The sequence below is a fragment of the Tyto alba genome, unplaced genomic scaffold (assembly GCF_018691265.1).
Source record: "Tyto alba isolate M040663 unplaced genomic scaffold, T.alba_DEE_v4.0 Super-Scaffold_18, whole genome shotgun sequence".
In the NCBI taxonomy this organism is placed as follows: domain Eukaryota; kingdom Metazoa; phylum Chordata; class Aves; order Strigiformes; family Tytonidae; genus Tyto; species Tyto alba.
Window position 1 is genome coordinate 11,763,655 of NW_024881280.1, and position 143,719 is coordinate 11,907,373.

The window sequence follows — 143,719 nt, forward strand, 5'->3', positions numbered from 1 at the left end:
GAAGCAGGCTGGCACGGAGATCTCTACTCAAGACAACCTGCAACATAGACATACAATGAATATTAACAGTGATGATATTTTACTGCTGATCCTTGCAAAAGCATCAGATAATCCAATAAGGGCCCTAATAAATATGATATAATAAACAAATCAAGATTATACAAACCTCACAGCAAAATTATGGGGTCTTACCACCACACCTGGTTTGTTGGTTTGTTTGTTTTGGTTTGTTTTTTTTTTTTTTTTTTTTTTTTCCAGTTTCCTCTATAGCTGTTCCCTGTTAGAGATGTTAAGTCTTTTCTTATTTTGTGACAGGCTTTGTACACTGTAATAATAAGGGGTCCCCTGACAATCTAGGTGGCTGATTCTTCAGCACAGACTAAGTATTTGGTGAGTAATCTAGATACAGAACAGGGAGGGATGGAGGAAATTTATGTAGGGTTTGAGAACCTTATTTCATTTATAATCACCAAAGCCCTAGTCAGCATTAGCTCTAATGGAAAGAGAACTCCTAGGACCATCAATACTAAAAAGTGCTCTTGAGAAGCCATTTTTGTGTCTTTGGCTGACAGCCTTGGTAACAACATCTAGGAGAAGAGATCTGGTGTCCCAGCTTGCCAAGATAAAATTGAGAAGAACTTTGTTGCAGGAGAAAATACAAGGATTGTCCAGATTCATCTTCAGGAAAAAAAAAAAAAAAAAAATTAAGTGTGGCTGCTTATAGTTATGGTGAGATACGGTGCTTATTTCTGTAGTCATCTGACACAAAATGTAGCTGAGCTTTCAACTATGAAGCAGCTGGAGAACGCAGAAAGGTTTTTTCTAGCACTACTGTGATCTGAGAAACCAGGTTTGCTGTATTTGTGGCCTCAAGGCATGGAAGTGCCATCTGAAACATGAACATAAGGTCTGTCTAGACTCTGGAAACAGTTTGAATAACGTCATCCAGAGTTTAGCTAAGAACATTTAAAGAAAAGTAGCATTAGGGCTCAGGGGCTGGAGCAGGTCATGCTCCAGAGAGAAATGTGAGTGGCATGTTATGCTGCTGGGATGAGAGGACTTGCTCAGGGAGAGGCAGCTCCAGCTGGGAGCTGAGCTCCACCTTGCATGAAAGTACTTTGCACCCAGCTGGGCTCCAGCATGCTCCCTGCAAGTGCTACGAATGGAAGATCCAGAAAGTTGTGTGTTTTGAAGCTAAAAGGGACAAGGACACAAACACAGCTTAGCTCCCTATAGCCCTCCAGCCACAGGAGTTCCTTCTTTTAATTCTCACTCCAGAGACAATCCATACACACAGCTGAGATAGCTCTGATTGATACTTTTCTTAGCTAAGCCTCTGTCATGGCTCCCAGCTAAGCTGTGCAAGGGAAGAGCAGCCTCAGTTCAGGGGGTTTTCCCATGAGACCACTCCTTGGAGAGCTCCTTCTGCACAGGCAGAGCAGGGTGCCTGGGAGAAGGTGAGACATCTCAGAAGGGTTTCATCTGAACCTGCTGCCACCAAATGGCTCCTTCCTCCTCCTCTGGCCCATCCCTGGGCTGGACACTCACCCTCCCTTGTGAAGCTTCTGGTCTCTTCCTGAGCAGGGTCAGTGGTCTGCTTCCAAGTCAGGAACAGGTGGGTAGGAGTGGGTGAATGCAATTTACCTACTGAAGGGAGAGGAATCGGAGCTGGTCCCTGATTTCAATTCAGGAAAACTCCAGGCAAAAGAGGGAGAAGAGGAAATGTTTGTTTCAGTGGGCCAAAAGAGCTGGAATCCTTTCCCCATAATGGTTGAAAGGCCCCTCTGATGGTCTGAGCATAGCATCTCACTGTGCTCTTCATCCAGATCAAAATCATAGCTCTGTAAACCTCTGAGACATGCTTACCTATACAGTAAGGCCAAAATGGCAAAGTGTGTGTGCCATCACGCTCCACCATGTGGTTGTTGAAAAGAAAAAGAAAAATGTTATCTGCATTACTCATCTATATTGGCCAAATTCCTCAACTACCTGAAATACTCTCCTTGTCTGAAGGAGCTTTCTCATGCTTGTCAGAGGGCGTGGGTATGCACGTGGGCTTCTGAAAATCCATTTTGCCGTGCTTCAGGTCATATATCACCCTCCACATCCTTGGTCTCAGTCACCACTGAGATACTACAAGGTGCACCAGAAGTCCAACAGCTTGTCTTGATCATGCCCTGCCTAGAGCTAGATACATTCATGCAGTCTCCAGCCCTTCACCACCAAGGCCACCAGGGCAGGCACCGTAAAAAGGTCAGACAGACAAATCATTCCCCTGGGAGTGGCTCCATCCTTAATTTATCCTGATGCCTGATCAGAATAGGTACAGAGGATGGTTGCGAATTAGTTCTGCATTTAACAGAAGCTAAGTGGCCTAGGGCGGCATATATGCTGACCAGGACAGAAATACCTTCTGGGTCATTGTTTTTGGCCAGCATGCAAACAGAGAGGTGGGGAGGTGAATGACTCAGGGCCAAGTTAAGGCAAATAAGCATATAATTAACTGGAAACCCGGATTTCAGTTGCTTTAAATTGTACAATTAAATGTTGTCTTAAGTGCTATTTAAGGTCACTGTAACCTTAACGTTTTTTTCATGAGCATGGTTCTTAATGAAAATGAGAGCATAGAGAAGAATTCCCACTAAGCTGTAATTAACAGTTCCACACTGCACTTGTGCTCTTCAAATATGATGAGAAAAACATCTGCTGAAAGGCCAACAGTGGCAAGATGAATCTCCTTTGACAGTGTGGAGGCACCAGGGCAATCTTCGGAGATGGTTACTTGGGATTCAAGGGACTGACCCCCCTCTCCCCCCGGGAGACAGGGCCACTAACCCTCTCTGAGCCAGGTAACCCACCTCTCTGCCACTGCAAGACTAGATGCAGCTTTAGTGAGGAGTGGAGTTATGGCAGAATCAAGCAAGAGCTGTGAACAGCACTGAAAGATGCCCTAAATTCACACACCCATCATGCAATCTTTTAAAAGTGTAGAAACAGAATAAATATTTAAGTAGTAATAATTACATCTTAATACAACTTATTAACTAGAAGATCCACTTATAATCAACCTGATTCACTTTATGAGGCTGATATAAATTTTCACTCTCCCTACTAGCACTTTTATCTCCTTTTCTCACCCCAAATCATTTGCCTCTCTTCCTTGCTGCATCTTTTCTAGGACATGGATTTATTTCCCACCTTTATGGTAAGGCACAGAGCACTTTTTCTGGTGCTTGGAATTATTTAACAATAAAATCTTTTTATTATGATCTGACGACAATTTGCTCTCCTTTATTGGCAGTCCATCACAGCGCTGACTGTGACCTGAACTGCAATTTAATCCTCATAGAAATTCAAAGCTTTTACAGCTCAGTGTAGGTACCAGGTTAGTGCTCATAACAGTCCTCTTGGCTGCAAAGCAGAAGCAGCTTGAAATGCTCATCTGGCAAAATGATTAAACTCCTGTCTTCCAATACAGAGGAATTCCATGTGAAAATACAACAATCTGGGAAATAACCTGTGAAAGATCTCCTACCCAGTTTCTCACACACCCCATAAAAGGGGCTTGCACCCCGCACAGCAGACTGCATTTGAGTCGAGTGCAATGAAAAATGCTTAACATTCCTAAAAGTCACAGCAATATATTTATTTTCGAAGCTCTATCACTCCAAATAGCCAAGACAATTAATGGAAAGCTTTCCAAAACATTTCAGCCCTGGAACTAAGCGTGAGAAAGTCCAGGCTGAGGGGAGGCCAGAAATAGGATCCATGGATCAGTCAACTCCAGAGGCACTGTAGAGCCCCCACAGCCAGCCTGATCCTGTAACCTCTGCCTGCCAGGATCAGGATCCATCTCTCAGTGGCAGCCAGAGAGTATTAAAAAAGCCAAGAAAGGGGTTGGTGTCCACAGGACATCAGGAATCCCTGTAATGTCAGGAGCAAACTCCAGACAGATCAACACGATATTAAAGATTGATCAGTTTCTACCTCTTCCATCTGTGTTATATTGGAAAATCTTTACTCCCAAGGAGGTGGACAAAGGGGACTTAAAGGATGGCAACAATATTTATTGAAATGGTAGTCCCAGTGGAACTTCAACCAATAAAAACTGCTGACCTACAACAGGCTGACAAGTGGTTAAGTCATTCTGGAAGGCACCGGGGCGCTCCATGGGACAACACACAGACAACTCCATCAATACCACACCATTTCTTATTTGAGAAGGTGGTACACAGTTTGAGCCTGGCAGCTTCCCTCTCCGTCGCGATCACTTCAAACAATGATCCAGGTATTGCTAAGCTTCCACAAATGGGCCACTAACTTATTTCAGAGCTCTTGCAGAAACAGAGCTGCTGTCCTCTCATGACTTTATAAAGTCATCCAGCATGAGAACCCCTTACACTGGGATCATGTAGGTCATTTTGGATGAGAAGCCCTCAGCAGTGACAGCTCTGAGTCATATTGCAATGCAGAATTAACGAAGCGCAAAAAGTACAATGAGGGTGGGGGTGGAACCACCTCCCCAAAGGCAGCTGGGATCTCTGCGCCTTGGCAGCAGGCCTGACGCTGCCAGGTGCTGGGAACGCGTGGCTCCGGCTGAAGGTGATGAGGGTTTGAGGGCATTTGCTTTAGGGAACGGAGTTCACATCATCCCTGTTTGGCTTCTCCAGCTTGCAGGCTCTTTCCTGCCCCAAGTCCTGTAGCAGGCACATGGGGCTCCCCAATTTGCAGATCGGGTCCCACAGAACAAAAGGAGATTTGGAGGTACAAACCTGAGGACAGAGTTTTCCTCCAGAACTCCCAAGTGCTGGTGCCTGAGCTGACAGCCTCACCATGAACACGCTTGACACCAGGAGCTATCTATTACAAAATATTCCAAAGGACTGCTAAAAAAACGTAGCATTTGGGACACAGTTAACAAGAACATAAGCTACATTTTACTGAGTGAAACCAAAGGTTCACTTTTCCCTATCAGTCTCTCTCCAGCAGTACTTGTAAGAGATGCTGTCTGGGGAGAGCTCAAACCTGGCCCCTTCTTGCAGTCCATGCCTCTCATATTCCCCTGGGATACCTGCCCCTCTTGTACAGGATGCAGTCCTGCTGTTCCCTATAGGATCTGTTTATGGCAATAGGGCCTCTATATGTATGTAATCACCTTCTTAACCTCTTGATAGCATCTGCTTCCACCACCTCATGTAACAGCAAGGTCCAACACTTCACTACATGTTGCACAACAACATTTCATCTTTTCTGCACTGTAAAAGAACCTTCTACACATGTCACCAGTGCCCTCTGGTCCCCGAGCAGTGGGATTTGGTGCATGGCACTTCTCCATCCACCACCTCCATGATTTCTGCCCTCAGTCAGGCTTCCCTTCCCCAAATGGAAGAGTCCCAGATTTTTTTGTCTCTCCTTGAAAGAGAAGGTGCTTCATCATTGGGAAGCAATTTTTATAACAAGCACTGTATAATAAAGAAATGTAATAGAGACTACAATTGTAATAGCAATAGGGAAGGTCAGACTCATATTCTTTAAATAGTCACATTTTAGGACAAATATTTCCCACCACCACCAAAAGGTGAATGCTTTAGAAGTGCTGAACAAAATTACTACCACCACATTCACTTAGGAGGGGGGATGGGAATTATTAAGAAAGAAATTCCAATGTTTAAAAAATGACCCCTCATTTTTGCTGGCAATTACCTCCAGTACCTGACTGCATGGCTTGGCAATGAAGAGCTGTCACTGTGGGAGCACAGCAGCCAGAAAAAGGAGTGAGAAATGGGAGAAACTGCTAAAACCACTGTGAGTAGAATGCTTTCATTTGAACACTTTCATGTCTGCAAAGATGCTCAACACATCACTGCAGCATTTCCAGATGCAGTGCTACATCGTTGCATCCGTGTACACGTGCACACATGTATTTCACACCCTTAGTTCAGTTTCAAGTCTAACTCAAGTTTACAGTGAACACTACGACTTTTTCTAATGCTGGTTGAAGACGAGGAAAATATCTCCCACAGGAGCAAAGAGCCATTGCAAACGTGACCATTTCTGTTTGAAGGTCACAGCAAGATCAAAGAAATGTACCATCTCCAGCAAATATATAACTACCTGAGCATGTAATTCCTCTACAAGTGTCTGCTGCAACATGCCTTTCCCCACAGAGGATGAAAAAGGCTCTCTGCAACAATTATAATCATAGTCCTTAATTGCATACTGAAGAACACTTAAAAGTTACTTTAGCACAGTAAAAATCTATATAGATAAAAAATAACCATATCAGTAAGCCCAAGTTTTAAAGCCCCCTGTACAGCTGTGTGCAATCTCAGCCTGCAGACATTTATGTTACCTTGCATCAGCAGGATACCAGCCTTTCCTGCTCCATAGACTGACTTTTTCCTGCTCCAAGCATCCAGCTCAGCCAGGCAGTCACTGTCCCAGCTCCAGCCCCACCATCACAGCGCCTCAAACACACACTGAGCTCCCCCCATGTCACATTCCTGCCCTGGCTGGGCAGGAGCAGCCCCTGTGATCTCCAGACACAGGAGGCAGCCCTTCCCCACCCAGCACCCCCCCAGCAGGCACAGAGCAAGGGAGGCACCAGGTTCCCTTTATCATCAGGTGCAGGGAGGAGCTTGATGGGAGGACAGCTGTGTCTCTTAGGGCCCTTTGGTCCCTGCCAAGCTCTGAAGGATGGGTTTGCTTTGACAGGTTTCCAGCTCTCAGGGACTTCTGCAACCTCCCCAGGATAATCCAGGATAAAATAGATTTTAAAATAGATTTTATTTCTTCTGCTCTCCAAATATCACATCCTCATTTGTCTCTGAAGGCTGTTGTAAATGCAGCCTCATTGCGCCTGGCATTTGCTCTGCCCAAAGATGGGCAGCTACTCGGACCTCAGTGGTGGTGGCTGTGCCCTCCAAGCTCTGGCCCACCCGAGGCCACTCTTGTCACCCTCATGAAAGTCAACTTTGAAGACTAACTTTAAAATTCAGTTCCCACATCCAAGCTTTAGAGCATCTCCCGGGGCATTTCTTTCTCTTTCAGTGTTTGCAGTGAGACCAAGATCCAGATTTAAGAGGGCTTGTTGTACAAGAGCAAAGATCCAATTTCATTAGACTGCTCTGAGCAAGGGTGCCAAGAAGAGCCACATTTCATACTGTTCAGCTGGGGCAGAGAATGCTGCAGCTAATTATTTTCAAGGAATGGCCTGAGATTAAGCCTCCTGGTATTTGCAAGGAAAAACCCACTTCTTATTCTTACAGCATATAAGCAGTAAATTTTGTCAAAAAGGAAAAATGGGAAGAGATGGAGCAAAAATGAAACATGGACATTTCCAGTGGATGGGAAAGGAGGCTCGTTCTGTTTCTCATAAACTACCCTTGTAAATTGTCATTTTTGAGGTGCTTTACAACAAAAGCATCTGTAAATCAGAAAACCAGCTGCTCTCCCCCTCCTTTGCCAGCTCTTCTTTTTCTTGCAGAGGAGCTAGTACACTAAAGCTGGGCCTGCCAGGTATAAACTTAATAGGGCATTGCGGGGTTTGGATTTGGGACTGAAGAGGGTATGGTTTCACTCAGAGTCAGATGTGAAGGTAGAACTGAGATTTCAAAGAGACGAAGCTTTCCTCCACCTGAGGGATGTGGAGAGATGGTCAGACCTGAGGTGTCGGCACCTGTGAGTCCCTCTGGTTTGGGACCGTACCTGCACCTTTCCCATGGACTTTAACTCTCTGGAAAGGAGAATCTCAGTCAGCTGTACCCAAATAGGGTTACACTTTTCATCCATAGGCAGACATATCCCTATATTTTAGTCCACTCATCACACCCCACACACAAGTTTATTGTGAACCCTCTCGGGCCTGGCTCTTTAAATATCCAAAGGGGTGGAAAATGCGTGCACAATGACAAATTGGAGAAGGACTGTGCATTACTGCAATACAACATGCAAGAGCCAGATTGAAAATTTGGGATTCGTCCCTGGCCAGCCTCTGTCTCCTCAGTCTCTCTTTTCACTGAGAGACATCAACCCCCAAATAGGCAAACGTTCCCTTTAATGACACATAAATAAATAAAAAGGATTTATCTGAAAGGGTGCTGCTGGCCACACACAGATGAAAGCTCCCTCATTAACACGGGCGGGCCCCTGCGAGCAGCCCCGGGGGCTCCGTCACCATCACCGGGTGCTCTCCCCTCGGGTGGGGGAAGCCCACGTCCCCAGGGTGGGGCAGGGTGAGCCCCCAGCACGGAGCAGAGCATCACTCTGAAGGACCGGGGCAGCAGCTCTCGGCCTGGCCTGCGCCAGGGTCCCTTCTCACCAGCTCCCAGCCAGATTTCTCTGCCAGGAGCATCCCCAAATGGTTTTTTGTCTGTTCCGGTGGTGCTTCAGGAGATGGACCCTGCATGGTGCACCAAGAATTGCCCTGGCTTTAGCTGCCCTGTCTCTGAGGACACATCACTGTAAACATCCCACCGAGTGGAAAACCGGAGCTGGAGGGGCAGCGCGGGCGGGCTGGTGGCAGCTCCCCGACACCCCTTACAGGCGGCCGGTGACCTGCTCCAGCACGGACATGTCAGCGTCTGTGCGACAGGCTGGGTTCCTCCAGGCCTGGCCTGAATGCCATTTGCCCCACAGCAGCTTAAGAGATAATCTCAGTGAGTTCAAGCCTCTTGCTTTGAGCTATGTCTTAAATTGATTTGAAAGCATCAGATGAAACCAGCTGAACAGCTGCGCCGTGACTGAAATGGGTACAGACTGGTGTGGCCATGATCTCACCTTTCAGCCTTAACTGAACTTGGAGGTGGCCCTCGCCGATCCACAACCAGCACACACAGTGATGAGGTGCAAAATGATATGATGGCTGGGGGACAAATCCACCTTGTGCATCCCCGCTGCAGAGCAGAGGTGAGACGCTGTCAGAAACACACGGGTTTTCTTCAGCAGGTTGTCTGTGAGCCAGAGGCAGGAGAGCTGTGAGGAGGGAATGAAACACAGCAAGGGAAGGTGGACTGAATTAAAAAGAAACAGATGGAGAAGGGTGGAGATTTGCAGAACAGGACAGAGGACAATCACCACACTCAGGAAAGAAAAAATCCCAATCTTTAATGGTCAGGAGAAGCAAATGCTCTACTTCTTTCCATCTCCCTCCTCCTGCCTTCTCCTCCTTCAGGTTCTTCATAGTGCCTGGATCAAAAAAAAAGACCTAAGAATAAGCAATGTGAGAGTGTAATCAACAGCAAAGGAAGAGAAGTGTTTTCTGCTCGCGAGCAGAAAACTATCCCTGTCATTAAATAACACAGGTTGACAGCCTCCTGTGATGTGAGGAAGTGGGAAATGAAAGGTCTGGGCCAGTAAAGCTGAGAATGACAAATGGGAATCACAATGAAATATATCCGATGGATCTGGAAATTAAAGTCCAACCTCCTGGAGTCTCAGAGGGAGCCGCAACGAGAGACTGCTCACCAGGGGAGCAATTTTGGAGAAAGCCAGAAATTCCTCGGCCAGGTGTCCCATGCATTGCAAGGAAAAGCTGGGAGGCTGTTCCTCTCAGGAGGAGCTGCTTTGGGACAAGCCTGCTGGAAAGAAGAAAGAGTTCAGTTACCAGAGTGAGTGAACATGAGGTGTGTGGTAAGGAAGAAGGGGGGGAACAGAAGGTGGATTCCTCTTACTGCAGATGAAGCAGGACAAAACTGAGGGTTGGTGAATCTGGGGTACCACAGGAGGGGAATAAGGATGACAGAAAATCTGGTTATTATTTGGGGAGCAACTAGCACCGTATCCATCTAAATCTGAAGTTGTTTTAAATCATTGGCAACAGAAATGATTTGTGATGGCATCAGACCATTAGGTCATTACCCATTCATCATGAACTGGGGCTCACCCAAACTTCCATGCATAGTTAGGCCACTGGCCACTACAATATAAATAGCAAAACTTGCAGTTCATTTTTGGCTCAGATGCATTTATTTCATTAATAAACCATTGGAACCAGCAACCTGGCACTGCCTTCCGTGGACTGAACTGAGGCAGACTGTGCACATTCATCCAGGTGCCCATTTTTTTACCCCCAGAGTGAGCAGAAGTCAATACATGAGCTACAGCCAGCACGTCAAGGTTTAGAAGGATTTGCAGATACTTCTGATTTTGTGCCTCCACTGATTTTGTCATTTCTTGGCCCCAGCCCAACGTGTCATGCTTTGCTGAGGATTTATTGAAGTCAGGAGTTCGCAGCTTTGAGCAAGATTTAGAATATAGTTTCTGGATGCCAGGGAGATCAGAAATGAAGAAGTGGGACAGACAGACACAGTTTAAGGAAAGCACTTTCCTCCCCTCCCTGAAGACTGATCAGCTGCAGCTCTGAAAACCCTGTTCAGCAGCTTGGTCTCCTTAAAATGCCCCAATCTCATTCTATTTCTGTCCCTGTGCCCCCAACTATTTTGGTACATTTGAGAACCATTTCTTTTCTAGCACTGTTACATCATTTCCACTGTGCTTGAGGTGCAATGCCTTACCACCACCCTACCTGCTGAAGCATGAGCTCAGCAACCGGGGCACCAGCAGCCCTTTCTAGGGACATGAGGTTCCAGAAATGACAAGAACAGGCTTCCCCCTGGGAGCTGTCTCAAGGAACAGTGACACATCCGTCCTGTGTGTTTTGGGTCTCCTTGATGCAAAATTAACAGGGACCAGAAGCAAAAGGTGAAACTGTGAGGTCCATACTGACTGAAGTGAGAAGAGGAGGAGCTCTGTTTCCCAGGACTGCCTCTTATTCTTTTGCTCCTGAGGCAGGCTGGCCCCGGGTGCGGTGACAACCTCCCACCTCCATGCAGTGACACTCCAGTGCCCAATTCCTCAGCAGGCTCCTTTGTACGAGTCTGCTGGGTCGCAGCAGGGCTCCAGGCTGCCAGCAGCACATAAATGCACCTAGCCAGGAGCCTGAGGTGGGGACACACAGATGTAATGCCTTTTATTCTCTGTTGTTGGAAAAAAAAATGCAATTTACTCACTACATGTTTTCACTGTTAAAAGAAAGAGGAGCTTGCTGATATACAAGAAATACTGCTTTAATATACCGACAGCGTTAAACCAGTGCAGCTCCCTCAGGGTAGAAACAGCTGCTGGATTCGAGGTGTTTATAGCACTGCATTGCCAGGGGAATGAGCTACAACCACATAACAAACCTTCGCACCCCACTTGAAAGCATCAGATCAAATTTCGCTTAGATAAACAAAAAGACCATCCAAAAATCCACACCTAATCAAAATAATAATTAACGCCATGTAAGCGAGGTTTAAATTTCTGGCTATCATAACAGAGATAGATGCATCCGGAGGATCCTCTTCAGGCAGTCTGTAGTGGCTTAGAAAATAGGTCACTTGGTGCATCTCGGTGTGCATTAATAGGCACCTCTAGTAAGGACCACTGACATTTAAGTACTTTACTGCTGAAGACACAGCCACAGTGTTCCTCAAGTCTGAACAGATGATATCTGCTCATTGGTCTCCTTGCCACTACTGTCCATCTCCCCACCTGGCTCATCATCAAGTCACCTTACAGGGGTTTTGTTTGCACAGTGCAGCTGTCGATGGGCAGGCATAGTTACAGCAGAGGCAATAAGGATCACAAAAGCAACCTGAATTTCTTCTTTGTCTCCTCCATGTCAAATTTGCAGAGCAGCAAGACTAGCACATGTGTAGAGGGAGTTTCTACTCCTCTGCCACACACTGTGATTGGGAAGTCACTTTATGTGTCTCTGACACTTTCCCACATAGTGTTATCAATTCACTGACAGATACAGGAAGGAGGGCAAAGTCCTTTTTGCCTTATCAAACCAGCACACCTAGAGTATTGAGTCTTCAGGGTTAAAACCTGCAAAATAGCTTGTGTAGCTTACCACCAAATCTGCCTGAACACCAGCACTTCATTCCACAGACACCCTTACTACGTTTACCATTACTCCCTGCATCTCCCATCCTTAAAAGAAATTAAGAGCCAGCTAGAGAATTTAGTACTTCAAAGATCTATCTGTGTGAAGACTTTGAAGTTCTTCCTTGTAAAATGCTCTGTTAACTAACCGACAGTCCCTTCGTGCAGGAGCCTTTCTGAGGCAAACCGAAGCAGTGTTGTATCAATCAGGGTCTTTCTCCTCCCTCTTTAAACCCTAAATGCAGTTTGGGAATTTGTGTTGGTAGAAACACGTGCAGCCACTTTAGCTGACATTTTTCAGACAGCTGACTCATTGAGAGTCTACTCACTGCTGGGTATTTAGAGAGCGGAAGATGAAATTAAATCCTGCTGACCATACATCCCATCCCCAGTAAGGGAGGCACTGCCACGTGTCTTGGTGATAGGAGACTTCCTAGAAAAATTCTGCCTAGCCCTTCTCAAACTACCACAAGAAATATCGATCAGTTTTCACCTTGAAAGTATGAAGTGTGAAAAACAGACTATGTAGGGAAAACCAAGCTCTCACTGTTGACCACTAAGGTCGGAGAAATTGTTTTGAACCAACTAGACTTTGGCTTCAGTCCAGCACAGCAACTCCTACATCCCCATCCTGGCCCTCATGGATCACTTGGGGTATTTTTTTGCAGTGTACCTAACACACAGCACCCCATGGCTTTTGGAATCTCATTCAAGCTGATTGTGTATTCCAGGCTTTCCCCTTCATCTTTGCTGAGGACATAAGTGTAGCCCTGTAAGGATAGAAGTGAGAAAATCATGATGGTTTTACTGGCATGTATTTCCCATCTTGATTCCAGCACAATTTGTTTCTTTGTACAGCAGTTCCGTTTAACTTCCAAGGGAAAAAAAAAATAAACAAACCAAAAACAAAATCACCAAAAAATTCCCCCAACAAACTCACATGGATTTATAGAAAAGTAAGGCTGGTGAGGTTACTGCCTCCCTTGTCTCCCCTGAGTGAAGTTCTAAGACTTTAAAAAATGAGTGTGTATTTAGCAAGAGAAAGTTTGTTTAGGTCTGGAGGTCTGCTTTTGTATTTCTTCTCAAGGGAGCCGGGATTTCTGGAAAGCTACTAAGTCGCATTTTTCAAAAAAATCCTTATCTGGCTCATGTGTCCGTTTTTGAAGCATTTGACTGGAAGAGCAAAGCATGGTGCTAACACATAGTGCAAGGAGCAAAGGGGAGGGAACACGTGCCAAGGTCACCTCCTCAGCGGCAGCAATGGCAAGCTTCACAGCAGTGATACAAAACCTCCCTCTGATACAGCTACTTTTTAAGAGCTATAAAAACCCAGAGCAGGCACACATTAATTACAGCAGTTCAGAGATAAGCACTGCGTGTCAGTCTTCACAGTGGGTGACTGAAGGGCACGTAGAACGTATGGGAGGAGAATGCTCATGGACAGAGAGTCAGCTAAAATATTTTAGTTTTTATCACCTCCAGGTTTGGCAGTGGGCAGCACAGATGGTTTGCAGCTGGAAAGCCAGTCGGTGTGCTTGTCAGGAAGCAATGTGGCCTGTGTCACGAAGCAGTGCGCACCATAAGGAAGGTTTTCTGCATGACTAGCCCAGATCTCCTTCACTGACATGTAAGTCCACAACCTCCTGTCCTAGCTAGACTAGAAGACAGACCACTAAAATCCCACTACTCTTCACCACAATATTTTTCTTATTTATCTCTTTGTCCCTCGGTTCTTTGTTTCCCCTGAGCTAGACAAACTCAGTTCTTGTAGGCTTTGGTCATACGCTACATTTCCACGCTGGTGTCCCTGGCAGAGCACAGGACTCTCCTTTCAGAGTGGCTCATCCTGAGCAAAAGAAGCAGTGAGGAAGACAAGGACCATCAGGGCTTTCTTCAGCTCCTTTCCCTCCAAGTTTAGGGCAAGGCAGGCTGAGAGATGGTTGAGGTTATTACCCAGGCACAAGCCTGCTAGCTACAGCAATTTCTCCTCCTTGTTCCATGCTGCAGCCCATCATGAGAAATAAGCTTTTGCTATGAACCCACCGACTAGCCACAACTGGCGGTGAAACACATCCAACTAAAGGATAATGGCTAGCAGGAAGTCTTTCTGGTTTTAACGGGTGACTATTTCAATTGAGAGAAATAAAGATAACCCACCTTTTTTAGCTCTTGCATCTACCTACATGTATTAACCCCACTTTGTGGCTTTGCTCAAAGTTGCAGCAGGGCTTTTACACTGCAGGTAGCAAGAGCACCCTCCAATATTCCATTGCACACTGGAAACCTTTAAAGTGGTGGAGCAGAAATAGGGGTATGGAGCTAATGGGGCCAGAGCCCAGCGGCATTAAGAGTTCTAATGCCCATTTACAAGGGAGAGGAAAAAAAAAAGATATTTGGGTATTCTCGAGGGTGTAATACTCAGAACCACCTATGGCTATTGTGCACAGAACATGTAGGCAGTTTTCCCCTCCATAACCAAGTTGTCAAGAGATGGGCAGTCTAGTCTGGTATTTTCCAAGGCTCCATAAGGATTTCTTAAGTTCCAATTTTACTGCGTGGGCCAACTCTTCTTCTAGTGTGGGGCAAATATCTGTAAAATAGAGCTGGTCTTTAAGACATCAGCACAGTGCTTTGAGAGGCGCAGCTGAACATCTAGTATCACTACCCATACATCACAGGAGAACCAGAGGGGAAAAAAAGAGGGTGTGATGCTTTTAAAACATACGGAAAACATTATCGAAATAGCAAAAATGACACAAAGCTATACACACATACTTACAGCTCAGATTTGGTTCTCCATAGCCCTTGCTAGACAAGTAGGGTTAATGATTATTTATTCACAGCGCATTGAAAGGGGGTCCCCCTCTCATTTTCACGTGACTCCAGCACTCAGTCCCTCTGCTTTTATTTATGGCTAAAAGTCCTGGACACAGTCAGGGCACAGAGGAAAAAGGGAAGAGCAAGTGGCAGATCTCAGCTGTTGTAAAGTACTGTTTGGCATTTTTCAAAGGACAATCAATTGGAAAGGACTTGCTATTAATCAATGTGAAATAGATACATGTCAGATCTCCACAGAGCACATTACAATGTGAAAGAGCTTCTTAGAGCACCAGGTGTTTGTGGAGGGAGTTTGGACAGGCAGTTTTTCTCTTAAGTCTGCATTTCTGACAGCTGCCTAGTACCTTTTTCCCAGACTTGTCACATTTGTGCTGAGATATATCAATGTCTTCTCTTTTTTGCTCCTTAGCCACTGCACAGTCTTTCCCTTTTTTAAGCAAAGATAGACAGAAGCCATATTTTATATCATCTATAGCTGGAGTTTTTCCTGTACAAGTAGATGGTTTCTTGTTATCCAAAGATGACATCTCTATTTTACAGTCAGAGCCTACATCCTCTTTTTTTCAGTTTTCACTCCCCCCATCTCAGAAACTAAACTTATCCAATAGCTTGCAAAGTAAAATAATAAAAGAAAGATGGTTTTGCTGTTTCCTGGCGACCAACACTGCTGAGACCCCAGGTAGTATCATGCTGGTTAATTCAAAACAGAAACAAGCACTGTGATAGTTAAGTGGGAATAGAGGATGCAGCACTAACCTTGGCGCAGAAAATCCTTGCCACAGCTGCCTGCTCTTCATGGTGGAATTCACAGTGACAGAGGAATCTGTTTAGAATGTGGGAAATTATGTTCCATGCATGTTTATTTGGCTTTTGGGGATTTTTCCCCTTAATAAGCTTAACTATGTTGACTCTCTTGCATTACCCTCTCTACCTGTGAAAGCATTTAACAGAACTCCCTTGATGGGGGGCTAAAACAAGAGAGCACGCTGTAGCTCCCTTAATAACTCACAGAGAAAGCTGGATATGTCTTCTTTGCACTTACCTCAAATTGCCTCTCCCTTTCTCCAGACCAATGTACCCCTGACGGTGGGGAAAGGCCCTCATGCCAATAACACTGCACTACGTAGAAATGAGAGAAAGGGCTTTAAAATGGCCCTTATTCCCAAACGACATCAAGGGGATGACAGTTTGTGTCAGACTGGGAATGAAGAAGGCAGTGTAGGTCTGGACTACTGTGGAGGCCTGAAGGAAGGAGCAACAATGAGAACTGACCTGCTGGTTCAGACTGGAGGTGCCTCTAAACAGGTAGCAAACGCGGCACACTGGTGAGAGCTCCTGGTGACTTGTTACTACAGAGGCTCCCTTTGCATGTGCCAACCCGGTTTCTCAAAGGCATTTTTAGGCACAGGGCCAGGGCAATGAGGTACTTCTCAAGGCTAACCATGTTGCCTTCACTGAAAAAAAAAAAACACCAAAACCACGTTACAGATAGTGCAGAGTTCAGATACTCCCAAGGGAGCCAGAGCAATAGAAATGCAACAGGAAGACAGCTTCTCATGCCTGCCATTAGTGAATACCAGAGAAAAATGCAAGATGCCCACAGGGATATGTTGTCTCCAGTCCTGTCAGTCATGGACGTGACAGCTGGAACCTTTAAAGGCTGTCAAAGGAGGGAAACCAAGGCACTCCAAATGCCAAGTCTGTCAGCAGCATAATTAATATGTCATGTATGGTCTGCTCAGAAATGCAGCACTTACTGCACCTTCGGCTGCCAGACTATCAAAAATGCTGCTCAGCTGTTAATTCCTGCACCTTGCAATAAAGTCTGAGTTACTGAAAAGACAAGAAAAAGGCAAACTGTAGTGTTTGGGAAGACAGAAATCAGTTTGTAGCCCATGGGGGAAGGCAAGCTAACGTACCAGAGGGGCTGTTGCTACTCCCGCTCCAGAGGAGTGTCTCTGGAAACATGTACCCAGTTGTATTCTTAGAAAAGCACATCCATTTCCCATGGGCAAAACACCTGAAACAACAAGGATGGAGGAAAGTTCTACAGGGAATTCATAAACCAAGACAGGTTTGGGGACTCAGCAGCCAGAGCATGCTCCCCACTAACCTGCAAGAACCAGCGTGAGGCAGGTGGCATCAAGCTCCAGGTAAAAGGGAAGAATTCTCTCCCCCATGTCTGGCAGCATACCTTGGGCAAACTTACAAATGTAAAATAACAAGCAATGGGAAGAAAAATCCCATGTTGCGAAAGTCAGCCCACACAGAGAGGCATGGCAATTCTCTCCCTCTGCAGACAAAATGGATGTGCATAATTTACTGCACAAGGGTCCAAGTATACATAAGATACTTGAGGCAACCTAGATGAATGCTTAGGTTGAGCAAAATCTAAGTTTTTATTTTAAAAAAGGTAGATCTGTAGCCATCACGACTGACCAATGTGACCAGGACAATGACAGCACCTGAATCCACCAGGAACCTCAGAACAATTTAAGTATACCTGAGCAAACTTGCTATCGCATTGCTTAGATGTACAACGTCGCTGCCAGCACGGGCTCTTCCATGGCTGATTTCTGACAGACAGATGAGGGAAGGCACTGGAAAGGGAAACTCAGAGGGTGAGGTCCAGGTGTTACTGTAAGGAATGATGGACTCAGAAGGACAGGGTGAGATACAGGGAAAGAAGAGAAAAAGCAGGCAGGCGAAAAAGTAAAAAAAGAGCTTCAAGTAGTGTTAAGTCTGGTAAAAGAGCAAATTTTTACTGAACGTAGCAATTAGCGGTGAAGACTTAAAAGAAAGTTTTATCTTTACACTGGCAGAAAATTTAAAATCATAATCATATAAAAATAATCTATTTCTGCACAACAAATATATCACTTCCCCTCCTCTTTCAGGTTGATTTCAAACGATGCAAATTAAGGGTATCTTACAAACAACAAAGAATATTAGTTAAGAAAATATTTATGAAGGAAATTTTCCTTGCACATTTCTATTTCTGAACAAGCAATTTGGAAAAAAAGAAAACCACAAAACTTTTCTATGATACCACTGACTCCTTAAATTTAAAGGACCTGTAGTCCAATTCTTGTCTCAACATCATTTTCTTGTCTCAAGCAACAGAAAAGACAGCAGCCCTGTAGTCAGCCCACTGGTTCCCTTAAACAAGGACAGCTTTATCAGGAGTTCCTGCATCAGAACAAAGGGAGAAAAACCAAAGCAGAATGAAGAAGTGAGATGGACACCCTGTACTCCTGATAGTTGTAAAGGAGTTTCTAAGCCATGCAAAGAGCTCTTGCCACCCTGATCAGATGGCACTAAAGACAGGAGATAGCACTGTCTGAACACACGCTCAAAATGCTTTGGAGAGAATCAGTTATACCCGAGCTGCTGCTGTAGGCAGGAGGTTCTTGCTGAGATTACAATCAGCTATGTGAATGAGCACAGAGACAGAACACATTTGGCTAGATCAGTTTTTGTTAAGACCTGCCAGTGCTACAGGAAAGGAATAAAATTGCCCTTATAATGAAAATGGTTTCATTTGCAGCCCTCTGATACTATTTATCATGAATCTTTGATTCCTTGTGCTCAGGCTGCTACTGCAGCTCCTCTGGGATGGCATTAATGTACCATTTTCCCGTGACTCCTACTTATCTCAGTCTCTGCTACAAACAGGTTTTTCACCCCTGGCCTGTGAAATTTCTTGAATTATCTGATAAGGGAGTTTCAGCCATGATCACAGCAGGTCCAGGATTCTGCCTAAATGTTGTAATAAAATATGGGTCAACTGTGCTATATGCAGTAGTGTGAAGCATGATAAGAGTTTTACTGAAACTTCTTTACACAGACCTACAAAAGTTAAGCATATCTTCATCATTCAGGAGAAGCACACTCATCTCAGGCAATCAAAATCATCAAAAGAGATTTCACAGAAAGAGGTATGTATTTTTAAAAAGTTATATTTAACTAAGGTCTAGCACCAGGCAAAAAACATTAATATTTAGGAAAGCCAGACAGCAGCACATTTTAAAAAACAACAGAAATAATTAGCACACACTATCTTGTATTTTCAAAGCATTTTACAAAAACATTAATTAATTAAGCCTCACAATGCCCTTGTGAGATAGTTGAGTATTATTAGTCCCCTTTTAGAGGCAGGGAAACAGGCATGGAGAGAGTATGACCTGCTCACCACCAAAAGCATCAAATCCAGGAACAGAACACCAGATTTTCCAGTTTTCTGCCACACATGGTCTGACCTCTTAAAAGATGCTGGTCTTGAAATGACATTTGTTTCCTCTCATCCCTTTTAAGACACCTGACCTTATTTCATTATGATATGAAAAGGTACCCACCAAGAGCTATTCATAATAAACAAGTGGAATTAGGTAAGAACCCTTTTTTATAGGCTGTATGTTGCTGAAATCTGTTTAAGAGAAGACTTAACATGGGTGCTTCCATGCTGTCGAAGTGTCAATTCTCATCAGGCACCTGCCACCAGGAAACTCACTGAGGCCTATCTGCAATGCCAATACAGGTCAGAATCTGAAAAAAAAAAAAGGTTTCTTTGCTGCTTCCAAACAACCAATCTCTCTCTGGCAGGGAGTCTTCTCTGAGAAGAAATTGTATGAGTACAAGTGCACTGAAAGCAAAGAAAGACTTCTATCAGGAGACTCTCAAGGTGCAGCCAAGGGTGCAAATATGTCTGCCAGAAAACCTGGAAACGTTCCTATATTGTGCTCTGTGTCAAGAGAAATGGTCTGGAGGCATCAGACATCCTGGGGGGCAGAAAATAATTTTCCATAGTCGCTTTAAGAAAACAAGTTCCCTTAGCGTGTCACTCTTGCACTGAACTAGTCAGTGACAGACTAGGACTAAAAATTCCAAACCACCTGAAAATCCGAGTCAACGCATTTAACTCTTTAAAATGCCAAATCTGGCTGATCCACTGCTGCCTGTTTGCAAACACAGGCCCAGACGTTAGTGGAGACATAGAAATGAAAACAGTCCTTCCACCTTCAGTTACATATGTCCATTAGACACTCTCTCGAGTCCAGGAAGTTAGTTTCATGACAGCTCGATGTGAAGATCCTCCCCATACTTTCGGATCAGCTTCATGTGGTTATGGTCCACTGACCATTGCTCTGGGAGGTGCTTGGGCTGCATGCTGTCCAAGAAATGCTGCCGCCAGCGTCTCTCCAACTGCATAAGGGATCGCAGGCCTCCTTTAGCAAAACACTGCACCACCTTCAGTCCATGTGGCATGTAGCTCTCATTGCAGATCCTGCCAGGACACAAGCAGAGTTTATTTTCACACAAGCTCACTGTCAGACTCTAGACCTGTCTCCAGTGAACAGCAAGACACTGAAGATACATTCAGCTGTGGAGTTTAATTACAGATGCATGGTAAGTTATGCAAGAGGGAGAGTTTTAAGCTTTGCTTCAATGCCAGACTGCTTTTTGGAACACTGTTACACTGGGAAGCTGGTTTCTTTGAACTGAGAATGTGTCCTTCTGCTATAACCATATTAAACACAAAGCTCTCAAGGTCCATTTCAAGCTCCTCAGGAAACAGACTGCAAATTTCTCAAGGCAAGAACTGTATGATGCTCCAGAGTCTTGATCTGGCCACTGAACTCCCTGCCTGGATAGGTTCTGAGTTATAACAGTGGCACATTACAAATAACAGTGAACATAACAAGGAGAAAATACCGACTGCATGCAGAGACCAGATACTAGTTAAGAAAAGATATTTGTGAAGGCTTTCAAGAAAGAGGAGGAGGGAGACTTCTGATATGATTGTCCTTTAGTCTCCCTCCCTGATCTGTCCTTCAAAAAAAGTACAAAATATTGGAGGGGAAGATGGAGAACAAGAACAGAAGGAGATTGCTGGGAGAGAAAGGGAAAGAGGTGAAGAAACAAGAGCTGCAGTTCACAGACCACTGCTGCTTTAAGGGGAAAGGGGAGTAAACAAAACCAAAAACACAGTAAGAAATGCAGTGTGCTTGCCTGCTTAGAGCCTTAGGCTACAGCACAAAAAATTATCTTCTTCCTATCTTTGCTTTCTAGTTAAATGTAGCAAAGTATTATAAATCCAGACTCTGCAGGCTTATACAAGTGATAAAGTTATACTCACATAATAAAATAAATGAGCCTCTAAAAGGCTCATTTTTCCTGGGCAGATCAACTCCTACTAGTCTCAAATTCAGACACTCCTTAACTTGACACCACTATTTCAGGGAAGATACATCACTACTGCAAGGAGAACAGCAATGGGTTTTGCCTTATTTTCATTAAAAAGCTTGGGGGCATGGGCAGAAGTCAGCATGTGTGATCCTCAGCTCTGCAAATCCTGCTGGATTTTCTTTTATTTTGCTGCAGCAATATTTACCCAAGGCTCTGTGTGTAGACAACTTTTTGTTAAACTTACGTGCCAACATAAATGACTAAAATGTTACATCTACTGATGGGCTTCTTATACCTGGTTTCCAGATCAGCTGCTTCCTGGAGCATCTCTGGGGTGACCGCCTCTGTGTTAAAGAAGTCCTTAATGCTTTGCAGAAGTTCTGCCCTTCGGGGGTCAGGCAGGCTGTCTGCATTCAGCAGGGCTCGGGCCCCCGAGCGCACTTGTCTGCGCAGAGGGTCCTCCAGCAGCCGCACGCCTTCCTCGGAGCCGATGGGGGCACCGAACTCCTCAGCCAGCTGCTGCTTGAGATGGTTGTCATAGTAATTGGAGACGGCATGGCAGGACGTGCAGAGTAGGAGCACATCATGGGAGTTGTGGTCCTTCATCTGGATGGGGAAGTGTCTTCGGTATTCATGAGGAACAATGTTCTTCCTAGGGAATACAAACCAGCCAGCTCATTACATTTGCCTGGAGCTGCTACTCCTCAGTTCCTCCTCTTCCTGGACCACAAATGGTCAGCTAATACTAAAAGTCCAGGAAAACAAAGATCACCAGGGTCACGACCTCCAGCACAGCAACAGGTTCTGCAGCTTCTTTTTATTTGTACTTGCCTCCATAGGTTTTCTGCATTTATTTTTTTTTCCCCTTCCAAAAAGTCATCATTTTCAATTAAAAAAGAAAAGTGATTGATACTGTGAAAAAAAAAAAAAAAAGGCACTGCACTATGCATGCATACCTGTCAGCTAAACAGTAGCAGCTGCAAAGACAAAAATCTTACCCTTTGTGACCTCACAGGCTTCAGGCTCACCTAAAGCTTTCAAAAATATATGCATTAAGTAGCAGAAGGAATAGTACAGCTATTTTCAGACAGGGATGCCATGAGAACAGTGTGCATCAGCATACTGCTGCCCCCTGCCATTCAAACTGCAGCACATACACGTTCCATATGCTTTCTCTCCAAGGACCGATACCTCCTGCCTCTGTAAGAGGAAAGGCTGGCCTGTTCATTGTCAAACTTACCCAGACATACGACTACAGAGCATTCAAATAGTGATAGCCCATCCAGGATGTGAACAAGCATGATGTTTCAGGCCACTAACCAAGCTTCTAGATGCCAAACTAGATGCAGAACTCAGTCCTGTTTTAAAAGACGCATCTTCCTTCTATCCCACTAAACAACTCACCTGATATAGGATTCTCGCTTGCCACATACAACACACAGGTTCTCTTTCACTGTCAGATAATAATCAACTTGAGACTCAGGACGTCCTGAAGGCTCAAACCGCAGCTTCACAACAAATGGGTCTGTGCTAACAAGCTCTGAGCAGGTAAAAGCAAACAGAGAATATTCAAGACAAATTTGTATTTGAAAGCTAAAATAACGATGCTAAAACATAGGAGTCTTCCAAGTGAATACACAACAGTATTTTCAGTAGGCAAGGATATATAAAAAAATCATGCCCAGTTATCTAAGAAACAAAGCAAAAAAATAGATAAACTGTATTTCAAATACCAACAGGAAAATTGGTATGCTCACCTCCAATCCCCTTGTCCAGATACCACTGAGCCTTCTTGCGATCACAAGTGCACAGGGGCTGTCCATCTGGTGCATGCAGGAAGCAGTTGTCATACAGCGGAGATTTTCTAAGAAGCAAGGGCAGCATTAGAGCAACTATAACAGCATGCCAAAAAAACAGAGCTCTCTAGCCATGTGTTCCATACTGCAAATCATGTAGCCTCCAGCAAATGACAGGAGTGCCCCTAAACACACAGTTAAGGCTGCTGAGCACTGCACAGGCCGCTGCTAAGGGAAGAAGAACATCTAAAAACTTACCTGGGGTTCACCAACTGACTCTAATGTATCTTTGTTCTCCTGCTGCTAATAGCATTGCAACTCTGAATCCCAGTTTTCAAAAGATGCCATCAATGCTGACAGCATTAAAAAAAAAAAAAAAAACAAACCAAAAAACAAAACCCAAAACCTTACATCAGAAAACAAGAGAATTGAAGTCAAGAAGGACAATAAGCTAAAAGAGAGTGTCAACTTACAGGGAAGTCAGTTTCAAGGATCAGCTGCCTAAGCCTGTATTTTAATGTCTTACTAAGATGACTTTTCTAAAACACTGTGTGAACAGAAGTTTCTTCATTCATCCAAGAGAAATGCTCCAAAAAGGCTCTTGCAGCACTGGGAACCCAAACTCCATGAAGCTGAGCTGAGGCCCTCTGAAACACAGGCACCTAACCTGGGTCTGTGGCAAAAAGTCCTGCTTGAGCAGTCTCTGGTGGTTTGTGGCTATGTGTGGAAAGGCTCTGTTTTGCAGAAAACTCTTCCTTACTCTGCCAACCTCCTTCAAACAAAACTGAAGAGTGCTCAGGGAGCACCTGGGAGGAACTGGCCAGGGATACAGACATGTCACAATTCACTGTGGAAAAATTCCCTTTCTTCTCTCCATATAAATCACATGAGATCATAAAAGTAAGTTCTCAGCAGTGCTCTACCAGCTAAAAAGGTTGATTCATAGGTTATGTAATCTGACAAAAGGATTTCTTCTGAGGTCCGTGGGGAGACAAAAACAATGAAAAATAATAATAACTGGAGGTCTCCTTCCACTGAGCATCAGCAGTTCAGCTGATTTTTTTCCAAATCTAAATGAATAAACATTAACACTAAACAGGAGTATAGAAAGGAAGAGTAGAAAAGAACTTTTGAAATCACATCTACACTTATTTTAGACCAGAGCCACACTGCTGGAGATACTGTAAAAACCAGTGGGTCTACAGATCTCTCATGAAGTCAAGCATGGTTACAAACAATAAATAAAAAAACATGGGGAGATCTCAATTTAGCTTGGAATGTAATTTTGTTTAAATTTGAATCCTCCCATGAAGTGCATTCCCTCTGTTTTGTATGACACAGGCTTCAACAAACAAAGAAATAAAAATCTGTAGGGACTTGGGGTGTACAATACAATATCGTTAATGACTGCTAATGAAATCAATATTATTGACTACATTAAAATGTCTCCATTGCCAATCCAATAAGCTTAAAAAGGAGAAAACAAATACTAAAATGACTGGTTTTCTTTCCAAATGGTAATTACAGACAATTTTAGTTCCAAATCCAGTGATAAACTTTATTAGATTAGGGATCCTGAAGCCAGCAACATCTGCCTCTGCAAGGCCGAAGTCATACCATTCCCTCCTTTCTCTCCCTGGCCAACACAGATGTGCAGTGCTTTTGATGCTGCCACAAGCTGTTCCTTCCTGTGCCCTCCGACACCTCACATAAGGTGTCTCACCCCTCCTAACCTTAGCCTTCAGCTCTGTTCAGTACCCTGACGTCTCTGTGCCTGCAGTGACCTGGGCCAGCACAGTACCAACAGCAGCCCAGGGGACAGATCCTGCTGAAAGGACAAGCTCTATGCAGTTTCCACCTTCTCCCTGGAGGAAAGACAGGGCACAGCAGTTTGGGTAGTAAATGCCACCCAGACAGCCAACAGCCTCCTGCTGTTGGGACTCTGCCCTCCAGCTAACCCCTCTACAGAAGAGCAAAAGCTCAAGACAACCCCATAACCTGCTCATGACCTAGTACAGATGCAAGTGCTGTCCCTGCTTTCAAAACCACCTAGAGGGAACTGAGGAAAAGAAAGACAGGATCTGGCTCCCATGACTGTTAGGTCCTGTGGTTCCTTCCCAGGCTCGTATTATCCACTTTGTTCAATTAATAGAGCATGTGGCATCATTCAAAGTCTTCCACCTGTGATACAAAGAGCAAAAGGTGCTCATAGGCTTACCGTGCAGAATATCCCACGCCCAGAGGCTTTCGCTTCTGCCTCCGAGGATCTCTCACTTGCTGACTGCCAGAGGGCTGGCCATTCACTGATGATTTCCGATTCTTTGTTTTCTGAGGGGAGCATCCCTCTCCACTCTTCTCCTCTCCCGTGCTTCTCCTTCTTCCCCTAAATGGGATATCCACCAAGCCCCGGCATTTACCCAGTGCTTTTTCCCAAGCAGCGACAGAGTTTTCACCTTCAGATACAGCAGGGAGACTGGCAAATCCCAGCAAATGGAGGAACAGAGCCACCGAGACCTGGGCATCCCTAGCAGCATAGAGAACCTGCAGAAAAGCACAGACATCAAGATACTGAAAAAACAGCAAACACTCCCAAATATTATCAGTCTTTAACATTTGGTACAGTAAAGCCAGAGCCGGATTTATTTCCTTTTTAAGTTTGTGCACAGTTCTGACAGTTGGGTGACACTTTCATAGTGGCACCACACCCCACATTTTTAGGGTCAGTCAGACTTGAAATACACATGGGTGCACCCAAGAACTGCAAGGGACAAGAAAATTCAGGTCAGTCAGGCTTTAAACCTCCTGCCCCACCAAGCCCTCCCTAATAAAAAGTTCCCTTTTGACATACTGTCAAGGAATACTCAGTGTGGTTACTTATCCTGTCACTCCCTCTACTGGTCACTGATTTTGTAGGCAGTTACAGCATGACTAAAGAAAGGGAGCAATCGGGGAAACCATAATGGTCTAAAGATGGTGAACAAGGTTTCCATGGCCTTTCTCTAATATTGCACTGACTGCTTGTCCTGGTTTTGGCTGGGAAAAAGTTAATTATTCTTCTTAGTAGCTAGAATAGTGCTGTGTTTTGGATTCTGTATGGGATTTGATATGATAAGAATGCTGACCATACACCTATGCTTTCAGCTGTTGCGAAGAGATCAAGGACTCTCCAACTCCCCATGTCCTGCCCTGTGCGCAAGTGCACAAGAAGCTGGGAGGGAGAACAGCCAGAGCATCGGACCCAAACTGGCCAATGAAATATTCCATATCATGGAACGTCATGCTCAGTATATAAAGGAGGGGTGGCCGGGAAGGAGGGCGTTCTCTCTTGCTTACGGGATTGCCATTGCAGGGTCTTGGTTTTTCGGGATCGCTGGCCGGGAACGGGCTGGGTATCAGTCGGTGGGTGGTGAGTAACTGCACTGTGCATTACCTGTCTGTAATTTCTATTATTATGGTTGGTTTATTCTATTTCAATTATTAAACTGTTTTTATCTCAACCTATGAGCCAAATGATGTTTGGCTGCCAGCCGGGTTTAAACCACGATGCTGCTATAGATCGGAAGAAAGAAAATAATGAAAAGGTGAGGTCTGGGTGCACAAATACTTCTTAAAGGGATCTTGCCTTATAGATCTTTCAGGACTAAAGGGAAACAAGGGTCAAGAATCCAGGGAGAACAGTATAAGATTATCTTCATGGAAAAGGAGGAAAATGCAGGCACAGAGTCTGAAATTAACTTCAGATCACTGCCACCCATAAGGTTTTGAGGCAGAACTTAAAGAAGGTTCAGACCTCCCTGTTGTAATGCCTCTTCTCTACTAAGAAGGCTGCTTTTCCTCCCAAAACACTAAGTTGAAGACACACCTGATCCTGTGTCAGTTCTTCTGCCTCCCAGTTGCTGCAACGCACATGAGGAGACTTGTCAAGCGGGCAGTTCAGGACTTTTTCAGCTAAAGACTTAAGGCTAAGGCAGTTGTGAAGTAGATCCTTCCTTCAGTTTAATAAAGAAAATGAAACAAATATATTAAAAACGAAACTATACACCCATGCAAATTCAGATGGCCTCATACACCCTCAGCCTGCCAGATCATAATGCACTTGATGCACGACTCTCACTTAAACAGCACGCAGGTGCCTGTCAGCTCTACAGGCCCTTTCCCTCCCCTCCACTAAAATGTCCTTTCTTGATTTCGTAATTATCCAGTGGTTGCGATATGTAAAACAGGTAAGGCTGGGAGTTGGTAACATTTAAGGATAAAGTGTTTGGCTCTGAACTACCCACTTCTGAACTAAAGAGGTCTACCATAGAGCGATGGACCGCCTGCTCCAGGGATTCATGAGGAGCATGAGAGCCAGGAATGACCCTGAGGAATCCTAGCCACTAGAGACGGGAAGTCCATCCTCAGTCCTGAAATGACACCATCAGGTCAGCAAACCCATGCTCCAGATCACTAACAACACACCCAGGCATATATATACTATATGTGGAGAATATTCCCAAGTAAAACATTTTATTTTAGGAAGAATGAAGGATCAAAAGATGGCATCATAATTTTAACATTTCAATTGAAGCACTGTTACTAAAAGAGAAAATTAGAGCTGGTTTATGTAGCCATTTTTCATTAAATCCTGTAATCCAACAGTTCCACTTACATGCCCCTGGTATATTTACCCCATATTTATAGGCAGTGTATTCAAACATCTATTGACTGAGTGATCACTCTCACTGCACTACATCACTGTGCCTCGACTTCTTAAAAGCTGAAGCATGATACTCAGAAAAGTCCATAAGGGTACTGCCTAAGACTAATAGACACAATTAGCCAATCTTCAGGGAGATTTCATTTCCATTAAGAGCACAGAATAGAAGCATGACACGTTCTTGGGCTGCCACTGTCAACGTCCATCCTCTAAAACCACTTGGAGAACTCCAGGCCTACCTGACTGGTATCCTTCAACATCTGCATATTACTTTAAAAATATTTCCAGCTCAAATGATGCCTCAAACAGAGCTCCCTCTGTCTCCAGACACTCACCGCTGTCTCATGGCTAAATACCGGAGATCCACACTCCCTTTGACTGGAAGACCATAATCATGAAGTAATTTGCAAGCATCTTCCCAGCATCCTACCCCAACTTTCAACACAGCACTATCTGCCATGATGTCCAACAGGGTTTGTGGAATAGTCTGTCCACTGGCAACAAGCCTGGGCAACCGAACAAGAGTGCAGAGGCCACTGGAAGAAGCCATCTGTAGGAGGGATACAGGATTTGCTTTTCCCTCTACAGATACCTAAAATAAAGACAAAAATCAGAGTCTGGGTTACACTACCATGAGCAATACAGGAGCTGGAACAAATTGCAAGAAAGGCCAGTTTATTCAGTCAAGTATTGTTACATCTCTGAAATTTTACTGCAAATTATGTGATCTGTTTCACAGTATTACTGTCCCCAAGCTACTTCTTGCCACACTCCTACAAAAGAAACTTTCCTCCTTTCACCCTTCCTCCTCATACCTGAGCTGGTGAAAGAAATCAGACACATTTCTTAATCCACAACAGCACAATGCCATAAACATTTATGTAGTGGGTTACTAACACTTTATTTAACTGTGGCTTGTACTAATGACTGTGGGGTGAATAAATTTCCAGCCAAAATAATGGCAAATACAGGCTTTATAAATGACTCAAAGCCTCTTTTGAGAGTTCACACAGGCAAATGTACAAGCCAAAGAGGAACTTTGCTTTCTGGTAGTCCAAGTGAGTTATGTCTACTTACCAGTATTATCCTCCTTTTTGGATTTATTGTTCTTAATAAATTCTTTCTTAAGTATATAGATGGATTTAAAATAGCGTAAACCTAAGCTACTTCTAATAAATCACCTTTAAAGAAATATTATACAAAACACATAATGCTATATTTAGCCATCCAATTATCCCTACCTTTAGTATAGTCGATTTATCACAGTTCAGTAAATGAGTACTAGTGAATTAAAAACTTACAGTTAGCACACTTAAACATGAGAACAATCAAAATTAGCAGCTACTTCACTGCTATTATGACAGATAATCACACAGGCAATTTTCAACAGTCCTGTTGTATCCATTTAAGCAAAGGAATTACTCCACCCTCAGTGATTTCCCATTGCTAGTTACAATCTAAAGGAGAGGCAATTCCTGATCACTCACCCACTCACAATCAATTCCAAGCACTGGCCACTTCTCCAGGTCTTTCTTCAGCAGAGGTTCAACACGATCCCACTCCTCCTGCTCTGAAACTATCACTATGTCTGCACCAGGGGTCCTCTCTACCCAGGCAAAGGTGGGAGATCTGAAGAAGGAAAGCACCTCCTTATCCTCTGCCTTAATCAGTTTCTCATCTCCTGAGTTTACAACTGCTTCCTCTCGCTGACTACTACAGCATGCTTTTCCTTTCCGACGCTGGGTTGCTTTCCACAAAACCAGGCCCCCCACTGCAACACCCAGCAGGGTCGCCAAAGTAATCGTCACTGCTGTTTGCTTGGGCATTTTTTTTTATTCCCCTTTTCCCCCCTTCACTTCACCCACTCAAAACGGCATTGTAGGATTTTATCATGGCCTGCAAAGAAAAATGAGAGAGGTGGAAATTAAAGACAACTTAATGAAATGCATTTAGAGGTATTAAATACACCCACTGGTATCATAACAAGGTATCATAGCCACAACTCGCGATCCTGACAGAAAAAGGACTGTGTCCCACTTTGACAGACTGGGGGTCAGGGGACAGACTGCTGCAGTGGTGGGTTGGGCAGTGACAGGAGACTGAATGCTGCTGTTGATGACACCACCAAAAACCTTACAGGGAATCCACTGATTTATACTGGTGCAACTGGATGCTTCCAAAAACTCTGATAGTCCAAAAATAAACCAGTCAGGGTTATTATCAACATCCTTTAGTTCAGTTTGGAACCAGATCAACCTAAACAAGGACAAGATGAAATTACTGCAGAATAAGCATGTCCATTCATGCACTAGTAAATGGAAGGCATTGTCCATTACATTTACAGTAAGGTCAAATGGCTCTTCGGGCATTGAAAAGCCCTAAAGAAGCAGCATCTATCTACAGCATAGCTTTCCCTCTATGATACAAAAGCTCAGGTCCCCCTCAGTAAACTGAAATCAATCCTGCCTCTGCATCCCCATCTCACCGCGTTATTTTTAAAGGTCTTCGACAGGTGCAGCAGCTGTGCCGTGGGTGCTGCTACAGCCCCGAGGCTCCTTGAGGTGGCCTGTCATTTACTCTCGCTTCTTAGACCGAGTGAGAAGACCGAAAGTAAGGCGGGCCACCCCCGCCGCTGGCCTCTGCCCCCGGGCCCCCTGCTGCTACCTCTCGGGGAAGCGGGGACGGCAGAGGGGCAGGTGCGGGCCGCGGCCCTGGGATCCCCCCCGCCCCGGCAGGTGAAGCCCCCACAGCCCATCCGCCCCCGCCCCGCCCCGGGAAGCGGCCCCGGGGGCAGCGCCGGGGATAGGCTGGGAATGCGGGGCCTCGGCCGCCGCAGGCCCCCCAGCCGCCCGGAGAGCGGCCACAGCTCCCCTCAGCAGCGGGGCGAAGGGGGAAAGCGCCGCTCGTCGGAGGCTCGGTCCGGGCTGTACCGGGAAGAGGCCTGGGTGTTGGCCCCGCGAGCCGGCGGGAGGCGCGGCGGGCCCGGCCGGGGAGGCCGCGGGTCCCCACCGCCCCGCGCAGCCGGGGCAGCTACCGGCGCCGCCCGCCCCCGGGTCGCGCTCAGCGGCCTCTGCCCACGGGCGGCCCGCCGGGGCGCCCACCCGCTACCTGCGTCTCCGCGGAACGGTTGTCTCCGTCAGCGGGAACCCCCCCCCCCCCGCCCCGACACGGCATGGCCGCCGCGCCCACCGAGAGGCTTAACAGCGGGGGACGCTTCCTCTTTCCCGGCGCTGCTGCGAGCGGGCCGGTGGGCGCCGCCATGTTGTACGGCAGCTGAGGCGGGGCGCCGGGCGGCCATGCCCGCCTCCGCCGCGGAAGGCGCGTCCCGCCACCTCGGTCACTCCGGTTCCCGGTCGTGTGGCTGCGTCGGCGCTCCCGGTGCGGCAGGACCCGGCCGGGAGCTCGGGCACTCTGCTGGGGGGCAGCGGGGGTTGGCGGGGTTGTGGTGGCCACGGCGGAGTCCCTAAACAGGGACTGCCTTCAGCTGGGAGATGCCACCTCAGGGACAATACTGTGGTATCACCTTGTCGTGGTTTGAGCTCGGAGGGTAATGGACCACCGTGCAGCTGCTGGCTCATCCCTCTCCCCTCCTTTCCCTCCTGGGAAGGAGAAAAAGCACAAGGCTCAGGAATCAAGATAAGGACAGGGAGGTGTGACTCACCCATCAACAGGCAAAAGGCAGACTCAGTAGAGGAAGAAAATAATTAATTCAGACACTAACAACAACACTTAACAGATAGTAGGACAGTGAGAAGCATTATCACATCTTACAAACACCTTCCCCTCCCACCCCTCCCTTCTCCCTGGGCACAGCTTTCTCTAGCTCCCCCCCAGCGGCTCAGGGGATGAGGTTTAAAGGCAATCCCTGCACTTCTTCCTCCTCAGGGGGAGGTCTCATTGTATTCTTCCCCTGCTCCAGCGTGGCATCCCTCTCCCAGGAGACAGTCCTCCACAAACTTTCTCGGGACGCGAGTCTTTCCCAGGCTGCTCCACCATGGGTCATCCCCGTGTGTCACAGTCCTCCCAGTGCTGAACGACTGCAGCGGGAGCTTCTTCCCACAGAGTCCCAGCCTTCTTTGGGTGTAATCACCTGCACCATCACGGGGTCCTCCACAGGCCACTGCTCAGCCTCTGCACCACTGTGAACCTCCGTGGGTGGCAGGGCGGGCAGCCCTGCCCTCTCACCACAGGCTGCCCCAGCACACCTCCTCTGCTTCCTCCTCCTCCTTTCTTCCACTGACCTTGGTGTTCACGTAGATTTCCCCCTTGCGATCCTTCCTCCCAGGTTCCCCATCTTAAATACGTTATCACAGAGGCGCAGCCACCATCACTAATTGGCTCAGCCCTGGCCAGAGGTGGGTCTGACTTGGAGCTGGGGGAGCTGCAAGAAGCTTCTCACAGGAGGCCATCACTGTAGCCCATTCCCCTGCTACCAAAAACCCCACCACTCATACAAACCCAGCACACAAATATTAATAAAAATACAGAAAAACGAGCTCTTTTTAGAAGATTTGTGATGTGAAAAGAGAGGCTTCTTGTTTGCAATTAGGAAGATTTGATAAGCAAGCTGTAGCTTGGGTTGTGGAAGCCACCTACACCCAGAGAACACCATGAAGTAGCTGGGCAAAACAAAGTCCCATGGTAGGGAGGTTGGAACTAGATGATCTTTAGCGTCCCTTCCAACCCAAACCAGTCTGTGATTCCATAATGAAGTCCTGTGGGGCTGGCAGCAGGGTTGCCCACCCCCTCAGACAGGAGCGGGAGCCCCACAGGGCAGTGAGAGCATCTGTGCTGGGGAAGCAAAGCAGGAGCCAGGGAACAGAGACAGCGGGGAGAACGGAAGGTAAATAACAAAGGCCAACTGGAAGATTAAGAAACAAATCATAGCCACCTCCAAAGTAACAAATTGGAATTCTCAGCTTCAAAACAAAAAGGGGAAAATCAAGTGGAAAGGATTAAGAGTTTAACAGAGGAATAATTATGGCAGAGCTCATGTGTGGGGAAAAAGTATGAACAATAGAACCGTGACACCGCAACACACAGACAACGAGTATACAGCCAGCTGCCGCATTCAGGGCATTGCCAAGCCTGAAGGCCAAGATTGTCAAAAAGCAGTTTCCAGCCCAAATTTCATTGCAACTGGAAGAGATCTGAGCACCCAATTTCTTCCAATTCCTTTGCCATTTTCCAGTATTTCCTAATTTTTGTGCTGTTAAGAGTCCCAACTATCTGCATCTGTTTGAAGAAGACACTGAAACCACTGGAAATATAGCTTTAAATTGCTTTGACAATCAGCATCAAATTTCAATTTGTTTTAACTTTGCCACTTGTAATCATCAGGGTAGGAGGATCTCCCTAGCAGAGACTTGGCATTTAGCAGATTGTCCAAGGGGTGCTATAAAGCAGCTAATGGCTGTCATCAGGGAAAATCTCTATAGAAGCAATGTTTTTCCTGTCTGTAGGTGACTGATCACTTTTTTTCCCCAACTTCTTTTTTTCAAACTCAGGAATGAGGTAGGGACAAACCAATAGCAAACCAGGAACACAGCTGGTTTCCAGAACAACACTTCTTGGAGCAAATAAGGCCCTCTCTCTATCAGAAATAAGATGACCAAGCCATTAAAGCTTAAACAGCTGCTTGTTCTACAGACCTACTCTAAGGTAAGATGGTGCAATCATGTTAGGTCTCACTGGTGGTGGGATCACATCAGTTAAGTTTGTTTTCCATTGCCTAGTGTCTGTATTTTGAACATACAAGTGCTTTATACCCATGAGTTACAGCTTCTGTATAATGAGTCTTTCTGCGAAGACCCTCAATCTTACTATACAGTGAAGAAATTGTTATCCATTTTTGTATTTATCCACTCTGGGTTAAACAGCACTGCAATCTCACACACTGCAGTAACTCACATGTCTTGTCCCTGGTTCATTCTCCTCTACAGGGAAGGTCTGCACCTCCCTTACAGTCACAGCCCAGCCACAGCTTCTCCATCCATCCCCTGTGATGCGATGCAGCATGTACAGCTGACCAGCTGAAATGAAGGTCACTGAGCAGGAGCCAGCACAACTCCAAAACTATTCACATGACTCACGCTCAGGAGAAAAGGGCATCACATGCATGCTCAGGAGAAAAAGCTGGAAGGGTTTGACTATAACAGCATTCCCACAGTCAGATGGGCACGTTCTCCCCCCTTCTCTTCCTCCCTCTTCCCTTCACACTCCCTCCCCATATAATGCTTTCTCCATGGCCATTGTAATTTAGCATAAACCTGGATGGCCACTCGGGAAAGGTAGTCCCACACTTCCTGTCCAACCAGATTGACTGCTCACTCCTTGCTCCAGCACCAGCATTTCTGTAATGACAGAGCTGGAGAATCAGGAAACCAGTCCAGCTATAAATTAGTTCAAGGAAAAAAGTTTACATCTGGGGACATGATAGACTTCTTTCAAGGCCCAAGTGACTGGAAGGAGACCCAAGAAGCAGATGTGGCTGGGTTCCAGGATCCAGCTGCCCGCTATGGGGTAGGCAAGACATTCTTAAGAGAACTCAGAATAGTGACCAAATCTGAACAAACCTGCAAAGTTTGTTCATAGATGGACCCATTTGAAATTAACCGGCATCCATCCAGAAATCTGAAATAGGCCAGGTTTTCCTTTTACAAATTGGTTTAGTTTCTAAGGTAATAGGAGCTTAAGTGTAAAGTTACAAAAGAGGAAAACCATAAAATACCCCAGCGTTTATTACACAGTGTAAGTCTCACAGAGAAGATGCTATGTAATGGTACCCCCGAGTGTAGTTTTTCTACAGTAACAGGACTGTATCCTTGGCTGCATTTAAAGCCTTTATTTTTCATGGCATCACTGACATAAACAGAGTCCTCTAAGCTACAAGTCTCTTTAACAGCTTGTCTTACCTACATAGCCATTTATTAAAGTATAAAGGTTAAATTAAAAATAATTGAAAGCAACTGATGCATGAGTGCACTCTGGCAAAAACAAAAAAACAAACAAACAACAACAAAAAAAAAAAAACACAAAAAAAAAACAACAAACCAAAACAAGTTCCCAAAGCCTAATGGGGATGTTGCTAAAGATGAGAAGGTAACCAAGGGAGTAATCACCAACTGCTGGCTTAGCCTTACTTATCAGAAATCTGTTACAGGCAGGTAACTGGAAGCCTTCACATGGTAAGCAGCAAGATTTACTTTTCTTTCAGTTTGTAGCCTGATCCCAGATCTCTGCAGAGGTCCCTGTTGAAAGAGTAGCTTTTATCCTGATTTCCTAAGGAAAGGAGGCTCATGCAATTACACTGTCTGTTGGTGTTTCTGCCTACAGGTCCCCTTTCTTCCCCACCTTTCCTTGCCAAAAATCATGTTTAAGCCATTGCCCATTCCATCTAAATTTGTACAAAGGTAACTTATGTGAAACGCAAAGCTAAACCAATGAAATAGATCCTAACAAAGCTGCTACTGCTAAAATGGCAAGCATGTGCAGGCACTGCTTAATATACATATGAGAATCCACACAGCAGTGCTACATCAGGACAAGACCATAGGAAACCAGGCTTCACTTGTTCTGCTGATCATAGAAAAAAAATTATTTTTATAATCACATTAGCTCATCCTTTAGCAGGGAGAAGACTAGGGTAAATGAGTCAGTGTTCAAAAGAAAAATCAATGATTGTGGAATACGAAAGGAAAGAGGCTCCAGTCAAGACTTAAATTGCTGTTAGCAGACAATGAGCAGAGAGCTGCATGTAGTCCCTACTAGCTCATTAATAACACTCTATTTGGGGCCCCATCCCAAGCTACAGGAGAAAGCCAAACTCACATTTCAACTCCTAATGGGATTTATCTTCCTCATGTCAATGCTAGTAATCCCATGACCACATATTGAGCAAGCCATTTTAAGCAGGGTTTGTTTTAACATGGCTGATACCAGGGAGGCAGTAGAACACCTTCTTTCATCAAACAGTCTGAGTGAGATCAGTTTCAATCAGCTGGGAAGCCACATCTTAAATGTGGATTTTCACACAGCAACCAGGTGGTTAGAAGGTTTAGCTCCTGTTAAGAGGCAATTCTGCTTTCCCCTCCATCTGTAGGCATTCTACTGCCTCACTTCTGCAAACACTGGTTCCAGTTTGATTCAAGGAATTTAGTGAGCAGAAAGCTAGCACAGAGAAAAAAAAAATACAATCTTCTTCTGGATTAACTCCTTTAACTAGCTCACCATAGAGCCAGATCTCAGTGGAAACATCCCAAGCCAAAAGATGAATCAGTGGTAAATCACTGAAGGGATCTGCCAGAGTTTGCAGATTTTACAAAGAATGTGAAAAAACTGCTCTCAGAGGTATGAGCTGCCAGACTGATCCCATGAGGATGAAGGGTATTAACACTGATCATCATCAACATATTTCTTTGTTAATTGCCAACTCTTTCATTGCTTATGTAGGAATAGAGAGGAATTTCACAATGCCATTTCTTGAAGAGCTGCCTATCTTATCCCAGTGGCCTCAGTCCCAGAAGGCACACTGAGTTGGCCTCACAGTTCATGGCTGCTAAGAAGGTGACATCCCCCATCTCACAAAACTCTGCTCCCAGCTGGGCACTCCTGACTTGTGTGCCCATTTTGCCAGTCATTGACACATTTCCATGAGACAAATGAACTCAGTAAAACAGCAAACAGGTCCAATGAGTAGCAGCATCAGCACAAAGAAAGGGACAGAACACACAGCCATGAAAAATAAAGCCACCTTTCAGGGGCCACAAGTCATTAGATTGGCTCAGCTGCATGTTAAGGCTACATCTTTAACTGAACAGCCCCAAGGGGAGACACTTGGGAGATCGATGCTTGTCCTTCCCACCTTTCTGGTCCATGCAATTAGTAAGCAAAAGGATAAAAGCCCAGAAGCCATCTAATTTCCACTAGAGGGAACAAATTCCACAAGCAAAATTATTTTTTTAAAAATGACATGGCTAAAACGTTACAGTCTTCTTGGGTTACCTTCCTTTTGCTTCCATTTACCCTCAAAAATAAAAAAATGGTATAAATAAACAATTGAACAAAAGCCTTGACTCAGCCCCACTTCCCTAATAACTGCTCTCTCTCTCTTTCACTTCTAGACTCACTCCATAGACATCTAACCATCAGTGTCCAAACTTTTCCATTTCCACTCTGGATTAACTGAAGCCATTTAAAGGTTCGACAGAGCTCAAAAAAGCGTATTTAAACCTCATCCTCTCTGACCTGACACAATCAACAATGCTTCACTCAACATCTTTTCTTTTTACATATTGAAGCCTTCCTTCCAAATGTTCTTTGACAGACTCTTGGAGCTGTATCCTTGTATTCTCCTTTTATCCTCCCACATTATCTCCAAGTTATCTCATCAGAAATACAAATACAACTAACATCTCTCTGCAGATGATTTACAGATCTACTCCTTTCCCAGAGCTACCTCCCTCTCTCTGAACTCAAATCATAGCCTCTTTCTCTCTTCTGTGCCTGACTAGCAGGAAGTTAAAGCCCAGCAGAGATAGAACATGGTTCTTTCTCCCCTCTGAAAGCCCTCTTATTATCTTTATGTGTATCTGTGGATAACATCATCCCTCTACCTGCCACTCAAGCTTGTATATCAACCTTCAGCTCTGACTGACACCTCTTTGTAGATCCTAGAACAAGGGTACACCTAAATTTTAGACTGCTTCTATAGGGCATCTCTGAGACAAAGTCCTTTGAACCATCCATGCAACTAAAACCCTTGTTTAGGTCTCTTGCTTCCATACCTAGACTGCCACAGTATCTTTCCCACCAGCATTAACCAACACAGCTCGTAGCACATCAGTCATCAACTGCCTTAAATGTCATGATCTGACAATAAAGCTGTCTGTAGGTTTCCTATTAATGATCAAATAAACCACAGCCATCAAATGGAAACCACTCATACAATTTAACTCATCCTGCCAATACAGATTTGTTCAGAAAAAAATACTGAAGGGATCATTTTGTACCAGCAGACATTAAAACCAGACCTGCTATTGTCAGTCCTTCCAGAGTCAGAACAAAAACTCTATAGCATAGGCAGGAGCTAATATGAGAGCAATGTGACACCATGGCCATACCTGATCCAGATCAATTTAATACTGCTGGGAGACTGGACTGTGCACAGCCCTGGAATTAGCAACTCGGAAACCGCAACCCAAAATTGTTTACATAGACCATTACTGTAACTGCACCACTTTTCTATTTGAAGCATTCTACTAGTTCCCTCTTCCATATTGCATCAAACATTATTTACTCATCTTCATTTCCAAGAGCATCTACAGAAAGTCACCACTCTGTTCATTATCTCCCATTTCCTTTCCAGTGGATTCTTCCCTTCTCTTGCCCACTTGAAATTCCAATCAGAACATGTTTTGTGCTTTATTTCACGATGCTTTTGAGGCACGGAGGAGACTATAAACATCTTACAGAATAAAGCTGCTCAAGCAGTATGTACAGACACTGTCTTAACTCTGCCCATTGAGTCTGGCCACGATCGATCCAGTTCGGTCTGTGACATTCAGACAGCCTCAGCAGTGTCCAACAGAATAGTAACTTGATGAAGTACAGTATGTTTGACTAAGTACTGTCCATACCTCAGTTCCACTCCAAGTTACAGAAGGTTCCTATTAAAGTAGAAAAAGGTGGTTCACTGATGCTACTTCAGCATGACTCAGGCCAACAGCGTATGTGTTTTAAAGAGGTTATAGCACTCTAGCATTATTAACACAGCAAGATGTTATTTTCAAAGGAAAATGTTACCAGTATAGGTCATGATAATTTCCTTAGGTGTTATATCCTAAATTATTTCAGAAAAAGGAATCAGAGAGTGAAAAGACTTGCTCACCAATACTTTTTTTTTTAACCTCTATGGTCACGAGAGAATATTGCATTTAGCAAAACAGATTGGCAGTCTTCTATTATTTTTCTTTCAAATTCTGACAACATGATACCTTCTGACTCCTTACAAATGTGATTAAAAAAAAACAACTCAGTTAAATCTTTCTGAAAATCCTAGCACTGGGTGTTTAGAAAATAATTTTACTTCTATTTGTCCATGTAAGCACACAGCTTTCCTAGAGACTGGATCCAGATCATGGAGAAAAAACGCCAGAGATGTTCTTGCATTGTATTTCAAATGGAAGGCTCCTACACCTACTTATTTCAATACAGAAACCAAAGATATCCAGCCCAAACAATACTTTAGGAAATAGGAAAAAATGAACCACATGTGACAAAAGTGACAGCTACAGTGTTCAAGGCCAGGTTGGATGAGGCTTTGAGCAACCTGGTCTAGTGGAAGGTGATCTTTAAGGTCCCTTCAAACCCAAACCAGTCTATGATTATGTAATTTCGTAATGTATTTCTGGAAGGCTCTCAGATCATATAGTAATGCAAGCTGTATGAAAATTATTGAGGAGAGAATGTAATACAAACTGATGGAATCAGTTTAGAGTCTATAGGTAAAAAAATGTAATGCACTTGCCTGTGTTGGGAATTCAGAAGTGAGTAACAGCTTCTGATATAATTGTAATGCTGCAGAATTTCATGGCATACAAGCAAAAGAGCTATAAAATATGATTTATACCAGTGCAATTTACCTGTGTCTGAAGCAAAGGTAATAAACACTAATCATGATGGACAGGGTCTTTGCTTCTCTATACTGAGGCTTGATAGACATGTTACATAGCAATAGTTGGCTATCAACAACAGTAACTAGAAAAAAAAATGCTTCATACAGCTGAAATGCACAGGAGGCTAACTGTTGTTTTCACTGTGATATTAACATTGTTAATTATCATTCTAACAGAAAGCAGTTAACAGGGTGTGTCTGGATATTCCTCTCAAGTTATCATTATACCCATAATTAAGTTCTGATGTTTATACTTACTGATATCTTATATAGAAAAAAAAATATAAGAAGCTGAAATGCAATAAATGTTTTATATTTTTTATGCATTTTCTTACTTTTTTTTTTCCGATCAGAAGGAAAAGTTTATTTTCTTATATGTTAAAAAGTGATTGTGTCAACTAAAAAGCACGGTTTATAGGATTTCATGTTCTTTTTATAATATTAACCAAAAAGAACCCCAAAGCACTTAACTGACTTTCTATAATGAAATAATTTCAATTTCTGCTGAAAATCTGTCAGTGGAACATGGCAGGAGTCTAACAGAATTCAGACATGCTGCCATATCACAGTTGATGTCACTAAGGGTTCTTTTGGTTTGTTTTAAAGTTTGGAGACTCCTAATTCCCAGCAGGTACAGGTCCACACAAAGAAGGCCAGGACTATCAGGCTAATTCCTCACCTTCTGAAAATCAGGCACTGGTGTCAGCTCACCTGCGCCTGTGGGGAAATACAGACCTGAAAATTTCAAGCTGCAGGTCTGGGACTACTCACCTGGTGTGCAGGGAGCATGTGGTCAGACGCTGCAGGGTGGGACTGGGGGCTCTGTGCTGTGCCTCGCAGGTGTTACTCCCCGAAAGACACTCCTGTTGAATAGCCATTACCTGCGAGGGGCAGGATCCTGTGAAAGACGAAAGGTATTTTTCCCCACAAACACAGAGGTTACGGTGTTGTAAAGCAGTGAAGGGCAACACAGAGGAGTTCCACCTGCTTAGCTGGCTGTTTTTTAGGGTTCTGATACTGAAGGTTAAAAGAAGAAGATTTGCCTGTATTTCCAACAGTCTTCTGGGGCTTCAGAGATGTCTACTTACTTGAGGAGGGACAACCCTCCTATTTTCATTGCTGCTTGGGTAGGAGCAGGAGAGAACAAGTACTAAAACCTCAGAGCGCCCTGTAAAAAACTACCTTTAAGAACAAATCAACAAAACCCTAGAGGCGTAATTTTTGGAAACCCCACAGAAATCACTCAGGATTTACAGAGGACCGACTCCACGGCAAGCCGTGCAGCGCTGGGGGTACGTTCTCCCTCATCCTCTCTCCGGCGCGTTGTCCGCGGGGCTGCCCCCCCACAGCCCAGGCCGGGCCGCCGCTCCGGAGAGGTCCCTGCCCCATCCGCCGCCACCGACCCTCGCTCGTAGCGGCCGCCCCGCCCGCCGCCACCCAGCCCCCTCAGCCGGGCAGGGCCGGGCTGCCCAGCCGGCAACCAACAACGGCGACGGGGAACGTCCTCCCGCAGGTCCTCGGAGCGGCGAATTTATCCGTGTGTCCGTCCGTCCGTCCGTCCCGTCCCCCCCCCCCCCCCGCCGCCCGGGCGCCGTTGCAGGAGCGAGTTAAAAAGCGGCGGCGCGGCGTTAAGAGCCGGGCCGGGGAGGCGCGGGCTGCAGCTGAGGATCAGCTGCTGAGGGGAGAGTGGGGAGGAGCCAGCGGGATCAGGAAGCGGCGGAGTGTCTAACACCTCTCTGCCATGGCTGGCTAAAGAAAAAAAATCATCATAACCATAACAAGGGGGGAAGCGGGGGAGGGGAGGCGGCGGCGGGGGAAGGGGCGGTGGGGGAAGGAGCGGCGGGGAGCGGCGCAGGCGGCAGCATGAAGAGGAGAGGCGGCCGGGGGGGCAGCATGCGGTCGGTGGTGGGGTTCCTGTCCCAGCGGGGCTTGGAGGGGGACCCCCTGCTCACCCAGGACTTCCAGCGGAGACGCCTGCGGGGCTGCAGGAACCTCTACAAGAAGGACCTCCTGGGCCACTTCGGCTGTGTCAATGCCATTGAATTCTCCAACAATGGAGGCCAGTGGCTGGTCTCAGGTAAAGCGAACGCTCCCCGTCCCTCGCCCCCCTCCCGCCACCCCCTCCCCAGAAAGCATCTTCCTCCTCCTCCTCCTCCTCCTCCCTCGCGGCCCGGGGGGAGGGGAGCTGCGGCGGCGCTCCGAGTCGTTCCTCAAACCCACCGGTGCCCGGGAATAATGTTTCCCAAGTAGAGATCTAAAATGGTTGACAGGTTTTAAATTCTACTATTATTGAGTGGCGGGAGGGGGGGGCGGAGGGGGGCGGGAGGAGAAGCCCTGGACAAAGTTTTTCCGCGAGTGTTTCCAGGGCGCTGGGGGTGCCTCTTTATTTGATGGCTCGCGAGTTTTGCCCCTTAATGGGGGATTTTATTATTTTTGGGGGGAGCGGACGACGGCGGAGGGGAAGCAGCCCTGCGGCGTGCATTGTGGGCGCCGGGTGACATTTGCCGGCGCCGTGCCCCGGGCCGGCTCACCGGGGGCCGGCGGCGTTTGGGGGGGGGGGGGGGGGGGGGGAGCTGCAGGTCCCGCTCGGTTTCGGGCGGGGAACCGGATCGGTTTAGTTGAGGGACTGGTCACTTTGGGAGCAGACCCCCCATCTTCTTTAGGGGGGGAGGGGAATCGTAGGGTTTTGTTTTGTTCCTCCTCCCCTCGCAGGGCGCGTTTGGCGGGGGGGTGAGATTATTTTCGTGGTGATGTTTTTTTGGGTTCAACTCCCCCCCCTGTTGCCTGCCCGCGGCTGAGGGAGCCGTTGGGGTGGGGGGATGCTGTCAGGTAGGAAGGAGGCGAGGGCTTGGCATCAGCTGCGACACCGAGGAGGGGGGGAAGGCTCTGCACCCCCTTCCCCCCCCAGCCGGGGAGGGGCTGCGGGACTCGGCGGCCGGCTGCCCGCCTCCCCCCCCACCCCGGCAGCGCTTGGCGCAGGTGCCTCTTCCTCCTTCCCCGCCTGCGGGCTCGGAGGGGCGGTGGGGGAAGGAGGCAACTTCAGGCCGGGGCCTGGCCGGGCGGTGCAGGCCGCGCTCTCCTCGGGCGGCTCGTAGCGACAGGCCGGGCAATCGAGGGCCTATCCCGCCCGCCACGGGGCACGGCGCGGCGCCCCGAGGGCTCGGGGGCACCCCTCTCCCGCCCAGCCGGGGGACCCCCGCGGGGGCAGAGCCCTGCGGGGAGGGGGGTGTTGCCCCTTGCCGCACCGCCCCGGGGACGGCCAGGCGGCTGAGCGCGGTGCCCGTGGCAGGCCGCGGGCGGGGGGGCGGTCGTGTCCCGGCCGCCCCACGCCCTCGGTGGGGAAGCGGGCCGGAGGCAGCGGCTCCCCTTCCGCCGCTCGCCTGCGGGCTGGGGGTGCGGGCAGCACCCTCCCCCGCGGCCGGGCCGCAGTGGGGCGGGGGGGGGGGGGAACCCCTTCCCTGTCGTGTGGGGGAACGGCCCTCGGGCGAACTGCAGAGCTCCTTGGCATAAGGCCGTAGCGGCTTTGTTGAGATCGGTCTCTCCGCTTATAAGAGGGTAATGGCCTGGTTACCAGCCAAGGGGAGGAGGAGGGGGGAGAGGGTCTCAGTTTTGCCAGGCCACCCCTCGGGTGGGCTGGAAATAGCGACAGGATCTACTGAGAAAGGTGGTAGGGGGCATGGCTGAGCTTATTGCCTGGCCGTGGTGTCAGGCTCTGTCACACAGGGGTATCAGTAATAACTCCAGAAATAACACGGGGATTCAATAAAAAGTTATTAGGGCTGTTCAGTTACCTTTAAGCAGGGGCAGAATAAAAACACCTTGACCTCTGTGTTTGTAGGGAAAAATATATTTTGTCTCTCACAGGACCCTGTCCCTCACATATAACATCTGATGCCATGTAAGATGTTGTAAACATAGTGGAAGCTGATACACTGAGACCTTCCTAAATTTAAATTTATTACCTGAAGAAACTCAAAAGCATAAGTCCAGTGAATTTTGGAATAAGTGTCCATAAAGGATCTTGGTGTTACTGTCAGGGATTCTTTTATCTATATGCACATGCAACTTTTGAGATACGCATCCATTTATCTTGTGAATATACATATATGTATTTATACACACAGACATATGTATATAAACGTGTGTGTGTGTGTTGGAAGGGAACTGCTGATTCATCTGTTCTAAAGTTCTCAGGTGTGCTAGAGTTGGCATGCTGATTTGTACTGGTCCTTTTCCAGTAGTAAGTAGAGCTATGCATTTCTACTTACAAAATGCTACAGAGAGCTCAAATGCCTCTGTTGTTGATTTTCTATTTTCCATAATAAGTGATGAAAACACCATCAGTATTTTCAGTTCTTGCTCAGAAAAGGCTCAGGAGACACTTCAGGTCTCATTGTATCATCAGTGCACTTACCTATGTTGACATCCATTCTTTAGATAAAAGCATTAAAAAGTTGAGGGCTGGAAGTGACTTTTAAGGATGAATTTTGTCCAAACTGCCTAAGTCAAGGTAGGTGTAGTGAGAGAATGGAGGCACATCTCCCATTAAGTAGACATCTAAAGAAGCATAGGCAAAGGGGGGAAGGCTTTCAAACTGTGTCCAGATTTCAATGTTAGGCTTCTCATAAAGCTACAGAATGTTTAAAGGGGCTAAGTTTTTCTTCTGTCTGTAGGAGATAAACAGTACTAGATTTCTAGCCTCTTAAATGTAATGAAATTAATAGGAAGCAAGTAAAAAGAAATAATGTGTGGGGGGGAAGAGGATGCTTAAGTTACATATGTGAGCAATGCACAAATTTGGGATAATTAAGAACAGACTACCTTAAATTTGACCTTGTATTGGTGCCCTGAGAAAATGAAGAGCTCTAATGATGGTAACTGTTTGTAACAAAGTTTTATGTTATCTGTGACCATAAAATCTGGAATATTTTATATGACATAGCAACGGCAGGCAGGTGTTTTGTTCTTCAGTCAAGAATAAGAAATTAAAAGGTGAAAAATTTATGGATACTCTCTTAAATTTCATGCCATCATAAGCTCAGGTTTCATTTTTTTTAAGGTCATACTTAATCTTGAAGCTCTGAGAAATAACAAAATCATGGAAAAACAGTGAGAATGAGAGCTCAGATGAAAGATACAGGAAGGGTATAAACTGCCTCTAATCTGAAGTTTTCTAGAAAGGTTGCTTCAGACGACTTCCAAATGCAGATCAAGCCTTAGAATAGATGACGTGGGTCTCTCCTCCCTCAAAATGGTCAGTGTGCTGAGGTAGGGATGAGATGTTAGATGATTCCATCTGCGCTTATAGCAGCTAAGAGAGTTAACAGGGATATTGGAGGGTGTGAAAAGGAAGAGTGCAAGCAGTCTTTTTAGTTGTTAGGTCTTAAGTAATATGTTTATTCTTAACATAGAGAAGTCTGCTTCAGCTAATTGACTTGTTAACAGCTTACACCTTGTTAGAGCTGTTTTAAGTACAGCTGATACAGTGCATTTGTAGTGGCTATACTGATGCCATTTAAATTCTAGCCTGTGTCCATATTGGTGCTATCCTCATCAGTACTGTCTGGAATGCTTTTCTTGGGGATGTGTCCCACATTTTATATTTTTGGAGGCTATATCTCCCAGTAGCAAGTCTGTAAGGCTAATGATTACTGTTTCAGTAAACATTTCAAACTGCTTGAACAGGGTTTATATTACAGGTCCAGATAGTTTTCCTGTTAGGATTTTGGAGAACTTCAGCATAGACAAGCCTCAGCAGGCCTTTTGAAAGCATGTTTGAAACCTTTTGGTATCTTCTTTGAATCTTGTACTGGAGATTACACATTTAATAGTAGTTAATTTTGTTCCTAACCATGTTTTCAAGTAAAAAAAGTTGAGGTCAGCGAGTTGGGTTGGAGACCAGTCTGTAGGCTTTTGCTGTACTTGGGGAACTCAACAATGTCGCTCTATAGAGCCAAGGAAAGAGACACACACTAATGTTTTGGGGCAGGAGTGCTAGCAGAAGGGACAGGCATAAGGACAAGAGTTAAAGAAAATGGAGAGAAATGACATCAGGTGGTAGATAATCAGGAGAAGATACAATGTACAAGTAGAAAAGACCTATCTGTAGAAAGACACAAGGGAAGAGGAAAGCTTAACATGTAAGAAATGTTTAAGTGGGCTGAAATTAGTTAAAGCCAGCTGCTGGATAGAGTAGAAAGATTTCATTGGACAAAATGTCTTTGTCACACTTTATATGCTAGGTGGTGGTATTTTTCTGTTAGGAGTTTGAGAAACACATGACTGTCCATGCATGGCAATTAAATTCACCGTGCAATAATATGCAACTGACTTCTTCCCTCAGATATGCCAAGCATCTCCTCCTGCAATTCAACTTCTTAAAAATCATCTTTACTTAGTCTGTGTAATAGGCTTTCTTTTTCCCATCCTCAAGTTTGGTGGATATGTTTTTCTGGTTTTTTTTTGTGTGTGTGTGTGGTTTTTTTTTTTTTTTTGGTCTTTTTCTGACCATCATTTTTCATGCTTGCTATCTCTCACAAACATGAGTATCTTTATCAGAACCTCCCCCTTTTTTTTCTCCCCTACTTTAAACTGGATTTTCAAGATAACTTCTGGGAGGTACTGTAATCTGAGGTTTACTTTACCCATGCATATGTTCTTTTTCTCTCAGCTTCTTTTTCCCTCACCAGATAATGCAAAAATTAATAGGTCTTCTATGATCGTAAATTTGTAGGGATGCAGGAAAAGTACTGGAAGTTCATCTGTCATTTGGTTGCCATACAAATCTGAAGGAGCATGAGGCTAGAACAGGGGAATGAGGTGACTTTAGCAAAGGTAGTGGAATATTGCTTCTGAAGTAAGGAGTTGCGTATCAAGTATGTTTTAAAGAGGGGCAGTGTTGATCTTAATCTCTTTGTATCAAGCAGAATTCTATATGAGGAAGGATCTTGGGTCCAGTTACAACGTGATGTTTCCATTAATATATGAGAAATTATAAAACTTAAAAGTGATACCAGGAAAGGCAGCAATAATTTCAGAGGATAGGATTTGAATTTAAAGTTAATTAAGATACATTACCTGGAAAAAAGTTACGTGGTTTGATGGGAACAAGTGCAGACTATAGCATGTGAATAAAAATGGTCAACTCTACAAATACACTCTAGACACTAGACTGCGGTCATGTAGAAGAGGATCCAAATGTGATAGTATATCACAACATAAATATCATCAGACATGATGAAGCATGTGAAGCAATCCTTCTTTATTTGGTGCTGTTGGGGCCTCAGATGGGGCACTGTGCTCAATTTTGGGCACTGTACTTGAGAAGGATGTGGCTGAACTAGAGAAATTTCAGAAGAGGGTATGAAGACTGATCAGAGGTCTAGAAGAAGGAAAGACTGAAAGAAATGGGTCCATGTAGTCTACAGAAATAAAAGATGAGTAGAGATGCAAGTCTTTAAGCTGCATAAAAGTGTTTATTACAAAGCGTTGTAAACTTATTTGCCCGCTGGGGATAGGACAAAGAAATGGTCTTAAACTATAGGAAGAAAGATTTTAAGATGCTGTTTGATCTTACAATTCCTCTTCATTCCGTAGTTCATTCACTTATTTCTCCTCTCCATTCTTTGTAATGTGGCACTTTTAAAGTCATGAACTGATGGAAGCATCTGAACAGGGGGAAGGAATAGGGAGGGAGAGATGGTTTGTCTGACAGTTGATTTTCTGTCGGGTCAACTTCTTTAACCTAATCACCCCCTGGCTGCATCTCCACTAAATTCAATGGGAGGAAAAATAGCAGGAGCACATGGCAAGGGGCCGTGGGATTATGTGTAACGTCAAACTGCACCCTCGGGCTAGATATTAGGATAATCTGCCTAATGGCAAGCATAATGAAGCACTCAAATAGGCTAAGGAGGGTGTGAAATCTACCTTAGTGGTGGTGTTTTAAGAACAAACTAGACACACATCTACTGGGAATAATTCTGACACAGTCTGGCCTTTTGCCCATGGCCAGGGTCAACTAAGTGATCAACTTCTTCAAATACCATCCAATCCCACTTTCTGTGATTCGTGCAACTTCTTGAGTAGATGCAAGCAGTAAGATTAATCTTGTATGTTATGATTTAGAAGTGTTGTGCACTTGCTATGTAGGTTCTTCAGTGACTAGACCTGGTATGTGGGAGACAGAGGAATAGCAGTCTTGAGCTGTGTCCACAATCAGCAAGGTTAATGCAATTTAAAACAGCAGTTTGTAATTCCTGACTGGTATGATTTTTAAGTTCTTCTGTGAGCACATAAGAGCTCAAGTATGTTTCTTAAGCTATGCAGATACTGTTTAGACTAGATTTGCTTTTGGCAACGGTATGTTCTGGCCCCCTTTGAACCATTTTAGGACTAATAAGAACAGTCCTGGACTACAGGTAGACCACTGTTACTTGAGGTAGACTCTTCTTCCGAATCTAATTATGTATAAATTTAGTGATTACCCATTTAGAAGGTAACCAGATCAGGAAAATTTTTTTGGGAAGAACTAGTCCAAAACCAGGGCAAAACTAGAAGGCTTTGGTTTAGGAACTGTGGAGGCAGTGAACTGTTTGTACTGATATAATGCCATGCTGAGTCATTTGGGACCTATTCAGCTATCTGGAATAGGCATATTCTACCTATAGTGTTTGTCTGTGCTACTTCAAAAAGAAAAAAAAAAAAAAAAAAAACCAAAACAAAAAAACCCACAAACAAATAAAAAAAACCAAACAAACAAAAACCAGCCAAAGCAAAACAAAAGAAAGAACTTCTGGGGGGAGCCCTTTCCCCCTATACCCCCAGTCGTGGGGTATGCAGCATGCATAAACCATTCTGAAATGGACAAACCATGAAGAAAAGGCCCTTTTAATTCTTCTGGGAGGTCTGCTTTGGGTCCACAGGAGCTAGAAGATTGTCAAGGGTGAACACGGTGTTTGTCTACTTAAGAATCTGTTTCAGGGTAAATATCTCAAGATTTGAAATGCAAGCTTTCTGTTTAAGCTGTGTTCTGTTATGTATCTTCTGGGTTGAATTCCTTAATCCTGCATGTGTCTCTCATCAACATTAGTCAGAAGGTCCAAAGCATTAACAAAGTATTCCAGTGACTTTGGGACAGGGAAGAAATGGGTGTTTCTTGTGTATTCTTTGCTTGTGTGTACTTTTTTTTAAAAAAAAAAAAAAAAAAAAAAAAAAAAAAAGGAATACCGCTCTTTTCTACATCAAGAGTAATATGGGAAGGTGATAAAATTTCTAGCCTCTCTGAAAACAAATACTTCTTTGGTCTGATTTCTCTTCCTGTCTCACTTTGATTTTGAATGGAGAAGCAGGTTTGACCCATAATGAACACTGAGGTACTTAACTAATTAAATCTTTTAAAATATGGTTTATTTCTGAAAAGTAACTGTATAATGGCACTGTATGATATTTAGCTGGGTCACACAAACTTTTACTTTTCACATTGTCAGTTGTGCATTTCCAAACAGAATCAGCAAACTAAGATGAAGGTTAAGCTGTTTCAACTTTGTAGATGTCAAATTTACTGACACCGTGAAAATTACAAATTCAAGACTTTATGTAGGGCTTCGATTACTAGAAAGTCTACATGTGGAGCCTTGGTGGCTAAGGTATTTTCATATGAGGCAAAGTATCCAAGTTTCCCAGATGTGTAGTAAACCTGTTGGTGTTGGTATATGCTCTGTATCATGTCAAGAACATACCCTTGCCATACACAGTTCTTCTCTTTGGGAGAGTATTGAGGAGTTACCAGAAGTTTGTGCAGTGGGTCCAGTGCTTTTTGAAAAGTGTTGAGTGGCTTCTGCTTCATATGTTGTAGAATTGGTGTATGTGCACAGTAACTCCACCATAAATTAAATGCATCTTAATTAATCTGCATTCATTGATCTGCTGTACAGAATGAATGCTGTAGGCCTGGAGTTTCCCATGGTTCTCAGACATGTAACTTATGTTGCGTAATGTGCGTGCACTTTGTGTCTGATGAATCGTGGTTCCTTTCTACAGAGCTTAAGAGGTCTACATAGTCACATTTTCTTTGCTGTCTCTGTAAACCTGTCCATACCTGTGTGCCTCCCTCCTTTCTTCCATCTTATTCTAAGAGTCAGGTTTTGGTAGTGGAGACTGCATTTGCTGGTTTCAGTCACGTAAGACTTGCCTTTTCTTGGGTATATTTGCCTGTGACTTAACATTTCTTTTGTATGAGGATGTAGGGACTGTTAAAGTACCTTTCTGCCACAAATCCTCCTCTGACCAGACACGTTGGTAAGGCTTTTTGTTTCTGTTGGAACTGGACTTGAGTCGAAAGTATTTCTGGAATAGCTGAATTGAAGTTAGAAGGGAACACGCCTCCAACCCAGTCAGCATCATTTTATTAAAATTTTGTGTCTCAGTGGGGTATAGAGGAATAAAACTGAGGCATGAAGCAGGGGTGTAGCAATTTCTGAAAGACAAGTATGTGCAAGACAGTGGAGAAGGGGGCAGAATTGCATGAGTGTGGGGAGCATTTAAAAGTTCCTAAACTGTGGAACATGTGCCACCACAAAGGCAAACATAGCCCTCAGACTGTTGTAATGTTGAATACTCAGTAGTGGAGCCCTTTGTACCAAGGTGCCATGGAGATCTAGGTGTCTGGGAAGAGAGAGACACTTGGATTCACTAGGAGGAGTTGATTCTAAGCGAGAGGCTTAAGAAACAGGCACTAAGTTATAGGAACTTATGAAAAAGAAGGTAGTGGCAACTTTGAACATTGTCAAAGACTTTTCTGCACAGGTTACAATTTATCCTGCTCCTATCATACTGTATATGTGCTGGAAACCATAGTAAAGTTCGTTGTCTTTGGATGTCTTCATTATTTTTGTTCCTATCTGGACTAGGTGGGTAGTGGAAATGAATATGAGTTTGCTGTTAAAGTGAGACACCTAGATGGCTGTGCTATCAGGTAGGAAGATGTGTAGACTTACTGCAGTGGTTTTGCAAATTGGTTTGCTATGGTAACAATTAACAACAGTGTATTATTATGTTTTGCCATGAAATATCTTCTAGAGAAATCTTGAAAGACAATGTAGACTACAAATGTAGTCTGATGGAAGCAATGTTGGTGTTCACCAGCCTTAAATGTTGCTTAAATCATTTGCCAGGTAGTGATAACGTTAAGACCTGGCTGTTGGCAGCTTTGGAAAGTGACCGCTTTAAGTGTGACAATCACTTCTTGATTTCAGCCTGACTAATGTGGTTATATGTTTCAGTAGTCGTGTATTTCTATGTCTCCTTATTACTAGCCCATCTGCAATCACTAGGGTACAAATACAACTTTCTGTCCTTTTTTTAGACAGAAAGGAATCTAAGTTCCCGTTAGTTTAGTTGACCATAAATTACTGTGAGTTTTTTCTGGACCCATCACATTTGATTCTTATTCCCTGTAGTTATCAAATGCATCACAAATGTTTTTATTATGTATTCTTGTTTGCTCTGTAAAGTACAAAATCATGGGGAGGAATACACAATTAATTTCATGGAGCATGGGTAAGCATAACATGCAGCTGTATTGTCTGTCAAAGTGATTGTCATAAAATCTGTTAGGAGCCTTAAAGACTGAGAGACTGTTAACTTAAAGGATGTTTGGCATAACTCAGTTCCATGGGAAAATGTCTTAATAGCATCATATGATGTGAAGACTTTTAAGAAATCTGATTAGCAGTAGTCATGGATTCTATTTATGCATTTACCTCATCTTGAAGTAAACTTCAGACCAACTAATTTCAGTTTCCTTTTTCCTCTCATGCCTTTTTCCTTCTCGATAGCAGCTCAGAAGGCACCGAGTTTATGCTTTTGGTCATGCAAAGAAGCAGTAAAATGTTTTAACTGAAATCAGCATGTTTCTGGTGGCACTTCTGACTTGTGATGCCATTCTTTTTCATCTGGTATTAAAGTCAGATACCAAAAATATTTTGAGTCTGACTTGAAGCTTTATTCAGATTTTTACAGGCATCCAAAATTGATGTTGAGAGTGCTGTCCAATACAATAATATCTTGATTTTTTTCTCTTCCTAATAATAGATTAATGCAATTGGAACACAAACAGAGTCTAGTACTTATTTTATATCTGACTGTTTACCAGACAAATGAGGTGGTACTTAAATACTTTATTTGTGTACAGAGCTCTGAACTGAGAACTGCACCTAGGCAAGCAATTGGAAGTAGTACAGCAAGCTGTAAAGCAAGAGAGTGTTGAACTTCTTTTCCCCAGTTATCCTTTCAGGAGTTCACCTCAGAAATGTCTGTGTTAATCTTTACAGATCTAGAAGCATGACATAACTGTGCATGCTGAAGACTTCAGAATGCTTCAGTAAAATCTTTTTATGTCCAAGTCTCAGTCCTGTATTCAACCTATGCTGTGAAGGCTTTGCAAAGACTGCTAGAGCAGATACAGTTGTTGGTGAAAGGGGAAAAAAGTTCCTGTTTTATGAATAACATAAGCGATGCTGGCAACAAGGAGTTGGTGTAGAAGCATTTTGCCAACATGCATATGTTAATTTGGCATGTAGTTCATCTACAGCTTGCCACAGAATTTTACATACCAGTAAAATTCTGAGTCTCCAGGTTGCTATAGAGTTTCACTATGTGTTGGCAGAATGGCAGCTGTTTAATCCAGACTTTTCCTGCTGATTCCTCTGTTTTGGTTAATATTAATTGAATACCTGACTGCATGGCATCTTAATGTAAATGTGTGTCTATATATCCAAACCCTTATGAGGTATAATTTCTTAAAATGCTAATTAGGGTTTCAGCAAAGCCTTTTATGAATAACTGCAGAGTTAAATAACTTGCCTGTCATCAGTTTACACATGGCTCAGGCGATAATGCACATTTCCTTTCTTTCTTCTAGGAGGGGATGACCGCCGGGTCTTACTTTGGCGTATGGAAGAAGCCATCCACTCAAGAGTCAAACCAGTTCAGCTGAAAGGGGAGCATCACTCTAATATCTTCTGCCTAGCTTTCAATAGTGGCAATACAAAAGTGTTCTCTGGAGGTAAGGAAGGAAGAGCACCTTTGTTTCACAGGACCGTGCATTGTGAATACCTTGGAGTAGAAGCCATAAGCAAGATCCTGCCCCACATGAAAGGTCTTTTCCATAGTCCCCTCAGGATCTGGAAGGTGTCCTTAATTGGCAGCTGAAGGTTCTTTAGGAACAGGGAGTACTTTAGCTAGCACAACATTTTCAGTTTTGTCATGCTTCTCCTCTTCCCAGACCCTGGTGTAAGCGTGTTGTATCTCAAGCTATTGTGAGAATTCTGGGTCCAGTCTGCTCCTACTTGTGCTACAGGCTGTGGAACATGGTATTTGTTATTCCTTCTTAGCTGTACTGGGAGCAGACCCTGCATCCTCTCTGGCACTCAAGCCTGATGCCTGAAAATCTCTGCTGCTACCAGCTGATTTTAATGCACCCTTAGATGGTTCATGGAGGGCTATTGCCATCTATTGGTGGATCACTTTTTCTCAGACCTCATTTCAGTCCTTGCTAGATAAATGTCTGCCTTTTAGAACTGTTGGCACATTGGGCTCTAATTGGCCTTGATATTCTTCATCTTTTTTTAATATAAATCCGCTTTTTAAAAGAAGGTTTAATTCAGTCTTTAATTTAAGGAAAGTGGACATGTATTTGTTCTGGGGTAATAATCCCTAGAATTTAGGTTCATTTCACCACTTGATTTTTGAAGTGTTGAGGTAGGGAGGAAAATTGAACTGAGAAGAAGAAGGCAGAAGACTATCAAAATGCAGTCAGTGTCATTTGCTGCTGTACTTCATTTCTTGTATCTGACACGATGATAGAATGGACAGGAACTTGTATCTTTCATCACTATGTCCATTAATAACAGCTAGACTCATTTTAGGATATTATGAGACTACTTGGTCAAAGCCCTTCGTTACCTTTTCGAACCATAAATTGATACTAAGCACGTGAGAATGGTGAGTTTCCCATCCTTCAATACTGTGTTAAAACTATAACATCCATTAGAAAAAAAGGCACGACAAAGCTTAAGATGGTGTCAAATTTTAAGGATTAAATGATTCAGATATACTTCTCAGGTGGAGAAAACCCCCAAAGTGTCAAATAGTGATACCTATCTTCTGATTATGGGGACTGACGTTTGTTTTATGAGAAATAGAGCAGTCCACACTGCCTTCAAATTAATGTATCTTTATGAGTGATTCCAGTGAAATTTGGGGCTGGAGTTTGTTTTAATTTAGTTTGAATTCAGACAAATGGAACCTTTTATATTCAAGGAGTGAACTGTGCCAAATCTTGCTGGACCAGCTGTAATGGTATTTTTTCTTTTCCAACTCAGTGCTCTGTCCATTGGGCCTGGCTGTCAGAGGCTACTGTTTTCCTGGGGAGAGCAGCAGAGCTCTTGACTGTACCTTGCCACTGCAGTTAACACCTGCAGTTAGAGATTGACATCATTGATGATGGTGGATTTTTGCTAAGATGCCAGGTTAGATGAGCTGTGGCAGCTGATGAACAGATAAACTGGCCGTTCTCATCTCTTTTTTCCTCCTCCAGCTTGCATAAACATACTCTGCCTTTGCCAGAAATTATTTCCATTGGAGGAGTCAGGAACTCTTTCAGCTGTTCCACCAAGATTCACAGAGCTCATCTGCAAGGGCTGTGAGTCTGACTCTTGGATCCCTTGTAAAGAATCATTTTGCTGCATGGCCTAGATGTACCATCTGTTTTATCTCTGTTGGTAAAATGGGACTAACTATATTTATTCACTCAACGATGTTCTGGGAGATTCTTAAAAGGTCTGAAAGAATAGTGGGTCCTAAGATCTATTGGTCATCATGCCCCCCAATACTGAGTTGTGCCTAAATCATGGAAGTTGGAATACTTCAAAATATCCCTGAAAATTAGAATATGGAAACTAGGAAAAGGTGCACATAACTCAATTCATTGTGTAAATAAAGCTGCCAATGACTAATGATTTAGGATCTGACGACCTTTCCCTAAAGCAGCTCTTGATAGCAGAGGAGAAAGGATTTTCCACTTCAGTATAAATTGGATTGCATCCAAAGAATTTCAAAGCTCTTTGCTTTGAAGGAGTGCCTGTGTAGCATGCACCACATGTAGCCATTACAAAAATGAAGGCAGGAACTGAGTGGACAGTGTTTTGCATGTAATCTCTGGAGAAAAAGCTGTCTCAAGATACCAAAGAAGTTCCCATCCCTGAAGAATATTGTTGCCCTTCTCTGTCCACACACACAGAGTAGAGCATCATTTGAAACGATAAGGTCCCCTCATAGTAAACTGCATGGGCTTTTTTTGTTTTTGCGTTTAATGTTAGGTATATGAAAAGCTGAAATAAGCCTACAGGGAACTGAATTTGTTTCTGTAGAGTCCTGATGTGACAGATACAGGGTTTAGGCCATCTTAAGTGTGCTCCTCTGTATGTGCTCTGCAGTATTTCATCCTCACAGGTATAATTGAAGGGAATGGCAGATCTTTCTTGTCTTTCTGGTCATCATAACTGCAGTTATCAAGAAAGATTATAAATGGGAGAGTTGCATATGCAATTACAACCTAGTTATTCTAATAAAGAATGAACTCTCCTGTGTTAAACGCTGTAAATGGGAGCCCTACTGGGCTGAACAGCAGCGATATTTTCTGCAGGGATGAATTCTTACCAGAAGCAAGCAAGCAGTCTGGTTAGATTTTTGTCACCACCTTTTGCTCCTGCATACCAAAAGGAGAGAAGCAGTGGTTATTCCACACATCCCTTCCTTCTGTTCGTTCTTTCCTATTTTGTAGCTTGTGATAGAAGGGAAGGTTGATCCCATGATGACTAGAGGCCTGAAGCCAGGCATCTAGAATGATTCTTGTGTTCATACTGTACAGAGAGTGAGGAGGAAAAGTGTTTGCTGGAGGAAATTTTGTCACTGGAGAAACTAGGCTACATTTTTCACTGGTGAAATACATAGGCACTAGAGTAGTTTTACTAGGTATAAACCTTGCCTGTAATGTATAATAGGCAGTTTCCATTGCAATTAATGATCAAAGGACACTTATGTATAAGTGACTTGTTTATTGTACCATGGAAAAGATGAGCTACTGGAGTATGAGGCTGGCATGATTTAACTAGGAGCCTGTACAAAGAGCAAGTGGATGTAGAAAAATCTCACACCTCATTAGTCAAAGAGAAACTTTCTCATATTTCTTCTGTTGGGACAGAATATAAATTGAAATATGTACGGGATAAATGAAAACTGGGTCAACTGAACACTTAAGAATCATAACATGAAATATTGTTCCTTCTGAACCCCTGGCTTTGGTGTGCACTAGGAAAGCTTCGCAACTTGGTATTGCAACTACATACTGAGCATAAAAATATGACTTTGTGGGCTGTTTTTTTTTTCTTATGAATTAAACATAAATGTGTGTTTCCTTAAATATTTCTAAAGAGGAGGTGCCAAATTAGATAAATTAATATTCATCACAGAGACTAAAAAAATAGTCTATTGCTATAGCTTGAAAACACTGAATGAACCAGTAGAATTACTTTGTAGCTGTAATCTTAGTCTGCATGCATGTGGTTAATTTCCGTTGTATTTGATGTGATCAAAAAAAAGTGACATGATCGTCTGATTACTTGGTTTGGTTTTGGTTAATACAAAAGAAATTACACTGGCTGTCATGTTTGTGCCTTCTCAATGGTTGCAAAACTCTGAATGCTGACGGTGTTAACTGGTGGCATTTGAGCTGGGAGCCCAGTGCAGTTTGCTTACGGCATCTCTTTTCACCTTCCACTAGCTTTTTACAGAGCATACTCTGGGCAGGAAGAAGGGTATATTCGCATGAGAGTTAAAGGTGTTCTGCTGCTTCATATAATACTCTCTTCTTTACTGCAAATGTCCCACAACTCAAGCCCAAACTGAACAAAGAATGATCAGTAACACAGTTAAGTGGAGTTATTTGTAGAGCAGCAGCAGATGGAATGGATTGGTGCATTTGATCATGACTGGAAATGTCACATGGATCCTTTCACATTGCTGAGCAGAGCGCTGACCACTTGGCAACTGAACTTGTCTTCTCTCTGCTTCAGTTTTGTTTTTGAAATAGAAAAATTAAAAAAAAAAATGTTTTTTTCTTCTTTCACTATAATGCTTTTTAACCACTGGAGCATGATGTTAAGTGTTTATATTTCTCTTTATAGGCAATGATGAGCAAGTTATACTCCATGATGTTCAAAGGTAAATACATAGTTTGTGTTTCCACTGCTTCAAGAGTTCCCTTAATGTCAACTCATTAGAGGCACTTTTTGTTTTAAGTTTATGGTCTGGGAGAAGAGCACAGTGTTTTAATCCCGAAACAGGCTTTTTATTTATCAAAATTCATATCTGGGATGAAATATTCCTCATCATCCCATTTTTCTATTCAGCCCTTTGGTTCTGCATCATTTTGACCTTGGGGGAGAGAATGGTTATTAAATACATATGCTCTCCTGTAGGCAGCATAGTAGGTTCTGAGTAGATTCAGAACCAGGTTATTCTGGCACAATACAAGTATTGTGGCGCACATGGGCTTTTTGGTTTGTTTTTCAAAACCCTGACTTGCATTTAAGATAGCTAGTGCTTGGCCTACATAACTATCTTTTAAAACTTCGGGTGCAGCTGCCTGATTCACCACACTAATGCGAGGTGTTACTTATTTTGATCCTTACTTTTTACCAAAACTGCAAAGCAGTTGGGAATTGTGCTTTGTTGTGATACATCAAGATTAAGCTGTTAGTCAAAATATAAATAATACAGTAGTGATAATGTATTAGTTTGGAGTTCTCAAGGTACCATGTCTTTTGAGCTTACTGCTGTTAACTTCTACAGATTTAAGCAATAACCATTTAAACAACATACTCAAGAAAGTAAAGTATAAAGAAAAAGCAGGAAGATACATATGTAAGAACAGAGAAATATAAAACCTTAAATCTTTTTGTGTTGCCTGAATCCTAGTTAACATAATTTGGACATATTCCTTGCTAGGTTTGTGCAAAGCCTTTTGCACTGAACTGATCAGTGTACATCTGCCTTCCATCATACTTTATATTTACATCGTGTATAAATCTTAAATGAGAGCTGGGCAAAAGTAACTTTCTCTTACTCTTCTAATGCTTTCTCAGGTATATTATGTTGTTTGGTATTTTTTGTTTTGATTTTTACGTTGGGATTTTTTGGGGAGTTGGTTTTTGTGTGTTTGATTTGGGGGGTGTTTGGTTTGGGGAGTGTCTTTTGTTTGGTTTTTGTTGATGTTGGGGTTTTAATTAAATGTGTAAATATCAAAATTTTAGATTCTGGTGTTTATTGTGTTCTGACTTCTAAAGCTTCTACAAAATCTTTGTCCTTGACAGTTTTCTATATAACTCATTTTTTCCTGCTATGTCTTGCTTAGATGTTTTAAGAAGTCTTTTTGATATGTCTGTATTTTTAATGTGCTTTTGTTATCAGAGGGTTTTTTAGGTATGTAAGGTCCAGTTGTAATGCATACAGAATTAATCTCCTCTAAGGCTATTTGTGTGATCTTCTGAAAGAAACCTTACTAGTCTTGACACACTGAATTCTCATTGATTTCTGTAGAAAGTTACTCTGTCTTCTTGAATGATAACACTTGATCTATCAACTGCTTTTTCATACTTCTAAATGGCTTTTTCTGTTACTGCTTTTTTGGCCTTTCTGTCACTAAGAACACTGAGATCATCAATCACCATGTGAGCAAAACACTGATTTTAGGTGGGATCTCACTGGTGGGGTTTCCATGAGGTATAGGGATTGTATACAAAGTGTATTCTCTAAAGAAATAGAGGGGTTTTGCCAAAGAAATAAAACAATCCTGGAATCTTCTGTCTTAGTGTTTTAGTTTTTGGCCTCTCCATGCTACTATTTCCTCCTTTTTAAATGATCTAACAAGTTGGGAAAAGAATGGAGAACGGGCTTTTTCTTTTTAATAATTGAAGAATGGCTGGAAATCTAGGTACTTTCAGGGGACTTACTTTTATTTTGTTCTTTTTTTCTGCTTTTTCTGCATGGAGAACCAAGAAAACTTACTAAAAAAAGGCAGCTGGGAAGTTGCTCTTTTGTGAGCTTCAGCTGAACTTTTGGTCGAAACAGAAGCCTGTATTAAAGAATGAACTTCTGTCTTGTTTTCCTTTTTATATTAAGTAGTAAAAATCTAGTTCACAGGTCCCAAGACCTCTTTCCCTTTCCCATTACCACCTCCTAAGATTAATTTAATACAACATGATTTCCATAGCATCTTGCAGTATCTGAAGTTTTGAATGTGTGGGTTTTGATCTGAGGGGTTTTTTCCTCATAGCATGATGCCTTGATCACACTACATGGGCTTTTTGTTTGTTCTTTACTCTAATTAAGCACAAGAGTCTTCTTACGATGTTACATAAACCTTGTCACTAAGTATTACTAGGTAGATAAAGTTGTAAATACTTTGCTTTTTAAAATGACAGCAAAAGAAGGAAGAATAATAATATTGTATGTCTCATTTCCAGCACCGAGACCTTGGATGTGTTTGTCCATGAAGATGCAGTGTATGGCCTTTCAGTGAGCCCAGTAAATGACAACATCTTTGCCAGTTCCTCAGATGATGGCCGGGTTCTCATTTGGGACATCCGAGACTCTTCCCATGGAGGTGAGATCTCTAGATGGAAAGGATCATTGTTTTGGGAAGAATTTGGGCAAGGCAGGGAAGGGAAAAGTTATGTATATCTGGGACAGTCACAACAGGGAGTGTTGGAGAAGGGTAAAAGTGAGACATAATTCTTAAGGCCAGTGATAGGCAAGCCTTGGTCTTTACTATTCAGTCTTACTGTCTTAACTGACTTCATAAAGTACCAGCATATACTGCAGGCTAGCATAGGACTTGGTATGAATAGGTTTTAACTTGAATACAGAAGCAGTGAAAGACATGTTTCTTCAATAAAAATGTCTTGCTAAACTTTAAATCAATTAGAAACGTGGGTTTCTTTGTTTTTTTCAGTAACCTGGGATAAAAAAGCTTTGGACTTTTAGAAAGATGTTATTTTGATTTGAATGATTTTCCAAAGCTATTTATATACTTCCCTGTGACATTGAGAATTGTTCTTATGCATAAAGTTTTCTGACTGTATAGAAACTTAGAGCCTTTATGTGATAACAGGGAAGTTGAATTATTACTCCAATCTTTATTTTCTAAAACAGGACTGAATACTGTTGGTTTATGTTACAAACCTGCAGCTTCTCAAAACACTGCACTCTGTGTTTTTACAGCTGCAGTTTTAAGGGTGAAGAATCTCACTTTAGAACTGTAGTTATATAACTTTGGAGAGGAATACTTTAGTATATGAATACTTAAGTAATACTTCAGTAAATGGAGTTGTGAATTTACCCCATCCTAAAGAGCACAAAGCTGACAATTTAAACCTGAACAGTCTGCAGGCGTACAGAATCCAGTTCCCTTACTTCATAGCCAAAATTAACTTTCATCTTTTTTTCTGTAAGCTGATTAAATGCAATTGCCTCAACTCATAGATTCTACTGGTCCTGCAGGGAAGTTGTTTATGGCACTGAAATCTATCTTAACGTGTTTTGTGGCAATTTGTACATATTTGTTATCGGGTCAAAGTTGCTGTTTAACTGAAATAGCTTTTTCCATACCTAGTGAATTTGATAACTCTTCTAGACTGTCATTCTGTCCCTTTTTGACTTGGAAATTAAAGCTGAAACAAGACATACTTTTATAGTCTCATAGGAGTCTTCTAGAGCCACTAGTATCATAAGGGCTTTATTGAACATGAGTAACTACAATTAGGTCTTTCTTGATAAGCCTCACCAGAATACTTGGAGTAGATTGCTTATTGATGCCTTCCCTACCCTAGGCATATTGCCTTTGTATAAATAAAAATTAAATATACTAGCACTGCATTCAATTTTCAGTAGTCTGATTATTTCTGTGAATTCTGATTTTTCTTGTGCAATTGTGATATTCCTTATCTCTTTCCCATCTGGTTATTTTATTCAGACATTCTGAAAAACAATGCACACACTCAGTATATGTATATCACCAACTTTAATTAAAAAAGTTTAGAATGTCTCTTCTCTGTCTCTGAGGAACTCACTAACAACCTCCCTCTTGCTCAGAAGTCCCTTACTAGCACAGTGAACTGTTGTCTTCCCTTCAGCCAGTTTCTTACCCCATGCAACTCCCTTTGCCTCTAGCTAAACTTGATACTATACCACATGTGAATTTAGTCCTTGTTAGATCTACCAGTTTTCCTCTATATGAAAGGTCAGTTACTTTAACAGAGAAAGAGTTCAAATTTAGTCTGTTGTGACTAGTTTACCTTTGGTAACTCCAAGTGTCACTTCATCCCTGTTTTTCTGTTTTCATAATATCCAAGTGATGAGACCAGACACTGAATATGGCTTCCAAATTAGAAATTGTGAAATGCTCCTTTATTGCCTTTTCCTGAACTCTACACCATAAAGATCTGTCTCTGTTAGGAGAACTGCCTGTTGTTGACAGTAAATGTCAGCAGTCAGTGGCACTGGATGCTTAAATGCATCTGTATGAATGTGCTCAGTATCATAAGCTAATGTCCAATCTGATCTGAGTTTCTGAAATTCTATGAATGAGGTTTGTCCTTCTTGTAGTTAAACCTTGCTACTGCTTTTACTGTTGCTGAGACTTTTAATGAGAAGGCTGCACTAGTGAAAATGGAGTGAAGAAGTGCTGGCTGTGGTACATTTTGGGGTTTTTAGGAGTAGTGTCTTAGGTTTTCTGAATTTTAAATAAAAGACTTTTGCATGCTTATATAGGAGTCCGGAGTCAGCATTTATATGTGAACCCTGCCAATGTTTACTACAATATAATGCTTGTCATGGGGGTAATCCCCTTTGTCTGCAGTGGTATTTTCATGGGAATAGGTACTGTGCCTGCTAGTGTGAGTATAGTTAATTACCCTGAGTGGCCAGCTCATTAAAATATTGCATATAACCTCCTAGTTTAAAATAGTGCCATAAAAGAAGCTGGAAAAGGAGTTTCATTCCCCTTCTGTTTCTCCCTGTCTTTCACTGACGAGTGATTTATGTAGTAATTTTTAGAAACCCACTTTCAATTTTTCTTAGAGGTGGTGTTGATCTTCCCCCTTGAGAAACATTTTCATGCTGCAGAGTAAAAGAGCTGCAACTGTGAATGAGCATAAAGAACAATAAAAAAGCAAACCCCCCTACTTTTCATTAAAGTGACTTAGTGCCTCATTAGTTTGGCTCCTGTAATCTCTCTGACAGGCTGAAAGACAGTTTTTGATATCTTAGAAGAAAACCGATACCAGGCCATGCTATTTATAATAAAGGTGTGAAGGAAAACACCAGTAATTAGTGACAATGATTTGACTAAACAAACGTACACAAATTAAAAGTTTATTTTAAAAACCAACTCCTTTACTTGGCCATCTGATGTCCTTTGTCTCTCCACTCAGCTAATGCAGGCCATTGCTTCTCAGTGGGGGCTGCCATTTTAATAACCCAGCCTTTTATGTCCCAGCAGGGGTCTGATTTGATGATGCAAACGTAGAGGTCAGTTTTGGTGATAAAGCTTATTTGGAGCTGCCAGCAGACCAACAGCAATCTCTAAAGCCTTTGGGCAGCCTGGCGGAACAAAAGTTTGCTCCTGTTCTTCCCTTTACCTCTACCTCCTATGACAATTAATAGCACCAGGGCACAGCCATGGTCAGAGACTTTTGTTTTGATCACTGCTATACGGCCACTACAGAGGGAAGTCCCTGTGTCAAAGCTTGTAACAGAGCATAGTAAGAGGATACAGATGGAGCAGGACAAGTGAATGTTAATTCTGTCTCGCTTGATGGGCAGTAGTTTCAGAAGGTATTGGGAATTTGGGAGGGATGGTTGTCTGTTTAACCATGTTTTATATGTCTTAATGAAAGATATGAGGAAAGAAAATGAAGTACCTGCTGGAGGTGCTTGTGGGGCTAAAGGTACCTGCACACAGTGGCTCAAATAAGGGCAGTAACAGAGTCTCCCAAGCACGTGAGCAACATGGTGGCTGCATCAAAGCAAACAGTGAATGGAAAAGTCTGGCATAATCCCTGGCTCAAAATAGGCATTGATTCTGGTTTCTTAGCTGAGTGAAAAAGTGGCAGCATGCCACAAAAGATACACACAACAAAGAGAATTAGACAGTGCCTAAAGCCATAAAGCTAGCAGAAAGATAGAGAAGAGAGTCAAGGCTTTTTCCTGCTCTTCATGGAGACAGCATTTTCATGGAATGAATAGGGCAGAGTAGCAGGCCAAACACAGTCTGGCTACACTAATCAAGATACAAGAGAGAGAGTCTGGAGGAGCATGTTTTTAACTCTGTGTGAACAGCAAAAGCCAACTGTTAACATTATTTATACAAGAGGAACACTCTTCTTGTCTACTTGTACAGCTGCTTGTACAGCTCTTAAGAGGTGGCAGGCCTCTTTTCCTCAGGGTTGGCAGCTTGCTTTGAGCTGAATTCCATACAAACTTATTTAACATTTTGTAATATTATTCTCCCATATAAGCAATTGCTGTTACGTCTACAGTTTGGGTGATCATCACTGGCTGTGGAAGCTTCCAGGCATATATTGCTAGGAAGCTGTCACAAGCCCTCCTTATTAAATGACCATTTGGTCATGCACCTTAAGAAGATTCAAATACTTGATCTTTGAGTGACTGATTTTTAACTCTGCTAACCTTCCATAAGCAAAATGGTATCTTGAAGTCCAGTATTCATCCTTTTCCATATTTAGACAAAGTTAATGTACATGTGGGTGGATTTTAAACGTCAGGTTTTATACTGCTTTGGATGTGTCAGCTTGAGAAATGGTTTGAACATGTCACCATATCTTCAGATCTTGTTATGCTGTTTCCATATGAAGCTGCCAAACCCATTGCATTGAACAGTTGTATGCACTGTTTGTTCTTATGTCTGAAATCTCAACTTTTTCAACAGAGCCCTTCTGCTTGGCACACTACCCATCAGCCTTTCACAGTGTGATGTTTAATCCAGTAGAACCCAGATTACTGGCTACTGCCAACTCTAAGGAAGGTGTGGGACTGTGGGATATTCGTAAACCTCAGAGGTATGATCTGGCTGTCCTTGTCTTATGCTGTGCTATTTCCTTCCCTTGAGAGGTGATTGCATGCCACACTTTTTTCCCCACCCCCCCCTTTTTTTTTTATTTAAGTCAGAACATACAATGGCAAGAAAAGATGCAGAACAAAGTTAACAGCCATGTTAGTAATGCTGAATTAGATTATTTTGCGTAATTAACTTTTTTCTTCATATGTACAATCTAATTTGATTTAAAATGGGGATATATCTTCAATGTTAAGGTAAGTGATTTTTTTTTTTTTTTTTTAGAAGCCTGACTGACCTCACCACTTCAGATTTAACTTTGTTGTGTCAGGTTCTCATCATTATATTTAGCACTGGTTTGCTAATACTGGAAGAAGCCGTGGTGAGCACTGCCTGGTTTTACAGTTTGTTTTTTCTACCCAGCTCAGTTTTCAGTGTCTGACTAGAGATTGTGGTCAAGGCAGCTTTTTATTCAGTGCTTAAGAGTTCTATATGACTTCCTGGATAATACAGACACCTGGATCATCAGTTTGACTGCATAGTGTACTTCCAGATTTGCATAGGATTTTAAACAAATTAAAAGAAGAGACTAAGTTTGCGGCATGAAGTGTGGTTAGACTGGGCTTTAAAGTAGACATATGCAGTGTCTGATAACAGTTTGACATGCATGAGGGATTAAGCTTCTGTTGAAGTCTTTTTCAGTCTTTCAGATTTTGAAAGTTATTTCCCTTTTTTATCATAATAATAAAAAAAAAATTTGAGCATCTCAAATAATTCCCCCACCCCCAACTTTTAAGTTTACATGTTTCAAGTTAAAAATGTAAGCATAGAAAGAATAATTTCAAAAAAGTGAAAAGAGGCGAAAACAGTAGTAGTTGTTTACAGTGCAGTAGCCTCAGCTGTTTAAAATCTGGAAGGGAGTTAGGAAGTTGCCTAAGATGTCTCCTCTTATCCGTGTCAAACTCTTTATGTCTAGGTCTTAGTAAGTGACTTTCTAACATCAAACTTCAGCATTTACTGGATAGAGGGAGAGAAATATAAGATGTTAGGGTTATTTTGCTCTTACAGACATGTTTCTTGGGTTTGTTTTTTTTTTTTTTTTCCTTTAAATTTTCTGTCATTTTAACTTCAATTCATGCCTGGTTTTTCCTTGTGAACTAATACGGACAATGTTGGCTGCTTCTTGCCAAGCCAGCTGGCCTCATTGGTTTTGAAGGATTCTTTGGTTTTCAGCTTCTACCTCAATTTTGTGATTTAAGAGCTTCTGCAAATTGAGCTGGTCTTGTTTTCAGAAGGGAGCTACACCAAAAACACGTGTCTCAGGAAATTTATTCTCAGAGTGTGAATATAGAAGGAATGATGTTGGTATAGCTTATATCAACAGGAATTCTATATGGATGCAAAATTTAGATGAAGTCTTTCACTTGAGTAGCAAAATGAAATTAGTGGTGGACTTGGCAGTGCTAGGTTAATGGTTGGACTTGATGATCTTAAAGGTCTTTTCCAACCTAAACAATTCTATGATTCTATTCTAGGTATCACTAAGGATACAAGCATTGACCCTGATGAATGCAGGAACAGATTATTTGAGTAAGGAATTCTCCTCTTACACATTTTAACAGCTGCTTTCTAATAGCAGAAATAGTGCCTTCTTATTTTTAGCTATTCTCATTATGATTTTGATTTCCAAAATTTTCTCAGCTTATATATAAAAGTGTTCATGAGCTATTGCTTGGGGTGGTAGCAGCTATCAGGTCATAGAAACTCAGAAGATCTCCAGTTTAAATAGTATCTTGCCTTCTTCCTCAGTCTTAACCACAAGGCAAAGTGCTTGCTGTGAGCTTGTTGGAGGCTACTGTGTGTATGGGCTAATAGTCTGTGCTCACACATTTAAGTACACACATCTTTAGCTGTATTGTGGCACTGTTCTTTCTAACGCCAAGTATAAAACAGCTATAACAGGATTTAACTGGTAATGCTTCTTTGCAAGTAATTTTTATTTCCCCAGGTTTAGCACCAGTATGAAAGACCTAGTCACCTTTTAATAAATCTGAATTCTACAGTCTTTTTCAATGGTGAAAAGGGAGGGGAAAGTGTTTCTTATGTTATAACCTCTGGGTCATCTTAAAGGCCTTGAATAAGCTAAATTGGTGGAAGCTTGTACACTTACACCGGATGGACAAGAGCTACCCTTTTCTGGTCCTAATCTGATCAAAGTAAATCTTTCCAATTAAAAAGCTAAATGGTGATGATTAAACATCATATCTTGCAACTACAGTGCTGAAATTCCAAGGTGGATAGCTCACTACACTTTTTTCCTGCATAGAAGAATGAGTGCAACACCCTTATTGCTACAGCTGGACTTAGGCTGTGTATACCATACAGCTGTTCTCAAGCACTGAATTGAAATGCACCTACCGGGTGTGGTGCATTGCGTCAAATAGGCACATGCTTCCTGCCTGCAGCCCACACCGCCCGGAGGACTCAAACAGGAAAGTGAAGGGTAAGAGACAGGCTGCTCCTTGCAGAGTAAATGCTGTTGGCTGATACTTAGACTCAGACTTGGGCTGAGCAAGCTGTAACTTAAACGAATGCAGGTGATAAGTCTACTTTCAGCTGCCATTTTTCTGTCACAGCCATCAGCTTTCCTCCTTTGCGTGCTCAGAGACGTGCCCAAGACACGGTGAGAAGGGTATGCTTGGCTGAGGGAAAGAAAGTGGTCTAAAGCACTCTGGTGCCACTGCATTTTGTTTGCAGGCAGCTCTCAGGAAATAGGACTCTTCAGAGTGATCTGTGTCCTTGTAGTGGGCTGCCAAAGCCAGAGTCCTTCATATTTAAATAAATTAGACTGAACTTTTTTAGTCTTTATTAAAGTAACAGAGCATTTGCCTAAAGTTCCACTGGTCTCTGCAGTTCTAGTATGGTAATCTAGAAATATGGAACTTGATTTTTAACAATTCACTTCATCTTATGAGGAAACAATTTTATTAATTTGTAGATCAGTTAAGATATAATCCTCACTCCAGTGAGGAAGTGGAAGCCAAAATTTAGATTTTGTATCTGTGGATTTTAGTTTGTTAATCACTTCTTGGGAAAATACACCATTAACTTAATTATCAGGGGAATTTTTTTTTTTTTTAAGGATGAAATAATGCACATAATGCTTTAAGTACTTGGGATAAACTTTACGTAGAACTGAAGTTGGTACATGAGGGAGTTTTTATATATTTTTCGTATTAATAATAAAGGACACAAAATGTAGAAGTGTTTTGGCTGGTGAATTTTATAGACACAATGGTTTGAACTGCCCTGAAATTCTCCATAATGTACTGATGAAGAGGAAGCTGCCTGTGTAACTTATATGGCAGAACACTAGCACAGCAAAGAAGGGCTACTGCATCAGCTGCTTTCCTCACTGTCAAAAAAAGTATGATAATGGTGGAAATCCTTGCTTCTCTACAGGTTTGTAGCTCTCTTTTATACTGTCATCCAAGAAAATGTAACACTGCCTGAGGTGTAGGAAAGATGAGGGAATAGAGGATCTGGGTGGAGGATGCAATGTGGAAGTATTAATTTGCTGGGAATGTTGAATAGCACAATATATGTAACTACAGTATAAAATAGCTAGATCTGTCTATTTCTTCCCTAGCCTACATTTTTATTTCTGTTGCAGCACATGAAGCTCAGTTGTGAGGGACTTTATTTTATGCTGTAAACTGTCAAGGGAAAATCCTTCTTTCCTTCAGTATTGATGTAATTCATAATATTATGGCCACTGTGGGAGTTTCAGTCCTGTTCCACCTGTGGTGCTAGCAGAAATGACTGGATCAGGTGAACTTTAGCTGTCTTGTCACTATGTGTGGTAGTGAGGTTTTGATGAGGGGTTGAATGGATAGAAAGAAGGGGATGAAATGTAGATGCTTTTAGATGCTTGCTGTGGATTGCTAAAATAATAACTTCCAGTGAGTTAAGAGGGCTGCAACAGTCCTCCACTATAGGCAAGGTGAAATGGTTATATGTAGTTACTAATTTGCTGCTAGCATAACACTTCATTTCTCCCAACTACTGTCCTGTTCTTTGTCAGCTCTCAGATGGAAGCAGAGTTAAGCTGATGCAACCACTACTTGGTTTGGTTTGTAACTGGAGATTGTTCTGGGGAATCCTGCTGCTGCTCCCCTGCAAAATCCAGAAAGTGAATGAAAAGCCTGGGATTCCAAAGACTTGCTGTTTGTGGCCAATAGCAGTTCTGTAGCTAGTAGTACCTTCACATAACATGTATTACAGCCAACAGCACTGGTGTGGTAGTACTCTGCAGATATAGGTGAAGTTTGATAAACCTACAGGATTCAGCTGGCCTTCACTCGTTTGAAGAGGATCTGGCTTAATGCTGAATTTCTGGTTTTAATCAGTAGAGGCTCCTCAGGTGAGATATATTTTTTTCTTTAACTTTGTTCAGCTTGATTATGCACTGTCAGAAAAGGGGTGATTTGCTGTTAACTTCTAAACTTGTATGGCAGTCAGTGGAATACGGGTAATTATGCAGTTTTAAAATAATAGCTCTGAAGTTTCAAAATCTTGAATGGTATAGTGATATCCTAGTAGGTTAGAGAATTCAAATACAGATTCCATTGCTTCTCAGAAACAAATGAACCGCATCTACTTATTTATCCAGAAAATCTGATGAGAATTTTTATGCCAGAGTATTTTCCTCCAAAATACACATCTCTTCTCCACTTGGTTTATAGGAGAATAGGAGAATTTGTCCTCTAGCTTGCTGTTACATGCCTCCAGCCAGGACACTGGTTTTATCCTCTTATTTGATGAGGCAACACTAAACACCTCTACAAATTAAAAATATTTTTAGGGTTAGAAAAAAGTCCTGATTGTGAGATTTTATTCATATACTGTGAAATTGGTTAACTTTCTGATGGGAAGCTGGGAGTGCTTTATGCTTGGCTACAACAGTGAAGATGGTAATTGAAAAGCCAGCATTTCTTGGCATGCATGGGGAAGTTTAGAGACAGTTGCACAGCTCTGAATTGTGAAAAGTTTAGCTCATTTCAAATAGTCATAATTTGATTAGTCTTGGTGACTGAGTCAGGATACAGAGGTGGATTCATTTTGCTTTTACCCCAAGTTCATTCACAGCTTGATATCAAGTCTGTCTCAGACTTAGTGCAGCAATTTGAGTTTCTCCCCTTCTCTCCCAGTATACTAATAAGATATGAATGTGGTGGGCTGGCTCCTCAAAAATAGCGTATGAAGCACGGTTAAAACAGAAGTAACGTAAATCCGGCATGATTATAAGTTGACTAGTGATTCTGGAAATCTTATTTTTCTATTTTTAGAATGTGCGAGTATTGCCATTCTTTTGGGTGGATGTTAAACTGAAACCAACTGTATTGTTTCTTTTTTAAAAACAGTGCAATCAAAAGCTCGATTGTAGTCTTGTTACTGAGGCTGTTGTAAGGCACTCATACCACTAGATGGGGTCTGGAAGTTGTGCGTTTTTAAAGAATATTTTAAAAGGCAAGTCTGTGCATCTTAAACTGTTTACAATAAAATATGTATTGCAAATATGTATTGTTACAGAATTGCTGGGGGCAACTCAGCAAGTCATTTTTCAAGCAACGACTATGTAACTCCAACTATTTTTAGGTACTTATGTTCTCCCTTCTTCCCCTTTTCCAGGCAGCCCCATGCCCATCTCCTTCATTTTACTGAAATCAAAAGGCTGCTTTTTTCCTGAAAAAAATATGATTATCCTCTTAATTCTTTCTTTTCCTATGTTCCCCATCCCCCTGTTACATCAACTAATCTGGAAGTTTTTGAGATCAAAATTATTATTGGCCCCTTCTATTAATGACCATCACATACTTTTAAACTGGTTTTCACACTAGAAAAAGACTGTTCACGGAAGTGTGTTCTGCTTATGATGGGAGTGTTGAGCCAGTGCTTTTTACACAGTGGGATCCATTTGCGTGGCCAGTTCAACCGTTAAAATGCTAAGTCTTTGGTGAGTATAAGAAATAAATATCTCAGGGCATTTTTGTCAGCCTGGGTGGGCTTATCTAAAAGCTCCCAGGCCCTCATTCCTGCTATGTCCATGGCACTATTTCTGTGCTTGACCTGGTTTTTGAGCCAACTTATCAGGCTTAGAAGTTAGAAAACTAGCATGGAAAACTTTGTAGCTTTTTGATGGGATAGCAAGTTGAACTAGGTTCAGGAAAGGCCCAGTGAACAGCATGGATGATGGAGAAGAGAGAGGGAGGCCTGTAGGTCTGAGGACAGAAGATAAGAACAAAGCGACACCTTCCTCATTTGAGGAGCAGTGAACTGTTCAATAAGTTCAGCTGTTTGTGGCATTACTATTTTACTTGCTTCAGTTGCTTTTGCTTATACTAACTTTCTCCTTTTTTGTCTCATCAGCGGGTTCATTACAAAGTAAACAGACTTTTTACAAAGTAAAAGAGGTGAAACATAACCAAAGCTGGGGGTGATTTACCTTCCAAGTCTGCCTGTTTCATGAGAATAAATAAGCAGGGAGTGTTTCTGCTCGACACTTGACGTTTTATGTTCCTGCAGTACAACCGTGTTCCAGGACACATCTTGAGTTTTGACCTCTGGGAACACTTTTGTCCCCTGTGCTCAAGTACTGGATTCAAGCTCTGTTTGAAGGAGAAATGCTTACATGTGGTAGATATTTTCAAGATGCTTTCAAAAGTTCAGGAGGCCTGTGCTGTCTGTGTAGTTAAAAGTCGATGTACCCAAAAAACCCAATCATGAGTTTAAAAAGTCCTTCCCCACCAGAGCAAACCTGGTATCCCTTGGTGACTGTAAACTTTATGGCATATTTTAAAAGCTAACTTGGCTGAGGAGTAAGAGCAGTTCAGAGCTTTTTTTTTAAGTAAACTTTTAAAATTCACATTAAATGGCTATTTGTGTCTGAAAAAACACCAATCAAGAAGGCTTTCTTAATGGACTTCAAACTTAACATCAGATTTGCCTCCTGCACTGAGAATTCGGAGGAAACACACTCCCAAGCTGTGGATGAGGAATACCTGTTTGTGTAGACATCAGTAAATCACTTAGTGATTAGCTCATAAATAGTCAGCAAAATACAGAGCTGGAAGTTTCTTCTTTGTAATAGACTGACTAGATCCAGGGGGATCTTGAGGGAGGATTCTCCGTAGCATGTTTATGGATGTCGGGGGATGTTGATCCTGCCAGTGTGTGGAGGACTTTGAAGGACATGGCTGTACTGTGCTGCTGGTCTCCAACTGGAAATTGTTCTCTAAAGTCTTTATTTTGAACAGAGCTTTTTCTGCCAAGCGCTAATTTTTAGGTAGGTGTTCAGCTTGTCCTGCAAGAAGACACAGGCCAACTCTTACAACAGTGTACTGAATGTATAACTTCTGGTCCAAATCTGTTGGAAATCTCAGGTACTCAGTACTTCTGAAAGTCTAGTTCTTGGCTCCTGTTTGCCTTATAGTTTCACTTGTTTCAATTAGTTCACAGCCTTTTAAAGACCTGATGAGTATTGCCTTCTTGTTTCTGGATCAGTGGTCTCTGTTGGCAGGAGGAAAACACTGGAGGTACTACTTCTTTGTACAGAGGGGTATGGAATAACTCTGTACTCATAGTCATCTAAGGATGTAGAAGTTTGCAGGTGGTTTATGTTAGATTGACATGCTGACATGTAGTTGGAAAAGCTGGATTTAAGGTTCACAAGTCCTTTGTCAGTTTTGAAATGAAGTGGTAGCTGCCAGAACTACAGGCCATTTGAGGACAGTTCTTCAGAATTTAGTTAGATGCATGTCAAATAGACCATCTTTGCGAGAGAGGTCTAAGTATTACCTCTGAATTAGAGGCAGGGTTTATTTTGTTGGTTGTTTTGGGTTGTTTTTTTTTTTTTTTTTCATTTTTTGATGGGTGGGAGCACAGGGGGAAGGGAGGAAGGGGAGATAAGTATTTGCAGCTCTGTACCACAGGTGTTATTTATAGCCTGTTGCATAGAGAGGACTTTAGAAAACCTGTGTGGTGATGTGGAAGGTATTCTAAGGTCATAAAACCAGCATCATAACTGAGTCCAGGTACATAAATCTGGGTCTCCAGTGGTTGCCAGTTTTAGTTTCCAGGCTCATACCTTCAAGGTATTTGATCCTTAAAGATCACACCAGAAGAACAGAGACAGCAGTTATTTTCTGAGAAGTGCTCATGCACACACTGAGTTTTATCCTTCTAGCTTACCTTCCTGAGCTCACTCTAAAAAGTAGCTGTTGCCTGGTTTTATCTGTGTGTTACAAAGTCGTCTGCTATGGTGGCTGAAATACTGAGCTTCTGGAAGTGTAAGTGTGGGATTCAGTATCGTTGACTGTGTTGCAGGGGATATTTATCCCAGGGTTAGCCACAGGGTTTGCTTCTGACAATCAGTTTAGTGAAGTTCAGGGCCCTTTGGAGGCTAGAACTGGTGGATTGGGAATTTTCTTGAAGTAGCATCTTTGGTTGTAATTGTTTTTTTCCTTGTAGGTTTTTAATAAGGTGTTACATGACGGATGGCTACAGGAGTGGGATGGCAGGAATAGTATGTGGAGATTGAAGGTTTTTCTATAGCTGTTCTGCATTTTGACCCTGCATGTACAGGAAAAAAGCTTGTGATTCTAATCACTTCTAATGTGTGTGCTTTGGGATTGCCAAAGCCCCTGCAGGTGGAGGAGTCCTCTACATCACTGAGTTGGCAACTACCTGTTTAAATTTTTTTAGTGCAATAGAAGTGTGCTGCATGTTTCTGTTTGGAGACCTTTGTCAGTCCCGCTCTGAGCAGAGCACTGTATTAATGAGTGCAGGGAAAAAATGTGTATATCTTGGCAACCACTTTTTCATTGTCAAGCTTATCAGTTAATTTCTTTCACTTCCCGGTTGAACCATTTGTTGGGAATTTTGGCTAACTTTATGCTGCTTAAAGTAATTTATCTAGGTTACAGTATAACAAATTTTAACTGCTATTTAGGCACTTACTAGTATGGGTCAACCACACCACCTCAAATAGTTCAAATAACTATTTGTCTTCTCTTGCAGCTCAGGAAATAGAACTCATCCCACACATTTACCAGCCTCATTTGGTTTGCTTCTGTGCTACTGAGGTAGCTCAGCTGATCTGTCTCAACCTAGAATTTGAGCTTCTCCTGACTAGGTCCAACTTGGCATACTTGCATAAAGTAACAGAGAACCTAAACTTAGATTTTTTTTTTTTTTTTTTTTTTTTCCCATTATATCTTAAACATTCATTTCAATGTCATAGAAAGTGAGCTGGTTGTTGCTTAAGTTCATTGGGATTGGAAATCTTTAGGATGTGTTGAAGGACCTTTTGAATACTAATGATATCTGGGGGAATGGTATTTTTGGGGCTGTTTTTTGACTTTTCCTTGTTGTAAGCATAAATAAATCTCCGAACTGTTTGCCACGGGTTGAGCCAAAATCAAATTACTGTTAGGAATACCTAAGGTAGTCTCCTCTGCCTTCCTAGGAGGGGGCCCCTGAAGAAAAAAGGGAGTACTTGCAAATAAGCCTTTTTGACTTTGGGCAAAGAGAGGTGGTGACAATCCTTAAGGCTTTAGTCATGATGATGGCTTAAGTTTTATTTCTGCTGGGAAGAGCACTTTCCTGCAAATGGACTCCTTTTTTGTGGTTGCTACTTTCAGTCAGTTGATGCTTTTTTTTCTCTCTTCCTTTTAAAGACAGAAGTGCTGCACAAAAGTTGCAAAAGATAGAAGAAATCAGTGAATTTATTGCTGAATATTTTTTACTTTAAAGGAAGCGGTGTTTTTCTGTTGCTGATGGGAGCACCAACTAATGGATAGTCTAGAAATATTTAAGTGTGCAAGTCTGCTAAATACTGCCTCTTGTTCAAGTGTGTGAAGCAGGTGCTGTAGTCTCTTTTTCTCACATTTATGTCTTATCCTTATTGCAGAAGTAACTAGGATCATACGATAGGGAGGGCCCTCTCACTTAGCTTCTGTTTTAGGTGTACACATTCCTTATCTCATGTGCAGTCCTGCTTTATGCCTGACCTTGTCAGCCCCTCTTGGGATAGAGAGTTTAGCTTAGCTTTTTCTATATTTAGGCTGGTACCCTTCCTGTAGTGGAGTGTATTCAGGTTAGTCCACTGATTTGCAGATCTTTGAAGATTTTTTTCAATGATAGAATGAAAGATTTTTGACTTTCCTCTAGCATCTCCAAATTTGGTCAGACACAACTGACTTTTGGAGTATGGACGTTCATATAATAATGTGTATTGTTAGTAGTTCAGCTTTTAATTCTTTGTTTTTCTCAGACAGGGTTATGGTGACTTCTGTTCAGCTTTTCCTGTCTTAATTTAGTAGTTTTCTCCAATTTTCATTAGGTTAGATCATGCAATCCATTGCAGATAGTTAGCATTCCATATGCATGGGGATGTTCTGATTTGAAGATTAAATTTTTTTCATACCTACCAGCATCCCCACACTAGCCCTGGTTCTGGCCAGACACTTTATGCCTGATACTGTCCCTTTGCTCTGTGGGATCCAGCTTGCTCCCAGAAGCAGTAGTAGTATTCAGGTTTATCATTTTCAAGAATGTAAGTAGCTTTATGCAATCAACAAGAAGTCAGGAAACCTGGGTTTGTTTCACAGTGTTGGGTAGGTCTGTTGATTGACCTCTGTTGCCCTCAAATTTTCCTGTATCAAGGAATGGGAATACTGCATACTTCAAAAGCCTCATGATGCTTAGTCTTTTTGTTAGCTTTGAAATTCTCTAATGCACAGGTCTTTCTAAAGCAAGAATTTAAAGTGCAAAGTATTGTCCTTGAAATGCAAATTTTAAAAGTATAAAATAGTAATCTATTGTTCAAAAGAAGCTGGGATTTAATGGGTTTTTGTAGCCTGCTTTCTTAAGGAAATAAGTCTGTGATCATCTGAGCCTTGCCCTAATCACCTTTATGCCTCATTTCAATGAGGAGGGAATTAAAATGAGGAAAGGAATTAACAAATACCATTTTATGTTTAAAAAAAAAAAAAAAAAAAAGAAAACAAAATTTAAAAAAGAATATTGGTGACAATACAAGGGAGATTCTCTTAGTGCATTTACTGGGAGAACATTTGAAATGCTAGTTCAACCCTGTTGTAAGACAAGGGAAATAATCTTTGAAACATCAGTCCCTGGGAAACTGTGCTGGAACCAACTTGCTGAGACCAAAGTTGTGTGTGCAGTTGCATTCAGTTAGCCTTACATGATAATTTCTATTCATCTTTTACCTATTAGAGGCAAAAGCTTTACTGATACAAGACTGGATTGTGCTTCTGCAGGAGCTGCTTGGATCGTGCCTCTTTTCCTGTCAAAAGAAAGGCCTACTTTCTTGTTGCTGCTCTTTTCTTTAACTTCATCTTTTATAGCTTTGGTAAATAAAAATTCATGCAGCTTTGCTAGAGAAAAGAAGCGGGGTGAGTGTATGTATATTATTGGATGAGAGAACATATCTGTGGCTGATGTTACACAGCTTTCCTAATTCAATACAAGAATCACAGCACAGAATTGTGTGTAGGAAAAAATGCTTCATTAGGACTGCACTGTTGATACCTGGCTGATTTTGTATAGACATTAAGGTGTGAAAATGAATTTAGTCTTCAGGAGGAATTACTAGCTTTTACACTCAGACTTGGGTGTGTGCTTCATTTTGGAAACAGCTCCTGTTCCTTCATTTGGCCTAAAGGTCATCTTCCCATGCCATGTCCGGCTGTATTTGCATCTTCTCTGTCTGGTTATCTGATGGAACCTACTCCTTTGTTTTTTACTGGATTCAGCTGAGCAGTGTTCTTTCTCACAGTCTGTACTTCATCCTACAAGGTACTATTTCTGAACAGGCTGAATAATGGACTTTGACTGTAGAATTTAAGGATTAGAAATGGAGGAAAATGATCAGGTGATTTAGCTAGCTTGCTTGTGGTTGTTGGACAGTTGCTCTTTACTGTAATGGCAGAGGTAAGTCTTAAGTCCTAAAAGGATAAAAGTAATACAGATGAGGGGGAGAGTTTAGTATACTTTATGCCTCTGCTCTTGTCATCTTCCCCAAAATACTGAAATTCTGTAGGTTTTTTCCTGTGAATGAAGGCAGAATAAAGGAAAACATAATGCTTTCTGGACAACTGCCTGAGATCCCTGGTGGAGCAACATTAGCTTTCAGTGGTTCAGTTAGATCATAAGAGCCAAACCACACAAGCCTTTGCTGTTACAAGGTCTGACGGCTTTGGGTACGTAAATCTGGTAATGTTTGACATTCTTAAGGCTCCAGATTTTGAAGTCAGCTATCAGATAAGAATCTCTTTTATTAAAAAAAAAATAATAATAAATTATTGCCCTCCTGGTTTGAAGAGGAAGGTGGTGCTTCTGTTCACCTTGGAGCTTGCCACACATGAAAGTTGATTAATGATGGAGCATTCCTTTTTATACTAATTTCTGACCCTAACAATAAAGAGCAGGAGGAATGACACGTTCTTGAACATGCAGAATCTTCACCCTGAGTTCTCTACTTTTCCAGCACTGGTGAATGCAGTTGATTTTACTTGTGTTCTTTTTGAAGACAAGCAAAGGTGTTTAGTTTTGCTAACAACACACAGCCTTTATTTTATTTGGTTATTCTTTGAAGTCCAAGCAAATAGTCCTTACTTCCTCTTAAGGATTCTGGGGGATGTAGTTCTTGAAGAGAGTTCTTGTAAAGGTGGTGAAATTGTCAGGAATAGTGATGGCAGAATTTAGAAAAATGAGCATGTTACTGAGAATAATAAAATCCTGAGTATGGCTTGTGTGCCTTTTTAATCTTAAGACCCTGATAGACTTCCCATTTAACACTTCTGAATACATATAGAGAAACACTATATATTTTGACACAGCTTACCCGCTTTTCAAATAAACTGTCCTGAGATTTCTCAGACTTGTAATCTAGTTTAATTAATGTGCACACTTTTTTTTTTTATCTTGTATTTAATTTTCTATTATTGGTTAATTTGGCTCTTTATGGGTGTTTGCTGCAGACTAAATAAGAATTATGTGTGTTTTTACACACACAGAATAACTTTCTTGAAAACCCAAACCTTTCTGCAGTTTTCCAGGCCAAGATTCTGTTTGCCAAGTTTCACTCCAGTTCTTTTTGCACAGTTAGAAGTTCCTCAGTTCTGTGGTTACAGAAATGCTGACACACACAGTTGTATGCCATGGTGTGTATTAGTTACGAGCATTCAATTCATTTTTTCCTTTTAAGGTCATTCTTTCATTAAGTTAGTTTCATACACTGCAGTTTATGATATCAACGCTTTCTCCCTTCCTTCCTTCCTTCTTGGGAAACGAGTGTCATTTAAGAGGGAGGACAGTGTCTGTACTGCAGTTCATTGTCAGATTTGTGGCTTATCAAGAGAAGCTATTCAATGGTTGTATTTAATGGTTCTATTTAATGCTGCCATGCATGCTGCTTTTATTTTATTTCTACCAAGACACTGATCTTCTCTCAGTTTTCATGGCCACTGTCCTGTTGCCAAGCTAACTTTTGAATAGTCTGGGTTAAGCTTATGTTACCACTCAGGCAGTCGACTTTTCAAAAAAGGATAAAACAACCCCTTTGTTTAGAAAAGGAGAGAGGGGAGGAGAGGGAAATGCTTGCTTCAGGTATAGACTTTTTCTGCAGATTCTGAGTGCAGTGAGACAACTTCTTCCCTCACCCCTCTAGCTGCCAGTAGAAATGGATTTATTTACATTAGTGGTGCTACTCTTGGATTGAAAGCCTTCCATTGTTTGGCTGAGCTGATATTTAGTTAACACTTGAGTGCTGCCTGTGTGCAGCATACCCAACTACAGAAATGACCATATTGTACATAACTGTCCATTCTCTCCCTCTTCAGGCTCCCTCCAGCTCCAGCATGTGTGTTTGGATTGTAATGTACCATCCGTGGGCTAAATATTTCTCTTAATCATACAAGATGACTTTCTAAAAACTCAGAAGTGCATGTGTCTGTCTCTGTATTGTTTCCAGAACTGGTAGGCAACATCAGCATTCTGTGGCTGGCTGGGTGAGCCAAATTTGGAAGCAGACTAAATCCCAGAGTAGTCTGGGTCTGGATTCATAAAGATAATACTTCTGGCAGAAAAGGCACTCATCTTGGTCAGAGGTGGCCTTTTAGGATTGTCTTCAGATCTCTCTCTAGCTGCCATGGTCTGTAACTTCAAGAGGAGAGCGTTGCTTTTAGTCTGGTGCATCAGTAAACTTTTTAGTAACTGTGAGAAGGTGTTGCCTCTGAAGTTCCTTTGCCGGAGCATGCAATATGGAGCAGGCAGAAATGACAGTTCTAACATGAGCAACATATCCAAGCATGTCTACATTGCCCCACATAATCCTGTGTGAAAAAATTCAGAAGTAGCACTGACTGAAGGTACAGAGCAGCACCATGATGCAACCAGGAAAGTGGAAATAGTAATTGGAACACTGAACAAGCTTAAACACAGCTCTCCCCTTCTTCCCTCCCCACCCCAAAAAAAGAAAAAGAGCAAAAGCTGTGGTACTGATTAGTTTGAAGATCTTTAGAGCTTCTTGATTCAGACATTATCTTTAGTACTGATGACTATTAGTACTGGTTTAATAATTCAAAAAACAACATAGCTTCTTTCCCCCAGCTTCTTTCTTGGACATGGCAGACTGCTTCTTTGCTGCACTTTTGATGGAGAGGGAATACTCTATAAGACATCTTGGGCAATAACTATTTTTTTTCCTAAAGCCTGCATGGTTGTTCTATAATCAGCGGAATTTTATAATGGAAGATAGTGAAGTCTTGGGGTTCCTCAGTTTTAAATACTGCTATCGTGCATTGCCTGCAGTAGGAGGCAGAAGAAGAGAGATTTCTCAAATAATTTGTCCTTTTATTTGTGATCTAGGTTCCTAGCTTTTCCACCAAGGTGGAGCCATGAGCTGCACACCCTCCATGCCACCCCCACATGTTGTATTTGGCCACATCTCTCAGATGTTCTTTCCTAGGAGTAGAGAGAGAACAAATAGTTCTCCTCTGGGTCAGCAAATGGATGTTGGGGGGGGGGGGTGGGGGGTGTGTTTGGTGTCAGTTTGTCTCTCTTCATCCCCACCTAACTACCTGCTGCCTCTTTTTAAAGCAAAACACTGTGCAGTTAATCTAACAAATCCTTTCAAAAAGGCAGAGAGGAAGCAAGAAAAAGACAGGAGGGTGGGGAAAGCAGAAAACCAGTCTTGTGATTAATGCAGCAAAATGCTTCACTGGTGGCTAGAGAGTCTGATTTTTGGGGACAGAACTGAGGCAAGTGAAGAAAGTCATTGTCATGTTGCTCTTACATATGAATAGCAAATGGCTGTTATAGCATTTCTTTCTCTATCAGCCAAACAGCCTTTTTTATTAGCGTGAGGTTTGGGTTTTGTTTAGTTTTTCTTTTTTCTTTGTGCCAAATGTTCAAGGAACTGCAGCACAAACTATTTCTATTACATGTGTGGCTGAATTGTGTGGAGTGAGAGTATGAGGATGACAAAATTGTGGGTCTTTGAGGGATCTTAAATATGCAGCTCTTTAATTCTAGATTTCTTATGTGTGTATATGATAATAATTTCTGAAGTTCTAGCCTGCCTTTCTTCATTTAATTTCTGAGGTAAAATATTCTTTTAGATCTTTGTTACACTAAAGTTACTGAAACACAATACAGAATTCAACTCCAAGAGGTGTTTTCTTGGATAGCTTTGACCACTGTAGGAGCTTAATGAAAACATCTATAAGCAGAATGGAAGATAGTTTAATATTATACTACTATTACTATGAAATATAATCTCTAAATATTTCAGATAGGGCATAATAATAGTAACCATGGAAACTGCTTGAAGATTTGAAAGGATGGGGCATCTGGTAGGCTCGTTCACTTGTAGGCAGGAGAGAATTCTGAGTTGTGGTTCAGATTGAGGAGGAGAACTGGTAGTAAGGAGAGGAGCTAATGAGAGGGGTTTAGTCATGGCGCAGCGGTGGCTGCACCTTAAGATTAAGTCTGGTTGGTACATGTACGTTATGGTGTTCTTCTCCATAGTGGAGAACTCCTATTTTTATAGAAAAACTGATCTTTCTTAGCCAAATAAATCTGGGCTTATTTCCTCTGCTTGTTTTTTGAGTTAAGGTTTTAGTTGGTTTTTGCTTTTTATTTTCTTGTTTAATTTTTGTGGTGGTGGGTGGTTGGTTGGTAGTTTTAAGGAAGTGGAAACTTCCATAAAAAAAATTTCTGGCTTACACAAACTGATCAGGAGAGGGGGAGGGGGGAAAAAGTAATGTGTGTTTTGGGGTTTAGACCTTTTTTGTTGTTTGTTTTTTTTGTAGCACCTGAGTATTTTGAGCTGGCTCAGTACCTTATTGATCTTGAACAGAAACTAGGACTGATGAGGGAGATCCTAAATCCTTGCCTCAAAGGTTACAGTTTCTAGTATTAAATTTTCTCATGCTTTTATTAAAAACGGTAAATGCTATTAAGAGAAGCTCAATGGCTTTGCCTAGGAGAACACACACACATGTGAGAGAGTGGGACTGTTCATGCTGATACAGGTGTTCAGAAGTTTTGGTGCCCAGCTTGAAGCTCTTACTAGTTGTCTTTGAAACTGTGACTGCTGGTTCCTTTGTGGCACCCTGACTTTGTTCAGTTCACAAAGTCTGTGTATGTGAGAGCAGTGTATTTCTAGTGCATTCTTTATGTGGAGTCTTCTATTTTCTTTTTCATTTTGTTTAACTCTGGCTCAGGAACAATGGTTTTTTAACTTTACAGTATCTCATGTACTGATGCATGCTTCAACCTGCATGGAATGTGGTTTACCATCCATGTGGAGTGACTCATTTTTCACGAATGTTGGGGCAGAGGGCTACCTCAGAAAGTATAATGCATTAAAATTATGAATAAACTTCCCTCTAGAATCTGGAAATTATGTGCTGGCATGCCTTTTCTGGTCCAGAAGGTGCGTAAAAGTCATAGCTTTTAATAAGATTTGCTGGGGATTGCCTAAAACCTGTTAACAAAAGATCAAGCTCTAGTATTGCTTATGGAGGTTTCAGTGATCATTGAACAAAAAAGGGATAAAATGTCTTCCTTCTTTGTCTCCCTTTCCATACACACAATCATTTCAAGTACAGGGATTGAATTAAGTCTTTGAAAAGAACAGTTGAATTTCAGGTATGCTTTGATTATCTTTAGGTTCCTGGATGGAACAAATTCTGTATTACTGTTTTAAAGAGAGAGCCTGGAAACTTGTGACCCTTTGTTTTTATCTTGTATATGCCAGTATGAACTGATACAAATACTCCAGCTCTGATCATACAGCCCTATATGGTACAAGGAAACTAGCTAATTCAACCACATGAGAGTTTTAGGTAATAGTGTCATGTGGGATTATAATTGTCTTGCCTACTTGGCAATATTTTTAGATGAAGCAGGTTTGAGATTCACTGACTTATTTTAGCATTTCTTGAAATAACTTGTTAGAAAGATGGCCTTTTATTTAAGACAGCTGGAACTGGTTGTAGAGTTCAGACATCCTCTGATGCCCCCTGTAGAAATGTAAATAGAAGCAGAAGTGAGATAATGGTCAGAGTATCTACAGTTGGAGAAAATGCCATCCGGTGCCAGAGTGGGGGGCTGGTGGGATTCAGGCACCAGCTGAGCAAAAAGAGCTGAGTGCTGATAGGGTCAGTCTCAACTGCAGACATCCCAGAAGCACAAGAACAGCCTTTTTAAGGCTAAGGCTAGTCTGTGAGACTTTGCTCCTGTGCAGGAAATGTATCTGTTGTTAACAAAACTACTCTCAGTCTTTAACTTTGCTCTTCTGAAGACTTTATAGTCTTAGTATTTTGATGGTTTGTTTTTCAGGTTTTGAATCAAGGTTGTTCAGGAATTGATGCTTTGAAGCAGAAACTGTATAAGATTATAGTTTACTGGGCTTGTTTGTTGGAAATGACTCAGTAATGTTAAAGAGAGTTTTGTCTTTAAGTAGTTCAGTTCATATGCACAGCCCATCTCATTTGTTTCCTCTGTCTTTCTGCAGTTCCCTGCTTCGCTATGGTGGAAACCTCTCACTTCAGAGTGCCATGAGTGTCCGGTTCAACAGCAACGGAACCCAGCTGCTGGCACTGCGTCGGCGCCTTCCCCCAGTCCTCTATGACATCCACTGCCGGCTGCCTGTCTTCCAGTTTGACAACCAAGGGTACTTCAACTCATGTACTATGAAGAGCTGCTGTTTTGCAGGTGATCGTGATCAGGTAATTAGCAAGCAATGCTGTCCAGAGTCTCCAGAGTTTCCATGAGTGCTTGAAAACACCTCTGTAAGGTGTTTTTTTTTTCTGATTCAGGACATAAACCAGGAGGCAGGACACCTCAGAACTGTTTTGCAATGTAGACTCTGAAGGAAGAAAAACATGTACCGAAGCATGTGATAAATTGATAAATTTTCCCTTTTGTTTGATGTGATCTAATACTTACTTGGAAGGTGATATTCACAAGAAAAATATTTGCAGAGGCTTTTTAGGTCCAGTTAATATGATTCTAGAACCATGAGTAGATAGTATTATCTACATATGATAAGGAAGCATCTTCCTTTCATTTAAATACTGCTATTGAGTGCAGTACAGGCAATTCCACACAACATGAAAATTGTGGATTTATAGAGTTGTTGATTCTTACTTCAAATTATATTGTTTCTCCTTTAATACTATACTACTGGATCAGGTTATAGGTCTTTATAGTTCAGTGCTCTGTAAGTGGTGATAGCAGGTGGTTATGAAGGAATAGTTTGTTACTTCACTGAGGCAGGACTCTGTCCCTACTACTAATCACAAAGAAATAGGTCACACACAAAGTGACTAACAGCAGTTTGTGTGATTCTAGATCTGGATATTGGTTTTGCACAGCTGTATTTAGTAACCACTAACACTGTTTAAAGACAAAAAAATGTATTTTCAAGCCATAATAGCATAGAACCAACATCTGAAAATTTCTTTGTGGTTATCAAGAAAATCCCTGCAGTCTGAATTTCATCATTAATTCTATTGCTGCTGCTGCAGGAGGCAGAGTTGAGCTTCTCTCAGACTGCAAGTAGGAAATACATTTGTCGCTAAACTTGAGCAGTGTTGCTGAGTTTACATAGCGTTTGGCAGGAGGAATGTGAAAATGCAGTAACAAAACTATCTTAGAGTAGTTTACTATATAGAATGGACAAACACATGTATTGTTTAAGAATAAAACTTCTGGTAATTTGTGGTCCATTATTTAGTCAGCCTAAAGATGACACTCCTCTCTGGAAGTCAGAGTAGACTGGTGTACACTCTGACATGTAGTTTAGCTTCTCATCTGCTACTGAAGATCTAGATAAAAGCCTTTGTGTCTTTTGTGCTTTCTAAGCCATTTTCTTATGGGTATGGTGTTATTTTAACAGGAAGAATATGGCTGCATTTTTTAAAAACTTGATATTCTTTTGGCTTGATGGACTTTCTGTTTAGATAAGTAGCAGCACATAATGCTACTAACCAGTTGGAAATCAGAGCAAAAGACATTTATATTCCTTTCTAAATGCTGTAAGAAGCTAATAGGGAAGATGAAGTTTAATATGGAATATTAGAGAGATGTGGAATTTGACATTTAGATACCTGCTCATACTCATCCTCTAACTGGAAGGAAAAAGATAATGAAGTTGCTGAAAATGCCAAGATAGATGTTCAGCTGTATATGTCTGAAACTGTCCAGTTACGCTCAAGTTCAACTGATCTAAGATTGTCAACACTGTGGATAGTCCTTAGGGACTGCATTTTACAGAGAAGCCAGTTCCAATTCTAGATGTATATAGAAAAGGTTAGAGTTGGAACATACTGTAAGATACACAAGATGAATAAAAAAAATTTACAGTACTTTTTGAGTTTTACCCTTCTGTGCAACTAGTATGTTTTTGCTTTTTGGTGAGTTTTGTGAGTATGAAATAAAGTGTACAAGACTCCTTGCAAATCAGAATTCAGCCAAAAAAAAAGTAGTAAATCTGTTTCCAATTTAATCTAGTTCCAGTCCCCTCTCCCATTCAATATTGCTGTCCTTTGCCTTAATAAAGAATGTCTTTCATTCTAGATCCATTCAAAGTGATCTTCATAGAATTCCTTGCTTGTATTTCCTTGTAAGATCAAAACTTTGTGTGGGCTAAGGCTCATTTGAAGGGATCTAAGGATAAGAAAGTTGTGTTCAAATTATGAGTGGCACTTGTGGTAGGAAGACTTCTTCAGAAATTTTCTCTCCGTGCACCTCTGATTTTCTCCATCTTCAATTTTTCTTTTGATCTTTATTAAACTGATGACTCAATCTTTTTTTCTCTTTTAAGCCGTCTTAAATTGTTAGGTTTTAATACTTCACACAGAGCCTAGTAATTTAAAAATGTGACTCTCCTGTGTTCAAAAACTATTATGTGTCGTCTGCACAGTTAAGTCATCCAGTAAAGTTGCATTTAGATTCTATATTTTAACTCTAACACGAAAGGGATATCCTTAACTCATAAGCGCTTAGAATGCGGTTGCATTGGAAAAAGTGAACTGCTGAGAGGGAGGTTTCTCTTATCCAGCAGAGGTGATGCAAGACCTCTCACTGATTCAAATTCCTAACCTGGCAGAAGCATTTACTTCTTTGTCTGGGTTAATGACTTATATTGACTCTCAGAGGGCTCTGGCAAGTGTTTGAATGCAATATAAGGAAGGGATCAGAGCGTGGGTGAGAGATGGAAAGATGGCCTTTCAGCACGGTGATATTCAGCTCCACACAGAACTACAGCCTTTCCTAATCTATGAAGTTTGTACATGGAAAGTAGTTTACTCATGGGAAATTTTCCTTTTAATCATGATCATCAGGGTTGAAAAACCTACAACTGTTAGTATCTTGCATTTGGAAGTTTGCTGTAACACAGTGGTGGAAATCTACAGAGAAGGTAAATAACACCATGTTCCTTACGGAGCTGTTGGGTTCTAGTGTGGCAGAAATTGATAGAGTCTGAGTTGCAAGCACACAATTTAGGAGTTCTCCTAGAAGTCACCCTTATTTTAAGAAATTAAATATTTAAGTTCCCATAATGATCAGACGTGTTATTCTTACTTTCACAGTGTATTGATTGGTTTGTCTGATGGCAGTTAGGCTCTGTATACTAATCTTTTCTCAGTATTGTCTTTTTAGTGCCCACAGATTGAGAGGTTCTCAATAGGACTTGAATCCAGAACTCCTTCACTTGTGACTGGAGGGGAGCCTGCTAACAGCAGGTGTGCAGTGATCTGCATGCCAGCTCCTTTTATCGAAGCATCTGTGATGCAAGTAGATTGAAACCTCTTAACAAAGAGTGAAATATCATTAATGCTTTAAGGAACAAAACTTGGAAATAATCACCTGTTAACCCCATTGATTATTTTTTCTTCAAGTTTAAAAAAACACATTTGGAAGTGCTTAGATGGTTTTGAGTTGTTGCAGGTATTTTGGATATGTGGGTTGTAGCGCAAGCTAAGTGACAGGGATCTTGGAGGATGAACAGTTTTGCTGCTTCTTTTTGTGTCCTTACAAACTGTTGTTCTCCTCCAAAAGCATTATTGCCCTAGTCCTTGTGAACCTGATTTGAAAATCAGCTAACAGTGTATGCAGTCATTTTTCCAAAAAATGCCACAGACTTTTCTTCTTTCTTACAACTACCAAAGCTTGAGAGGTAATGTTTAGCAAGTGTTTTATTTGCACCCATTTAAAACAACTTCATTTGCTCCTCTCAGAACTCTGTCTTTTTGTCCGTGTCATGAGTTATAATGACCTCAATCACGAGACCTATTTTTATTTTCTTTGTAGGAGAGCTCTGATGTTGGTGGATAAACACATTCAAAATTGTATGCTATTTATGTTATCCAGGAGCTCACTTGAGTCATACAGCTGTGGAAGGGAGGAAGGGTAAGATATAGGCTAGATGGATCAAGCATGACTCTCAGCTGCCCACTTCCTCTGGCTATAGAGATTTATGTGAGAGCGTAATTTTTCCATCCTTCTGGTATAGACATCCAGGCCCAGAATTTTAAAGGCAGTTTGTTTATGCACCTAACTCCCACTGACTTTATCCTAGTGTGCACAAGTGTTTGTTTACATACAAATCATAAAATGTGTGAGAATCTAAAGTTGTGTCAGGGTACTGGGGGAGTTTCCATTCTTCTTGTCAACATTAGAACTTGGGAAATGTTTAAATACTAAGGATTTTTACTTGATGGACTGGTGTGGAAAGTATCTTATTGAATCTGAGGATACAGGAAGTATTGAAGGGCTTCAGGTGCCCACATGCATTTTTAAGTGTAGGAGCCTCAGGCCATGTTGATGGGCAGCAGCAAAAAAGACCCACTAAAAAAAAAAAAAAGGCAAAACGCAACCCCCCCTCCAAACTAGACCAAAAGTTTTTCTTGCTCAAGACTTGTTGCCCATGTCATAATGATGAATGCTATCAGCTTACTCCATTTTTTTCACTATGCAGATAATGTGAGGCTCCATAATGCTTGTAAAATCAACTGCCTGTTGCCCGCTTTAAAAAAGGCGGGGGTGGGGAGAAATAACTTGAACCCTGTGAATCAAACAAAAAGTGTCTTGACTCTGGCATGCCCTCAGACATTACGTCAGCACTCAGCCTTTTCTGTTGACATTACGCTGGTATAGGAGAGTTTCAGGAATGCACTGCTCACCGTACTGCAGACTGCTCCAACTCCCTATAAAGTTACAGCCTTCATTATGTTGAAGTCTGTGTGCTAAATAGCCCTGGTTAGGGACAGCCCAGTTTTTAGCATTATTACATGAATGTAACCCTTCTAAGAACAGGATTAGCTGTATAGGTGTCAGGGCTCTTACGTGGTTGTGCATTGCCTTTGTAAAGAAATGGAACTTTTTTTCTGTGTTGTTCTTTGTGTCATCTAACTTAAAGGCCATTTATCTCAGGAAGTAGTACTTACCAATGTTCAGCTTTAAAACCGAAAAAGAAGAAAGGGAATTATTCTTCTAAAGAATATATTGTGAGTTTCCTGTGCACACAAGACTTCTTAATGAATAGTAGTTTATTGCAGTCAGCATTTTTTTAATATATGAAAAGCACTCAGTGTGCGAATATGTTGCTGGCTTGGATAAAAAGAAAATCAGTGTCTTACTCGGTCTTCAATTGGCTTCTTCCGAGAATTACTGATGAGGTTGTATTTTGCTTTTTAACTTCATGTAAATGGAAGTTTAAATCACAGCTATATGCATAACATTACGTACATCTAAAATAGATACATGAGTAATTAATCTGGCTATGAAATTATTTGTTTATTTCTTCCCCATTGCTTTTGGTAATTGACATGGGAGGGTCATACTGAAAATGACTCTTCAGAGTCAGGGTCTTGACAGAAGGGATTCAGAATTTTCTTTAACGCTTCATATTCTGATCACCTCTTCTTCCATTCCCCAGGGCATCCTGCCAGCCCCTTTCCCTGTCTCCCTTCTCTTCTGCATTCCTGTAAGGTCTTGGGAGAGGTTTTTAGACCTCTGGACAGTAATGCATTAGCCCAAAGGAACCTGTACTGAGGCTAAATTCTGGTGGAGTGTAACCCTGACTCAGGAGACTTTGAGGTTTGCAGGGTTCACGTTCCTTGTAGTGCTTCATAGGAGATCTACGGTTTAGTAGCATCCCTTTCAGGAGTAGGGGGAGGCAAAGGAAGGGAGAATGAGCAGGAATGCGCTGCTAAAGATGACACGATGGGTGCTGCACTGACAATGTTTCTTGTTGAGCTGTTAAAACTAGTCCTTGTCTAGATGCTGAAAAAGTGACTGAATCCTGGAGGATTTTGACTGATAGCATGTTTGATTTAATGTGTATTTGAAGAAAGTCAAGTAAAAGATGGCTGAAAAAGACAAAATAGAGCAATTGGGGTATATGCAGTTTCATCCATGTACAGAAGAGTCCCCTTCATATGCTCAGATAAACTCATCATCTTTCTTTGGAATGTAATAGGAATATTTTCCCTGCCATAGAAATCCACAATAAGGGGTTTTAAGTTGCTTTTGTTCATGAATAAAATTACTGTTACAGCCTTTCTGCATGGCAAAAAGGCAGTTGTAAAAATGTTGATGGATTGTTCCCGATGACAATTCTGTAAGCATTTAAAACTGCCCCCACAGAGCTGGCTGTTTATAAGATTAGGGATTTAGGGAGTGGGAATACAGATTTTTTGGCTTTTAATTTTATGTACTAGAAGCAATTTGTGTTTCTTCAGTCTGCTGTGTCACAGCTTTTCTTTTTTCAGTTCATGAGATAGGCATGTTTCTTACTGAGGAACAAAGTTTCTGTTGTAAAAAACCTTTGGATGTACCTTCTTGATTCACAGGCCGAGATGGGAAACTTTTAAGCTTTTTTTTTGTGCCAGTTTCAACCTTACCAAAAAAGTCTCAAACAGTACAGGTTGTAAGCTGCTGTCCTGGCTAATGTGAAAAGACGTCTGTTTTCAAAGCAGATGTGTTTCTAAATACCACAGTGCTGTGAACCCTAGTTGCAATTACTCTTTAGATTTGTTAAATATTGTACAAAAGATACTATTTGCGCCTCAGAATTTATTACAAAGCAGAAGGTAAAAGAATGTATAGGTATCCTTTGTTGTGGCTAAATGGTTTTCTTAACCATGTGTTCCAAAACACATTTCAGAAATAGCTTTCCCAGTTATGTTTCTTCTTACTTCAGGTTTTGTTGTTGAGAGACAGTCGTGGGCCTGCACGAGTGACTGCTCTTTATGTTCTCCCAACTCTACATGCTGGTTAACTGCCTTGGGGAGAGGAACTTCTTAGTTGGTAACAGTAAGAGCCTTTGAAAGAAGAGGCAGCCACTCTGGCTGGGGTTGTAGTCTGAAGGTACAAACAAGGCAGTAGACCATTGAGAGGGGAGGTCCAGTACTTTACTTGGGCTGTACCGGCACCCACCTGACCCCTATCGAAGCTGGCTGAAATACATAAATGAGAAAAAATATACTGAATTTCAATTTGCATGGGATTTTACTGTTCTAGCTACTGAAACAGACCACTGCTGTGTCACGAGCACTGATGTTGGCACAAGGGATGTAGGTGGGAACACACCTACTGAGGAGGTCAGCAGATGATCATTAGAGCAGCTTTTTAAGCTGTACTCAGTGGGAACTCTCTACTAAAAGCCTAGATTCATCAGTATAAACGTAGCAGCTCAGCAGAAGGATCAGGAATTGCAGAGATGGAAATAATTGACCAATTGACTATTATTTAATTCTTAATAGTTTAAGGAAGGGAAAGGAGTTCTCTGCTCTGTGGGAGATCTTGTGTTTTCTTTTATTCCTCTGATATTGCCTATTGCCTATCTCAGACAAGCTGTATTATCTTGCTGATTGCTTGTTTGTTTGCTTCTTGTTGCTTTTTGAGTAGGAAAACGTCTTCTCCTTCATAAATGCGTCCTTACATTGTTTCTCCTCTGGTCAGTGAGTACTCTTAACTGTAGAAAGATGATTTGAAAACAAATCTGTGGGTTTTCTACCTGCAGGAAATGCAGACTTAACACTAAGTTCTAATCAAGTGGTCTATTAAGTATCAGTCATTTCTTAAAAATGGAGAGAATAACAGGGGAAGTCTCATTTGTAAGGGAGATATGTAGGGCAGTCTTGGTATCACAAAAGGCCCAGAAACAGCCATTTAAAAAAAAAAAATCGCAGGTATTCTGTTAAACACTTTTCATGCAAAATATGTAACGTATAGCAAGACTTGTGTTCATGGTTGCAATATTTTACATACATATATACATACAAGCATACAAATATATATGTGTATATGAGGTGACATTTCTTTTTGCTTTTCTTTATTTATAGCTTGCTTTCTTACGCCTTTGAGAAGTAGATGGTGGTGATATCATTTGGACTTTGCTGGGTTCAAGGATGAGTTCCTGCTTGGGTTTCCTGATGTTTAGTACAAAAGTGTAATTATGGTACTCCTCTGCTCTCAGTGGCTACTTACAGGGTCTCTCTCTCTCTCTTGTCTGTGTGGCTGCCTGTTTGTAAAATAATATTTCTAGGCAGTCCATAATTCTGGAACCCTCAGGTGTTCTATCAAATTTGAAATTGGCCATTGGACTTAAAAGTTCTTGGAGATAGAGAGATGCCACAAACAACAAAATAGTATAAGCCCTGTTTCCTTAGGAAACCTCCTTGGTTTTATGTTCTTTATGTAAATGGATTCCTTCTCCAAAGTGCTTATTGCTGTGTATTTCAGTCTCTTTTGGACAAGTAATCAATATTTTTCAGACTTTAGTGATGCTTCATGTCAAACTGTGGTGTCTGCAGTGCAATCCCACCACAGAGATGTCCAAGGCAGCTCTTTTCATATACTCTAGAGGAGTTAAGTCTTCAGCCTATCAGACTGTCACCAATCCAGGTTCTTTATCTGTTGTCATAGGAGAGAAAGCAAAAGCCTACGCCCCACCTATGAGTTATATTATGTTACAGGTGATATATGGAGGGACTGTGTATCCTGCCTCTTAAAGGAGCTGTGCAAAACACCAGCAGAACTGTTTCAAATTTGGATGCCTCTGTGCTTCTTCCCCAGCATGTAGATTTTGCATGACTTCAAGAAGCTAAGGGACAGCTCACTAAAAGCCTGACTACTCTGATCTTTTCTGCCCCAAGGTTCATTGGCCCCTCTGAGGAAAGGACAGACATGCTCAAGTGAGTGGGAACTGAGATTTAAGATGTTTAGTCTTTTTCAGAGCTGTCTTGTTAGTAAAGCTGTAAGCAACAGCATGGAATTTGAGTCTCTCTAACACGTATTTTCCTGTTAGTGACTTAGCAGCAATCACTTCCCAAATGGTTATGATCTCTACCGTTATCCATGGTCTCATCCATTTATAATTATATGGTGTGATGGTGCTTTTTGGTTTGTGCTTTTAAGACAAGTTCTCCTACATTCTTATTGTTCTCCCTTACATTAGTAGGGCCATTCAAAAGACTTGCTGTTACTTTTGTAAAAATGATCCATGTCTCCTGGGCCCTTGTCTAGTGCCAAAAGCTTAAAAATATCTCTGATATGGGTCATAAGTAAGAGAAAGTTTTATGGAAACAGGAAATGTGGATGTTGGAAACTGTAAAATAAGGTTTGATTTAGATACAATTTAACTGAAATACTCCATACTCAGTAGCACCTGAGGAAATGTAGCTTGTGGGATTTTGAAAGCTTTCAAACTGGCAGTGTTAAGAAGAAAAATAAATTCCCCAGAGTGGTAGTACTCTGCAAAATGCAATGCTAATGCTACTGTTATGAGACTTATAGCAGCAGCAGATTAGATCTCCATTTATTTCTATCAACTGCTGTAATTTCCTTGGGGAGAGAGAAAACAAGAAGAGTTACAGTGGAATGAGTGGGGGGCGCTAGTCCAAAGTACTTCTGCCAGATTCCTGATGATAGTTAATTTTAAGGATTTTGTGCGTACTTGAAGCTCAGACTGAATTTGTGTTTTCTCCAGCAGCAGTCTAACCATGCCTGAGAGTTTCTTCCTTCTAAGGCAAACTTCTGAATCAGCAGCTTGTAGTCATCTGGAAGCTTTTTCCTGTCATTGTTGCTAACAGCTAGATGTAGAAGCTGATTCTTGCCTTCTAAAAAACCTCCAGTATTAATTATGAGCAACTGTTTTCCTGTCTAATCTAATGTTCATGTGAATATTGTGAATGTTGATTTCCGAAGTCCTGGTCAGATACAGCAGCAGAAATGCAGACAATGAAACAGGTGGTTTTGATATTGGTCTTCTCCCCCCAGACGTCTGAGCATCTGAGCTCCTCACACAGTGTCTGGTCTGATTCACAATTCAGCGCTGCACTGGTTCTTGAGGTTGTGTTCTGCCTGGAGTTTGTCTTTTGGCAGGGAGGGCCAGAGGAGAGAGTGCACACTGTCTTAGCCATTTACTTGTCTGTAAATGTGCATGATTCTGCCTCTCACTGGCTTGCCTCTGTGATTTGATTATCTGGGCTTTTGTTGTTTGAACAAATAGAAGGTGCTCTGCTAGGAATTACATTTTGCACATCCCCATAGGACTAAAAATCCTTGGCCACAATTAAAGTGGAGACTAAGCATATGCAGCATGACATTCTTTCATCTACCCCACCCCAACACCTTTTTTTTTCCTTTCCTTTCTGTTCCTTCCTTTTAAAGTCTACTCCATTCCCTCAGGATTTCAGTCTTATTAACTAGAGCTTGGTGCACTTCGTGGCAATTATTTCTTTGAAATTTCTAGTAGTCTGGACTGACTTGCGTTTTCTCAATCCTTATTCTCCAACTTTCAACTAGTGTGGAAAAATATTGACTTATTGTTATACTAATAATGAATGTATCAAAGAAATTGTCACAGATGACCATGTAAATGTCCTAGTAATGTCAGTCCAGCTGTGCTCTCCAGAGGCCTTGGCTTCCCATTGTCTTATGCAGAGAGTACTAGCTGGAATTGAGTTTGTTTCAGATGTCATGGAAGAGGCGTGTTTCTGGCTTTAGCAGCTTGGGTGTCTACTCTTGAATCTTCAGCTGGCACATCTTTCTTGCAATAGCTGCAGTCATTAAGTTGTGCTCCTGGCAGTCTTCTTGGTCTCTGAAAAGCCACGTTCTACTTCTCAGACCCATATCACCTTGTCTTACAGAAAAGAACAAAAGGAATGCATTGGAGGATTCAGTTCTATATCATAAGAACAGCAGGAAAACATGTACCCCAGAGGTATCCTAATAGGGAAAGAGAACAGAAAACAATGCTGTCTGCTACAGCAGTGGCAGTAGAATGGTAGAGACACCAAATAGTTGGATATTTTGTGGAATATGTTCTATTTCTGATAATTACTGGCAGAACTAGCTATTGAAATAAAACTTAAATTATGCAGAATTTTGCAACTCACAGCCCATTGCTTACAACGTTGACCTAGTGTAGATGACTTTATCAGTGAATGCTTTTGGCACTTCCTGATGGCTGTCTTGGTTGCAAGATTAAACCTTTAAGTACTTCTTCAGAACAGCTCAGATCCTGAGCTGAGGTTTGTTCTGTGACTGGACATAAATTGCAATGCAGATGCTTTATTCCTTTCTATTGATTTGTCTCTTTATTTGTTCCAGAATGCTTTGGCCAAGCGTGTGTGTGTGGTGCAAATATCACTAGGCTAGAAAACAGTAACAAAGCAAAGGACTTCATGATGCTTTTAAGTAGATAAGTGCTATTTCCACTGGAGATAATTGAATTGAATATCTCCAGCACTGGAGATATTCAAAAGCCATGTGGACATGGTGCTAGGTGACCCTGCTGGAGCAGAGTGGTTGGACCACGTGACCTCTGGAGGTCACTTCCAGCCTCAGACATTCTGTGATTCTGTGAACTACTTTAAGACACTTTGCCAATTTCTTTCTTTAAATTCTGCAAATTGTGATCACCTGAACTTATGCAAGTCCATGTGCTGAACTGAAGCTTATGTCTCTGTTTGTGGCCTAAGTTTGTCTTCCTGTTGGAGTTTTCATGAAGCTATGATGTGTGATGGAGTGTAAAGGTTTCAGGTGGGCACTTTCCTGACACTACCCACCTTCCCCCTTCTTGCCCCCAAACCAAAAAACCAAACCCAATCCACCAAGACAATTATTTCCCTTTTCAGTTTGATAATCTTTGAAAAAATTGAATCAGAAGAGAGCTATGGAGGTCATCTGAATTAAACTGCTTCTCAGAGCAAAGCATCTTCAAAGTCAGATCAGGTTGCTCAGGGAATTACTCAGGTTAATTTTGGATTTTCAAGGATAGATATTCCACTGCCTTTCTGGGGCCAAGTTGCAGTGTTTGTTACACTCCATCTCAACATGCTGTTCCTTTGTGCTCAGCTGGAATTTCCCTTGCTGTGACTTGTGACTGTTGCTTCCTGAGTGTCCACTGCATGCCTCTGGGAAGAGTCTGTCCCCTGCTGCTCTGTATTCCTTCAGACAGTGGGAGACTGTTGAAGTCCACTCTGTCCCTTCACTTTATCTTCTTCTGGCTAAATAAGACCAATTCCCTTAGCTTTTCCTTGCAGGTTATGTGCCTTCAGATCCAGTGGCCCTTCTGCACTCCCTGTCCAATTTACTAGTGTCACTCTTGTATCAGGGGACCCAAACTGGACACAGTACCCAGGTGTGTCCTCAAAAGTGCCAGGTAAGGGGAATAATCACTTGTCTTGACCTCCTGGTTACACTCTTGATAGGGCAGTCAAATTACCATTAGTCCACATCATTGCAGAGCCACTCTAAATTTTGCTTTCTCCAAAGCAAGACAGAGTATACTCGGATCAGTGATCTTTGCAGGTAGTACGTTCTTGTTCGGTGGGCAATGGTACGCCACATTTCCTAGACAGTTGGCTATTGAGTCTTACAGGATACACAGCGTGTTCCTCGGCAAATCAGTTTGGAAACTGATTTGAAGAGTCTCACAGACACTTCATTCCTTGCACATACATAATGTGTTTTCTCTGTGTTGTGTGCCTGGTGCAGGATATCTGAAATCTGTCACTTTGGAGACTGTCATTGTTGGTAGGTTTGTTTGATTTATGATGTAGAGAATTTCATATTGAGGAGCTGTTAGAACTTGTATAGTTTAAAAAAAAAGAAAAAAAGTGTTATGGTCATAAATTCAAGATACTGACTTTGTAGCTGTTTCAGAAGTCTCCATTTTTCCCCACATATCCTATGGAAACCAGTTGCTGCTTCAACCGCACAATCTGGTAATAAATACTAACAATTGGCAACATCTTTATAACTTTAAACAAGACTTTCTTTTCCACTTAGTATTTCCTGTGTAACAGAACATAGTAGAGGTGCTTGCTTTCTGATTGTTGGGAGGTTGCCTGTGTGAGCCCTAATCTGTGTACTTTTGGCACAGTGGCACAGCCTGCTGTGGGCTAACATTTATGAGCAGTCAAATGGACGGGAAGCACATATTCCTGGCACGGCCAGGTCAGTTTGGCAGAGGTAAGGTACCTAAGTGCTTGAACATGTTGGCCTGTAGAAATAACTTTATGGCTTGGAAAGGACGGGTCTGAGTGATGCAGAACTAGTGTGCACAAGTTTTTAAAGGAACTCTTGTTTGATCAGTGCTTCTTATCTGTCAGAAAATGAGCCGAATTGCATTCATAAGTGCTTACTCACATCCTACGTCCTTAAAAATAAGAGAAGGAATGGTTGGATTGTGATAGTAAGAAACCAGAGAAGGGATTTTAGTGGCTGGTTATTGCATTTTTGTGACTGGAAACATCCAAACACTGCACGAACATAATTAGCATTGCAAACAGAATATATGTGAATTTATAGCAGTTCTCTCCATGTTAGTGTATATTTTTTATTTGCTTCTCAGTCCTGTGTTATTCCAGGACTTGTCTCCTCGCTGCTTGATGTTAATTTGCTTGAAGAGTTTATGTATCCCTGGAGAATGGAAGATAGAAACCAGTTATGTTTGAGCCAAACAAAACAGAATTTGTCTCCTATCAAAGGTTAGAAAAGGGACAAAATTGCTCCATTTGTTTCTTTTTCACCCTTCCCTCTACCCTAAAAATAGTAATAAAATGAAAACCCCAACTTCTTGACTATACAGATTAAGCAGAAGCCTTAAGTCAGTTGAAGGCTAGAGATTTTACACTGTCTACATCGGTGTAACTGGACTCAGAATCTGCCCTCGGTTCCAGTCTGTGTCATCTCATCTCTGGTTCAGGAGAGAAATAAATGACAGGGAGTAGAGTTTATTAGAGAATAGATATTTGGAGACAAGGCACAGTTTGTGGCTTCTCGTAACTGAGAGGCACAAGCTTTTTACCACGTCAAATGTCACCTGTCATTCCAGTGCATGTTTGTAGTATATTAAGCTACTTCAAATTGCATATTGCCTGAACTTCTGGACAATTAAGAGATTGCTTATCATTCATGCACTGTTGAAAAAGGGCAGCCTTTCATCTCTTGAGAGTAACTATAAGCAGGAAGAAAAATTAACAGTATGATAAATATGAGGGTTTAAAACTGCTTGAGACTTGCTGACAGTGAATCTTTAGCTTTGGTTTTGTTCAGTGTTCAAGATTATCCTCAGTGACTGACTTTTGATGGTCTTAGACTGATGAGCCAGACATGTTGTGCTTGTGTGTAATGGACATGCTAGCTTTCTTCTTAGGTATGTGTTTGGAGTTTTCCACAGTAGTTCAGGAGATGAGGAGAAAAAGATTAAAGACTTTGACGTTAAAAAAAGACCAGAGTTGCAGGCTGCAAGATAGGAGAGTTTGATCTAGACATGCTTGTATTAAAGCCAACCAAAATCCATAGCCTTATTTAGCAAAGAAAACATACACTTTGGGCAGTAGGCATCAGATACATGAAGCTTGCTTTTGAATTTTGGCCTATTTATATGCACGCAACATTTTTGTGCTGGTACCTCACCCCCATTTAAGGGTAAGTTGATCAGCGAGGTGCAAAGAATTATACATTTTTTTTTTTCCCCCACACTTTTGATTTGGAGAAACTAGAGCAACAATAAAATAATTCAGGTGATATTTTGTGATAAACTGCTTTTATTTTTGTTTTTGACAGTACATCCTTTCGGGCTCTGATGACTTCAATTTGTATATGTGGAGGATTCCTCCAGATCCAGAAGCAGGTAAGTTTTGTTGCTTTGTAATTTGGGGAAGGTGGGGCAGGTGTCTGACAAATACTAGTTTGTTTTTTTGAAAAATTGCTCTTCTCAGACTCTGAATCTAGAGTAATTCTGGTGAAAGCTGGATGGGGGGAGGTTACAAATGCCTAATCCAGTCTCTGGATAGCAACAGCCAATGCCATTTGAATCTTCTGTTGTACTGATTTTCTTTGAATGTCTCTTCTCATATAATGATCATTTAAATCTTCTAGATGAGCTGATGAAGAGAATGAGCTGTAGCTGGAGCAGGGTGTCTTTCCTTCCTCTTATCTACCAACTTTGCTCCCTCTGAGCTGATCTGGGTTCACTGAAAAACTTAGTCTGTTACTAAGACATTCTACTTCGTAATGGTACTTGCAGCATAAAATGGTGCTGGGTTCACAGCGTGCTCCTTATAGCTCCAGTGTATTGGCCTCTCTTCCCCTCTTTCTTTCCTCTTACACCAAAATCCTCCAGCTGATTTCTAATGCAGAAGAGCAGTTATGCTCTCTTACTTTCTGGGTGAAGGAGCACCATCAGCTTGTGGAAATGACCACTTTTAACTCATTTCTCACCCTTTCCCACGTTGGGGCAGATCTGCTAAGCAAATAGCATGAGCTCAGATCTGTGTGAAAGTATAGCAGAGGAGTGTTAAAGAAAAGCATCAGTGTATGTGAGATTAACAGTAGTGTTGTAGATGCCACAGTTGGTCAGTGCCTACTTTGATGTTGTATAGGATTGTGTAGGGTTTGGCAATATGACACTCTAAGCCATACAATGTCAGCGTTCTTGTCTGTTGAAACAAATCACTGTGGTCTTTTAGAAGGGTGTTGAATCTTGATTGAAAGACTCAAGGCTTTATGAAATGTACTACTGTTTCTATTTTTAATGGCTCTGACAGTTTAAACTGTACATTTTAGTGGTATTAAATACAACTGAGCGCTATCCTGTGGTGTCAGGTGCTTTAACAATTGTGAGAGCAAATAACAAGCTGCGTTAGAGGTAACATGAAAATATTTTGTTTCATTTTCAAATGCTGTTACTCACAGCTGTGTAATCCACAGCTGAGAGGGTGACTAGCCTCTAAAAGATTTAGTTAATGGCAGGATTTTGAGATAAATGCCGTTCTTGTTTTGGATTGTTTATTTAAGCAACATTTGGTGTTGCAGTCCAGAAGTCCTGAAGATGGTCCTGCTAAATATACCAGTACCTTGGCCTTCTATCTTTGTGTAGGGTTTATAGAGACTTCTCCCTGTTTCCCTTTTAATTTGTATGATGTCCATTTACGTTTGACACTGGTTTACTACTACTAATAGAATTTCCTCTTAGTTAAAACAAAGGTTGCATACATTTAAATCAGTTATTTATCTGTAAGTTTTTGTGTGGACTGTAGAACTACATTTTATGCACGTTACTATACTTGTCGTGACTCCATTTGTAAATTCTGGATTTGAGATTTTGTGTTTATCTGGCTGTGATGTTCTCAAACTTTTTTCCCAGACAGCTGCAGGTTACAAACTTCTTATATGGCACCTTTGCACAAAGAGTGATAGCTAGAATTACCACAAAACAGTGCTGTATGTGTCTTGGTCAGTTTTCTTGTTTCTGGTTCTTGTAACTTGAGTAAGGGTGTCAGTAAACTTGCAACATTTGAGTTACAAAATTAATTACTTAATGTCAATTGCCCTCAGTGGTTGCCTAACGGCATCCAAAGATCCTGTAGAAGAAACCTGTATGTCTTAAGTCTCTTGTGACTTGAGCAGTGCCCCTATTGAAACATTGTAGCAAAACTAATTAGCTTTGTTCTGTTAGCCCTAAAGATTCGGCTTCTGTGGCAAATAAGTCACTGGCCATCCAAATTGCCCGCAATAGACTTGTGGAAGCTCTTCTTCATTCAGTTCTTCTTGAAGGGTTGTGCCTGTTTTGAATGTGATGAAACATCCTTTTTTAAATCTCATCCTGTGGTTCAGAGTAATTGTTCAGCTAGAGAGGTTGCTGTGCTTCCTTCTTGGAGAAAGAGCCTTTCTGTAGGGATATGGAGACCTTGGAAAGCTTCTGCTTCAGTGCAAAATTCCCTGTTCTCATGTTCTAGCTTAAAATAGAGTGTCTTTGGGCCTGTGATCCAAGGGGGTGGAATGTGGTCTTTCATTTAAAATATTGTGCAAACTAGACAGGATGATGTAATGTCCTGTACTGTTGGTTGGTATTTTAAATAAAAATATCTCTGATTTCTACCTTCCGGTTGAATTCAGACATTATGCTGCTATAAATATTTATGAGAAAACTCTCTTAAGTTATATCAGCTATTTGTAAATAGCAGCTTTTTTGCAAGTGTAAACATTTTTACAAAGCTGCAGCATTAACAACAACTTTGAAATAGATTATTTTGCTTAGGTACAGGTTCATCAAGTACTAGCTATCTAATGGTTAGAAACAGCACTACAAAAAAGATCAAGAAAAGTGGGAAGGACACACCAGTCCAATGACTGCAAGTGTATTTCAAGTTGGAGGAATGCAGTTACCTGTGTAGCTATTTTTCCAGGAAAATGGAGCAAATTCTTCTTCTCTTTTCCAAATAATTATAATTTAGAGGTGTGTTCCCATAGATTGCATTAAGTCATTCCCCCTCAGGTGGAAACTCTGCCAACAGTTTCGTTTGGTCCAGTTGTTAGACAGGATTTTTTCTGGAGCAGGGAGTTCTGTGAAAAAAGGTATTTCCTAATTGCTTAGGAAGCTGTTGAAGAGTTTTATTGTCTGTGTTCCTCCACAATCTTAGATTATTCTGAATAGGCCAGGATTTTCTATGCCAGAAGATTGGTTTATTTTCTACCACCTTTTGTCCTTTCTTGAAGATGGAATGGTTTGCTCATTTTTCCACTTTCTTCTACATCCAAGTACTACCCAGCTTTGTAGTGTGCTTCAGAAGTAATTGCCAATTGTTTGGTGAATTTGTTAGCCAATTTCCTCTTTAAAGTATATATCCCAGTTTTCTTCAGAGGCAGAGTTTCTAGCAAAATTAATACATTAGTCTGGCAGAAGAAAAGCAGTCCTGAGTTTCCACAGCTTTTACTTGACTCCAAGGCAAGCTAGAAGTGAGAAGAGGCATCGGCCCAGCAAGACAGTTAACATATAAACACTTCAGGCAGTATTTAAACCTAACTCCTATAAACATGGTCTCTTAGCTGGTAAAGAATCCCTGTTCAAGACAGAACCTGACCTGTCTTGTGGGGTAATAGAGGGCTTAGTAGACGAAATGTTTTGCAAAATGGAATTTACATTCCTCACCCACTACTCTGAATCATCTTTGCAACTCAGAGCTTGTCTCTTGCTTTTGAAATACTGCTCAAAGATGCTATGTGAGGGATATGATATTTGTTTGCAATTGAGAAGACAGTTGGGGATCCTTCAGTTTACGTGAGCAAGCTGTCACCAGACTTCTGAACTTCACTAAATCAGAACAGCAAACTGCATTTCAAAACATCTTTTTAATTCTTCCTTTGACTGTAACTGCTAGCAAGAAAGGGCCTGTCATTGTGGTCCAGTTGCTAAACTAATTGCACCAATTCTCAGCAGAACTGATGCAATTTTTCTTCCCTTTTTTCCTCCTCATTGGTCATTGTAAATGCAGACACCTCTAGGCTTGAAGAATTCAGCAACAGATCTTTTCACAACATTTGAACAGGGTTATCTCATTGGAGACAGCTTGTGCTTTAAGTTCTCAAAGTTACATGCTGATAAGCAAAGATGAATAATAGATGATTAAGTGTTTCTTAATGTCTTTAGATATTTTTGAGATTTTTATGTATGGGCACACATGCCTATGTACATACCAGTTGGGGGGGGGGGGGGGGAAGCCATCTGGCCCAATGGGGAGCATGCTCTGGAAGGTTTGTATTTTTAAAAAAATTGATTTTTCTGAGACGTGGTCGTAGTTTGTGTCTTCTTTCGGGACAGAGTTGACCATAGTGTGCTATGAACAGCTGGTTCATTATCACAGCAAGTAAGTGGTAGGGCAGTGTAGAAGAGATTCTTGTACTCAGTGGAATTTAGACTGCTTTCTGTGTCATGCATGTTGTCATACCAGAAACTTGCAGAAATGTTCTGTCTAGATGGCATTTATCAGAAAACAAGGCAGTGTAGGGTGCTTTGTAGTGCTCTAGCCAAGTGGAAGAAGGTTCAGCATCCATGAATGTTTCTCTCACTGGCCTTAGCATTTTTAGTGTCTAATTAAGCACTAGAAAGCTGAAGATAACACTGAGCACTGGGAGAGGCTGGAGAAGCCTTAGTCCCCAGCAATTAGCTATCTGATTGTACCAGAGCTCCTTCTTCATTCTATTGAATGTGTTTGCAGCTACCAGTACAAAATAAATGCGCAGACAAGCTGTTTTCACACCTCCATTGTCAAAAACAGCTATCAGTTCTGTGATGATTTCACGTATTTTATTCCCTTCATGTTCAGAAAGCCTAGTTGTTGGTAGTTCGTGTGGTCCCAATAACACTGTGAAAATCATTGCGACTTACGCAGTTAAACACACCAAAAGAGCAATCTCTCTCAGACCATGAGAGGGAACAGAATGGAAGGGGTGTGCCAACATTTATTTCTGTGGTAATTTTGTCTTAGCTTTCATATTGTTGTTCAGCTCTACTGCTGATAACAATGGGGAGGGGTGGGGGGGTGGGGGTTGGTATAGATAAGATGTAGATAGATATGGGAGATATTTAGCAGCAACAAAAAAAAGGAGAAAATATACTTATAAAAATAGCCACTACCACTACAGCATTCTACCTATTCTGTAGCTGTTTAAATATGAATTTTTTCTTTGGCTTTTGGAACCTCTGCAGAGGTACAAGGCCACCACGGGGCTGGTTCTAGGTGTAGGTTAAGCAAAATGGGTGTTTGCCTGGAAGAGCAGCCTGCCTGAGTCAGGTGCTGGGCCAGCCCACTGCTCCATGTGCTTAAGCTAAAGCTTTGCAAGGCCACAATGATCCTTTTATCTGGCCTGGGAGGTAGAGGGTGGGTTTGAAGGTGACAAAGGAAGCAGTCTGCAGATGGAGCTGGAGCTGCTTTCTTATGGGCAGGCACTCCCTTTTGCTTTCTCTTGTAGTGTCAGAAGTACTGAGCTGGAGTCCCCTGGTACCTCCCTCTTACGGTGCTGGGAAGAGAAAGGACCTCTGCCAGCCCTTGCTGTTCTCACCCCACATTTGATGTGACCACAGTCAGTTTTGCCTGTGCTACTGAGAAACCTTGAAGTCGCTCGGGCAGCTGCCAGAGCTGGAGTCAGACTCCAATCCCACTGGAAGGGATGCTGCAGGACCCTGTGCTCTCAGGGCAAAGAGTGCCTGCGTTTAAATCTAACTTCTCTACAGACAGGTCTCTGAGGAGCAAAGCCATCTGCTGGCATGTATTGTACGAAACAAATACAGGTGTGTGAGTGACCAGAGAAAGACTTTTTAAGGAGTCTAAGCATAATCCGTTGCACTGAAGGCAGAGGCTCTATATGCTATGCATACTTGCTTGCATTGTGCTGTGCACTTGCTTTCCAAACTATGGTATCTCTCTTCCGTTAGCGCATCGTGACTTCATACGATTCAAATTCAGGGCAGTGGTCTACAGTCTAAATGTGTCCTGGATTATTATTAATGAAAACTAAATTAATTTAAATGAGCTTTCTACTACAGTGCCAAGTACTACAGTAGAACGGTATGCTATGGCACACTGGCAGTAGCTGCAAATATCTGGTTCTTCTCAGGAGTTTTCAGCACTTTGAGTAATTCACAAGGCTTGTACGAAGTTATGCTTTAGTCTGTGGAACATCTTTCTACCTTATATGAACAACCAGTGGAAATTCTTTTTTGGTGTCCTAGATAGAAAGGACTTCTCAATTAGGTCATTTAATTCCTCTGTTACAAAGCCAGTAGAAGATTGATCCTTATCCCAGCAAGTTCTCCGATGCTTTTGACAGGTTTTTTTAAATATTCGGAACAGCATAGCTTCCATTAGTTTAGAGCCTGCTCTACATTTTTACAGGATTTCTGGGCTATGGTGCATTTCCTCATAGTCTATCATTTCCCTTTTTTCCTTATTCTTCAAATAATTATTTCTTCTGTTTTTTGGGGGGGGTTTTTAAACACTGCTACGTGTTGTGGAACTTGTATATGGGAAGTCAGATTGCTATCCAAATATCTCGCTCTCCTTCACTATGATCTACTAGTGTTTTTTAAAATGTGTTGGTATGTACCATCCAGCATGTTCTCAATATGTGAAATGTCAGCTAATTTGCATAAATATTTGCAAAACTGAATAATTAACAAGTATTTAATTAGCATAAAATTTAAAACATAATAAAGCAAACCAAGAAGTAATCACTTTGGCAATTTAGTAGACATCTACTATTAAAAGCATTGTATTATTCCTTCCTTCTGTCTGTATTGGAGCCTGCAGATAGTCATTGTGTTGCCATGGTATTCTTGTCAAATGTATGTAGGGGAAATCTGTTTTAAAAAAAATTACACTTCAGATTTAGCCTTTTATAAGTTATTTCTTCCAGCTGGTCATATATCGTAGTAGGATATTATTTAAAGAATTTTTGAGAATTTGTGTTACTTTTCTTTGGAGCACTTATTTGCAGGGTGCAGAGGAAGAGGGATTTTCTTGACATTTTGCTTTGCGTATCAAATAAATGCAGACCAAAAAAAACATCAACCAGCACAGCTAGAAAAACTAAACCACTACTCAGAACTGTCTTTAAGCATGGCAATTTTTGGAAAGTATTGCAAAGCCAGCTAGTATATCTCCATCCCTTCCCTCTAGTATTTAGAAACCTTCTAAAATTGGTATAATTCAGTCTCTGAGGACTTCCAGGGTTTTTTTTGTTTTTCTGTAAATATGATTAATAAAACATAGATGTAAGCTAATGGCTTCTGTATAAACACTGCTTACACATGTGGTAACTATCTAAGAATATAAAAGCTGTCTTGCTAAAACAGTTGCAGGACCTGTGCATGCCACTAAGTTGAAAAGCAAACAAACCACCCCTGCCCTCTACAAAAAAAAACCCAAACCTCAAAAGCAACATTTGAATGTCGTTGGGATAGCAGAGGCCAATTCTGCTGAAACAATGCAAATAAAAATACCAGTTCAAGAGAAGATGGCAAAAAGAAATAGAAATTATTACATGGAAAAAAGGAAGATGGCCTCAGGAATTTGAGCAGTTTTATGGCAAACCTGCACTTAATGTACAGATGCACTTTTTTCTTTTGTCAGCAGACATAAGCAAACTTAACTCACACTGTGAGATGGCTAGAAGCTGCATGGCTGCAGCTCAGCCTCTGCTGAGAGACCGGGGGGGGATTCCAGACAGGTCTGGACACAGGCATATGTCTGCCACGCAGATACACATGGAATACAATACCAACTTTGCTGGGATACTATAAAATGAAGAGACTGCTGTCAAGATAAGGGTGCAGAAGGCTCTGCATTAAGCACTTAGAGACATCGTTTAAGCACCTAGGAGTTGGTAGACTGAAATTACATCAGGCAAGGGATTGTCCACAAATGAGGTTCTGGGGCAGTCTATTATATTTGACACAGAGATTATCAGAGCTTTGCTGGAGTCGATGCATTTTGGTTTAAGCGATTAAAATCTCTCATACTGCTGGAAAAAGCGGACTGCTAAAACTTGTGATTGCAGCAACCTGCTCATAAGGGACTTTTCCTGTAATGGGGCAGTTGTTTTAAGGGACTTTGTAGGGAAGTTCATCTTCACTCTTAGAGGAGTAAAGTATGTTCTAGTACTATGTTTTCTCTGATTTTACTGTTAACAGCTTAAAAGGAATTTAGGGAACTTCAGTATTAAAGCAGAAAGATTTGGAGTTCATTCACAGACTCATAGACTGGTTTGGGTTGGCAGGGACCTTTAAAGATCACCTAGTTCCCACCCCCCTGCCCGGGGCAGGGCCCCCTTCCCCCAGCCCAGGGTGCTCCCAGCCCCGTCCAACCTGGCCTTGAACCCTGCCAGGGAGGGGGCAGCCACAGCTGCTCTGGGCAATCTGTGCCAGTGCCTCACCACCCGCACAGGGAAGAATGTCTTCCTTATATCCAAATATAAATTATGCTCTTTCAGCTTAAAACTGTTGTCCCTTCTCCTGTCCCTACAGGCCTCGGTAAAAAGTCTCTCTCTGTCTTTCTTATAAGTCCCCTTTATGGAAAGGCTGCAATAAGGTCTCCCCAGAGCTTTCTTTTCTCCAGGCTGAACAACCTCAACTCTCTCAGCCCGTCCTCATAGGATATGTGTTCCATCCTTCTGAGCATCTTTGTGGCCTCCTCTGGACCCACTCTAGCAGGTCCATGTCCTTCTTGCATTGGGGACCCCAGAGCTGGACACAGCACTGCAGTGGCAGCGGGGAGTCTCACTAGAGTAGAGTAGAGGAGGAGAATTGCCTCCCTTGACCTGCTGGCCATGCTGCTTTTGGTGCAGCCCAGGATACAGTTGGCTTTCTGGGCTTCAGACACCACCTGAATTTGACTACAGCCTAGGGAGAGCTGTGTTCTAGACATGGCATGCTGTTCACTTTTTATCCAGAACTCTTAGTGTATTGATAAACATTTAAAGTTTAATACCAGAAGACAGATCTGGCATTAAAGAACTGTTTTCACTGTTTTACTAGGAAAATAACCATGGGTTAATTCACACTGCTGACAGTACCACAAAGTGCCAACGACTGGCTTGAAAATGCAGCCCAAGATATTGGTGCCCTAAATTTGTATTTCATCTCCATTATAATTCTTCCTTTGCTTATTGTCTCTCTAACTTCTGAATCTTTTATAAGTGGTTCACAGGACATACCTTGTTTTGTGCTGAATTCAGGCAGCCAGAGTCCATGGATAGTTAACACTTGGTTTAGGCTTTACTTATAGAATTGGAAATGTTTCCTAAATGAATTGTCTCTTCATTCCCAAGGCCTTTTTTCCTGGAACGTATATCAGCTAGGTCAAGATTAAATGTGTTGAGAACTGGACTTGATGTAACCATCCACTGCTGGCTTGATTGATGCAATTGGATTGACAACTGTGCTTTGGCTAGAAGGAATGCTGTGGGAATAGGGCAATTTGCCATCAGCCATAAATGTGGTCATGAATGTCTGGCAGGGGCGGCAGAATGGAAGGATGTGAGGAATCTCATAAAATTGAAAAGAAAATCAAAAGAGACCAATTTGGCATTTAGTGAACTTGATCTCTAATCAGTTACTTCTCAGTCAGCTTTGCTTACACACTGGTGAAATCTTGCTCCAGTGGCTGAAGGCAGGACTTACCTTTGAACCTTTACAGAAAATACAAGTGTACCCAAATAAGAGAACTGTTCCAGGTTGCTCAGTCTCAATGCAGTTTCAGTGAACATTCTTAGAAGTTAACTGGAGTGCCAATCTCCCTTTTGGGCTTTCTTAATTTTAAAATGAGCCTTCATGCTATATACAAAGTTTTTAAAATGGCCATGTGATTTGGTCCTTGGAGTTACTTGTCATTTCTATTCACTTCAGGCACGTTATCTTTCTATCCCAAAGTGCCATGAGATACCAGTTTGGTCTGCAAAAACAGATTTGTGCAAACAGAACACTTTCCAGAAGCAGTAAAAAGATTTGTCTGCAGATATTTAGGAGTTGGATGACTCCTCATTTCTAAATCCTTATCATGGTGCGTACACATCAGTCTGGTCTTCAGAGTGTAGTTATAATGAGTAGAAAGGATAGAGTCCTTTTTCTAAGAGGAGAGGGGCTGAACACAAGCTCAGAAGCTGCAGTTCTTCATCATTTATGTAACCTAACATGGAAAGTGATTAGGAATGCTTTTTCCTAACCCCCCCCCCCCCCTCCCTTTGGCCCTTCTGTCTTGCTGCTCTTCAGTGTTAATGTAAGTTTTTCTTTATGAAATGTGCCTTGCAGGAGAACTCTGTCTCTCTGTTTTAGAAGACGAGTTGTTCAACATTGGGCTTGGGGCTTAAACCAGCAGCTACTTCAGCTGAAAGAGTTCCTTTTGAGGACAAAGGAGGACAGCAAACATCTTCAACGAGAAGAATATAAAGTTTACTTGTTTAGTGTTAAGATGACTATAAGTAGCACAGAAGCTAATGAAATTATTTTAAGGTGTGCTTATGACCTCTGAAATTGTAAATAGCAACGTGGTTTTCCTCTGAAGTGGTTTTCAGTTTTTACTTCCTCTCTTCTAAAAGTTTTGGTTTCTTTCACTGAAGATGTTAATCATAGCATCTTGGTTGATACTTATTTATTCAGATACACAGGTGTGTTTTCTAGAAAATGTATGGTTTTAATTGTGTGAATCTATGAATATAAAAAATTACTGTGTGACAGTTTCTTATTTTGGTGTATAGACCTAGTAAGAATTAGTGACCAAGCGCAAAAGTTGTCTGGTTTCTGTTTTGAGTTTTACTAATATCACAAAAGCATTTCACTTCAGCTAATTCCCTGCCTTGTGACAAAGAATGATATAACGCACTGGTCAGATGTTATTTCAGGTCCCTGTTTAAACTTGATTCACAGAAATACAAGTTGTTATAGATCCCAGTCTAGGGAAGACTATACCAAGTCCAGCTGTAATGTTATAACTTGAAGATTGGCTCCTTTAGAATCCTACCCATCAGAGTAGAGTCAACTGTGACAGTAATGAATTGCTGATTTAAAGTAGATTTTAGAAGAAAGAGTATAGCTATTAAAAAAGTCGACCTCTTTATTTGTCTCTGCTTCAAATTTACAAACTGTGAGCAGTGTCATGCCTTAGGCAATATGGTTTCACTGGTGATTTCATTAAGTATGTATGTTGTTCTTATTCACATACTTGACATATTAGGTCAAAAATCTTCATTGTTTGTTTAGATAGTTGAACTAAAGCTAGCCTCCAAGTCCTAATTTGCAGGAAGGATGCTTTTCCTCAAACTTGCAGTTTTTCATAGGGGCATTGCTCATAAAATTGGAATTCTGCAGCCAACGCAGACCTTAAAATAGTACAAAATAAAGCTGAAGCACATTGTCAAATATAATGCAACTTTAAATGATTATGAATGAAAGGAATATGAAGATTTAATCATTCATTTCAGTGTCTGCTTGTTTTTCCCCTAGGTGGCATTGGCAGGGTCGTCAATGGTGCTTTCATGGTATTGAAAGGTCATCGGTCGATTGTAAACCAAGTCCGGTTTAATCCTCACACTTACATGATCTGTTCTTCTGGTGTTGAAAAGATCATAAAGGTAAGATTAATTATCAGAAAACATGTTTTTTCAATATTTCAGGAAGAAATGCTTTGTTTGCTCAGCCTCCTTCTTTTCCACACCCATCCTGTCTTCTCATCTTATTCTTTTGTAAAGTGGTATGTCTCATTTGCTGGCTAAACTGATACAAATTTTTAATTGGGAATTTCAAATTTAAATTACAAGTCAATTTTAAAGGTTTTAGAGATGAGAGATAAGATCCAGATTTCCTGCATTTGTACCTTGAAAGGGGAATTTTTTTCCAGTTTCATTCTGTACATAGCTGAAGTATCATACAAACAGTCCTTCTGGGGAGAGTTTGGTCACAGCTGTAACATGATCTCCTAAGACTTCTGATACTTTGGGCTCAAATTTAGTAAAAGTCTCTTAAAATAGTATCACTGAGCCTTAGCCTAGCCTGACCTAGCTGAATTTGGCCCAAATACTGCCTCAGGAGCCCTCCTATAATTTTTGTGCACACTTCTGCATTGAATCAATTCAACATACCTTTCTGTGGCTTCGAGAGGAAATAGGACTCTTAATACCTTCCAAAATATGTCTTTTCTGAATCCTCTAACAATATACAGTATTTTTAGAAAGTTGATGCCTTTTTATGTTGAATGTAAAGAGATAACAAACTTTGTTAGGTTCTGAAACTTTCCTTCAGGAAAGTCAGCTAATATTGTGGGTGCAAGGCAGAAACTTTTTTGTAATTTCTAATACCAGGGGTTGAGGATAGAGAGGCGGAGGATTATGCTACACTACTGCACTTCTCATTCTGCCGCCACAGAAATTTTGCTATAATTTAGGTCTATCAACAAGATGAAAGAAACCAGAACGATTTAATTTTTAAGTACGATAATGAGAACTGATGCTGCTTCTAACTATTTGTTGAATAACTTCATGAAACTCTTACCTGCATGTGGCTATAAATGAGGTCATTTGAGTATTAGTAAAGGCTTTAGTCAGCTACAAGTTGACTGAATGAATTTGTCCTGCAAAGGAGTGTTTTAGTGGTCTGCAACTTATGGACCAGAACTGGCCCAATGCCTGGCTGTATCACTTGCATTATAGCTACAATCAGCACTTGGGTTCTGACTGTAGTATATCTTTCCTTCTCTTCTGTCTTCCACTGATACTTTGTTTGCTTTTTTGCTTTTCTACTTTTTTCCTCATCTGTGTCCTCCTGACAGGTTTGATCACAAATCTATCAAATATAGGCTTTGAACAAAAGTGCATTGAACAGCCTTAGCAGCTCACCAACTTTTCAGTTTCCAATCAGTCAAACTGCCACTGTTTAGCAACAGTTTTGCCAGAGGTTTGTTTTTGTTTGGGTTTTGTTTGGTTTGTTTTCTTTTTTTGCTTGGGTACTTGATTCACACAGCCTGAATTCTCCCTTTTGGATTTTAATCTGCTGACCCTTCACCCTATGAATCCTTCCTGCACAAGTGTGCTTGGACTGTTGGATTAGCACTGGTATAAACGTCCCTTGTGCTGCTATTGTGTACTTCTGATAGGGTTTTTACATTTTGTCAGGGGGTTGTTTTTTTTTTTTTTTTTTTTTTGTTTTGTTTTGTTTTGTTTTTTTGTTTTTTTCCTAGCGATTAAAAGGTTAGTTTGATTAAGGCTCCAGTCACAGGTTGTGTAACTCTTTCAAAGACACCTCTGCTTGAATGCTTCCTTAGAAGAGAACGCCTGTTGTGTTGCAGTATGTGCAATGGAACTTGTGTAGCTGCTCTAAAGAAACTGAATTCCTCAAACATTGCAAGCTAGGAACAAATTAAGGGAGAATTGGGGGTTCTTTATTAAGTTTATTAGCAAGCCAGAACTTCTTACCCTTTCGTTGTATGTCATTTTGTCTCCGCTTGTAATGTGCCTTGTTTGAGGATCAGGTTGTTTTAAGGCTCATATCTTGTCTGGTCTGCATGACTTCAGTCTTTAAAGGTACTGTCTTAGTGAACAGTGGTTTGTAGGTGACCCTACAATGGTGGTGGTTTCTTCGTTCCAGCTACTTCTGCATATAGGTTGGAGGCTAGTAACTGCCACTAGCAGAAGGGCAAAACAGGAAAAACACCACTAGCATTTCTGAGAGATTATTTAATGCATTGAAAACAGCTGGGAACACAAGTCCTTCCCTTGCATGGCTGTCTTTCTTTCCCTCATATAAATGCTCCATGTGCTAGCTTGGAGAAGTTGAGATGACAAGAGGAAGAGCCATAAATAAAGATTATAGTTAGGGGATTTTTATGTTTTCTTGTTTTGTTTGTTTTAATCGGTTCCTTAAGAAGTGTCCTTCTTTTTCCTGTCCTTCAAGTGTCTTCTAAAAATCTTTCTGGAATTAACTCACGGAAAGTAACTTCACTGTGGTTGGCTGGTATTCCACTTCCTCAATTGTAGAAACTCTGTGATGAATTAAAAATGTGGATGAAAGTAGTTGTTTGTCTGAGCCCTTAATTTTTAGACTACCTGGCCTAAATTTAGTACTTCTAGAAGTGAGGAACTGATAGCACCAGCATCAAGGCATGATACAGACAAGCCATTCAATAATTCCACATGCTTCTGCCAGCACGCTTGCTGTTTTAATGCTGATTGCAAATGAGATACAAATTCATCTCGGGCCTAGCCCTGCTGAAATTAATAGTATTCACAAGAATGATTTTGACCTTTGTCGTTGTGGTATTTTTTTCCCTTTAGTATTTTGTTGTAAAGCACCTGCAAGAATATAATTCAGTATCTCAGTGGTTTAGAGTTTGATTTCTGCTATGACTGAGAATACAATGGATAAGATGATGAGGGTGTGTGAATATTCAGGTGAGGAGGTTTCAGAAACCTAAAATAATACTCAACAAGCTCATTAATGGAGGATACTAGGTGCCTTGACTCCAGACAGTGTGTGCTGGACACCTCAACCCAGATGAATTGCCCTCCAAATCAGAAACCTGAACCTCAGTAAAATCGTGTGGAAAAGCACAGCTGTGAACTAAAATTATAATTTGCAGCAAGCGTTTGCCATGAGGGCTAAAGCAATACGAAGTAGAAAAATACCACTTTCCCCTCAGTTTAGTGTGTGAGACATTGGGATGTGCTGGCAGGAAGACAAATTACATTGCAGGAGAAAGAAATGAGGCATTCCCTCTGATGTGTGGGGCTTAGAGAAGGGCCACAAATGATTATGCAGTTAGAAGAGAGTTTCAGAAAGATAAAATAGATAGTGTGTAAGGATTTTCAGAAAGAAATACTGTTTTCTATTGGAAATGGAATACTGTGTAACTGAGCACAGCTGTTGTAGGTCTCATCTGTTTAAAGATCATCAGTATATCAAAGATAGCAAAGTGTATTTGCCCATGTTGCTATAGTGACAGATTAGTGTAATTGTGGCTAGCTGCCTCTGCCTAATCACATAATCTAATATAGCTGGTTTTAATTATTCTCAGGCTACAGGCATAACTACTTATATGTTTTAAAATTTGGGCGGTTGCTACCATGGAATACAAGCAATTCAACCATGCTCTCTTAAACATGTCTGCTGAAGTAGAGAACCAGTTTTGTACTCCCCTTTTCTGTTGTTCTTCCTGTTTTTATATCTGTACTCGGGGCATCAGTGAATAATACTGAGCTCCTTTATCCTCTGATAAAGAACTTCTTGATAGATTGTTGTCTCAGTGGGATGATTTGCCAACTTATTTTCTCCAATTTGCTCACATTCTTCCTTGACGTGGCATCAGCCAGGTGATGTGAAAAAGGGAAAGGCGTTCCATTTACAAAGAAGCCCATTTCAAAAGCCACAGAGCACTGGGCCAGTTGCTGCCAGTTTAGAGACTCCTGGTCCTGCCAAGGATAAGTTCTTAGTCTAATTTCTTTCTGGGACTCTGGCAGGCCCTTATATTCAATCATAGCAAAATTCTAACAAATAGGAATATCAATCTCCAGAGACATCTGATCATGTACAAACAGGTATTCATCCTGAATTCCCTTGACTTCTCTTTATTATTTATTTCTTCTCTGAACACATCTTTGTTATGAAGGGAAAAGCCTCAGTATGGACTCTTTGTAGCTGTCGTTTCATTATTTAACACTGCTGTATTTTCTCTGATGCTTGCAGAGTGAGCAGAAAGATCTGGTAGCACTAACAAGGTTGTGAAATCCCTCTGTGCACTCTATGTACCTTTTTAGATGACTTTTCATTGTAAAACAGACCTTTCCCAGAGGGACTTTAGAGCAGACTACCTCTCCTCCATTTATATTGATTCATACAGAATCTAAGAGTTTTCTAATTCTCTTGCTTAAAAAAACAAAACAAAACAAAAAAAAAAACTTTTGTAAAACCTAGTGATCAATCTAACACTGCTAAGACTATTTGAGGAAGGGACATGTCAGCCTACTTGTCCAGGTATACAGTATGAAGCATTTACAAGAAGGTATATGCTTCTTAAATACAAAAAGATCTGATCTACTTCATGAAACGCTCAGTAGTGGGACAAAGAGGGGGAAAGATCTGATAAATTGTGAGAGAAGGTACTGAACATGTGCTATTTAAATCATCAAGAAGACAGCAACTCGGAATAGTCCTTTGAACAAGTACAGTTCTATTTTTCCATTAAAAAACTTGGTGTATCCCCAAATCAACTCTCTCTCATGCATCCACTGAGGTTGTCCTTAGGAAGTGGAGCACAGGAAATAATTTGAGGATGAAGAGAGATTCTTTCTATTCTTGAATAATTCAAAAAGGTTAAGTATGGTTGATGGAAGTCTGTACATAGTGGGCTTAGGCTGGGTTTTGTTATCTTTATCCAAAACTGGTGCTTGTCCCTTGAGCTATGTGTCTGGTAAGTTCAGTGCTTGAACCAAGCAATGGAGTCTGTCTTCATTCTGGTTTCAAGTATTATATTAATGAACTGTACTGGAGGAATCTTTATTTACTTAAGTAGTGAAAATAATAAAAATTGCAATTAAGTACAAATAGCAAACACATCTTGATACTGAGGCGTGCCCCTAGGAACAGGCTAAGGTAATGCAATGTAAAATTCCTTTGCCTTTGCTCTGAAAGGCAGCTTGATGATTGCCGTACAGAAAAAGGTGTATCTGCAGCCTGCTTTAATTTTATCTACATAGCAAGATCATATGTGGAAGCTCTGTTAACCATAAATTACAGAGGATGCAAAGTAAAGGCATTCCAGTCTGGGAGAATTCCAGAATAAAGTTTACCTGTACATCTTAAATTTGCTGTGCTGAACAAGTAGCTTCAAGATAATTTATTTCATGTTACTTCCAATATTAAAGATGTAAGGTCTTTACTGTACACTGTTGAAAACCTCTGTGAATACAGAATTACTGGTATTCTCATGGGCTTTTTTTATAATGATTGTCATGGTTGTATCAGGTTATGCTGCATGTGTTAACTACACATCTGTGAGATGAGTGCTGATTATCCCACTTACACAGGGAAACCCTTTCTCTTAGTGGTTTTGGAACAAAACTAGACTCTTCTGTTGGGAAAATAAATGTTTTTGCCCAAGTCTGTCCCAAAAGGCCAGACAGCTGGCACAGAATTTTTTTCCCTCAGCTTGTTAGCATGGTAAAACCAAAGCATGACTGAAATCAGATATTTTATAAGCAGGATGTTAAGACACTATTGTGGATAAGCTAGATACTAGCTCTGCTTACAGTAGGTGTTGTGCATTACAGTAACCATCAATCTAGAATGAAGCCATTCTGGTTGTCCAATGCGTGCCTTACTCGCAGATTCAGGGGCAATATGATTAAAATTGAGAAAGGTGAGGAGGTCAAACTGTGGTATTTGGTATGGATTGCCAGTTTCTTAGGGATATTGGTGGATCTTCTCTGGGGCTTTTTTTCTTTTCCTTTTCCCCTCCACACCAGGAAGACTGAGGGGAGGCTAGATGGACAGCACAGTCAAGGCTGTTGCTAGTAGTGAAGTCATTGCACTTTGCCATGTTACTACCTCTCTCCAATTCAAAAGTAGCTTTCAGTAAAACTCTTCTCCTTCACCTTTCCCTGCTAACTGAAACTGCTGCTGTGTCTCGAGAGGGTGTTGGATGCTTGCTTTCCTGCATGACTGTTCCCTAAAGGGAGTAGTGCAGCTCTGCTTTTCACCTCCATACATTCGGCTCCCTGCCTGCTGATCAGGTGTGACTGACGATGCAGCTGGATGAAATGTTACTCTCCATCACTGGCACAAGGAACTCTAGTTTCCTGGGAAACAAGTGGCTTCGTTACTGCTAAGACTGTATTGTAGGCAACAAACTGTTCTCTATTCTTACCGTTAGTGAGTAAGCATCCCCTATTACATAAAAATAGAGCCTTGCGATTTGGGAGAAATTATTGCACAGTGAAGTATTGAAATGATGGATAATCTGCAGTTTGAGAGCTTTTAGATTTGGATTGGTGAAGTAGATGCAGGAAAAACACATTTGTAAAGGGGGAGGAAAAAAATCCGCACCTCTGGAATACTTGTAAGGGTCAGAGAGGTAAAAATTAATAACAACAATCTACAACTGGCGATTGTTCTGGGTATTGGCACTGCTGTTCTATTTCAAATGCTTGTAATAGTTTCTGAATTCAAAGACATCTGTATGTTTTTTTTTTTTTTTTTTATTTTCTGTTACAGATCTGGAGTCCTTACAAGCAGCCTGACTGCACGGGGGATCTGGATGGTAGAATTGAGGATGATTCGCGTTGTCTCTACACGCACGAAGAGTACATCAGTCTTGTGTTGAACAGTGGTAGTGGTTTGTCCCATGATTATGCCAACCAGTCAGTCCAGGAAGATCCACGGATGATGGCCTTTTTTGACTCCCTGGTGCGCCGGGAGATTGAGGGCTGGAGTTCTGACTCAGACAGCGACCTCAGTGAAAGCACAATCCTGCAGCTCCACGCAGGAGTAAGCGAACGCTCCGCTTACAGCGAGTCGGAGTCCTCTGCCTCTTTGCATCACTCCCCACCCCATGTGGCTGAAGAGTCTGATGAAACTGCCTATAACTTAAGGGCCTTAAGATCAACTGAATCCCCCTCAGCCAGAGAAGATGTGGCTTCCCGTCAGCAGAGGCTCTCTGCGCTGAGGAAGTATCAGGATAAACGTCTCCTGGCCCTTTCCAATGAGTCTGACTCTGATGACAATACCTGTGAGGCAGAACTAGATACGGACCTTTTCCCACGGCCACGGTCCCCGAGCCCTGAGGAGAACGAATCCAGCAGTTCCAGCAGCAGCAGCAGTACAGAAGATGAAGAGGAACTGAATGAACGACGCACATCTATGAGGCAACGCAATGCGCTGAGGCGCCGGCAGAAGGTGCAAAAGGAGGAAAGGACTAGCACTAACAGGGAGAACGTGACCCCCTACGTAGGTGAGGACATCTATGATTACCCCCAGATCAAAGTAGATGATCTTTCTTCTTCTCCAGCTTCTTCGCCAGAAAGGAGTTCAGCCAACAAAGAAGTTCTCAAAGAAAGGACATCTCCTTGTTCAGACAGTGAATCAGTGGAAAGAAAGATTTACAGAGCTTACAGATGGTTTCATTATTCTTACATATATTCAGCTAGTAAAGATAGTGAATCCTCCAAAGGAGACGGAGAGAATGATGAAGGGAAGCCAGGAACTAGTGGAAGGCACAGTACAGCACACTTGCCAAATAAGGAAGATGCTAGGAACTTGAGTTCAGTAGTTCCTCAAGGTTCCCCAGCTCTTTCTACTGAAAGCCACAACAAAGAGACTTTAAAAGAATGTGGCTTTATAGAAAATTCTAGTAATGGTCAAGCTCATGAATGTGACAATCAGCGGCAGATGGAGGGTCAAGAAAACACACCTGAAGACACTAGCAGTGGAGGTATAGAGCATTCTTTTGAGACTAAAAAGCTCAATGGAAAAGCTAACTGCAAAGGGCTAAATAGTTGTACTGAAGAACCTTGCATTCAGACTGCAGGACTTGTGGAACAGAAAAATAGTCAGAACTGTCAACCAGCATCAAGCCATCACTCACTGGTCCCTCCGTTCTCCGCTGTTGCCATCTGTAGTGTGTCGGGTCACTGCTCCAGAAACCAGACTGATGATAGTGAGGAGAGAAGCCCCGACACCTCCTGCGTTAACCACAATAACGGCCACTTGCATCTTCGCCCTTCGTGCTTCAACAATGGACAGAGTTTTGGAGAGCAGGAGACTGCGACGCAAGGACTACAGGTGCACTCAAATGCTGATAGTGGCAACCTTGTACAGATGGGTGTCACCTTGCACAAAGACTGCTGCCTGTCTGACATGGACTCCAACAGCTACAGCGGGAGCACAAGAGAGGATACTGCTGACTTGCATCCTACGGGCAGTGAGAGCACTCAGTCTCTCGGAGGACTGAAAAGACACAGAGTGGAGTTGGAAGATGCAGATTCAGAGAGTCCATCCTTAGAAAAGAAGTTAAAAACATGATAAATGCGAATGTCTGTCGTAGTGTGCACTCTCTCTCAAAAAAAAAAAAAAAAAAAAGGAAAAAGAAAGTATTAAAGGCACATAGAGTTTGGGTCTGAAACATTGCGTTTGGTTCTCCATTCCATTCTTCAGTGGGTCTGTTTTAGATTGCCAATGGTTCATGCTGTATAAAAATCCAACTTACTCCTTAATGAGACTGAGTCTAGTGTACCCGTACAGGTTCTGTTTAAAGTAAATCCTTATTAAGACGGTTGAATGAATTATTCTTGTGTGAACATGTGTCGTTTGTTCAGCCAGCCAACCAGGATGACTGCTTTAAGTTTTAATTGTTCTTCTAAGAAGGAGTTTTTCCATACTGACACTTACTATAGTTACAGGCTAAGGATGATTGAATTAGATCACACTGGTGGTAGCTTGGGGTGTGTTTCTTGTTGAGGAAAAGGGGGAAGAAGCCTTTCTGGGCCCTTTATTCTGCTTCAGAAACTAAGGAAATGTAACCATTAGGGAGGGAGGATATTTTCAGAACTGACTGGTATCTTTAGAGATGATACTTCATTAAGTACTCACTTATGATACAGTTCAGTGACATTATTTTCATGCCAACAGAAAAGCTATAGGAAATGAGCCTCTCTCCAAAATCAACTTTAGACTGTTCCCATGGTGACATTCAATTTTGTGGGGTTTTTTTAAAGAAAGGAACTGAATAACACAGTGTCATCACTATACTAAAATGTGATTGTTTGGCAAGGGGAGGTATTATACTGTAGGCCTCACTCTAACCAAGGCCTATTAAAAATCAGGCATTGAAACATGACTTTCTGTGAGTTTAACACATGGAGATTCATCATTATTATTAAGAAAATGGCTCTGAGTGTTGGGATGTATCTTGACTGTGCCCTCCCCTTCCCCCATGTGCTTACTTTTGTGAGGCAGTAGGCCAGCAAGAAAATAGTGGAAGGATGGACAATGTAACTGATGTCTGTTAACAGCAACAATTCATAAAGTCTGAAAAATGGCTTTTTGGCAGTTTTCTTAGCCCAAAGTTCAAAATAGGTTGGCATTGGATATCAGGGTTGGTTTTCCACCACTGTGCTGCGAATATTTAAAACTGCAGAGGGGTAGATGGGATTCAGCAGAGTTGTGTGTGTAAGGGAGAGCTTCAGAGAAACGTCCCCATGTGTGAGGACACCGGAACTCCAAGCCTGGGAATGAGAACTTGAGCAAGAGCGCAGCTCTGGCTGCCAAGACCTGGCGTATTGTTCAGGTGGACGGGGTCCTTTCTTGCCTGGGCTCTGTTTTTAGTGGAGTACCTAGTGAGCCTTCTCAGTTCTGGCGTGCTGGAATTGATGGAATTGCACTTGCTCCACCAGCAACAAGGTAAGAGGAGTCAGCGTGTGAAGGGAAAAGAAACCACCTATAAAGGACACAAAAACTATGTGTTGGTGCTTTGCAGTTCTGGCAACAGAAAAAGAGGCTGCTTTCAAGCCCAGTACTGAGGGAAGGGCTAGATTATTTTAAGAAATAGGAGATTTTTGCTTTTGATATGACTTTAGCAGTACACTGCTGTAGAACACTGGCCTCAGGATAATTATTTCACATGCACAGCTACCTGGTACCTGGGGAAAAAAAGGAAGATGCCCTGTTGAAATATGGTGAAACTAAAGGAGCGCTTCAGAAGGGGTGCTGGGGAGGGAAAGGTATGGGAGGGAAAGTGAAGAACATGAGCTGAAAAAATTTTATACAACTACTGTGTGCCATAGGCTGTTTGCCCACACTTGGTTAGCTTTGCTAAGTGAATACTTAGAGTAAGATATAATGTAGTATTTAAGAAGCATGTAAAATGGCTGAAAGGGAGGGGAATGTTTTCAAACACGAGCAAAAGTGGCAATAAGAACAAGCTGATGCATTGTTATTGAAAAAAATTGTTCTGTACTGATTATATTTTAGATCACTTGCAGTGTCCTCCTTGGTTGTATAAACACCTTATTGTAAATGCTGGGTTTTAGCCAGAATCTTGAGGTTGCCAAGTCAAAGCTTTTTTTATTATTTTTTAAAAATTTCTTTACATTGGAAAATTTTCTCAGCTGTCACTTCTTCTGCCCCCCTCTGAAGAATGCCGAGGTTGCTGGTTAATGAGCATCTCCACTCTCCTCTGACATGGTCATCTTTTCTCAGTGTTTTCTCAAAAGCCTTGTGGTCTCACTTTCTGGTTCCTTCGTTTGTTTTCAAAAGCAGAATAAAAGCTCCCGAGTTCGGTGTTAACGCTCCTCTACAGGCTCTGGGCATAAAGGTTTGCTGTGGTTTCTCCAAAGACAGCCTCCCGTGCTGTCTGCATGCTTGTTATTTGTCCTTTCAGTCAGGCAGGAGGAGGAAGGTGGGCTGCATCCTTAACCTTTTGTCGACAGGACGTTTCAGTGCACACAGGAAGCGAAGCTTCCGAATCGGTGGGTTCACCTTCTCACAAAAAGAAGTGTTACCGGCAGTAGGCAGCTGTAGGGTCGGGAACAGACCCAAAAAAAAGGCAAGCAAGCAGCAGCACGCCTGCCGCGGGCGGCCACCCGCGAGAAGAGCTGCGCTTTGGAGGTCGCTTGGCTTTGTCACGGCCCCCGGGCCTCCGCGCTCTCCCTGGGTCGCGCCGGGGCGGCCGGGCCTGGGAGCTGCTGCGAGCTCGGGACTGTCACTCCCCGCTTCTGGGGAGGGAGACGCTGTTCAGCGGCAAATCGGACAAGTTTATCTGAAGGTACTTCATCTTTTCTAGTAATCTGGGCTGTGTACTCAGGAATGAAGAGGTTGTGTAAATATTGAACCACCTTGTTAGCCGCTACTTGTCATGCAGCTTGTTATGCCAGGAAATTTGCTAGGCCTGGCTGTACAGTTCATCTCCAGAAAAGCTTATCAGTGGAAAAGAAAAACTCCCCTGTCTTTATAACACTTTGGACGCGGAAAGATGGATCTTTAAAGAAATTCTTTCTGATATTCCTACAAGCTCACCATCCATGTATTTGCTCATTTCAGCTTTCTCCGTTTAAAGCATTGATGTCAAACCAACCTGTTAGTGAGTCAAAGCTGGCTCTTCCTCTGGAGCAGGCAAGCTTCAGAGCTGGTCTATTAACCGCTTTCAGAGATGCAGGAGGATACGAGATCCACCAACCAAAGATCTTCGGGGGTTTTTCCAGCTCTCAAGTGATCTCTTGCCAGAGCTGGTGAGTTCTCTCCAAGGTGAGTGGCTCAATGGACGTCGCGCTTTGCTCTCGAGGAGCAGCACTCTCTCTTGCAGACAAAGCACATGCAGAGAGATAGAGCTGCCTCGGGGAGGGAAGAGCACAGAGTTTTGACCATGGGCATACCAGTTGATTGCAGTCTGTTCTGAAATCCAGCCTGTCTCAGCTGGAGAAATAATTGGGAAGGACAACTTACTTCAGAAACTTTTCTTCTCCAAAAACTGCAGTGGGTTTGTTTTTTTTTCTTTTTTTTCCCTGAAGTTTCATGATAGAATAAGTGTTTGAAACACTGTCTTAATTTCTGTTTATAAGACATTTGACTTGGTAGCTAGAAAATCACTCTTTCTCAAATATTTAAAGAAGATAAATGCAGTTAGGTCTTCTGAGGTCTTGTACTTTCCTGCATTGTCATATCCCAGAGAACAGCCAGAGGTCTCTTGCTCACTGTGGACATCAGAAGCTGATGTGGCTTGATATTACTAGGGTCTTGGGCTGCTTTCATTTGCAGTTATAATTTATTTTGTTGTTCGTAGACAGGAGCAAGACAGGATTTTTGTTATTGCTTTATTGAGTTAAAGTGCTCCATGTTAGTGAGTTTTCATCTCTTTATAGGCAGTACTATGGAGAGAGGTACCCTTTGCATCCAACGCTTTCTCTCGTTTTCACCCGCTCGGATTCTCTGAATGTCGTTGGCAGACCTGTGAAGCTCAGTGCTCCGCTGCAGAGTCCACGGAGAACCAGAGAGTAGTGCAGATAGCTCCAAGAACTGAATTACTATGTGCATATGCCCATAGTTCTTCAGGAATTCTTTAATAAGTGAATTCTAGCACATATGTAATTTATAGAAGGCATCAGTGCACTCCTGCAGCTGTGTCGGGGTGCACTAATTAGCCCAGCTAATGCTGTGCCAGTATGAACAAGAACTCTGTTTCAAACACCTGCTGAGAAAATGGCAATTCTTTGGAGGGGGGAACCAACAACAAAAATCCCAACCAAAAAAAAAAAACCGAAACACGACTGGTTATGGCAGATGTGAGGTTTGCCAAAGTTGTCCTCAGTGGTTGTGCAGGTCAAAAGCAGTAAAATCTCAGAAGAAATGTCGGTGTGTTGTGTTGCCATAGGAAATCAGCAATCTGAATCTGATGTTTGTACTCTGCGTGATTCAAATCAAGGACTAGATCTTGGATCTCCTGCCTTTCACGTGAGTGTCCAAAGCATCCTGAGCATCAGCCTATTGCATTATTCAGGAGCGGGATTTGTTCTTCTGTCTGACACACAAAGGGGAAAGGAAATGGCAACAATTCTGCAAATACTGGAGCAGGGCCTTGAGCCCAGCTCTGCCAGTTCATAGTTTGCTGAAAAAACGCTAGAGGTTTCTTTCTCCCTTCTCCACTTCATGTGATCTTTGGTCCAGAGAGCGAGAAAGAGATGCTGGCGCAACCTTGTATGCATCCCATCTGCCTGGATCATGGGAGAATTGTCCATTTCAAATCGGGCAGAGTGTGTATGATTTATTATTATTATTATTATTATTATTATTATTATTATTATTATTATTATTATTATTATTATTATTATTATTATTATTATTATGTAGACACTTAATACTAACCTCCTAAATGAGTGCCCAAGCCAGTGAGCTGTTTGTTCTGGGATATGACTGGCAGGCTCAGCTTTTCTGTGTCATGAATATTGTTCTGTTCAGTTCTAGTCTCGAGTGTTGGCCAGCACCTACGCTGTCCTACAGCTGGAGCTGCTGCACAGATGTGGGTTGGCATTGCTGCTGCTTTTAATGCCAACTGGAGTTGCCCAGTTGCTGAAGCTGCTGGTTGCACACTGGCTGTTTGGAAGTAGGTGGTACGAATGAGTAAAAACATGTTGTATGTTCCTATAAATAGGCAAAAACTGCCTGAATTTGAACTTTTGATGGGGGACCAGGTCCTTCATGGCCAGGCGATGCCTCTGGCTTATACACCTAGCGCTTTCATGATCGGATGCTACAGGAGTTGCTCATTTCTAGGTAGAACCTACCCCTGGGACCACACTACTATGAGTCAGTGGTCTGCAGCCTTGTGTTTCACAAACCACGGCTGCTTACAGCAGCATTAACAGCTGAAACCACCAGCTCCTACGTGCTCGTAGGGTTTGCATTCTGGTCACTTCAAAATGGTCAAACCATATGCTTTTGGGGAAAATCTTGTGTCTAAGTGTCCTGCTTCCAGAGCAAAGACTAAGAGGGTTGAGTTCTGCTTTTCTGAAACAAAATTTGCTTTGAGGAAATCCTGATGCATCTTTTTAAAGCTTTTTGGCTTTAGCTCAGCATTTAAGGTTAAATACTCATGAGATGTATTTTGAACTCTTTAAAATGTGGATATACAGCAGAAGGAGAAACAGCATGAGTTTCAGAACTGAATTCTGTCAGGGAAGCGGAAAGAAGTTAAAATGTATTTTAAAAGAAGCAAACAACAAAACCTCAATACCCTGCATACCCATTAGGTTCTGAATAAATGTTCATCCCTTGCTTCCAAACCTGGCTCCTAAAGGCCCAAGCAGTGTGTTAGCAGAAGTGACTTACCACCGCTGAGCTTGGGCAGCTGAAGGCCGCGGAGCTGTAAAGGCGAGAAGCCAAACCGCGCCTCGCAGCGCTGAGCGGGCTGGCCGGGGGTGCCTCACCCCCTCACTCCTGCGGGCTGCAGCCCCCAGGGACAAAGCCAGGGGCTGTCAGCAGTGAGGTTGCCCCTGACTGACCAGTTGATTCTGTCTCTTTTTTTTTTTTTTTTTTTTTTTAATTTTTAAATTTTTTTTTGGACAGTGGCCTGGTTTAGCTTCCTTATTACCTGGGACGTGCTGAAGAAAGATCCCTAGAGGAAACCACTTCAGATTTAGTTCATGTTTGCCTTTGAACCGTGGAGGGAGGTTTTGGGACTTCATTTCAGGGTGATCTTTATGCAGCTTGTTCAAATGAGGGAAGAAAACTAATGCATCCTTGCAGGAGGAACAGAGAACTCCAAGGCAAGAGTCTCCTCTAACTTGTTCTTCCCCTTCCTGAGGTTTCTGTGGCTCCTAGAGGAGCCCTGTACCTTTTTCTTCCCTCCAGGGTCTAGACAGTTTTGCGGTGTTGGGTGCCTAGAAAGCAAAAATGAAACTGTCCCTAGTTCAGGATGTTGCAATACTCTTTGCTCCAGTGACATTTCCAGTATATTACAGCCAGATCTGGCATTTCCTCGCGTGGGATTATACCCTCGAATACCATTTTCTCCAAAGCATGGGGAAGCAGACTTTTCTACCTATCTAAGCTTTGGAGGGAGAGAAAGGAAAGATGATCTAGGCTTCAACAGTCTTGGAGTGAAGGGAAGTACATGCGCTGAGCTGTTTATAAGCCCTCTTTAAACTTTCAGTAGTCCCAAGTTTTGCCTTTCACAGATGCGGACTCTGCCGTGCGATGTGCTTACCTGCACACGGGGAGAACGCCAGCGGCCGTCCTGTATTTCCTTTAATTCAGGGTGAGAACTGGGAGTTGATGCAGTATGTCAGGCGGGGCAGATCTCCAGTCTTTCCATAAAGCAGCTTTTTTTAGCTCGTACATGTTTCTGATGATGTGGAAGACTTATTTTTAAGCTGGGAAAGTCTGTAGCAATGTTTTGAATTCCTAAATGGCTGACTGAGTAGGATAATCTGTCTGTGGAACACTGGAAGCAATTTACAGCCTTAGATGGAGATTTCTATTTACTTACACATACTTTTAAAGTAAAAACTTTTGCCGTTTGTCACCCAACACAAGGGCTCTTCACCTTTCATCTCCCATGTATCTGGCCAGGAAAGGCGTACTTTCTCATTCCCTCCACTAATGATACAGAAGCAAAAGATACAGATCTTTTGTGGCCCACCTTCCCAGCAGTTAATGAACATGTTGGGACAGTAGATCGCCTTGCTAGAGACACACAAATTGCAGCAGACAGCAGGAGTAATGGCTCATTAATCACTTTGCTATGCTCTTAAATTGAAAATCTTCACAAACATCGGAAGGTTTCACTGAGTGACACATCTTGAGGTCTCCTGCTGCCGGGCCTGAAATACCTTTGATGTTTCTGCAGTCTTATGCTGTAGTTTCTAAAGCCAGTGTTTGTTTCCAGCCCAAGGGCATGTCTACTTTAGTCTTACTCTTGCCAGATGAAAATTATTATAGAACTTAAAGTCAGTATTGCTTAGCTGATTACATTTGTGAAGTTTAAACCAAATTAAATCCTCAGCTGATCATACTATACGACAATTATGTTGTCTAAAAGGAAGGATTTAATCTGTGTGGAGCTGGGGAGAAAAAAAAAATAAGAAACAAACAAAAAAACCCCACAATATTTTGAACAGAAAACTGAGTAAGAAGGTGGCTGATGGTTTCATGAGTAGCCGAGATCTGCTAGTATGAAACTGCTGCAGAGGGGAAACCTCTTCTCGGGTCTGGAGACCGGCACTGCGCGCTGCCGGGCTTCCCCTGGGAACCGCTGCGACTTCCAAAGCTGGTGGAAAGCTGGTGGGTTTCTCCTGGGTTAGTCGGCTTGTTCCCTCATGGGGAGAACCCCAGAAGGTTGGAGCCAGGCTGGGAGGGGGATGCTCTGCCTCCTGTCGTCAGGGGGAAGGGGGGAGGCTTTTCCACAGAAGCATTGTCCTGTGGAGGAGTGGTTCACGGCGGGAGGGGAGTCGCTGGGCTGCCATTTCCCTCCCTCTCTGGTACCACTTGGTGTGGCACCCTCGAATTTGGTTTCAAGATGCAAAACCCCCATTTCACTGCTGCCAGCAGCAGCATATAATGCAGCTGCTAGGGTAGCTGTGGCTTGTTTCCCTCCAGCCCTGACTTAAAGTCCAAAAGCCACACCAAGAGAGCTGGGTTTGCAAATGAGCTTGGGTTCAGGGGCAGTAAATACAGTAGTAAAATACATATTTATAATTCGCAAACAGTGAAAAGAGGAAGTTCACTGCAATAAATATGAATTAAAAATGAGGAAATGTGGGCAAGTAATGAGGGAAACAAAGGTCCTAAAGAAAAAAATGGAATAAAGGGCGAGAAAAGAGGATTCAGTTAAATGTGGGTCAGGAGGAGCCTGTTGCTTGCGCAGGGTTAGCTGAAGGCGCAGTTTGCCCGCGGTAGCACAGGGTGGGCAGTGCTGCGCCCCGCGCCTGCGGGATCCCTGGGCGAGATGCCCCCCCAGCAGGGAAGCCGAGAAGCAGCTGCTGCTCTTGCTGGGCATCTTCAAACCAGCAGGAGCAGGTAATTTGCATTCGGGAGTTTTCAGCTAACCACGCGGAGAGCTCTCCGAACCACTGATGTGGGGGGGGGGGGTGTTTAGTTAATCAGCCTTGGAGCTCAGGGGAGCGCTGGGGGACTGGGAAGCAGCTGTGGAAATGGGCTGACCTAATTCCGGTCCCGTTGGCTTGCTTTCAGCACTGGCGGAAAGATGGAAGGCTTGATATGGGACAAGAGCTAAAAAAGAAGCAAGAAAACCTCATCATAGCTAATTAATAGTGCAAACTGATAGGGAGTGGCATAGAAAATAGACTGTGTTGAGCTAAGCATATTTTATGAGATTTCAAGTTCGGCTGATAAATGTAGAACTTGCAATAACGCCTGGGCTCCTGGAGAGGTCTTTTTGGTACTGAAAGGTCCAAGCATTGTCTGTTAAAGCAGAGCACTATGCATTCAGTGCATTTAGCACTAACCCGTGTTAACCTCAAGCAGGAGATCACGAAATACACTTTTAGTGGGCAACAGAGCCTGAAATGGATGCTGATATATCTACTAATATCTTTATTAGCAGTCAGGCAGCACGCTCAAGCTTAGCTACGTCCTTTGCATAACAATCAGGAAAGGTTTGCAGGGAGAAGGATGGGGCCTGTCACTGGGGCACCCCAGGCCCTCTCGGCACCCGCGGGTCCGTACGGGAACTGAGCAAACATCTTGGCTGTTGCCATGTACCACTTAGACACAGATGTTTAACAGCCCAAGAGCATCGCCCGAGAAAGCAGCACCGGGGCAGTGAACCAGTGCTGAACGCCCAGAGGAGCCGTCAGCAGCCAGGCTCAGCCTTGCAAAGGTTTGGTCTCGTTAATCCTGACCCTCAGGTGACAGCCACCACCGCACGTAGATCCCACGGTGCCTCTCAAGGCTGCTGGGGTGGCTCCTCCGGCCATCGCCCCCCCAGCCAGGCCGGGTTTCGGGTCACTGCCGGGGTGTGGAGCTGGATGTGAGAGCGGGGTGGAGGGGTGGACCACGCTTGAGGCATTGCACCAGGGGCTGTGCCCTTGCCGAGGCCCCCCAGGACCCTGCCTAATTTGAGGGAACTGCATGCAGCACAGGCTTCAGCCCTCCACAGAGTAGGCAAAAGTGGAAAAAATGTTTTATGTATTCAACTGACTGGGGTTGTTCTCATTTACATGTATATGTTTTTGCACAGCTATATGTTTACACACACACCCAGGTCACTGTTCAAACACGCTTGCGGTGGCGGCACCAGTTAGAGCCCAAGGCCGCTGCCGGCTTACGGTGATGCCAGCAGAGCTGTCCCCATGCGCTAAACCGATGTGTACGGAAACGCTTTACTACTGCGCTTACACACTCACAGGGTGCAGGAGCCCCTACCTTTTACATCCTAGGCAGGATAAAAGGATCCGGTAGTTGGAAGGCTTGGCCTGCCAGCGATGAAAGAGCTGACTTACACAACAGGGCGGTGACTCTTGAAGCGGCACAAATGGGAGCAGCCTCTCGGTGGGTCGGGCAGGACTGACAAAAGCAAATCAGGGCTGATGCTGGCAAAGGAAAGTATCTTTGATGCTGAGGAGCCTGGATATTGCTTGTTACGAGGGACCAAGTGCATGCTCATTTAGGCCAAACCTGGGCCTCTTGAGAAAAAGAATAGCTGTTAGATAAAAGATAAATCACAAGGCTTTATCTCTTTGTGCTCACTTATCACTTGTGCTGGCTTCTTAACAGGCTTCTGGGAGAGGAAAGGTGCGAGTCCTGAGATGGCCCTGGCTGCTGGGAGCTGGGTATGGGAACCCTACACTTCACCCCATCTTTCAACTTTCGGGGGAAAGGTGTGCCCGCCTCGCCATGCGGACAGGCCACGGGGATCTCCTCCCCTTGGCGAAGCAGTGCGGGCAGGCGCAGGCAGCACAGGGCTGGGGAGGAGCTGGTGGAGTAAAAGGAGACATAAACCATGGATGGCATGGCATGGCATGGCACGGGTGGGGGAAACAGAGACCTGGGGGACTTGGGTATGGGAAGGAAACGGCCAGAAAAGCAGGAATTTACGTGGTTGAGGGGTATAAAGCAGGGAACTCAGTGTTACTTTTTCCTAACATCTTTTAGGATAATTAAATGAAACCAGACTCCAATCAGTTCCAACAATTCATGCATTTAATTTATCGCCTTGGCTGTTGCAGCACAAGTCAAACCTGGGGGTTTTTCACAAATAGAAAAGTTTGCTTGCCGCGCTGTGGCTGGGTGGCTGCGCGATGCTGACTCTTCTGCAGCTGTACCACAGAGGCTTCAGCACTACAGACATCTGTCCCTGTAAATCTTGCATTAAACAGCCCAGTTTCCTGCTGGAAGTTAATGGTGCGACGCATAATGTTCTGCAGAGGTGAACCTGCACCTGCCTGATGTACTGGAGAGGCAAGTAAAGAGAGGAACTCCTGAAAAAGCATTTCAAATGTCATCTCAGGTAACGAGGCTGCATGCATCCATCAGAGGCTACGTTAAGGCCACACGTGCCATTCCTAAGGTCCTGCAGCTGCCGGGTCTGGTTGCCTGCTTTTCAGATTCATGTGAAAGCTGTATTTGCCTTGCGTACAAAGAGAAAAGCCCCTTTCAGCCCGTTTTCTTTCTGAGGCAGGCTGTGATTCTTTCCACTGTTCCCCTGCCCCTTGTGCTGCTCAGCCCGTGCTCTGCCAGGCGGCAGCAGGAGTTTTGCCTGTACTAAATGATAGCCAGATGAGGAGAAGGGAAAGAGACCGATAATGGTGCAAATTTGACCATAACATCATTGAATCCTGTTTCTGAGGGGCCGCTCGGAGCTCTGCACTGAGATCGTGCCACTTCTTGTTAGTCCAATCTTTAATTGATGTTTTCAAATCTATGAGCACAGACAGCTCTCTGGAGAATAACCCATGGAAGCGTCCGGTTCTATATGGCAACAGGCTGAGGAAGGACAGGCTATACAGATACTTTGACTGCAGAATCCATTCTGTGTTATGCTTCAACAGTAGCGTTCAAACTCTTTGAGAAATAGTAAAATAATTCACTAAACAGTTGTGGTGATGTTCACTAAGTTTATTATACAGTTCGTTATCGGTTCATCTCTGGACAGTAGCAGCTTGAGGTACTTGATTTAAGTTTCCTTCTTGTGAAAAGTATCATGGGGAAATTGATTTAATCAGTCAGAGAATTCATCATTGCATAAACAGAGGAAGAGGCTGAATTAGCATTAGTGAGAGATCTATGAATGTTCCTGGAGAAATTTTATTACTTTAACTCCAAGAGCTGACTCTGGAGCTTGGCTTTTTCTCCTTTGCTCTGCAAGATTTCCCAGTGGAGCACTCTGTGATGAATAATATTTCAGTTGTTCTTCTTTTCTTAAATAAATCTAATTTTTTTTTTTTTCCATGCAGGAAATGGAATCAAATGATAGGTATCACTCGTTTATCCTTTTATAACTCATGTAATATTAACAAGACGATGTCCTGCTGGTGAAGAAAGCAGTGTGCTTGGCCCTGGGCAGTCAGTAGAAGATAGACATATCTGATCAAATTACTCAGCTCCCCACAGAAGTAATTTTTAGATGATGATGATAATTACCCGCTCCTTGCCTTGTTCTGTCCAGGTTGCTCCTAGCCATGGAAAATCACTGTGGCAGAGGAGCAGTGCCGGATGGGGGATACGGCTGGTGCTGAGCATGAGGATGCCACCGAGGCAGTGGGCCACGATACCCCGTCGAAGTAAGTACTTGGTAATCTCATACATATCTTGGATTCTTCTATAGGGCTTAAAGCATGTCACCACATACATCTTGAATTATACATGAGCAGCTGATTGGACATAGCGTATCTGTAACCGCAGTGTTATCCATCCGCCAAAGAGCTGTCAGCTCCGCCAGCTGGGAAACGTCTGCTCCCACACAGCCCATCTGCGGTCTGTGTCTTCCTCCTGTGTCAGAGATCCCAGCTGCTGCCAAACTGGGGTGGCCTCCACCCCGGCAGAGGAGCTGGCCCTGCTATAGGAGGAGGAAACGCACAGGTATGAGCATCCCGCGGGGGAGAAAGGGCTCCCGTCCCTCCCTCCCGCCCCGGCCAGCCTGTCCCCAGTGGTCAGTAGCACGCTGGCCCCGGCGGGCAGGGGGCACCCCCGGAGCAGCAGGGAGCTGGGGCACGGTGGGTCTCGGACCACCCTGCGGTCACAGGTAGCTGGGGAGGACGGCTCCCCGCTCCCCCCGCTGCTGGGGCCTGCCAAGGGGCGGCTGCTTCTGCTTTTACGCAGCGCCGGAGGTCAAAGGGGGGAGAGACACAGACCACCAGCACCGTCACCAGCCTGTGCGCGGTGCCGGGCGGGCAGGGACGGTCCCCTCCTCCCCTGGGGCGGGCAGGGTGGGGGCTCCTGCCCCCAACACCTCTGCTGGCATTCGGGCAGGTGCTGTGACCCACGGTGTGGGCAGCCCCTTCCACCCCGGCGCTCCGCAGCCTGCGTGCCGCGGTGCCGGCCACCGCACCCGGCCGGGAGGTACAGGGCTCTGCGCTCAGGCTGGAGCACACAGACTCTCTTGGGAAATAAAACATCGCTGGCCAAGGGTTGAGCCTGGGGACTTGTGGGTTGGTGGTGAAGCACGGCGGGGGCAGCCCTCGTCTGGTGGAGGGGGACTCAGGGCAATGAACGTGGGCACAGTCCAAGCCCCTCTCCTCACCTGCCTGCAGCGCACATAGTCAAAAAACGCCAGGTAGGGATCCCCTCTGCCTCTATGCCTTGTGAAAAGCTGCTAGCAGCTCCGTAAAGTGTATGTGCAGGACCAGGGCTGCCCAGCCTGCCTGTGGGGCTGGTGTCTCAGCCGTGCAGACCAACCCCAGCTCCATGCGGAGTCAGGCAGAGCAGGTTGCCAGCAGACGGGCCCAGCACCCCCCTCCTGAGCAGGGGGCTCTTCTTTCACAGACCCCAGCCCTGGGGAACTGGCCCAGTCTGACCCCAGGTCTCTGTTTATTTCAAGTTTTATAGCTTTAAAAAGATTCCTGTCTGATGATCTAGACCTACTTACACCCTGCTGCTGTGTAGTGACATTCCACCAGCGCTAAGCAATATTTCACACAGAGACTAAACTTGCTGTCTGAGTTCAGAAGCTCTTCACCATTGTGGCAGCAGATCTCTCCAAACCTCTCTCAAATATTTGTCTTTTGCATCATGTCCAGAAAGTTACATGATCTGGACTTTTTTTGGACTAGAGAAGTGCGAAAGCCACTGCCTCTTCTCCACGCGGGGCTAAACCCTCTACCCATGCCCCTGGCAGCTCTGGAAAGGCTGGATGCTGGTGATGGTGGCAAAGCATTAAGACTTTGAGTTAAGGACCTGCAGGGAAACCAGTTGAAGGTAGCTCTACAGATCTGCTAAGAAAAGGGAGGGGATGGGGCGGGGCCCTGCAGCTTTCTGGAGCCAGCTCCTGTGGTTGTTCCCCTCTCTGACTGGATATGCAGGTATTTTCGTGTCTGACCTCAGCCTCTGCTGCACAAATGTCTACAGTGCTGGGTTAAGAAGGATCTTGCCCTCAATAAGATGGGAAAGAATGAAAAGTCAGGGACTGGTAACCTTGGCAAGAAGATGAACACACCATAAGGCATGGTAGCTTGAGCTTCAGTGTTTATGAGATTCTGGAAACCGGACAAAAGGCCAAGACTGACTGAAGGTACCTGACAGTCTTGCGCCTGCCTGACCACACGATTCTCCACTTCCCTCTGAACCGCCTCGCCGGGGCTGCTGCCAGATGAGGTAGACCTCAGGCTTCAATCAGCATGGCAATTCCCTTGTCTCTTCTGCTAATTGTTTCCCACAACCCTCCTACCTCCCTGGCTGTCAGCCTTATCAAAGAGGAGAGGCTGGATAGGCTGCCAGGGCAGAGCACCCGCTCCCCGACTGCTGGTCCTCCCCCTCCTCTGCCATCGCGGCTCCTCGGTGAACTGATGTGAATGAAATCTAAACTAGGGCAGTTTCCTAGCTCAGGGGAAAATGTCTTTCTCCACAACCAGCTCTGACATCTCTTGTCAGCACCAATTTCGAAGTTCACCGGATAACAACAACAAACCCCCCCCCATGCCTGAACTGCAGCCCTGTTTCACATTGTCTGACGCAGGGGTGAGTCCCTCGGGACGGGTCTGCGGTGGGAGGAGGGAGGGCAGCGCGTGTCCCATGGGGTGGGTGCGTGGCCGCTGTCCCCACAGCCTCCCCACATCCCCCTGTGCTGCCCGGGCCCGGGCCGTGGGCGACCTGCCAGCCAGTTCCTCAGTCCCCCTCTGTGCAAAGGGAGGGAGGAAACCACAGAGGCTTTCTGTGACCTGCGCCTGAAAGCTTTTTTCCCATCTGATGTTGCCTCCTAATAGGATTTGGCTGGTCGATACCAGCTAGCGTGCACGGGGTGAGAGCATTTTTAAATGGGTGTTGAAAACTCTTTTGTGGAGAATTTCCAGCCTGCTTATTGCTCCAGGTGGGAGAAGCCTGGAAGAAAGCCACATACATGCAACAGTCTAGACATGTTTGATTTCTTTTTGGAATTAAAGAACAGAAGTCCCATAATACTCTTTTTTTTTTTTTTCAGCATTCGTACAAGTAGCCAATATAAACAATTCTCTCACTGCCCTGAAATCTGGAGTCGCTCACAGGATGAAGCAGTGACCTACTGAACCTCTGGGAAGAGTAATATTAGCCTCCGTCTGGTCTGCTGCCTTCTTGGCTTGGGGCTGGCAACCACAGCCCAGCTACCCCAAGGACCAACACAGGCGCTCTGGTGTGGGTGTTTGTGGGGTGGCTGGTCCCATAAAAAGAGAGGAGATGCTCGACGAGATTGTTGAAGTCAAGGACATTCCCCCCCCCCCCCCCCCCACATTTAGGCACCTAACAAACCGGCTGCTTCTCAGAGGCAACAGGTTCCCCAGCTCTGCTCAGCTCACCTGGAGGAAATCCACCAAGGACTAATCCCGGGATCTGCAACTGGCATTAGATCCCATGAAAGTGCTGACCACAGAGAAAGTTTTTGCATCACACCCAAGAGCTGCTGCTCAAGATGGATTTTGAGCTGCTGCTCAAGATGAATTTCAAGCTGCCTTCAGACACGTGCTCAGGACAGCAAGCCTCCAGGCTGACTCGTAGGCAGATGAAGGCTACTTAGACCAAGGTCACTTCTGAGGTCACCAGTGCCATCGCTGCAGACTGGTTTTCATGCAGGAGTGATGGATAGACTGAGCCCGGCTAGCTCAGTCAGTAGGGCACGAGACTCTTAATCTCAGGGTCGTAGGGTTTAAGCCCCACGTTGGGCGCCAAAAACTGTCGTGGTTTGGGCCTGATTGGCAGCCAACCACAATGCAGCAGCTCTCTCTCCCTTCCCCTCCGGCAATGAGAAGGGACAGAGAGCCAGGCTTGGGGTTCGAGATAGGACTGGGATGGGGAAAAATCCCCCTTTATGATCACGAGCAAGAGGCAGACTCGTTAGGGGAAGAAAAAAAGAATATACATGTATTACAGACACTAACAACACGTAACAGAGTAGGACAGTGAGAAGCATTGCCACATCTTGAGAACACCTTCCCCCCACCCCTCCCTTCTTCCCGGGCTCAGCTCTGCTCCCGATATCTCTACCCCCTCCCCCAGTGGCGCAGGGGCAGGGAATGGGGGGTGCAGTCAGCGCTGCCACTTCCTTCATCTTCGGTGAGGGGAGTGTCCGGAACTTGTTCCCCCCTGCTCCATCGTGGTCCCCTCTCACAGCAGACAGTCCACCACAAACTTTCTCCGACATGAGTTCCTCCCATGGGCCGCAGCGTTCCCCACACTGCTCCGTCAGGGGTCACTAACTTCCTCCGACTGGATTCCCTCCCACGGCTGCAGCCCTTCCCGAGCTGCTCCGGCGTGGGACTCCCCCACATGCTGCAATCCTCCCAGCGCTGAATTACAGCAGCGGGGCTGCCTTTTCCCATGAGACCCCGGCCTTCTTCGGGCACAGAACCTTGATCAGGCAAGCAGAAGCCACAGGCCGTAAATGAATGTCTGCTCCACCGTAGATATCCATGGGTGGCAGGGGGGGCCGCCCTGCCGTCTCACCACAGGATACAGGGGGGTCTCTGCTCCGGCACACCTCCCCCCTCCTTTCTTCCTCCGTTCCTCCACTGACCTTGATGTTCACGCAGCTGCAGCAACTCCTCCTCACCAGTCCCCCTGCCCGTCACCACGTCCCTTCTTAAATACGTTATCGCAGAGGCGCAGCCGATTGGCTCAATTTTCCAAACAGAAGTGGAGCTGACATGGAGCTGGGGGAGCTTCGAGAAGCTTCTCACAGGGGGCCACCCCGATAGCCCCCTCCCCTGCCACCAAAAAACTCCACCACTCACTCAACCCAGGACAGTTTCCTGTCACAAAATTAAATATTAAGATAAGTGTCAAGGAGACCAGATACACTTGCTCTCAAGTGAGGCTGGGGGCTGCTGGCTCCTCCCATGTTGGTGGTGCTGCTCATTCAGGCTTCCCTAAGCCTTCTTGCCACCATATTGCTACCTGGAGTACTGCTGCTGTCATTTCTCCAGTTTGTTTTGCATAATTGGATTTTTCTTTTCTGGGTTTTCTATGCCTTCAACTTTGGTTCTGTCTGCAGGCTCAGACATAGTTGGAATTGCATTGAAGAAGCACCCAATAAAGAACAATGTGGGGCAGCTGCCTATATATCCTGCTTGACTTCAAGTGCAGTGGAGATGACACTGTCCAGATTGAGCATGGAAATGGCTCAAAAAAGGCCAAAAACATACCGAGTGAAAAGATGTACTCAGGAGCCAACATCCCTCACAGCACAGGGAGGAAGGCTAGATGCCAATAGGTTTGTGTAAGGTATATAAGCCATCCTATGCAATTAGGAGGCCCATTTTTGATTAGCAATTGCAAGAGACAAGAGTGGGGCATCCATATCTTGCCTATAGTGGTAGGATGAGTGTGGGAGATGTAAGAAACTCCTAAATGGGATGAAAGGATTGTTGCCTTTCAGCTAAGCTCTTGTCCTTGCCTCTTAGATAAAGAACAGTCCTTTGGATCTAATCAAGACTTAGAAAAGCAGCCAGGCTGATAACACGTTTCAAGGCTTTCAAGGCCTCGGGATTCATTTTGGTGTAATCCCTGTGTAGTTAATTTTACTTCCCAAAGCCCTCTTGCAGGCTCTGTTCTTCCTCGCGTCCCACCTCAGGCGCACGTGGTGCTGGTGGGTAACCTTGCAGAAGTGCTGCATCCCACCACAACCGCCTGGGTCGATCAACTCCCTCATGCTCCGTGGGCTCAGGAGGGCAACTTGGGGTCCCCTGGCCCTAACGTGCAACTCCAAAATGAGCAGTTACTGCTATTATCATGGATGAAAATTCCTCGGGTATCTCTCACTGAACTTAATTTCCTGCCTTGCGCTGGCAAGGCTCCCTGTTTCCATGGTGATGATTTATTCCTTTAAATAGTTCCCATTCAAGAACAATATCATGGGTCCTTCTCTGTTGTTCGTTTAATTAAAAATAACCTCCTCTTCTCCTGGCGTTGGTCTTGGCTGAAGCAGTTGGAGTTGGACACTTGCCTCCAACCTCTCCAATCCGCCCTCGCTCCCACCCAGTGATAACCCTCCTGTCTCCCTGCCACTCCGTGTAACCCCCGAGGTCTGTCCTTGGCCCTTCCTGGCCTGCCCTACTGAGGAACCTCACACAGGTGGATCTGGAAGGAAAACGCAGAGGGGGGAAAGGAGGGACCAGCTGAGCTCCCTCAGGACAGCACCGCACAGCCCGACATCCACCCAGCAGTGGGAGAGGAGCCTGTCGCCCTCCGCAGCGCTGCCCTTGAGCTTTCCCTGGCTTGTGAGAAATAGGAAGCCTGGCGAGAGCAGCATGGCCTGTGATGAAACAGTCTATAGGGCATTGCCCACTGTTGCAGCTCTGATGTTCAAATAAAAAGCCAGGAAGGGAGTTTCTAACCTGAAAACTGGGAAAAAACAAACAAACAAACAAACAACCCCCCTCCAAGCAAACAAAAAAAACCACAAGGAAAGCAAAAAAAAAAAAAAAAAAAAAAGGCTGAACTGCGTATTTGGTATATTTTACAGTGACCACTTTATTGCATTAAAGTCTGAACAGGTAGCCCGGTCTCCACACAGCAGGGACCGTTTGGTGTTTTTGGGGACGCTTACTTTTTGCTTTGCGTAAAGAGGGAGACAGAGCATCTGGTTTCTCTGCTTCATTTTATATGACAATGCTTATTTTGCTGATACATTCACATTCCAATTTTCTTCACACATAGTAAAAAATAAATGCTTTGGGGTTCTTCTCTGTAGAAGCACATTAGTGTGCTTGTTTTTCAGGCACCAGTAGCAGACATGCGCTCAGAGCCTGGAGTTCAACCACCAGCGAGGAGAGCGGACTTTGGGGAAAGTGAATTCCCATCTATGAAGAAAATTCCTGATTCACTGCATAAATTTTCTGACTTGCTGCATTAACTGCAGCCACCACTGGCTTAGGCTGGGAGCAGGACAAAAATCTACCTACAAAAAATAGAAGTATGTAAGTAATATAGCCTTCCAAATGCTTTTTGCTCAGGCGCACAGAATGGCTCCCCAGGAATGCCAGGTTGCTGGCTAATCCAGAAGGGCGGGTACCAGGTACCTTTCCTTCTGCAATACTCAGGCTGTGAAATCATTTAAAGCGATTGCAGCACCTTTCAAATGAGCAGTGAAACTCATCCTTATAAGGTGGGAAAGCTCCATGGTCTGCTGTTAGAAGACTGGAATGTGAGCACGGCAAGGATTGCTTCACGTGAGCCCCTTATCTGAGAGATTGGCGATAAAGCTGAAGAAGTTAATGTGACACAAGAAGAATTTCTCCCTTATCTAAAGGAAGCCAGAGATGGGCAAGTCAGAGGTACAACACGCAGGATGAGTTATGAGGAGGAAATGATGTAAAGGGGCCAGACAGTTTGTAAATCTGCCTGCTTGCCTGAGTGTCTCCTATTTTGTGCTTTGGACAATTGTATGGACATCAATACAACATCAATTTTAGAAACACTTGACTGGAAGCCTGAATCTGCTGCCTGTAGGGCAAAGCGACAAAATCCAAAGTCCTTACGACCCTCAAAATGTGCCAGCCCTATTTTTGACCTCTCTTTGACATTGAATTGGGAGAAAGCGAGGGAGGATTTTGACATAAGCCTTTTAATCTATCAGTTATTTGTCATTTCCCTCAGGCAATTTTTCCTGAAAGTAGCAGCCTCTATGCCTCTTAAAATACAGTGGGGGAAGACGCTGTGCTATCAAAATGGTTCATTTGCCTCTTACCAGACACCCACAAAGTTTGCCCGGAAAAGATTTTTCAGTCACTTAAACCTTTGTTTTAAGATGGCTTGTTTCCTTTACAAGCAAAGAGGAAAGTGCTACTTCTTGGTATAGAATATAGGCACGCCAAGTGTTAAATTCCAGCTATTTCCTCTGTACCCTTTTCAAAGCCTGGCTAGAAACATCTTGCACAGTTGTAAGAAGTTGGTGTGGCCCTCAGCTTCTCTCAACATGTCACTTTAGACAGTGTCTATCTGCATGCTCCCTGGTTAATCTTCTTATCAAAACCCCTTTGCTTCCTCCCCTCGTGCCACTGCTTCTGCGTATTTCCCATTTTACCTCTTTACAGCGGTGTGGGGCAAGGGTAGTGGGCAGCCCCATTGCCCACCAGTCCTCTTCCATGCCTGATCCACCAGCAGGACACATGGCCACCAGCCTTGCACCAGCAGTAGGTGTCTTCTATCTTTTGGACATTCAGGGGAGAGACCCAGGTGTTACTTATGATATTGAGGGCAAGAAAATTCTTTCTAAGAGAGCAGATGTTTTGCACATAATCATAAGTTTCCAGGGAGGAGGCAAGACTTTATTCCTAAAACCAGACAGACCCAAACGCCGCTGTTTCCCATTGGGAGCACGTGACCTGATGGCCGCAGTATGTCCTTCCTCCTCCCCTTCCTCTGGTTCTTTACAGCCTCTCCTCCAAATGTTTCCTTTCTCCTGGTCTCAGGGCTTGGCCAAAATGCTGCTCACCCCACCCAGCACTGTATGATGGAGAGCCAGACATCGCATCTTCTTTTGCCCGGTCCACAGACTCCAGGAAAAGTGGCTACAAGGCCCAGGACTCCTGACGAAACCAGAGGGCTGCGAGGGAAGGACCACAAGCTCACCCAGTCCCTGGGCAGAACAGACCCAGCACACTCTCTGTTTGGGCACATCTCCAAAGCAAAACCCAGGTACTAACTGCAAGAAGAGGTCACCAGCAGTATTTTAGTTGTGGTGCTGTGAGGCCACGCTATGGCAGGTACTGTCTTTCAGAGATTTTTTTTGTCAAAAGACCTTGTCCTTCATGAGGAGTTCAGAGCATGTGTTTGAAAGAATAGCCCTGGGTTATTTTTATCAAAGAGAATGTGGCCAGTAGAAGTAGCATAATGGGGCTCAGCGTGACTTGCTTTTTTCCAGAACAATGCTCATTGTTCTTGTGGAGCTAAGGACAGTTTGGGCTCTTACAAATTGCCATTTTTATATAAACCAGGGGAAAAAATAAAACAGAACCTGACTCCTTAGCTGGGCAGAGCTGCAGTGGTTTCTGCATTGCTAATGTGACTAAAATGTGGTAAAAACACAATCCAGTCTCTCAAGCCAGCAGGTAAGATGAATAAGGGAGTGTTAGTGGAACCACGCTTTTTTGGCCTGAGTAACCTGATCAAAACTGGCCCTGCTCTGAGCTGGCAGTTAGACCAGATGTCCTCTGGGGGTCCCTTCCAACCTGAATTACCCAATGGTACTCGGGAATGGCAGACTCCTGCTGGTCTGCAGAAAAATTTGTCCTGAATTTTCACAGACATTAAACCAGAACGAGATTCAAGCTCCTCGTGCCTTTTTACATTACGAGCCCAGGACTTGATGTGGCTTGCTGTGGGTTTGTTTCTAAGCAAACCTGGTGGAAGCGCCCAGGGCTTCCCCTGGTGCAGAGCTCCCCACCAGCCGACCCTCCCAGCCCTCAGGCAGTTCCTCCAGCTCCTCGTCCCCGTCCCCCCCCCCCCCCCCACCCCCGAGGGCAGCACCCTGCAGGGAGGGCTCTTCCCAGGCCTCCCCCTGGAGCTGGAAGGAGTGAGAGACATGTCTGAAGCAAGAGATTAAAATGCAAGACCTGAATTATTCTCCGCGGGATGGAGTGTGGAGCGAATGCTGCTTCTGCTCTTCCAGGGGAGGTGGAAGGCAAATACTGGCCCTGTTCCTTCTTCAGGGCATCCATCCCAGGCTTACCTGAAAATAGAGACCTACACTGGAACCAGGCTGATCTGAATGTCATCTTGTGCCTAATAAAGGAAGATGGTTCGAATGTGAAAGGGTGCTAGCACACGCAGCACGGGGCTGGGCTCAGGGGACACCACAGTCCTTGCTTTGAAACATCCACGGTGGCTGTGGAGGGCTGGGGGGTCCCTGGGCTGCTTGTGGGGGCAGAGACCAGAGGGAAACAGACCTGCTGTTAGCAGGGACGAGTTTGCTGCGAGGAGGTTGGTACCTCTGGTGAACCAGCCTGGAGAACAGTGGCAGGAATTTTTCAGCCGTTCTCACCCATCTCTAATTTCTCCCACCAACGCTCTGGCAGAGCTGAAGTCTATTGATGTTTAAGAAGCTCTTGGAGCCGGTTTCTTCTCTCAGGGTGTTCTAGATGTATGCAATATGCTGTGACTACGCTCCCAGAAACCTGTTGGATGGGCTGAATTTTGTAAATATAAATGCTAAGTCACAGATAAATGAACAAAGCAGATAATCAGGTGCAAGAGAAAACACTACTGTAAATCCAATGTGGGCCTCTTCTGTAGTTTTATTTAGGAATCGGGAAGACGCCAGCACCCAGTCCTATTCAAGGTAACAGTTGTTTTGCTATTGGGCACACACAGTTTGGACTGGGCCCAGACCCTCTTTCTCCCTCTCTCTTTTTTTAATTGCTCTTTCCATAATTACTGCTATTGTTGTGTGTAGTTTTTTTTTTTTTTTTCCCTTGTGAAAGTTTTTATTACTTGAGTGCAAAAACTATGATGTAAATGGGAGTCACTCCCAGAGAATGCCCAAGGGCTGAGGTGCAACTGCCCTGAGATGGGTCATGCTGTAAAATAAGAAGGGTCAGGGGACTCCTTCCAGACCAGCTGGCATCGGTGAAGATGTTGTGCCATTGCTGCTCTGCAAAAGAAATACAAGCACTGTCAGCCTTGGTCATGCCCCAGAAGAACCTGTGTAGTTGGGCTGGGACTCGCCTGTCCTCCGTGGTGGTCATACAGGAGGGGATGAGCTTTCTCTCATTTGGGCTTTCTCTATTTGAAAGGTCTGGGCAAATTAGGAACCTGTCCCTGGAGAGGAGATTTGGCAATTGCACGGCGCTGACAAATGTCCAGAGACAACAAACCACCAAAGCATGGAGAAAATGGGGAGCCTTGAGCCCTCCTCTTTGTTTTTCACTTGTAGGGATCTTAGGTGTCAGGCACAAAGAGACAAAATGCCTGCAGACAACCTTGTAATATTTACATTTTATTTTTAGCTAAAACAGTGTAACTTGTGTCTAATTTACTGGTTTACTAAAACAGAATCAGAGAGGAATGAGGTTATTTATGTGTTTCAACGAGACCCACACAGCCTGTTCCAGCAGCTCTACAGCCCTGGCCTAAGCCCCTGGGCAGAGGGGATGTGCATGGAGGTGCCACCACGCCTGGGAGCTGCACTCAGCTCTACTATCAGCAGATGCTATTTGAGCATGTTATAAAGTGATATTCCAATAACCCTAAGATCATATATTCTCTGTTTTCCTCTCACTCAAGTCAAGATATGGTGCTGAACTGAACTCAGCACAAGGGAGACCTGGGTACCTTTCAAAATCCAAAATGGAGCCTTGCTTGAGTCAAGTGATAAAGAAGTATTTATATTTCTTTTCTACCATGTTAACTGTGTACTTTTTGCATTGCCTGTCATTCAGAGAATGGCAATTTAGGAATCCAGAGGGATGGAGGGGGATGTTTGGTTACTTTTTTGCCTTAGCAGCAAATCATCCTTGAATAAAGAGCCTGGAAATATGATTAACCCCAAAGCTGTATGTTTCAGAAATTATGAGTATGTGGAACAGACTCTATGCACAGACCTATGATGGAAATTGTTTCCTAGTTTCGTCTGCCAAGAATCACAGGGCGCCCCAACAAGGTGCTGTCAGGACCGAACTTCCCAGCAAAAACCTTTCATCAGCCATTCGTATCTGTGTACTGCTAGGGCTGAATTTGGCACTGCCTTGGCAGCGGTTTGCAAATGGGTAATTTGCATATAAGTTCCCTTAGGTTCTTAATCAAAAATTTACACTTTTTTGGTTTTGATTTCCATTATTCTTCAGAGCACCAGGTACACGAGATACTTCAGGTACGCTTAGTTACGCTTGGATCAGAAAGAAACAGAGAGGGGTTAAAATATGCTTAATCGGCTGTGGGTGGAGGTCTATTAGAGGAGGACTAGAGTCATTCCTCTGAGAGCATATTTCTGGCTCTCTAACTGAGATGGCCATGAGCAATAGGAAACACAGAACTGTGCCTATTAGTAGTTGTAATGATTTGCAGTAGAAAAGAATATATTTCACTGTATTTCACAAACAAATATTGTCAGTTCATCTTACACAATTGGCAGCCCTCTCAATTTTTTCACATTTTCCCCTTCAGAAACTACTTGCCATTCAAAAAGGAATAAACTGACTTTATAAACAGACAAGCAGACTGTGCCACAAGGGTTTTTCTTTTATGTGGGTGTTGTTATAGAGAAAGACAGATTATAATCTAGGGCTGTTGCCCATGGGGACTACCTTGAGAACCATTTAAGTTCATCTATGACAGTGGAGGACATGGAACAGGACCTCATACAAAAAAATCAAGATATTTCACAAAACCTCAGTATCTTGGCATTTCCTATTTCTCTCTGCCAGACTGCAGTGCTTTGAACACTGTGTCCCAGAGACATCGGGTGTCAGAGGGATGTTCAGAACAGGATAGTGCCACAAACTCAGACCCAGAGCTGCTGAGCTGCTAAGACCAGGTCACTTTCTTTTTCTTCCCAGTTTTCTATTTTCATCACTATTTTTCAAAATCCTGGCTGATGCAGTACCTGAAAGATGCTCATTTTAGCTCAACCTTACAAAGGAGGGCAGAAGGCGCCTGTGTCTCTCTACCACAACAGTACAAGGAAACTTTCCAAGGCTCATTCTTCACTAGCTCAGCTTCTCCAGCCATAACCATTTGGGTGCAGTGTATCTAACCTGCACAATGATTACTGCAAGAGAAAAATCCTTGATGCCTTTTCCTGACCCAGGGTCTGTGCACTGCCATCAACCATGGGAGACTTTCTGCTGGCCCCTACTATAACTCTGTTTCCAAATACCTGCAAGATCAGTTATCACAGGAATTACTGCAGTAAAAATACCCTGTGAGATGAGGTAATTTAATTTAATAATAAAAAAAAAAAATGCTAGATATGAGTGATTAGGAGAAAGAGGTCAGAACACTTGACCCTGTGGCTCATTCTCATCTCTTCTCGCCGGACAGGGATGTCCTCACTTCTTGTCCAATGACTTTGAGGCAGTAGTACCTGCTTGGGGTCAGCTGCTTGTATAAGCAAGACATACCAGGCTGCCATATCACCCAAATGCTAAGATGAAGGAGGAGACCATGGAAACAAGCATCTTGGTGGGACAACTGACACCATCTGAGCAGAAAAACTCTGTGCTCAGGCATCAGGATACACAACAGCCACAGGGCCACCTCTGCAGGTGAGGATAGCTCTTTTCTTCCAAATGACAGGCAGCTGCCACCCCTCTGTCTTTGCAAGGTTCATTCATCTGGAAGATATGACTCCCATGAAGTAGCACATCACTGCATGGGGATGGGGAGACGACTCTTCAGCCTTTACCCTTTCTCTGACAACTTCCATGGAAATGGATTCTAACTCTTCTCTGCTGACTGAAGAAAAGCAGGTGTTTGCCACCCAGTGTGTTTTGATCCCAGGCTTGGGTAGGATGGGTGAGATGGGGCCAGTGATTCAGTGACAGAGGAGATGTGCTAGGCACATGTCAAGGCTGCAACAAGCTCTTCTCAAGGCCTTCCCTTGCCCGAGGCAAGGGAGGAGAGGGTCCCCCTGTGTCAGTCCCAAGGCCAGAACCCTGCTGCCCATGATGGGGCTCCCACTGCACACCCCAAGCTCTCCTACAGCACTGCTCTCACTAAATATATAGGGTCAGAGACCTGCTGCACTGGGCCTCTGGCGCACAGGCACTAGAAGCACAAGGTACAGCAATTCTTATGCTTAAAAACATCTACTTCATAGCTAGCAGCATGAATGGCTATGAGTTTGCTGATGGCTATGACAAGGTTGTTCTCCCTCTCGAAAGCCTACATGCTCTGTGCTTCCCACAGCCAGGGTCCTCTTGCCACAATAGGCTGCCTTCAGGTCGGTTGAAAGTGCAAGTGCTGAAACCCCATCCACATCTGCCCTGCCAAGAAGATGGGGTAGGGGTGTTGGAGGTATGTTTGGCCAGGAATAGCGATGGTGAATTTGATGTTGACCATAATACAAGAGAAAACCACACCTTCCTTGATATTAACAGGTGGCTCTCCTTTTTCAGCAGGGGAAGACCCAGGGATGCTGTAAAGGGCAGCTTTTGCTTTCTGGAGAGAAAAACATCACCACATTCTCCCTGTGTGCTGGAGGGCAATATAAAGCAGCTCATCTTTACCTAGGCAGTTATTTAAACAGCACAGATGTCTGGAGCAGTCAGCCCACTCCCAAACTCCCCACGCAGTATTTCTTCCTCTTGCCACCGGTTTGAGTTTGGCCCTCTATTTCTCAGCTTTGGTCCTAACAGCTTCCCGTTCCTCTTCGGGAGAGTGCCCGGCGGGGAACGCAGATGAAAGAGGTGCTGCAGAATGGAGGGTGACAGAAGCCACCTTGGGGTGCCCCTGCTACGCTCCCATACAAGGCTGGAAGGTTTCCACCTTTCCTTCCCCGTGGCTGTGCTGCGGGGGGGCGAGCTGGCCCACGGGGGCCAGCCTTACCGGAGATGGTTGTGAAAGCCCTCAGGCTCCCAGCCAGGTGCCCTGGGGCCAGGCATAGCCCAGGGTGGGGGAAACCTGGGGCAGGGGGGTAGCACGGCCCAGCAGGACGACCAGGGGCTCACAGCTCTTGTCCCCACACCATGTGGCAGCCACCACTGGAGCCAGGGAGGGGCAGAGTGGGTAACGGCAAGTCCAGTCCACAAGCGCTACGGTGATCCGGCTTGTGTGCAGTACTTATCCAGGGGGACCTGGTCAGGGCACTGGCAGCTGGGCTGGACAGCAATTGCACTAAACCCCTTTTTAAAGCTTAAAATGATGTCATGTAAAAGTCTACGGTTTGATTCCCAGGCATCCCTCATGGTAGTGCATCTGTCCTTCCCATGACAGGAGCCTCTGCTTGATGCCTGCACTGCCAAAAGAAAAAAAAAAAAAAAAAGCCTAAGCAGCATTTTTTAGATTTTTTTGCTGATCTCCTGAAGGTCAGGAAAGAAACATGTACCCACAGGGTATTGATTGGTCCAAAAAAAGAGATGAGATTGATGTCTTGACAGGTGGACTTCAGGCTTAAAGTGAAGTCTGCTCCATCACTTTATACTGTTTGTTGTTCCTCAGACCCTTCATCTCCCTCCCTGCTGTTGAGGAAATAGCTGGGACTTTCTCAAGCTAAAAAAAAAAAAAAAAAAATCAACCCCCCCCATATTAAAAAGCAGAATATTTAAATGGAGAGCAGGATGCCATGAAAGGAGCTCTTAGGGATGGGGGAGAACCTGCTTATAGGACAAACTCTCTAAACAGTGAAGATGACTTCTGAGCCCTGGCCATGACTGCTGGGCTACAGCCACAGGGAGCACAGGTGGGGTGTGCCCAGCCTGAATGAGGGGTGGCTGGGCTGCCCCAAGAGCCTCCTTCCCTTGGTCTGAAAGTGCCACTGCCTGCATTTCTCATACCCTTCTTTACTTGCTGTGTTTCAAAGCTAGTTTTATGGTAAGCTTGGAGGGAAGATACAAGTAGGTAATCATAGCTCAGAAAAAAAACCAACAGAGACAAAGCACTGCAGAGAATCCCAGGGCTTATACTGCTGGTTTGGAGCCTCCTCTTATGAGCAAAATCACAGGTGTACATTATGTGAGAAGATGGGGAGGGGGAAATCCTACTAGAGAAGAGATTAAATGAAGCTGGGGAGAGCAGCTTACCTAATTTTCTTGCTGAGTTGCTGCCCAGCAGCATCTTCCTCACTTGTGTCTTCTCCAAACTCCATTTTACAGCTTTAGATGTTTTGTTCCACAAGTGTCACTCTTCTGATAGTGGAGCTATGGCAAATATAAGGGTTTGAGGTTTGATGCTGCTTCCC

General features: G+C 43.1%; 2 protein-coding genes and 1 non-coding gene across 16 annotated transcripts; 2 read left to right on the forward strand and 1 right to left on the reverse strand.

Annotated features, from left to right (window-relative positions):
• Nucleotides 1–18,709: 18,709 nt before the first annotated feature.
• On the reverse strand, nucleotides 18,710–41,164 carry EXD2 (exonuclease 3'-5' domain containing 2). Of its 10 annotated transcripts, XM_042791287.1 has the most exons (10): nucleotides 41,074–41,164; nucleotides 39,893–40,019; nucleotides 28,935–29,076; nucleotides 27,783–28,039; nucleotides 26,611–26,737; nucleotides 24,967–25,289; nucleotides 22,710–22,816; nucleotides 22,357–22,492; nucleotides 21,248–21,604; nucleotides 18,710–20,050 (listed from the first exon to the last, which is right to left on the reverse strand). In XM_042791287.1, the coding sequence occupies exons 2-10, from the start codon at nucleotides 39,997–39,999 to the stop codon at nucleotides 19,834–19,836; spliced, it is 1,773 nt and encodes a 590-aa protein (XP_042647221.1). In that variant the 5' UTR covers nucleotides 40,000–40,019; nucleotides 41,074–41,164; the 3' UTR covers nucleotides 18,710–19,833. The 10 variants fall into 10 exon arrangements, with proteins under 10 accessions (XP_042647221.1, XP_032840521.2, XP_042647217.1 ...); XM_032984630.2 differs by lacking the exon at nucleotides 41,074–41,164 and having other exon boundaries at nucleotides 28,935–29,343; nucleotides 39,893–39,973; XM_042791283.1 differs by lacking the exons at nucleotides 39,893–40,019; nucleotides 41,074–41,164 and adding an exon at nucleotides 30,637–30,947 and having other exon boundaries at nucleotides 28,935–29,343.
• On the forward strand, nucleotides 40,970–116,036 carry DCAF5 (DDB1 and CUL4 associated factor 5). 5 transcript variants are annotated; one of them, XM_042791279.1, is made up of 9 exons: nucleotides 40,970–41,198; nucleotides 52,044–52,187; nucleotides 56,368–56,404; nucleotides 58,708–58,847; nucleotides 63,192–63,321; nucleotides 81,424–81,637; nucleotides 96,000–96,066; nucleotides 107,212–107,339; nucleotides 113,968–116,036. In XM_042791279.1, exons 1-9 carry the CDS (start codon nucleotides 40,985–40,987, stop codon nucleotides 115,771–115,773), a joined length of 2,880 nt encoding a protein of 959 aa, XP_042647213.1. In that variant the 5' UTR covers nucleotides 40,970–40,984; the 3' UTR covers nucleotides 115,774–116,036. The 5 variants fall into 5 exon arrangements, with proteins under 5 accessions (XP_042647213.1, XP_042647214.1, XP_042647215.1 ...); XM_042791280.1 differs by lacking the exon at nucleotides 40,970–41,198 and adding an exon at nucleotides 41,306–41,391; XM_042791281.1 differs by lacking the exon at nucleotides 40,970–41,198 and adding an exon at nucleotides 41,309–41,383.
• A 15,442-nt stretch (nucleotides 116,037–131,478) lies between these two features.
• Nucleotides 131,479–131,552, forward strand: TRNAK-CUU. Its single transcript has one exon. It is a non-coding gene; the product is annotated as a tRNA-Lys (tRNA).
• The last annotated feature ends 12,167 nt before the right edge of the window (nucleotides 131,553–143,719 follow it).

Coding starts and splice junctions, on each gene's coding strand:
- EXD2 (XM_032984630.2), bottom strand. CDS start 29,273: ATGCCCAAGCAAACAGCAGTGACGATTACTTTGGCGACCCTGCTGGGT. Junction 26,738..27,782: donor TATTTAGCCATGAGACAGCG/GTGAGTGTCTGG, acceptor ATTAAACTGAAG/GAAGGATCTACTTCACAACT. Junction 22,493..22,709: donor TCTGGACAAGGGGATTGGAG/GTGAGCATACCA, acceptor TTACCTGCTCAG/AGCTTGTTAGCACAGACCCA.
- DCAF5 (XM_042791279.1), top strand. CDS start 40,985: ATGAAGAGGAGAGGCGGCCGGGGGGGCAGCATGCGGTCGGTGGTGGGG. Junction 81,638..95,999: donor TTGCAGGTGATCGTGATCAG/GTAATTAGCAAG, acceptor TGTTTTTGACAG/TACATCCTTTCGGGCTCTGA. Junction 96,067..107,211: donor TCCTCCAGATCCAGAAGCAG/GTAAGTTTTGTT, acceptor TTTTTCCCCTAG/GTGGCATTGGCAGGGTCGTC.